Source organism: Rhodnius prolixus, unplaced genomic scaffold (assembly GCF_049639745.1).
Source record: "Rhodnius prolixus isolate KJV_2025 unplaced genomic scaffold, Rpr scaffold_1, whole genome shotgun sequence".
Taxonomy (NCBI): Eukaryota; Metazoa; Arthropoda; class Insecta; order Hemiptera; family Reduviidae; genus Rhodnius; species Rhodnius prolixus.
This window is the reverse complement of record NW_027411581.1, coordinates 63,191,668-63,335,846: the sequence shown is the minus strand read 5'-3', so window position 1 is coordinate 63,335,846 and position 144,179 is coordinate 63,191,668. Positions and strand designations below refer to the sequence as shown.

The 144,179-nt window shown below is 36.2% G+C and overlaps 1 long non-coding RNA gene across 1 annotated transcript; it reads left to right on the top strand.

Annotated features, from left to right (window-relative positions):
- Nucleotides 1–67,344: 67,344 nt before the first annotated feature.
- Nucleotides 67,345–132,490, top strand: LOC141446088 (uncharacterized). Its single transcript, XR_012453477.1, has 3 exons — nucleotides 67,345–67,443; nucleotides 128,167–128,518; nucleotides 130,796–132,490. It is a non-coding gene; the product is annotated as an uncharacterized lncRNA (long non-coding RNA).
- The last annotated feature ends 11,689 nt before the right edge of the window (nucleotides 132,491–144,179 follow it).

The window sequence follows — 144,179 nt, the reverse complement described above, 5'->3', positions numbered from 1 at the left end:
CCCCAAGGGTATTCTAATAGGAACTGGGGACTTCAAAGTGCTGCTGCTACTGTAGTAAGTCGTTCAGCCTTGCAAGGAATGTCCATTGGGCGCGCCACTACCACTCTGTCTGTCCTGTGTCCGCATCAACGATATTCGGGCCATCCTTTATGGGTAAGTTCCCGTACGCCAGGATGCACACACGCTCTGCAATTCCCCTTTTCTGCAAGAGTTCTGCCGCCCTTCAGTCCTGGACCGGTTACTACCACTAAACACATCTGGAATTTCCCCATTACAATCTGGTGCGCTATCTCTTCCAACAATCACTCTGCTATAAACCTCTAAGGCTACCAAAAAAAAAATTATAATCGGTTTTTCTCAACCGTCCTCCTCCTTCCACAAATAAAAAGAGAGAGAGAAAATAGAAAAAGAATAAAAGGAAAAATCATTTTTGTGGAAATCCATTGTATAAGAGTTTCTTCTATTATTGTTAAACGCTGGCGATGGTTTACCTCTATCGCGATTTTTTCTACTCCATTTATTAGAACATTCCTTAGAAATGAACACACTAAAGATAAGTAAATATTTATTGATAGGAGCAAGTATTTATTTGGGATTTTTGTTTTGCCTTAATTTCTCCACATTTGGGTCTTAGCACTATTTGGAATCTCCCTTGCAAGAGATATGCCAAATCTTTTCTAGCATTAAACCAGAATCCTTCGGTGTTTTAAGCGACAAGTCTCTCAAGAAAGAGCTTGGAAAAAGAGATGGGAAAAATCTGCAATGTCACGCTTTGGGGTTACGCCCAATGCAAGGGAACATACGTGTAAAAAGTTAAAGTAATTGCCTACTTTTTCAGGCCGGCTTTACGTCCAACTATCAATTAGGTGACGTGGACGGAGGCGACTAGCAAACATACTTTACTGTAAATTTCTTATATTAACCATTAAATACAATGCAAGGCCTAGACCGGGGGAATCGAACCCACTAAACCAACAATACATCTTAGCATTGCGTGTCTCCCTCTAACCGCTCGGTGAATGTTGGTACAGTTACAACCGAAAGCGTGGCACAGGTTGTAAGAATAGATTAAGGCATGTCTTTGCCATAAATAGGCGTGCTACGATAAAATCCAAGATCTTACAAATCTTATTGCTAAGCCAAAAACCCTAAACTAGATTTCAATCAAAAGCCTGTAACAGAAGTGTTCCAAAAATTTATATGGACCTTTCAACTGTAAATTAAAACTTTTAAATGATTTAATGAGTAATTGTCGCCCCCCTTTTGTAAAACAATAATTGTATAAGAACCCTTGAGTGGAGGAAGTAATATCATAATACCACCTAAGCCAATCAATAGCATCCTTTAAAGCCTCTAATTGTTTCTAATTTTAATAGGGGAGCATCAGGTGTCCACGTTCAAAGGTAGATGAGAGGGGGCGGCTAAATTAGTCAGTTAAGTCAGTAAACTGAAGCACAGAGTGCGGGGGCGGGCGGCCCAAGAAGGGAGAAAGAGAGAAAGAGAGAGAGAGAGAGAGATTTGTTCTCGCCAAGTTACTATCCAGTGAATGGCTCCAGGACTCTGCATCATTTCTCTACAGCGTTCTGGTCTTGGTGGGTTGATGAGAGACTAAACAGAAATTGTGTGTAATTAGTTGGCTCGAAGCTCTGTGCAAAGGAGTTGCAAGGCTACTAGCAGCTTCCACCACCCTCGCTTTGACATGGAGATCTCTTCATCAACAATTCTCCTCACTTCCGGCTTCAGTCTACACTTTCCTCTGACAGTCTAATTCTCTGTTACAATCGTTGCCACTCTTGTAATCACTCTTTTTTTTGTTTGTTTTTCGTTTTGTTTTCTTTCTTTTTCCAACAGAAGAATAATGTTTTTCTTTACTGAGAGCAACTAGTGAGGGTGATTACAAGACGGTTGTAACAGAGAATTTGACTAGGAAGATGTAAAAAGAAGACGAAGAAAAAGTAGCAGCCGGAACTGAAAAAAAAAAAAAAATTCTTTTTAAATTACACGATGTATACCAAAAATGGGATGGCCTTGTAAGTTCTAGAAAATTAAAGTTTCCTTAAGTCTCTTCTGATCGCTGCTGATAGAATCCAGTGTTGTAGAGTAAGTAAAGTAATGCCTACTTTTTCAGGCAGGCTTTACATCCAGCTACCTAATTAGGTGTCATGGACGGAGGCTACTAGCAAACATTCTTTACTATAAAGTTCTCATATTAACCATTAAATAAAATTCAAGGCCTAGACCGGGGGAATCGAACCCAGTAAACCAACAATACATCTTAGCATTGCGGGTCTAGCCTATAATCGCCTAACAAACTTTACGATAAATTTCTCATAATAACCACTAAATAAAAATCCAAGGCCTAGACCAGGGGAATCAAACCCACTAAACCAACAATACATCTTAGCTTTGCGGGGCTAGCCTATAACCGCTCGGCTATCGTGGCGCCTGTATTGTAGAGTATTGTTCACCTTTTTTTATTGGCGATGGATTCATTAAAATGGATAAAAATTGGTTATACCAATTTCAGGCGCATAATATTTTGTATTTGTATTTATGCCAAGCTTTTTTGGAGTTAACCTTAAAGGTTCGTTTCAGAAATCCAACAGGCGCTTAAAGAGAAGCGTCCCATAAATGCTCTCGTTCTTACAAACAGAAGATAGATAAAAGAAGATGGAGAAGAGAGAAAGTGCAATATAAATGAATATTATCCACATAATCTCTCGGATTTGCCACCATGATCAAATGAAACGCTTCTCAATCGATGGCAAAGATTAGACCAAGCTTCTTACTTCAATTCCATTCAAGTAAAGTTTAAGCCAACACTTATTGCAAAGTTTTCATTATGACTTATAGAGATTAAGGTTAAGCTTAGTTCATTAAAGAAGATTTATATTGGAAGCGGTGTTATTGAAGAGATGTGGCATTTTAATAATAATTTTTATGATGTTTGCCACATTGAATTGTCTTGTCCCATGTCTTTGCTTAACTTCTTTAGAGAGGCTCTCTTCTTAAAACACTATTCAAGACGATCTTTTAATTGAAATGTTCAACTTCATTTGGTGTTTCTCACCTAAGAGAAGAAAAATGTTTTTGTAAGAATGTGTAGACATTTTCGGTAATATTTATTATTATTTTGCAACCAAAATGAATCTATGAAGCGAACATTAATAACTATGTCGTATTATAAGGTAGCCGAGCAGTTATGGGCTACACCCGCAAAGCTAAGATGTATTGTTGGTTTAGTGGGTTCGATTCCCGGTCTTGGGCTTTGGATTTTATTTAATGGTTAATAAGAGAACTTTATAGTAAAGTATGTTAGGCGGTTATAGGCTAGACCCACAATGCTAAGATGTATTGTTGGTTAGTGGGTTCAATTCCCGGTCTAGGCCTTGGATTTTAATATGAGAAATATTAAATTTATAGTAAAGTACGTTTCTAGTCGCCTCCGTCCAGGACACCTAAGTTGGTTGTAGTTGGACGTAAAGCCTGCCTGAAAAAGTAGGCATTACCTTTATGTATTATATTTTTGTAATTGAAATTGTATTTGACAAAGATACGGACGTAGTTCATGGGCAGGCTTACCTCTGAAGTGATGTTTTTCTACAGCGTCATGTACAATAAACAGTGATATTTAGTATGTGTTCACATGTTTTTGTAAAGGAAATTTTTAAAAGTAAATTTAAAACACTGAACGGTCGGTGAGCCCCGTTAACATCGAATTGCAAATAGCATACCTACAAAATAATTTAGCCAATTCTGGCCCGACTATTTTAGATTATGATTTTTATCATGTAATAATATTAATTACAAAAATTTTTAAACAATAATCTAACATTTACTAACTATAATATTAGGTATAAAACTATATAATTCTATAAAGAAACAACCTAACGATTGGTTATAATTCCAAGTCATGTGTAATTGTCATGCCTGGAATACGAACTAATGTGATGATATTATAGTAGTGTATAAGTGTAAATGTTAGGGCAGCACGTTTAGCCCTCAGGGCGTGTAGGGTTTAACAGGGCGTAGTCCTGCCAGCTAGCTGGCTAGCCAGGCATTTCTTACATCATACTTCGTTAAACATTCTGTATGTTAGCTTTACCATAATCACATGCCTCACGTCCAGACGGCCAATGCCTTCATCTATCTGTTAAATAATTACCTTGAACATGAAATGTTTTGAATCGTAAACAAACCCTCTGGATCAATCCACTGTACAAGGTTTGGTATTTTAATTTAATGATTGACGTGAATTACGTAATAATATTCAATTATTATGTTAACATTATTAATTTTAACCTTTTGGGACTTATTGCAAAATATAAACACTAATCGTACTTTATATAACCACAATTAGTATTACAATAACCTACACAAGTAATCAATAATACATGGGAAAATGGACCCCTATTAAATTAGGCAAACGTCAGATATTATACATGTTCACTTAATTAAAATATTTCTGCTGTTGGTAAAGTGAACGTCATATCACCTCCAGGATCGTACTATACTAGATTCTCTGAGAAAACGTTTTCACCCTAACTGAGAGAAATTCCTGACTCTCGTTTTTCTTAGGTCTCTTAGGCAACTGCCTGGAAAACAACAGAAAATTCGCATTTTCCTTTCTGTAGAGTCTCACTTTTGGTTTACTGATGCTTTTTCTAGTTGAAATTTCCGTTAGGAACTTTATCATTAAATATATATACGCATAATTTGTAATAAGTATTTTACAAGTTAGGGGAGGGATTAGCTAAGTGGTTATTGTTACCGTATACTGAATTCCAACACGGAGATCCCGGGTTCAAATGCAGTTGCTGCTCCTTAGTTTTTCTCTTCCTAGGAGCTTTTTTTTTTCAGCACTGCCCGGTGATGGACAGTGTTGTCTGAAACAAGAGAACACTGTCCGGAGGTACATTGAAAAAAGCTCCAGGCGCCAATGATTTCTAGCTAGCGACTAGCAAACATACTTTACTATAAAGTTCTCAAATTAAACATTAAATGAAATCCAAGGTCTAGACCAGAAGAATCGAACCACTAAACCAACAACACAACTTAGCATTGCGGGTCCTAGCCTCTTAAGCGCTCGACTATCGTGGCGCCTCATAAATGCAACCAGCATGTCAGCTTAAAATAAATTCTCAGTTGTTGTTCCCAAGAAAATTCAAACAAAAATGTAGAAATCGAACCCGTTAATTTGCTCTTGGGTGACTTTATCTGAAAGCTTATTTGTCCTTAATGAGTGTTCCATAATTGAATCTAAAATTACTTAATCCGGAATTGCCCTTTAAGGGTTTTCGTCTGGTTACCTCTTGTATCTGAAACTCTCTGTTTTTTCAATCACCCTCTCCTAAACCTTCTTCTGCCAGCTGTGATTTCCTTCTCCCATCTTTTCGCTGGCCTTCTTCCAGGTGTTTGGGGCCTCGAACTGCAGGTCGAGTCTCTGTTGGCGCGCAGCACAGACCCAGGGGACCAAAAAAATCGATATTTCTGGGAAAACCCAAATTTAGAGAAAATTTGAAAACGTTAGCGATTCATTTTTTTTTTACGTGTTAAGGGAAAGTTCATTTTAATAATTTTATTACAGGAGAGATATCAACTTGTAGATTTAAAGATGGCCGCGACGCGTGTCCAACTTGCCAAAGAAAAAATACTGCAACAGACTAAATTTCACACTAGTGGAAGAGCTAACTGCTTCCTACTTCCGGTAACCACCTGCCACCTATATCTCAGAGAGCATTCATATTAGATGAACTCTTTTTATTTCCTTATAGTTATTAGTTTTTTATTTTATTTGATTCTTTGCAGGAAGCAATGCGTTCGTGTCGAAAATTGAGCTGCTTTTTTGTCGTTTTTTTTTTTAAAGCGGAAATTCACGTCGCGTTCCTAGATCGAGGAAAATGTAACTTCCGCAACAACAATATATTGCAATAAGTGCAATTCATCTTCTTGCATTACTTTCACTTACTCGAGTAAGTTTCTCTTTCTTTATTTACTACTTATCTGCATTTTCTCTCAATGTTTCCATTAGCAACATCATTATCAAGAGAGCTGCGATTCTGCACAATCTTTTTTCATGCAGTAATCGAACACTCACATGACTCTCTCTTACTACCATTCCCGAGGATTTAAAATAAAAATTTTTTCAACTGTGCATTTTAAAACTAGTTCAATAATTACTTAAGATTTATATAGATTAAAAAACTGCCCATGTCATTGAAATGAGTCTTTAGCGGGTTTCTATCCGTCCTCAGAATATTCTAAAAAGAGTTTTGTCTTCAAAAAATTATTCAAGAAAAACTTATTGATCTATTTGCAAGTAAAGTAATTGCCTATTTTTTTCAGGCAGGGCTTAACGTCCTACTACCGAATTAGGTGTTGTGGACGCAGGCGACTAGCAAATATACTTTACTGTAAATTTCTCATATTAACCATTAAATAAAATCCAATACCTAGACCGGGAATCGAACCCACTAAACCAGCAATACATCTTAGCATTGCGGGTCTAGTCTCTTAACCGCTCGGCTATCGTGGCATTTACAACTGCAGCAATTGCATTGCAACAAATAAATGTTGTATATGATCACACAATATCAGGATATACGAGTGGAGAAGGCACCTCCCATTGGTGTCACACCATTATCGTGAACACTTATTACACTGCTATAAGAGTAGATCGCGAGGCCCATCTTTTGTTCCATTTTCTTGGAGGATTTCCTGTTATGAGCGGAAAAGGAATCTGATTAGTTAAATAAATTGAATAAAATTAGCAAAAATCAATCTTTTTATTCTTAGAAAGTTATGTTTGAATATAATTTAAGATATCACTTATTGTTCTTACGGCAAAACAATGGTAATGTTCACGATTAGAAACCAATCCTTCCAGAAATGTTTACAAACTCATTACCTAAACAATATATCCTTCCAATAAAAAATATACCTAAATACTAGTTATACTAGAACCTCTATTCTATACAGGAATTATTATATTAAATTGCGAGTATAGTTCTTATTGTACTTATGCGCATAATTTTACATAATCTCAGCTGATTTTTTAGTAATAATTGTTATTATTTTAATAGAACTAGAGTATAACTGGGAAAAAAACAAAAAACAATGAAAAAAAAAGTAAGTTTTTATAAAGTTAGGTCACCGACTTCGCTTCAAGTCCCAAAGCTTCATGAAGTACTTGCACAAGATGGCTGGCTAATGAAGTCCTTCCAACAATGATAGTAATTTTTGAGTAAAGCTCTTAAAAGCCACTTTTTCGATGCATCCCTTAAATGATCGGTTGAGCTTCGTGGTTTTGTTCACAGTTTGTGTAGGCGTTCTGTGAAAATGAGGTTCTGTGAGTATTTGATGTAAGCAATGATGTAGCTAGTGTAGAGGTTCTTAATCTTTTTAATGGCGATGGCTCCTTTAAAAAAAAAAAATGGCCAAAAGATTTTCATGTACGTGTATTTAGAGTTAAGAACATGAGAAACGTGAGGGACTGAATGCTTTCATATTTTTTCTTTAAACACCCAAAGAAGAAGACTACACAAAACTGTAAACAATCATTTTATTCATTAAGAACGACACACAAGGCTGGACAGGCTTCTAGTGTCATGCTGGAAACACAGCAAACTGGATAACTAGGGGGGGTTAACGAAATTGAGGACCCGAAGGTGTGGAATATTGGAAGCCACGAACAGTATACTTACTTCCGGACGACTGATCTTGGCCAAAAACTTATAGCGCAACCATCCGGTGCATAAGATACGATAGGTACATGAACATACAAACAGATTAATTTGTAAAAACCACTTTTCCGGACTTCCGGTGCTTCAAAGCGGATATTGCCGGTGAATCGGAAAACCTGCACGAGTACAATACTTCTCTTAGAGTTCAACACAGAGAGATTTACCATTTAAACATTCTTTCCATTGATTTTATTGGTGTAAAAAACCATTTTTACTTTGCTATTATTTGAAATCCAATCAGCTGTGGGCCAAAGAGGACGAATAACTTCGTGCTTTTAACATTTTAAGTCTAGCAAAACGTCGGAAGCCAAAATATGCTGGAGTAGAGATCAAAATTAATTACACAGCGACAATATGCCGTTACGAGTTATCATATTTCGTTGAATTGGCATGATTTTACAAATGGGCATAAAGTCCATGATGGCCAAGCGGCGTGGTAGGAGGGGAGGGAAGCGGGCAGAGGCCTCCATTTTGATGTATAATACCATTACGTGTTCTGGTCAATGACTATCTAATTATCATGGCTACATTTTCATCAACATGACGCGCGTCACTGTTACATCTCCCTTTCCTTTTCTTCGCTAAACTTCCTCTTTGACCCCTGTCCAATTAAATATAGTCATCAGGTTCAGAGATATTGTTTGTCAGTAATAACCTCCTACAGACGCAATAATGGGTCTTCTGTTAGCAGGTGATTGGATTTTTGAGTGTGGCTCCAAAAGTGTGTTTCCACAACTCGCTCTCTCTTGCAAGAAGTTTCATGAAATTGTAATCCAAGTCCCGGAATGCATGTAATTGTAAAAAAAAGGGATTATCGGAACACTCTTACTTGTGTTAATGTTTCACCATTAATGGGATGAAAAAACAACTGCCAGTTTCAGCCATTATATATTTTTTATTATGTCGTAGCTTTCAACCTAGGGACTAGGTCATCTTCAGGGCTAGTTTACAAAGGAATAAAAGTAAAGTAATCGCCTATTTTTTTCAGGCGGGGCTTAACGTCCAACTACTAAATTAGGTATCATGGACGGAGGCGACTAGCAAACATACTTTACTGTAAATTTCTCATATTAACCTTTAAATAAAATCCAAGGCCTAAGAAATAGTTAACAGTGTTCGTGAAATGAACAAAAGTTTTACTTCCGGTTTTAACCAAAATGTTTATCGCACTACCTTCCGGTGTACCATTAGAGAAATGTCAAATTTCAATTTTCCGCGATTTTTTTTTCTTAATGGTTTCAGTTGCGGATTTCCTGCATTCCAGGAATCTAGCTGCTGGCCATTAGAATCTTTATAGGAGCTTCTTATTGCAACTCACTGTCCGGTGATGGGTTGCATCGAAAGAACACTGTCCGGAGGCGGACAGTGCACTGAAAAAAGCTACAAGTATCTATGTTTTATAATTGGTGACGTGTGTTGTAGATTTGTAGATAGTATTAAAAGGGCAGTTCCACCAAAAAGTGGAAGGAAACGCAGACAATCCAAAATGCCTATTGTTCCCCGCCCACCCGTCATCTCATAAGAGATACCGGGGTTTTAAAAACAAATCCGGCTAAAGTTTGCCAGATGCTAATATAATAAACTAATAAAGTAGAAACAGGACACAAGGGAGCATGGCGACTCAATCGCCCTGTGCACTGGAATAAACCTAGAAAGTTCGTTAAGATTACCAAATGTCACAATCTCCGGGAGGGAGACATTTAACTTCCCTAACGGGGCATACCTCTACAAAGTGCCGCGCAGAGTCTCATTGGACTCACCACAGCCAGCGTAAATCGGCGAGACTGGGTAAGACCGCATTTAAAAAGATGGTATGGTGACGTGCATTAAATAAATTTTTGAAAAAAAAAAAAATTAATTTAAGTAAAGATTTTTATCTACCAATTATTTTCCTGGTGATGAATTGTGATGAATAATTTTGTGACAAATTACTGCCGACTTTGATACAAATAATGACAATAATAAATACAATATCGAAGAGGGAACATGAATAAAGTAATTAATGTGAGTTCAAATGGGTCAAAGTTTACAACAATGGCGCTAACGAGGGACACTGTTCTGTTGTACGAACTGTAGAACGAACAGGCTAATGAGCTGGGCAGAACATTGTTCTGTAGAAATTACATCCCCCCCCCCACCACCACCAATCTCGAAACCAGCTCACTTGTACTCTCACCCACAGCTCTGGGACCTTTGCATCACATTCATATGTTAATAGCAATTGCTAACATTTACCCAGTTCAACTGCTGTCTCTCTCTCTTCGTCAATATAATCTGCATTGTTATCATAATGTGGCACATTTCTTTCCTTCCTGTATTTGTACGAAAAGATTTTAGATTTTTTTTGGTTTTAATTCCCCCCCCCCCAAAAAAAAAGGAAGAAAAAGGATTTGCCCAGTGGTTAGCTGATTCCCAAGCCGAGATCCCAGGGTTCGAATACAACAGCTGGCCCTCGGATTTTCTCTTTCTAGGAGGTTTTTAACAGCTCACTGCCCGGCGATGTACAGAGTTGTATTTAACGTGAGAACACTGTCCAGAGACCGGTGGTGTACTGAAGAAAAAAAAAAAACCTCCGGGCCCCAAAAACATCTGATGGGAGAAAAAAACCTGACATCAAAACGCAAAGTTGTGCATCATAACACAGCTTAAACGTGGGCGTCACGGTAGCCGAGCGGTTAAGAGGCGAGACCTGCAAAGCTAATTTGCATTGTGGTACTGGGTTCGAGTCCCGATCTTGGCCTTGGATTTTATTTAATGGTTAAATGAGAAATAGTAAAGTACGTTTGCTAGTCGCCTCCGTCCACGACACCTTGTAAATGGTAGTTGGACGTTAAGCCCCACCCGAAAAAATAGGCGATTACTATTACTACCTTTATAACGTTAAAAGGATCAAATATTCAATACCAATTACTGCGAAAGAAATAACTATGCTAGTATCAAATTTGCAGGTGCCCCTCAAGGAGTTAAAATGGTCGTACAGGTCTAATTTAGAAGTTAAGACTAGAAATTAGTCGAATAGTGTCTTACAGGAAGTTAAAAAATAAAAATAAAGAGCTGAACAAAGTGTCTTGCTTGAAGAACGTAGTTCTCTCAGTATTCTATGCACGGAATAGATTAAATGGTCTCATAATTATTGAAACTATTAAAATGAACTACAAAATATTAACAACTACGTACATGTTATAGTTATTATTAATTTAAAGAAATTGTTAAAGAGGATGTAGAACTTTTAGGACTAGAAGAGGAAAGGAGAGGCTGTAACAAAAGTAATTACCAAAGTGGGATGGATGATGTCCAGAGGAGTGAGCGGCGGGGCAAGGTCCCTAGATCTGGCCCCGGGTACTGGGATACAATACTAATTATATGGCATTTACATTCGTATCACATGTTCATCAGAGCGACAGATATTACTGGACTAGGCTGCTGACACGTGCCACACCAAATGACATGGGTGTGACGAAGCGACAATTATTACATGCCTCTAACTGCTTCAACCCCGTACACGGGCTTTTTCCTTTTTTATTTCCATTTGTGACTTTTCTTCTCCATTATATATACTGCTAATTTCCTAGCCATCATCATTTTTGCCAATTATAAAACACATAGTGGATGATTTCTTTATATATATACATAATAATTCAGGTTAGTAAGTTAATGGTCCTAGAAATGACCGGAGACTGCTAATGGACCCGCTTTTATTGAATGGAAAAATTGATAAATTAAAAAAGACAATTCTTTTTTATATGTGATTTAAGGCGCATCTACATCTGAGATTATGGACACCCGGAGCTATTTCCGTCCTGCTGGCTTCCGTTCTCTCATTACATACAACAATAACAATCGCCGAACAGCGAACTATTAGAAGCTCGTAGCAAGTGAAATACTGAGGGAAGTAAAATAGAATAGTTTACGAGGGTAGTTTGAAAAGTCCGTGCAAAGTCAGAGAGATAGCACCACTGGCGCGTATCGAGGTTATGTTTAGTTAGTAGCATCTCTTGGAAGAACACACACCAAGTTTCAGCCAGATCGGTCTAATTCTTTGTGTTTGGCATTCGTTTGAATCGAGGAAGTCGAGTGATTTTCAAAAAATGGACGAAAAAGAATTTCGTGTGTTGATTAAACACTACTTTATGAAAGGCAAAACGCCTCAGGAGACTAAAGAGAAGCTTGATAAACATTATGGTGACTCTGCACCTTCGATTAGAACAGTTTATAAGTGGTTTCAAAATTTTCAGAGTGGCCATATGGGCACAAGTGACGCTGAACGTTCTGGACGCCCTGTTGAGGTTACTACTCCAGAAATCATTGATAAAATCCATGATATGGTGATGGATGACAGAAGAGTGAAGGTGCGTGAGATTGCTAGTGCTGTGGGCAATCTCGAATGAACGGGTACATAATATTTTGCATCAACATTTGGACATGACAAAGCTATCCGCAAGATGGGTGCCGCGATTGCTCACGCTTGACCAAAAACGAAATCGTGTGAAGTGTTGCAAGGACGGTTTGCAGCTGTTCCAGAAGAATCCGCAGGACTTTAAGCGTCGTTTCGTCACTGTGGATGAAACATGGATACATCACTACACTCCTGAGACCAAAGAACAATCTAAACAATGGGTTACCAAGGGGGAATCTGCGCCAAAAAAGGCGAAGACCGTTCCTTCGGCCGGAAAGATTATGGCGACTGTCTTTTGGGATTCGCAAGGATTAATCCTCATCGACTATCTGGAAAAGGGTAAAACTATTACAGGTGCATATTACTCATCGTTTTTGGACCGTTTGAAAACCGAGCTGCAAGAAAAACGCCCACGATTGGCCCACAAAAAAGTCCTTTTCCATCACGACAACGCACCAGCTCACACCTCAGCAGTTGTGGTCGCAAAATTAATGGAAATAGGGTTCCAACTCGTTTCACATCCCCCCTATTCTCCAGACTTGGCTCCCTCGGACTACTATTTGTTCCCCAATATAAAGAAATGGCTGGCGGGAAAAAGATTTTATTCAAACGAGGAGGTGATTGCAGAAACGAATGGCTATTTTTCAGACTTGGACAAATCCTATTATTCGAAAGGGATCAACAAACTAGAGCAGCGTTGGACGAAGTGTATAAGCCTAAAAGGAGACTATGTTGAAAAATAAAAAAGGTTTACCCCAAAAAATTAAGTAGTTTTTATTTTTGCACGGCTTTTTCAAACGACCCTCGTATTTACAGAAAAGAAAAGATATTGCATTGATACATCTAACCATATTTCATAAACTACATACAGCAAGGCGCCACGGTATCCGAGCGGTTAAGAGGCGAAATCTGCAAAGCTAATATGCATTGTGATACTGGGTTTGATTACCAGTCTTAGCCGTTGGATATTATTTAATGGTTATTAAAAGAAATTTACAGTAAAAGTATGTTTGCTAGTCGCCTCCGTCCACCTAATTGTAGTTGGACGTAAAGTCTGCCTGAAAAAATAGGCAGTTGGTAATAAACCGTCTGCCGGAAGTTGCCTATTATCGGGAAAAAATAAATAAATAAAAAGTCTTCAAAAAGTTACTTAAAAAAAGTGATCTGATAATAACAATATTCAAAATAAACAACCACGCGGCTATTATAAGCACACACAGTGAAAAATCAAAGGACCAGCAGCTGGATTCGAACCCTAGATCTCCGCATGGGAACCCAAAAAAAGACAATGTTGATTTGAAAATTATTCAACTTTCTGAGCCAAATATCCAACAGCCCCAAGAAATTCTATTTTACAATATAATTAAATTGATTAAAATTGAGAAATAATCAAAACGATACAATTAACTCGTAAAAATTTTAATTAGGTAATGAAATGCTCTGAAATTAACATTGGTGTGAACGCTCACACGACTTTTTGTGCCCCGCCCCAATAATCTCAACTTTCCCTCCAAAAAGTAAGTAATTGCCTATTTTTTCAGGCAGGCTTTACGTCCAACTAACCAATTAGGTACCGTGGACGGAGGCGACTAGCGAAGATATTTTACTGCAAATTTCTCATATTAACCATTAAATAAAATCCAAGGCCTAGACCGAGTGAATTGCACCCACTAAACCAACAATACATCTTAGCTTTGCGGGTCTAGCCTATAACCGCCTAACATACTTTACTATAAAGTTCTCATATTAACCATTAAATAGAAACCAAAGCCTAGACTGGGAATCGAACCCACTAAACCAACAATACATCTTAGCATTGCGGGTCTAGCTTTAACCGCTCAGCTACCGTAACGCCTTACCCACCATTTTAAACTAAAATATTTTATTCTCTCAGATCTGAAAAAAAACCCTGCAGTTTTTTAACAATTTAATAGCAGCATCCAAATACAATTTAATGTCATCATTTATCTCTGGACCATAAATCCCATTTACGCCGCGCCCATATAACGGCCTTCATCATTTCTGAACATTATCCATTAATTGATAAATCATATATTGCTGCATACATTTGGCCCGGGATTATGCATTAAGCGCACTTCCTGTAAGCGATTCCATTTCCTGTCCAGTTCAATAACATCTACCCCCCCCCCCGCCCACCGCGCCAATCCACACCCTGTTTTGCCAATTTAGTTACCGTTTCCATATTCATAAATACAGTTTACCTGTACGACCGTACAATACTAATTTCCTCCATGAGTTTACGTTCATACCTGTTAATTTCCTTAGAGTGGGGCCCTCCTCAGATAATAATAATTGAATTAGGTTAGCAAGCATTTAATCAAGTTTTAGGTAATGGCGAAATGGATGTAATAAGCTCTACCTTTTTTTTGTTTATTCTTCTACTTGTGACTAGTAAAATGGTCAATTTCCGGTCAAGGAGGTCTTTTTCACGATAAGTCAGATCACCTGGTAGTTGAAATTCAAACTTCCTGTTTATGTTTTAGACATTTTTAAACGCACAAATATACGTACAGACCCACTTTTAATAAAACAACACATATTTGGTATCTTCGGTTGAATTGCGTTTCCAAAAAAATGCAACAAGCTTGCAAATTCTTTCCTTACCTAGTTAGAGCATACGAACTAACAAACATTTGTAAACAAAGATCTATATTATCGGTCAATTGATTTAAAGAATCGCATAGTTTGATTAACTTGATTGAGTGTTTAGGAAATGGTGAACCCCGCACTTCCGTTCTCCACGTTAGTCCCTTAATGTTTTCCTCTGATTCACGAATAACATTTCCTGCAGATAGGTTATATTCCTAGCCGGCCATTTGGTTTAGGTCTTCTTAGGAAAAAAACAATCCATCTTTTGTTCCATGTAAGAGGTTCGCTCCAGTAGTGTGTTTGTATGTGATGTCACCGATTTTTATTACGCACACAATGCAAGATTCATTTCTCTGTTTGTCGCCGGCCCGGAAGCTACGCACACTTGCTCACAAACAGACACAAATACTAGCATACATACATATACAACTAGGTGTACAATAAATAACCGTGGGGGACGTTGCAATTTCTTAAAGCATCCTCTCCAGCGCCACTCCAGTTTGGCCGTCGTTTGTCCTCTTCAACAGGACCCTACATCGACCCACATATCACACGCTATCCCTGGTACTCACTGTTTCCTTGGTTTTCGTGATGCTACTCTACCTTAAACTATGTTTTGCTAGGTCCTTCTCTCCTGGTGTTTCTTTCAACAGCAGTTCCCAAGGGAATCTATTATTCCGTTGAGATATTAAAAACAAAAAATAAAAAAATCCAACCATCTATAGAACAGGATATTATTGATTTCAACTTGTTTTTTTGTTATTCGTGACCTTTTTTATATTTTTCATTATAAAAATCCTTTTTAAAGAACAGTTATCAAGATTATTTTCCTGTTTCTAAATGGCGATTTCCACATCCTGTTACAGATAGCAGTGGAAAGCACTTTGCTATTGTTCTGGCAATAGTTAGGTGGAAACTAATTGCGTTCACTCCTGATGCTGGAAAATTCTTGAATCCAAAAAATTTACTGAATTTAGACTGGGTTTAAAGACGCCACAATAGCCGAGCGGTTAAAAGACTAGAACCCCGCAATGCTAAGATGTATTGTTGGTTTAGTGGGTTCGATTCCCCGGTCTTAGGCCTTGGATTTTATTTAATGTTTAATATGAGAAATTTATATGGTAAAGTATGTTAGGGGTTATAGGCTAGACCCGCAATGCTAAGATGTATTGTTGGTTTAGTGGGTTCGATTCCCCGGTCTAGGTCTTGGATTTTATTTAATGATTAATAAAAGAAATTTATAGTAAAGTAGGTTTGCTAGTCGCCACCGTCCTCGACAACTAATCTGGTAGTTGGACGTAAAGCCTGCCTGACAAATTAGGCATTGCTTTACTTTAATTTTTTGATAGCTATCCCTGGAATCTAGCAGTTATATCACTCCATTATCGTGAACACTTATTATATTGTTCTCACGATAAGAGTAGCTAGCATAGGGCCATCTTCTCTTCAATCTGCTTGGAGGATTACCTGGTAAAACTGTAAGAAGATAGGTGTTCGATTAAAGGCTCAGGATGAGCTGCTGTAGAGTAAGGAAAATTGAGAAGAGTGATTGTCGAAGAAGCAAGATGCGGTTGGCTAGAGAGTTTAGATAAAAAGAAAAATGGAGCGCTATCACGTCATCAAGTACCTCAGCCTACTTCTGGACAACAGACTAACATGACACCTCCATAATTTGACTCAAACGAATCTGACAACCAAAACAGCTGCTGAAAAAAGAAAAATGTTCGACGACAAAAACGCCCCAAACCTTTGCGACCTTGACGAACAAGAGAAGACTGAACTTCTAGCCGTTCCCCCCTCAACTGGACATACGGAATGCAACTTAATGGAACCATTCAGCTAATCCAAGATGAACCGATTCGCAAACCAAGATGTCTTAAGCTCTTAAAGAACTGCTATTTTCTGCCTCTAATCATAAACATAAACTGTTTTTTTGGGGGTTTCATAAAACACTTCTAATCTTTTGCTACTTAAAACTTCGATTCACACAATAGTCGTTACAAAACTACTAATTTGCAACATGTCCACCTTAAATCCAAGGCGGTAGCCATGCGACCGGCTTAACGCAGTTTAAGCTTACACCCTCTTTTTCGGCTACAAGGGACTGCAGCCGATAACTTAAAATCTAATATTCAAAACTTCTTGTCTCTGTTAAATAATATTGCGAATTAAGTGACACAGCTCTTCCTTGAAGGAGATTTTAATACTGTAATAAGATTTGAACATTTTTTTTTTTCTTTTAACATTTAATATAATGAACTTGTTAAACAAACACCAGTATCAAGTGAAGGGACGGGGCGCGGGCAAGTTCAATGAATACTTAATCGGAGTGGAACAATTCGTATTAATTTCGAAACATTAATTTTCACATTTAGATGTTAATTCAGCATGATGAAAACTTGGGGCAACCATGCTCAACAGTGACGCAATATGAAACTTTAAAGCAGAAACATATTTAAATGTTCTAATTTCCTACATAACTCCGTCGTCATCACCAAACCTCCTCCTTTCCCTTGTAATCTCTTTCTTAATTTCCTATATTGTATTCTACATTAATGCAAATGATCTGTCGCTAACTGAAAAGCTAGTTATGTTTTAGTTCAATTTTCTTATCTTATTTACTGAATGTAGTCAACCCTTAACTGAAAATTCAATTATTTTAATGTTTCAGTCATTTCCTCAAGGCATGAGAATTTATGTATTTTCTGGGCTCTTATTTTTGTATTGAATTAGTGACATAGCTGTGAATTGGCCTTAACGGATTATGGACTTGCAGTTATGCCTAATTAATCCATTTTATTCTACCGTTAACTTTCTGTTACTCTCTTCATTACTGTAAAAACGAAGTATTGTCATCGTGCAGATCCCCTTTGAGGTCCTGAGACGTCGATTAACCGGCCCTCGGTTAACCCGGATTCGGATTAACCGGGATCATGTTGAATCATCATAAGAACACATGGATCGGCGCCGCGAAACAAAAGTTAATTTTCGGTAGCGACAGGAAATTTTTTTTGTCTTCCGATGTAACATTAATTGTAGGCGTGGCAGTAACTCTTTTATACCTGTATTTTCTTGAAGGGTCATTATGTATGTAAATGTATAATGTATATATATAGCCAGTGGGGCCCCCAGTTGTCCAGGAAGGAAGGAGAGGAGCCAATTGAAGAAACTGCTGAAAATCTCACTCGTCTCGCCCAATCGATGGAAGGAGGAGAAAATGTGAATCGAGAAGACATTTTGGAGTGGTTCCGATTGTGATAGAGATGCCTCCACAGTTTGCCTTGCCTTAGTCCTGAAGAAATCGTCCGAGAACATCCGAGAAGACAAACCGGAGGAAGGAAATGAAATCGACGAATTAGAGAATGATCATCCAGGATGCAGCATCGAATTCAGTTGCTGAATTGATTGAATTTTTTTCACGATAAGGACATTCCAAAACAGTGACAAAGTTGTGCTTTTTAAATTGTTGTTACACTCATCAGAGAGTGGTCGTTTGATAAAAAAAAAAGCAAACAACACTTGAAAAGTATTTTTCAAAAAGTTGAACGGCAAAAAAATGAAAAATTTTTGAAAGACGAAAGAAAAGAGAAAAAATTTTAAAAAAAGGATTTCCGTCTAAGATAGGAGTCGATCTCTGGGACGAAACAGTAATGTATTACTATATAATACTGTGTATTCGGTTTAACCGGGATTTCAGTTTTAGAGTGGGTATAGCCGGAGGTCAGCCCGGTTAATCGAGGTTGCTCTGTATTAGTACACTTTTAACATCATCCAGCAACTGAATTCTGATTCCTCTTGACGCTCCCCTTTGTAGACCTTAAGGAGGATAGGGAACAATGGACATTCATTGACTGCGTTCCTTCCCTAACTAAAATTTTTGGAGAATTTAATTTCAAATTTCAAATTAAGTCAAAAACTAAAGATAGAGCGGGTTTTTTTCGGTAAACATTTTATGCAATTATAGATAATAGAACCTCTTGTTCGTTTTAATCTGTAAATAAATAAAATAAAAATATGGAGGGATAAATAGTGGGACAAAATAAAAAGGGAAACCTGCAATTGGATGTGATGTGTGGATAAGACTGTGTGGAGATCCGCACGCAAACCACCTACACTGTGCAGCAGCATCTAGCTGGTCCATTGTTCCAACCGCCTTCCATTAGGCATCGGACACCCGCGGCGATATCATCTACCACCTTCTGCTGGCAGGCAGTCTCTTCCACTCTTACTTCTGCTCTCCTGGTATATAATGCTAAACGATAAAAAACAAAACGCGGTCACAATTAATAACAGTATCTGCCACCCAAGATCTGCAAGCATTTCATAAGGGGTTGGTCGCCTATTACCTACCACTTTTTCCACTTCGTCCTAGCCAACGTTTCTTCTTTCAATATTATGCCACCAACAATCAATGGGTGTAGTGAAAGGCTTACCACCATTCTTAGTTGGTGAGCATAGCCGCCGCCTCTGGCTGGACAATGGTGGTTGTGTATGTATGTATAGATAAAGCATGTGGATAATGGGTTTATGTTGGATTGTGCAGTTTAATACTGCACTGCCGGCCGCGATGCAGTATTAGTAGTGACTGCATCTCTTCTCACTTTGAGTATAATTAGATTTCCCCTAGGTGGCGTACTGGCAGCCTCCACCTCCATGTTTTTGTATTTTATTCACAAAACACATTATAAACAGATCCGACTTAACTGATAGCCACTTTTAGAATTCATTTCTGTTGGGTTTAACTCGTCTAACTATCAGCTGTTCTTTATTTGGGCATAGAGACAAGTTTACCATTGAATTTATTGGTTTTGTTGGGTTCTTTTAATTCAACAAAATATTTGTTACACACTTTAAATCTGTTCATTTAGAATAATCTTTCTGGAAAATCAATTAAGCAATCGATAATTTTGATTGTAGCAAAGTCCAGGGCTTACCCTTAATTAAACCCTTAAATATATTTTGGGTAATGGTTGATGTACTCTTGTGTAAAGTTATTTTGTGTCCACATGTATAATTTTACCATGTATAATACGATCTGGTTGATATAATGCCTGTCAAAGGCGCTACGGTAGCCGAGCGGTTATAGGCTAGACCCGCAAAGCTAAGATATATTGTTGGTTTAGTGGGTCCAATTCCCAGTCTAGGCCTTGGATTTTATTTAATGGTTAATATGAGAATTTTATAGTAAAGTATGTCTGCTAGTCACCTCCGTCCATGACATCTAATTGACAGTTAGACGTAAAGCCAGCCTGAAAAAATAGGCAATTACTTTACTTTACTATAGTGCCTATCAAAGCAGTTAGGTACTACCTCTGAATTTCTTTTATTTTTAGTTCGCTGAAACAGGGAAATTCAATTAAAACTGCTGTTTCTACAACAATAGAATTTTAAGATGGAACTTGTTAGCTCAGTGGTGAGCGTACTGGATTCCCATGCCGGTGATCTCGGGTTTGAACCCAAGCTGTTGGCCTTTTAGATTTTTCTCTTCCTAGGAGCTTCTTTACAGTTCACTGTCCGGTTGTTCCTGTCTGTAACAGGAGAACTTCCGAACCTTAGGGTTCCACTTATTTCACGGGATTGAAATTGAACTATATCCAAGCTATCAGGATACCCTGCTCCCTACCAGGAGTTTCACTATTATCCACTCACGCAAAGCTTTCCGGTTTTTTTAGTTGTTCCTCCTAAAGGTGGTTTCTTTTCATCTTTTCAGCGCGCCAGGTTTCTTCTTCTTTCTGTTTGCTGGAGATGACGACAATTAGAACTGTCTCGGTTATCTTCGTCCCTCATTCGTTTCACTGGGCCTTTTAATTGTTGAGTACTTTCCTGTACTTGCCTAAAGACTACTGCTCATAACTTCCCCTTTTGTACCTTTCTAATGGTCCTCTTGCTCTGAAGGGCAAGATGATTTTCCACGATTACCCCACAGCACACTATTCTGTGCCCTAATAGCTCCTCTGGCTTTGAACATCCTCTGACGATGTCCTCTTCACCGCTTCTATTTTACATTTATAATGATCCGCTCAAGTTTTAACTATTTTTCAGCCTTAATTTTCTCCCTTGAACTGACACTATTTACTTGTCGAATGTAATGCACCACAGTAAACTTTGACCACTGACATTTTGTAAACGCATGTGCGAGTGACTTAGTTCTCCAAAACTGCAGTTTGTCTACTATCTTGTAATAAACCTTGTCTATTAAATAACTCTAATAAACATAAGTACTGATTGATTTTCATCATTCTGTTGAACACATGTTGACATTCTGATGATCATGAAAAATGACATGATCGGTTTTTACCCAATTTATTGAAGTCCCACAGAATGGAATCACTAGCTGTGGGTTAACAACAAAGCTGAAAGGGAGAGAGAGGTCAAACATTGCCAGATATGATTGGTTGAATCATCATAACTGGCTGCAGCCGCTAAATTATCCTTTGTAGAATCAGGATGAGTTTCACGAAGCGTTGATGGTGGTTAGTGGAGAGTAAGTTAGATTCCAGGCGGGGGTGGCTGGAATAGAGATGTTCCAGAGGGGAACTGCCATATAGTACTCTACTGGCAATGCAAATGTAATTACAATCTCCAGTTATTCACCGGGGATGGGGGGCATCACCTTCTGCTCCCTTCATCATCATGACAAATGTAATCACAACCAAGACGATTATTCATAACCTCCTAAAACATCTTGATGCTCTTGTTTCACTCGCCTTCATTGGCTACAGTGTTTTTTATTTATTCTGCTTTTTGTTTTGCGCTTTTGGTTTGATCGTCTGTCACTGGTTATTACCTCGTTCTGCTTAAAACATCCTAGACGCTTCTGGGGAAATCGTTGTTCTACTCTGTTCTCTTTCTGCTAGACTTGGTCTTTTTTTTTTAATGCAAATTAGAGAGTGCATTAATATTCATAGTAATTCATTCCAGAATCTTCTAGGTGCAGAGCTCTCTAGATACATTTCATCGGAAGATGAGAAAATTTGGATAATCCGCATAAAAATTTATTTATTTCTATGTAATACAAAGTAGCATGTTACAGAAAGAGTTAGCCTTTTACTATACTATAAAAATTAATATACAAAAATAATTGAAATAAACAAACTTATACTGTAATTAAACATAACAAAGCTGTACGTACAAGGGAAGTGTCACTCAATAGTACATACTCGTATACTGTTCTATTCTTTAACTCGTAGAAAATAAGAAGTTTTCCCTAAGATATATCAACCTATAGGTAACACAATAAATAGGTCGTAGGTAGTGTCGTAGCGCTAGGAAAGTCAAAAAAATTGGAAAAAAGTGGCTGTGAAAGGGTTAAAGGGTTAAAAGCTTCAGGTAGGTAGCTCAGAACCAGTGGAAGCTGCCCTAGCATCGAGAGTGTATAAGGACGCCAGACGGCCGTTCGGGACATTCAATCGCCATTCAGGGCATTGCATTCACCACACTGAGGATTCATTTTTACCACTTTCTTCACGAGATTACTCTACTCAGTCATTCAGTTTAGGTCAATTCTTTTAGAATGGTTAAAGCTAGGTAGATTCAGAAGAACTAGAAGCAATCGCTAATTCAGGGCATTGCATTCACTCACTGAGGATTCATTTTTACCACTCTCTTCACGAGGTTACTCTACTCAGTCATTCAGTTAAGGTCAATTCTTTTAGAATGGTTAAAGCTAGGTAGGTTCAGAAGAACTAAAAGCAATCGCCATTCAGGGCATTGCATTCACCACACTGAGGATTCATTCTTACCACTCTCTTCACGACCTTACTCTACTCGGTCATTCAGTTTAGGTCAATTCTTTTAGGACATAGTTTATATTTAGTATACCCTTCTTAGTTACTGTAATTTACGCTCGCTTCTCAGTTAGTATTAGTGTTAGCCCTTATACTGTTAAATCAGTAATATTATCTTTTATTCTATTCAGCCCTTCAGCCTTCCTAATCTAATCTAAAGTATCTGCTCGCGCCTATGAATTAATCGCTACTGAAATCTCTTTTTCGTGGCAGTAATTATCGACACCAAAGACATGTAATCAAAAAAAACAAATTTGCTTGAAATCGATGACCCAACACAGCCGACATAATGCAAAACAAAAGAATAAATACATTTTTTAAGTTTTAATATTTTTTTTTTCAAAAAAAGTTTTGGATAATATTAAGTTCGTGGGGGGGGGGGGGAAATAGATGATTGTAGATTGGTCTATTTATTATCAAGCTAGTGAGAGCTTTTTTCTTCCAAGACTCCAGTCGTAAAACTTCCATGGGTAAACTTAGATTAGCTTGTACATCCAAGAAGGCGTGCAAAACACACATTGTGTCCAAGACATAGGAACACTAAAATCGTAGAGTTTGTGGGTACATGTAGGTGATTCCCCCTTTGGTGGGCTGGCAGGGGGAGGCACGATGAGGATGAGGAGCGGGGAAGTACGGCATTCTTATTGAGTGTAACGCGCGTGCGCACTAACACGTACTCATTCACTCAGTGTCTTCTCGTGTTATCAGTAGAATAAGGAGAGTCTGTCTGTCTCTCTCTCTTTCCTTTGTCCTGTACTCTGTAGCACCAAGGCGTCCTGGAGCCAATCAGCTTTACTTCTTCCTCATTCGCTATCTCACTCATATAACTTCTCTCTTATTCTATTTTTGGGGGGAGAGGAGGAATTGGGTTCTTCTTCTTTTCCCTAACTTAGAACGTCATCTCTCTTTCCCCTGTGACTGACTCCCGCTGCTTCTATACTTTTCTTCCCTAACAGCCAGGATCTGCCTTACCTCATCTTGTCGGAAAGTATGCGAACAGCATGACACTCCTTTACCATCCACCTTAACCCATACACACACACACTGAGATATAAGTACACCACACATACTCACCTATACTTTCTCCCAGTATCATCTCCTTACGTAAATATTTGCCCCTGGATTTATTCCCACCTCGAAGGGTTGTGTACGTTAAGTTAGGAGACTTGTGATAGTGTTGAAAAAAGGAATATATATATATATACCACCAGCGTCGTGGTTGCTCCGTACTAAAAAACTTGGTGGTAGTTTGTAGAGAGGCTGTTTGGATATAAGGAGGTGAAGTGGTACAGACCAGAGTGTAGTGTATGGAGAAGAGACTGTACAGAAGAAGATGGGATTCTCTGTGTGTAAGGAGGCTGTATAAGAAGAGTTTGGATGAGAAGAAATAGTGAGAAAACACCTACACAAGCGCTTACGAAGAGTTTTGATGGCTGACTCCTTCTCTGTAACCCATAAGCAGAATAGCTGTTTAATATTGACTGTTGCCTCTCCTCACCCCGCCACCACCCCCACACACAGGAGCTTTCTTATATACTTTAACATTACACACATCCCGCAGAAAAGAAAATGAGAATAAATATTGGCTTTATATATACATACTTTGGCGGAGCTTGCAGCCTTCCACCATATACTTGGAGGCCCCAATGTTCGCAATGTTTACCCTACAATATTGCAATTCTGTTATTATTATTATTATTATTCCTGCTAATAAAATAAACAGGAAATTTCAATTTTTTTTGAGAAAAATCAAATAGGGAAACTTCCGTTTATTCAAAGGAAGAAATAGTTTAAGTAGAATTTCCAAACAAATCTGGTGTACCAATTCATGAATCTACGCTATTCTTAACGTTTCAACTCATAAATGTTTCTTAAACACCGTAGATTTAGGCCATTGTTAGTTCTTATCACTTTTAGAAGCAAATCTAACCCGGCCCCTCACCATGAAATACCCTTGGTTTTTCGGGGAAACTATGAGTTTGAAGGTTTCTGTGTGAAGAAACCGGATCAATGTGAGGAGAAAGTATAGCTGTGCCCTCTGCATAAGTTAGAAGGACAGTTTCAGGATGGATTGGTATGTCTGCTTTGTATATAACATATAAGATAGGGCCTAAGATGCTTCTTTGAGGAACACCCGCTTCAATACGATGTCCCGATTTGAATTTGCAAAATGACGATCAGACAAATAGGACTTCAAGATGAGGAAGTGAGTGAACGGAAGAATGCCCTTGAGTTTCCAGAGCAAGCCCGGGTGCCAAACCCGATCGAAGGCTTGCTTCACATACAGAAAGACACCCGAGCAACACTCTTTTTCCTCTAGGGAGGATGAAATCGTGTCTACCATTCGATGGCACTGTTATGCAGTAAAGTGTTGTCGCCTGAATCCAAACTGATGGTCTGGAATAATCTTAGAGGATTCGAGTGTGGGAAGAATTTGTTTTTTAAAAGAAGTTTCTCAACAATTTTGCCAAGAATAGGCAGTAGACTTATTGGTCGGTAAGAAGAAGAAAGATGAAGTGGCTTGTTAGGTTTAGGAATAGGGTAAATTAAGGAGGATTTCCATAGAATTGGGAAGTAAGTTGTTCTTAGTACTGAATTGTAGAATGTAGTTAAGAGGACTATTCCTTTTTTGTGAAGATTTAAATTTTTGTTAATGGACGATATGTACGAAATTATTCCGCCCTCAGACTGGAAAAGTTATTTTAGATCAAAGATTATATCCCAGTAGATAAGAGACTGGAAATCATTTCCTCTAACTTTACATCTAAGAGATATAAACATTTGAAATTTGAATGAATATGAAAAACTCGAAAATTTAACCTTTAATATCTCGTTAACTGAAATCTCTAGAACACTGCAATTTGAGCCACTTATTCACATGTGTATTCTCTACAAATCGGTGAAGAATTCATTAAAATCTGATAAACAAGAATAGAGATATTAACCTTTTAAATTTGAATGTATTCGAAACGAATTTGAAAACGTCCAAAATTTTAACTCTATATATCTCATGAACTACTATCTCTAAAACATTGTCATTTAGGAGACATATAAACCTAACGTTTCTCTACATTTGCGTACAGAAATAATTTAGATCGGACAAATACGAGAAGAGATATAAACATTTGAAATTTTAATGTATTCGGAACGAATTAGAAAACGTCCAAAAATATAACTCTAAATAACTCATGAACTGCTATCTCTATTTGGGTGACATGAACTGCTATACATTGCCATTTGGGTGACATGTAAATCTCACATTTCTCTATATTTCCGTAAAGAAACCATTTAAATCGGACAAATACGAGAAGAGATATAAACATTTGAAATTTGAATGAATTTGAAAAGCTAAAAAATTTAACCTTTAATAACTCGTTAACTGATATCTCTAGAACATTGCAATTTGTGTCATTTATACACATGTGTTTTCTCTACAATTCGGTGAAGAATTCATTCAAATCTGATAAATACGAGAAGAGATATAAACGTTTTAAATTTGTATGTATTCGAAACGAAATAGAAAACGTCCAAAAACATAACTCTAAATATCTCATGAACTGCTATCTCTAATACATTGCCATTTAGGTGACATGTAAAGCTCCATTTTTTCTATATTTCCGTAAAGAAATCACTTAGATTCGACAAGTACCAAAAGAGATATAAACATTTGAAATTTGAATGAATATGATAAACTCGAAAATTTAACCTTTAATATCTCGTGTACTGATATCTCTAGAACATTGCAATTTGTGTCATTTATACACATGTGTTTTCTCTACAATTCGGTGAGGAATTCATTAATATCTGATAAATACGAGAAGAGATATAAACGTTTTAAATTTGTATGTATTCGAAACGAAATAGAAAACGTCCAAAAACATAACTCTAAATATCTCATGAACTGCTATCTCTAATACATTGCCATTTAGGTGACATGTAAAGCTCCATTTTTTCTATATTTCCTTAATGAAATCATTGATATCTAACACATACAATAATATATATAATAGTGAACGTTTGATTATTGAATGAATTTGAAACCCTCTAAAATTTAACTTTCTATATCATGTAATAATAATTATTATTAATAAATTATTAATCTCCTGCAAATAGCAATTTATTTCAGTTAGACACTTTACTTTTGTCTACATTTCGGTAAAGAAATAATTTTTTTTTTTGTCATTATTGATTTTATTTCGCGTACCACCAACCAGCAATTCGCGTTCCACGATTGGTTCGCGTTCCACAGGTTGGGGAACGCTGGTTTAGTGGGGTACCCCGGTCTATGCTTTGGATATTTTTTTTAATAGTTAATATGAGAATTTATAGTAAAGTATGTTAGGCGGTTATAGGCTAGACCCGCAATGCTAAGATGTATTGTTGGTTTAGTGGGTTCGATTCCCCTGGTATCTAGGCCTTGGATTTTATTTAATGGTCAATATGAGGAATTTTGTAGTAAAGTTTGTTTGCTTGTCGGCTCCGTCCATGACAGCTAATTTGCTAGCTGGATGTAATTGCCTGACTGAGAAAAGTGGGCATGGCTTTACTTATTTATCTTTTCTGATAAATGTTTATTAATGTGTAACAGGTCTCGAGTAGAATGGACCGCTGTGGACGGAGACTTGTCTCTGTTCTAATTGTGACTTGAATAAAGCTCTCACATCTTCTGTAATTGCACTGCCATCGCTAGTTTGAGATATAGGAGATTTCGCTCTTGGTGATTCTGGAGCTGTGTAAAAGGGAGAACTATAAGGCCCCAATATACCTTTTATGGCGGTAGTGAAGCGGAAGTAGGATATAGGGAAACAAAATTCTTGTGTTGTCTAGCTGTAAATTGTAACTAAGGAAAAAAGGCCCTATCGACGATGTTGCTAGAAACTGAGCAATTAATAGATATATTTTTATTTCCGGTTGGCGTATTTTGTACCCAATTTTCACTATTGAAGGTTACTATAGTCCAAAGAGAAAAACAAATTTCTTCACGGAAAAATATTTCTTATTTCAAAGATTGTGGGAAAATGAAAATTCTGTTCTGATATCATCCTGGTTTAGTAGTATTTCCTTAAGAGATAACCGTGGAGGAATTTCAACGTTAGTTTTTCATATCAATCATAGAACAGTGGCTAGAACTATCATGACATCTTTCAGTATAAATTAGAATTTCTTTTGGCACTAAATATTATTTTTATTTCGTGTCCTAACTTGATAACATGTAACCTCATAGCAGTTGGTAATCATGGGCTTCCTCATTTGTGTGTCATCCCTGGCAAACAAGGGAAATTGGCATCACTTGGTACCACTTGGGACCTGAATAAAGGCTCTTTCTTTTATCTATCTATTTATTTATCCTATTTTTTTGTTTCACTCACCTATTTCTTTAATATATAACTCTATTTTAGGGAGGGGGATAAATAAAATGAAATAAAAACTAGATGGCATGTGCACAGTCGGAGCAAAACTAATAGCGATCTACTCAGGTTTATTTCCTGGCACGCCAACATATCCAACAGCCTTCTAAATATCCTTTAAACTTGATAGAAGTTTGTGTATCACACCCTTTTTAGCCTGGGTAGATAACATCCAATTTCCTTATGTGACTGTACTAACGGAAACTCTTTATGCATGATTGCTTGAAATTAGAGTTATATCGACGTCAGTATGTACTCGTATATATGTATATATATCTTCTTTCTGTGTACAACTATGTAAGTGATTGTACATTTGTACTAAAGTTAGTATTTATTGGTAACACAAACTGACTGAAAGGAGATTGACGATCTAACTTGAGAACGGATATGCTTCTTAGATAAGAGAGCGAGACAATGTTACTTTTAAGGGTTCTAGTAACCATTCAATTTGTTTCGTGAGTCGCCCTGGATATAAAGAGACCACCTGATCTATCATACGTCTACAGCTAGATAAGGGGGCGGTTACGATTCTTCAAGTATCAGGGACTCTTATCACGGGACCCGATTTAACTGGTTTTTTTCACTGCCAAGCCACAGCTTAAACTTAGAGGATGTTCTGCACTCTGCGACTTTTATTTAGAGTATAAAAATGTAAGTAAAGTAAAGTAATGCCTACTTTTTCAGGCCAGCTTTACATCCAAGTACCAAATTAGGGGTCGTGGACGGAGACGACTAGCAAACATACTTTACTATAAAGTTCTCATATTAACCATTAAATAAAATCCAAGACCTAGATACTGGGAATCGAACCCACTAAACCAACAATACAACTTAGCTTTGCGGGTCTAGCCTATAACCGTCTAACATACTTTACTATAAATTTCTCATATTAACCATTAAATAAAATGCAAGACCTAGATACTGGGAATCGAACCCACTAAACCAACAATACAACTTAGCTTTGCGGGTCTAGCCTATAACCGTCTAACATACTTTACTATAAATTTCTCATATTAACCATTAAATAAAAATCCAAGACCTAGACCTGGAGAATCGAACCCACTAAACCAACAATACATCATTAGCATTGCGGGTCTAGCCTTTTAACCGCTCGGTTACCGTGGCGCCTATTCATTAGAGTATATGTTGCACCCCCACTACCGGGTGCTGGTTGTTCCATTTCATGATTTAGTAACCAGCTATCTCATATCCCATGCTCAACTCTACGGCATGTGCACCGAAAATAAAAACAGTATCGGCTCTCCCAGAAATAGCGTTAACCACGTAAGCAGTTGTGTTGTATGTTATCAAGCGTACATTGCGACCTAAAACTTCAGCCAGAGACTCCTAGTTCCATCGTCACTTTCACTTTCTCCCAGAATCCAATACTCTATCTGTAAATCCATCAGAGACTTCACAACAACAGCTGCTGCTGGCCGTGGACCTTTAAAAAGATACATCTATTCAATGTGTATAATACATTTTTTTAAAGGAATTCATTAATGCCAGCCATTCTTTTCTATATAGAAGATCAAAATAAATCATTAAATAACCTAAAATATATAATACATAACATTTTATATGCTAAAAAAGAACAGCTGCTAAAAATATTATCAACTCATAGAAATTAACTGTTATTTATTTAAAGTAGAAACAATGGATATCCCCTCTATTGCAACATCTGGAATCGAATAAGATAATAAACTACAACGTGATGCAAGTAGCCATTGTATGAAATTAATTTTCACAAGGTGACAACTCTTTGTCCAGGACGACAAAAAAGGGGGAATACGTTGAATTAAAAAAAGTAATTGGTCAGATAAGAATCTTGAAAACTGTTGTTACGCCAGAATGACGCTGCTCAGAGAGTAACCAGCCGAAGATGTGCGAGAGTGAAGAGGAGCGTATATACAGGTGTATGCAGGTCCTTGTTTGCAGGAAGTTGGTAGTTAGTAACGGAAATGGCCGCTTAATTACATTTGTACCTTGTGTCACCGGGAGCCTTTCTAAATCAAGATAGCTATCTCCGTTTTTTTGTTCTCTATTCACATGGGTAACTTCGCCTAGTCTCTGAAATAAACTTCGTTGACTAATTCGATTAGTTTTGTTTTGTTTTTTTCAGCTAAATAGACAACAGCTATGTAAATTTGTTTAACTATCCGAAAAATACGCTCTTTAAGATTGAACAAACTGTGTTGTTCTATTTAAATTCATTCATGATGTTAATTAATTAATATTGTAACCTTAAAAACTGCAGGAACAGTTTTCATGACTTAAACAAAAAGTTTTTTCATAATTTTTTGTATTTATTGTACTTCTATATATTGTACAAACACTCACACGGATTTCCTGTTACTACTGTTCTCAAGTTTCGAACTCATTAATATTCCCTCAAACTAGGCGCCACGGTAGCCGAGGAGTTATAGGCTAGACCCGCAAAGCTAAGATGTATTGTTGGTTTAGTGGGTTCGATTTCTGGTGTGTAAGCCTTGGATTTTATTTAATGGTTAATATGAGAAATTTACAGTAAAGTATGTTAGGCGGTTAAGACACGTAGACCCGCAAAGCTAAGATGTATTGTTGGTTTAGTGGGTTCGATTCCCTGGTCTCTTGGTCTTGGATTTTATTTAAGATGTATTGTTGGTTTAGGGGGTTCGATTTCTCTTGTGTAAGCCTTGGATTTTATTTAATGGTTAACAAAAGAAATTTACAGTAAAGTATTTTTGTTAGTCACCTCCGTCCACGACACCTAATTGGTAGCTGGACGTAAAACCCCGCCTAAATATTCCCTCAAACTCGAAATATTTCACCCCATATTAATTCTTACATTCACCAACATTATAGTGTGTAAAAAAAAGCCCTGCATTACTGAAATGTGGCTAACAAAAGAGCCAACCTATACACGGGTGTACACTGAGGAGAGCTCGAAACTCCGGCAGATGATTCAGCAGCTCAAATGCAACAAAAAATATTCTATTCACTTTGGCCTGATTTTCAATAGTGTCCAAGATATTTGCACTTTTAACTTTTTTTACCGTTGATATTCGCGTTTTTTTCACCATAAAAATGACCGTAACTTTTCTATTCTTTATCCTACAACAAATCTATTTATTCCAAACGAAAGAGCATTAAATTTCCTATAAATCTGTTCAATAGATAGCCTCAAAACGTTTCTTATAAACTATGAAATTTTTACTTTAATGTCTAAAAAATTCGTTGTTTGCTAAAATTTTCAACTGTAATTTTTTCAATAATTAATGAATCAAGGAGTCACATAATTTCAGAAAAAAATGCGCATTTTTTGAGCTTCAAGACCATATGTTTGTTTTTGTTGTTGTTTTTTTTTTTTTTTTTTTGGTACTTAACAAAACCCTACCCCTGAACAGAGGGGCGTAAATGCAGAAAACTGTGATTTTGCGTAATCGACTTTTCACTAATAATCTACTCAAATGTCAATTTTTTTAAGAAGGAACAAAAAGAAAAGTAACCATTTTAGTTTTTAACAATTATTATTTAATAAAACGGAAGTAAAAAATTAAAGTAACAATAAAACACAGTAGTAAAAAAGTACAATAGATAAGGTGCCTAGCTAAAAATCGCTACAAAAATTGTTCGAACTATTCAAACAAGGAAGTGGGAAAGAATTGTGGTAAAATTTTTAGTTTCTTGACTACAATTGTTTGTGCAACTTATTTTAATGACATAATGGAGGGTTTTTTTCATAAAAGTTAATTAATAATAATTCAAAACTAATCAATTTTTGGAGAAGGAACAAGAAGAAAATATGTACCCTTCAATAAAAGCAGATTAATTGGCCAGCTGAGAGTTAGTTCCTCCTTTTTGCTAACGTTTTACGTAAATAAGTATAAACACGTCATAGGAGAGGAAGAGGTGTGTGTCCTGTGTTACAAGGAAAAAGAAACATTACAGCACATTTTCATAAACTGCCCTTTCTATAAATTCTATAGAAAAAAATATTTGAGTTTATATAAAGATTTACATGTGGCCTCTTTATTAAACATAAATAATTACGATCACTTAGAAAACATATTTCAGTTTTTCAACAATGCATTAAAATTGAGGAAATTTTTAATAAATGATTAGTTTTGTTTCTGTCATATTATTTTACTGTAGTTAAAAAGTGTTTATTTAGTTCGAAAGATTGTTTTCTTTTTCTGTTCCATTGAATTGTAAATTTACTTTCATATTTGTATGTATGTATAAGAGTTGTACTTTAACCTAACTTTATCAAATCTGTCATGCTGAACTCGGCTGTTATGTACATACATGTACTCAACATTTTCAATAAATTAAATAAAAAGAAAATAACCATTTTATTTGAACAGTCGTATTTTATTGGTATCAAAGACAAGCTTTCGGCCAAAGGATCAGGACCTTCTTCAGGGCTTAATACTTATTAACAAGTACAATAGATAGATAGATAAACTTTATTGTATTTAAGCATATAGCTTGTTACAAGTGAGTTGATTGCTGACATGAGTACAAAATATAAACGCACAAAAGATAAAAAATACTTCTTGTAAATAATTTTTTACCATCATATAAAAAAACTAGTTCATAGAAAGTATAAAGTAATTTTTTAAAATTTCTATTTTAATCGTTTAAAATAGAAGAAGAGCGGACTTTTAGAATGGCAGAGAAGTATTTGTATTAATTAAAAATATTAGCTTTAGAATAATTGTTTTTGAAGTTAACTATAATTTGATGAGGTGAGTCACTACTGTTAATATTTATTACATCTCTCATATTATTGTACAAAGTGCAATTTAATAGAATGTGTGTAAGATCTTCCTTTTCATTCAGATTACATAACTGACATGTTTTTGTAGGGTCTATTTTGTAAATTATATTATTAATATTAAATTTCATAAAATAATTATTACATAGCCTAAATTCTGCAAAAAAATTTAATAAATTTCAGAGGTACATTTAGTTCGAGATATGTTTGACACGTAAGAAAATCTTCAAGAGTATGGATTGAGTATAACTGCTGGGAAAAGCTTGATTTGTACAAACGGTTCAAATCAGCTGTTACTAAGGAAAATTTAATTAAATTTAAAATATTTTTAAAGTTGTCACTAGTACGTAGAAGATCCGTCAGATTGCCTAAATGATCAATACGTGTTTTTGGAAATAATACTTTCAATTTGGGAAAACCAATTGTATTTCCAACAGTTTTTCTTATTATTACTGTTTTGGTCATAGTTAATTAACTGATTGAAACAGATTTTTGGCAACCTATGGTTCCTTCATAGTTTCTATTTTTGAGATCCAATTAAAAGCTTGTTTTAAAACAGAAAAACTCACATGCAACTCTCCAGTTTCAAGCCTGAGCAAGTGATTAGCGGTATTTCTTGGAAGACATAATAGTCTTTTAAAAAACCGTAATTGAACCGCGTCAGTTTCATTTAAATACTTAAATACAAGTACAATTTGAAAGCACCTTATTAACATCAAAGAGTGATGTGTTTTCTATCCAAACTGTTTATGTACTCCTAGTCCGATCGGGTTTTTCTTTTTAAATAAATTCAACAAGTGCCTTTATAAGTAGAGCCAGAAAAAAAATGAGCCGGTTCACGAAGAATGAATTGAATTAGAGTAACTAAACAGATAAGGTACAATATTCTATTTAGCATCAAGTCACCAGTAAATAATAAATAACAATGTTGTCCGAGGACTCTACTTAACCATTCCACACGATTTTTTTTAACACAAGTGTCACACATGTTAACTGTTTCCGGTCTGGGCACATTAACTTTAAACACATGGAAAGAGAATATGAGATAGATGAGGCAAAAGAAAAGAAACAAAACACGAAAAAGAAGAAGAAATTATGGATGTAAACATAAAAACAAAAAAAGACAAAAGAGCATCCCCCGCACACTATACATCGTCCTGGTATTCCCGTGTGTCTGGCGGAGAGGAGCCCCTCTAGCCGCATGATTATCCCCATTAATATGGAACAGAGTGACCCTACTAGTCTATTCCTTTGGATAATTAATAAATCACTTTTTGATATGTGACACAAGATCGGAATCAATGATTAACACGAGGCGAGTTAGAATGCAAATAGAACGGGGGAGGGGGCACCCAACTTAGAGCTACGCTCTTAAATGCTAACCAAGACTTTATGGTTACCAGGTAACTGGCGCGGGACAGGGAAACAGTAACAAAAAATAAATAAATAAATAGAAAGAAGAACAAAAAATAAATACTGAAAGCTGCAGCCTCTTCCTTTTAGGAAAATAAATTAAAAAAAAATAAATGAATAAATAATTTCTGTATTTCATTACTTACTCTTTCAGCTGATTGGGTTAGGAAAATATGGGAAAATTTGCGATAGTTTTCTCTCATCGTCTAGAACAAGTACGGTCCTAGATTTAAGGCGCCACAGTAACCGAGCGGTTAAGAGGCTAGACCCGCAATGCTAAGATGTATTGTTGGTTTAGTGGGTTCGATTCCCCCTGGTCTAGGCCTTGGATTTTATTTAATGGTTAATATGAGAAATTTATAGTAAAGTATGTTAGGTGGTTATAGGCTAGACCCGCAAAGCAAAGATGTATTGTTGGTTTAGTGGGTTCGATTCCCCCTGGTCTAGGCCTTGTATTTTATTTAATGGTTAATATTAGAAATTTATAGTAAAGTATGTTAGGTGGTTATAGGCTAGACCCGCAAAGCAAAGATGTATTGTTGGTTTAGTGGGTTCGATTCCCCCTGGTATAGGCCTTGTATTTTATTTAATGGTTAATATGAGAAATTTATAGTAAAGTAAGTTAGGCGGTTATAGGCTAGACCCGCAAAACAAAGATGTATTGTTGGTTTAGTGGGTTCGATTCCCCCTGGTCTAGGCCTTGTATTTTATTTAATGGTTAATATGAGGAATTTATAGTAAAGTAAGTTAGGCGGTTATAGGCTAGACCCGCAATGCTAAGATGTATTGTTGGTTTAGTGGGTTCGATTCCCTCTGGTCTAGTCCTTGTATTTTATTTAATGGTTAATATGAGGAATTTATAGTAAAGTAAGTTAGGCGGTTATAGGCTAGACCCGCAAAGCAAAGATGTATTGTTGGTTTAGTGGGTTCGATTCTCTCGCTCTAGGTCTTGGATTTTATTTAATGGTTAATATGAGAACATTATAGTAAAGTATGTTTGCTAGTCGCCTCCGTCCACGACACCTAATTGGGTAGTTTGACCTAAAGCCCGCCTGAAAAAATAGGCAATTACTTTACTTACTAACGGTCCTAGATTTCATATTTTATAACGATGAGTTGATGGTGTCTACTGAAATTCGGAGATTTAATGAGAATTCCGAAACCGGAAGTTCCTTTTTACTGAAGGAATTGGTCTCTTTTTTTTGAGATGTTAGCGGGAAATAACCCAAGAATTCTTTTTAATGTTTCCTACTCATTATGAACTTATGAATTTTGCTAGAAAACTTCGCTAGGCATTGAGATGAGCGTCATTTCCGTTTTACGCGAAGTTTTACGATGAGCATAGTGTTAGTAAAGCTTAAATATGTTCTAAAATGAACTTCGGACTTTAGTAACAAAAAAAAAAAATCTAAGTTAGAACTTCGAGCATTAAGTAAATCGAGTCGTGCCAGGGTTCACACTAAAATTTTCATTTTGAGTTATTACTCCGATTTAAGTTTCTAGCCCAATTTTCTGCATTGTTATTTTTCACTAAAATTTTGAATTTAAATCAGCTGATTGCGCGTAATGACTACCGAAGGATGCTGAAAAAAGAAAGAAAAGTGGGATAGATATCAGTATGTTTGTCTGTTATATGTGCTGAAGCTAACGCATATATAAATTTTATCTGTTATTTGTTTAAGAAAGCAGAGAAGTGGGAAAAGCGTCAAATAACGGGATTTACTATATTGCCTTCTCTGTCGGTCCCGTTTCTTATTCTGGGCTCCCTTTTTTATTTTTGAGTGTGTGTTCCCCGAGAAGAAAGAAGGAGACTGGATGCTACCAGTAATGAAATGGGAGCCGAGTGTGAGATTGCGGCGGCTGCCAAGCGTCCTCTTCTGTCTCCCGTACGCCATCCCCTATGCAAAACGAGTGTCAAAGAAGGCACTGCCTCCACTAGCCCGCCGCCTCCTATCTGTACTGTACGCTGAAACATCCTACCATTGCTGTTCTCTCGCTGTACTGTCTTCTTCTCCTCCTGCCAACCAGCGTCTTCCTGTTTCTTACTTCCTTACCCACCCACCCCTTCCTCTTTCTGCCAGCTTCTCATCTCCTTATTCCTTTCTTCTACTACAATCCAAAGGCTTGAGTGTGCAATTTATTGCGCATCAATAGGATTGTTTTAGGCCTTCTCTCTCTCTTTCTCCAGGCAGGTTTGAAGTTGGAAGGAAAGTTAAAAGGATATAAAGACGTGGAGGGGGTTGGGGGTTGGTAGAGTCCTCAAGGAGGAACTGAAAAGGAAGGAATTTATTTATATCCTGTTCTGTTTCTTTCACGTCACATCCGGAAAGAGTGTGAGCACGTGAGACAAGTACAACTAGAAGACCTTCAGAGAATACAAGATTAACCTATTGCTACCCATATATCACTCGTTTCTGATAACTTATCAACGGAGGAGATAATTAGTACATTTTACTAATTTATTATTTATTAGTCGTGTATTTGGTTGTACATAAAATAATCTGGTGGTTGGCGACTGATAGACGGAGGGACAAAGACTAGCAGAACATGCTAGATTGAGGATACTTTGGCACCAATTTTGAGGTGAATATTATATAACATACTATTTTCAGAGTAGTCAGGCTATCCGAGTAGCTTAAATATTTTTTGTCAGTCAGTTTTACGTCCAATTGCTGAATTAGGGTGTCGTGGACGGAGGCGACTAGCAAACATACTCGTACTTTACTATAAATTTATTGTATTAACCATTAAATAAAATCCAAGGCCCTAGACCGGGGAATCAAACCCACTGAACCAACAATACATCTTAGCTTTGCGGGTCTAGCTTATAACCGCTCGGCTACCGTGGCGCCTAAAATATTAATGTCTTAATGGATGGAAACTGAAACGCTGGTATTTATTTGTACTTCTATTGAAGTAATATCTGTATATATATTTGTCCATAGGCCTACTGTATTTAGCACGTCTAAAGTGGAGTTCAATGACTTATTGGCCAACTTCATATTTTCCACTGGTTCTTGAGTGACGTCACTTTAATTTTTTTTTTTCTAAAATCATTACTTTTTTCCAATAAAAGTATTATTACTCAGAAAGTTTTAGACCGAATTTGATTCTTATGACACGGTTAGAAAGACAGATAAATTTTCTAAAAATTGATACCATTTTGAAGCATAAGTTATTCTCCAAACAGCCTTAATCTTTCTCCGAATGCTGGAAAAATAAAAGTAATCGAAATTTTTATGAAAACTCATTAGGCCCTTATGTGATCATCAGACACAGAAGGCCTATGGACAATACTTACTGATTCACCCTGTATATATTTTTTTTGTTTACACGTAAAACCTCAACTGCAAGCTTCTAGTGAGATCAAATCAGGTTCCGCCTACGAGGGGATAGTAACCAGTTTATTAATAGTAATAATATTCATTAGTGTTTTACGAATTCTGCACTTTATTAGTAATGACAGAAAAAGTTACCAGTTTAATAATTTTTAGAGCCTTCTTGCTAGCTAATTTGAGCATGTTCTAACATGTTTCTACACAGAGATATTCCAACATTGTAACATTAGGGAAATTTAATCGGTTTGTTAGAGCGTAGCGAGCAAAGTACAGCGTGCCATCCATCCAAGTTAGTTAGCCAAGATGGAGAAGACAATTGGGGAGGGCGAGCGGTGAGGCGAACCCCCCCCCCCATCACCACCCACAAGTGAGGTTTTGAGTGCTAAAGTTAGACAATCAAAGTTGTCTCGAGTTTTCGAGCTATTCTCACGACTTTGCTAATATAGAATGCCGGGGATGTCTACTGCGGTTTAATTTCCTCCAAGGCTTGTGTGTGCTTTATTAGTAGTATAGCAGGAGTTAGGGAGGAATTAGTGGGCGAACATTGTCAGTATCCCTGTGCACCAGCCCCAGTGATGGTGGCATCCCCAGTGAGATGGGAAATATGGGAGAGAGAGAGAGAGAGAGAGAGAGAATGAGAGTGAGGAACGAGGTCCCTAGATATGGGCTTGATAATCTCGCAAAACTTAAGCTCGTCTCCATGAAGTTTTGTAAAGTTTAGCAAGAAGCCTTGTACTTATCCACTTAACTGCTTCTACGCATAGCTGCTAAGTATGTAGGATGTCTTACTGATGATAAATTCAACTTCAGAATACTAGTCTTTTAAATTTAATAAATTTAGAGAAATCCATTTTTACAAAATTAAAAAAATAAGATATTTCCTTTTGATCGATCGATATTGACTAAATTCTCATTTGGTACCCAAAGTTAAATATTAAATTTAAAATTCTTTATTTATTTTTTATTTATTTATTTATTTATTTTTTAGTTCAAGATGGAAATTCCGATTTAGAAGCTAGCTATTTACTTACACCGAGTTGAATGCTAACATGGGCCTGAAAAGTTTACTGAGTTGTAAAGGTTTCTTTTTTTTTAGTGTTTTTACAGAATCTCTCCTAGATAGCGCTAGTTGGATTTTGTAGTATGTACATTGGTGTTGTGAAGGATAAAATAAATAAATAAAAAAAAAAACTACTGTGGTAGTTTTTGAAGGTGTACACTCTGCACACGTTGTTAAACATCGTTATGCGATAGAAAAGTGGACCACCACCTAGCTAGCATACCCTGCTACATCGGGAGACGACGCTTCTACAGCCTTTGCTAGTCCATTCTAACTGAAGAGTGTTTGCCATGCAACAAGAAGCAGCTTCTGATAACAATGATGGCCGACATTAATATGCGGTCTTATCTCAGGGTGATGGCTAGTAGACCTTTAGCTTCCTGCAAACACACACACACACACACACACACACACACACACACACACACACACACACACACACACGCACCGTACTCCTATAAAGACCTGCCAATACATCCGGCCCAATGTACAACATCATGCCGAAGACCACACTTCCTCCATATCCTGTTTAGTGGTAGCACTACTAAGAGGAGCACAAAATCCCTGTTTATATACATATATACAATATATAGAACGGCTTAACCCTTCTTTTACCAAACTGCTTGGTAGATTTTCAACTGGTGATTTGTTAAATATGGTCGAAAGTAGATACACTTTGGGGATGCTGTTTCTCGAAATAAAAATTTATTAACAAAGTTATGGATCATCATAAAATCCTGGGTAACAATTAAGCTTACCCAATTAAAATGCAAAAAAAAAAAAAGAAAGAAAATACATTTGATTTGTAAACGACCGACCAATGAAAATTCTCAATCTCCGTGGCCATTTTGTGTACAAAAAAAAAAAAAAGAAAAGTTATCCAGTAAAGTGGCACTTCCGCACGACCAGTTTCCTTCAAAAATTAAGGGAAATATATTCCCTTAAATAATTCCCATTAATACGTGAGTTATTCAATAAAAATATACATACTAACATATTTAGTGATGGCGATGCTTAATGCAGGGAATTGAAACATTTATAGGTGTTAGTTGGCAACATTTGAACATTGGTGTTAGTTGGGAAACATAACCTTTATGGTCTTAGTTAGGATGGGGTGTCCGCTCGAATAAAGTACTTTTTTATTTTTAAAATCTGTGATCCGATTCTTACTTTTCGGCCAATGTACAACTGTCAGAAATACGATCTTGGATGAACAAACAATACGACAGTAGTTGCATGAACCTGGCGAGTTTTTTACGCGTGCTTGGAAAAGCCGGCAAAAGCGAAAGCAACAAGCACCGCTCCGGAAGTACCGATGGTCCGATTTCCTTTTGGTCTTTTTTAAAGACAACGCACTATCAACAGCCTATACTATATTCGGATGTGATTTTTTTATTTTTTTAAGACAATAAAAAAGCGTCAAAGAAAATAACCACTTTCTAAGAAATCAATAACTTGATACTTGAAGATGTAGCATCAAGAATGATTAGTTGGCCCTCCTGCGGTGTGAATAATGGTCTCAATTCTTTAGGGAATTGGATTGAGGGCTACTGACTAGCAAGAGTTTGTCTTTTCAGCCCCCGTCCTAATAGATGATCTTAGTAGGAACGACAAGCAACACGCGACCTAGCCTACCTTTGTTGTAAATTTGGTTAGATCCACTGTGTTGGATAATTTTGCTGATTTTTCTTATATCTCTGTGAAGTATGAATGAAATGTTGGATACTTGATGATTTGGACACGTTTTTGACGTTCAGTCAACGTTTTTGTTCAAAAGCAAATTTTAAGGACAGTATGAGGAGTTAGGTTTTGGTGCCTAAAATGAGGCGCTGGTAATGTTTCTTTGAACTGAATATATATTGGTTTCGTGACCGTAAATTATTCAATTAAGTATTCAAAATTGGCGAGGAATCGGTCCAGAAATAAAAACAACAACTCGTCTTTTTTTGCCAACGTTTCGCCAAATATATTGTCTTCTTCAGGACCTAGACATTACTAATACAAACAATTTAGAGAATCAATAACATAGAAAATCAGTAAAAGATCAGTAATATAAAAATAATAAATTTATTGTGATTTTCTATGTTATTGATTCTCTAAATTGTTTGTATTTCTTTGTATTTGTAATATACAGGCCCTGAAGAGGACAATACGAGTATATTTGTCGAAACGTTGGCAAAGAGACGAGTTGTTTTATTTGACCGATTCCTCGCCAATTTTGGATCCTTAATTTCTTTGAACTATTTACCAGTCGGATAAGAATGCTTGTCTGAAACCCATACGTTGAGTCCAAAAAGGTTCCATAAAATACGATAATTAATTTAAAAAATTATTGAGTGAACCTAAAAAATAATTGTAAAGTAAAATTTTAGGTTACCCTTTCACCTTTATTAAAAATTGACAATATATGAGTATTGTTGAATTTCCAACCAGTTTTCTGGGAAAGAATAGGATTGGTCTACACCCACCTGTATTACGAATTAGCCCCAATGTATCAAATCGATACAAAAGGATAGGTGGGGCAACGCAAGAGGATATAGAGGTGGCGAGTGCTGTGTATGTGTTAGCTATGGGCTCACTAACTGGGTGGGGTTGTCCTGCAGGAAGAAGAGGCACCACAATAAATTTTAGCTGTACCTCCTTTAGAGGAAGGGAGGTTGCCCATTAACCAGAATCCTGGTGGAGTTGTCTGCAGCACCGCGTGTCTACCGCTGTGGAGAAGAAGAGGTGGCGGATTTGGTAGAATGGTAGAACACTAGCCGAGCTTCTATACTTCTCTTGCAGGAAATTAATACGAATTCGGTTAAGCACAGGAAATACAAAGTACAGTGCTTAGTGTGGTGTTTTAGTCGCGTTTTAGAGTATCACATGGTCCACCATTTTGCCGGCTACAAGTACACGTTCGCCTGTTTATACATATTGCTAAATGGTCCGTAGTGACAAGTCGAGTGTAAAAAATATTACCAACAGATTCCACGGTTGACAATAGATCCCTGTTAATTTCCTATTCTGGTACAGAGAGCAGCCTCCAGTTGCCAGCCATTATATGGACTAGTATCAAGTTTTTAGATCTGACCCATCTCCCTACCCATACCCTGAAGTCCCAATGCTCTCGTACCAAAATTCCCCTTCTACTGGTTATTTGTGGTTTTTTCCCAGACTTGAGGCTTTATTTTGTTCATTGGATTTGGCTATATTTGTGCTATGTACCGAGCGATATTTGTGAATTAAAATCTCTAGATATACAAAAAAAAAATGATTGAATATAGATATCTGCCTTGTTTTTATTTCCTGAATGCAAGTTGTACAGTACAAAACTACCGTGTTAATCTAGAGTTCCTGAAAAAAGAGTTCCTGGCGTTTTACATCGAACTACAGTTAAACTACACCCTTTTTTTTTGGACGAATCCCAGCCTAAATCAGATATCTGATAAAATTACATGTAAACTCCACATTTGTAGTTAATTTTATTTATGGATTTTTGGAAAATAAATTGAAAAAGATAGCTAGGGTTAGCCTTGGAAAAAGCAGGCACCTTACTTTTCAGACGCCACGGCTAGCCGAGCGGTTATAGGCTAGACCCGCAAAGCTGATATGTATTGTTGGTTTAGTGGGTTCGATTCCCCTGTTCTGTGCCTTGGATTTTATTTAATGGTTAATATGAGAAATTTATAGTAAAGTATGTTAGGCTGTTTATAGGCTAGACCCGCAATGCTAAGATGTATTGTTGGTTTAGTGGGTTCGATTCCCCAGGTCTAGCCTTGGATTTTATTTAATGGTTAATATGACAACTTTACAGTAAAGTATGTTTGCTAATCGCCTCCGTCCACGACACTTAATTGGTAGTTGGACGTAAAGCTCGCCTGAAAAAATAGGCAATTACTTTACTTACTTTACTTTTCTACTCCTGGTTTGTGAAACATCCTGTTCAGAATAGACTCCTGGAACATCCAATATCAGAGGGCTACTTTTTTATTGATTCTTATAGATTAGTACAAGTAACATTTGTAGACTAACGATCTAAAATAACACAACCTGTGCGCTGGTCGCCCATTGGTGACAAAAAAGAAAAGAGAAAGGCTACAATTTATTTGATTGGTCAAATTGACAAATAAAATACCATCAACATTTATTTTTGCGCAATCAACAAAAGCTTTCTTTCCAAATCAGTCCCAAAGATAAAGGTGACACCGTCGTTTCTCCAAGAAGAAGAACTTTTGGCCGCTTAAGAAGTCACCATATACCCAGAGAACTTTCATTCTGATATCTTCAATACTCTACTGGATAAGTAATGGCTTAAGAGAAGGAACCTTAGATTTGCATCTAGACGACCATCATTTGTATGGATTCAAGGGTTGATCGATCTGGGGGGATTTAGATGGGTGAGTTTTGTCTATGGGTTTTGTGGGAGTGATACCCACTTAGAACAAGTGTATTCCCTTAGGACCAAATCTAGAGATTTCTCTCTCTCTCTCTCTCTCCTCTCTCTCTCTGCTGGACTAGGCTTCAGGATGTACAATGATGACGTACAGGAAGTATAGCTTCTTCCGTAAATTGTTCAATGCATCAAAGACGTTTTTCACATCTCTTAATCCTGCAATTTCATGTATATTTTACGAGAAAATGCAAATAAAATACGTAAACAAAATAAGGTAAGGACGTAAATAAATGAAATATAATTACACAATATAAATTTAAATTCAGGCTAAATTGATATTAACTCCAATAAATTTAAATTTGATTTACAACTAAAAACAATTATCCAGTTGTTTTCGTCTTCTTCTTCATCTTTCTTGGCCTTATAGTGATTCCAAATTAGCCATCATTCGGTGTCTGTCTTTGAGCAGTTGGTAGTTTGTCTGTTAGTAACTATGTAGAGTTTTAAAATCCGTGTGGTTGCGTAAAAGTTATATTTTATTACTACCAATGTAGTTATACTAGTCTGGGTAAATGTTTTGAGTAAGTCAGTTTGAGTGTTTAATTTGGCCGGAAGTGGGCAGTTCGTCTGTAATACGGCCCTCCACAGCTTCATCCCTAGAGTTCTTGTTCTTGCTGCAGGCCAAGATGGTACGATTGTCTTTGGCTGCCGATTTCCTGTTGCTGAAGCATATTTCTATTGTGGAGTAGTTGTGGTTAAATCTTCAGTCTGCTCATGGTACAATAAAAATCCTCAGTTTTACGAAAATGTTTTTTCGGAGTAGAGTTTTCCTTTTAACTGTTTTCGAGAATTAGTAAAAATGTCAGACCAAATTACCCTAGTTATTTCACGTTATTGTTCATTTGGAAAAAATTAACTCCATTTTTTTAACCTCCAGGCTAAATAGAAAATTCGTATTTTTACTCTTTCTTCTTGGAATTAGTTTTTCTCGCTTAAGTTTGGGAAATCCATTTGAAAAAATTAAGTAGTGAAATTACTTAGGTAATGGGCGAGACCTGCAAAGCTAATATGCGTTGTGGTACTGGGTTCGATTTCCGGTTCTTAGGCCTTGGAAAGAAATTTACAGTAAAGTATGTTTTCTAGTCACCTCCGTCCACGACACCTAATTTGGTAGTTGGACGTTAAACCCCGCCTGAAAAAATAGGCGATTACTTTACTTTACTTAGGTAATGATGGAAATCGTGCGTTCGTTCCTGTCGGCTTTTCCTGTAGCCTGGAGCTGAGCGTGTGTTTGAAGAAAAATCTTTTCCTATTTTCAGGAAATGCGAACTTGCTTCTACATGGTGTCTAGAATAGTTTTCACTGAAATCCAAAAAATAAAAATAAAATAGAAAACATCGATAAGTATTTTTTAAAAAAAAAAAACAAATCAATAATCATCCCCCGGGCAAGTCTGTCTTATTGTTCCCCTTTAAAAATTCCTTAACTCCATCCCAAAAGTGTAATTTCCTCCCTTTTGTTACAGCGTCTGCTTAAACTCCCTTCATACTTGTGTTCCTGATTCGGACTTTTCTGAAATCCCCCTTCCTCCTTTAGTTCTTCATCTCTCCCTCTCTATTCATTTCAAGCATTTTAGTTTTTTTCCCCCCCCCAACACCCATCCTCCAGCAGCAGAGCAGCAGCAGCAGCAGGAGCAGTGTTTACCGTCGTTTCCTCTACACCCTGGTCTTGTCTCTCAATAGGCTTCTAAGCTTTACACCAGGAACATTGTGGATGATTCTCCTCTTTCTCTTCTCTGTCTTTCGCTCAGATTTTTTTTTTCCTCCCTTTAATAAGATTGTGCTATTATACGGCATCCTAGTGGCTATTACAGGAGGGCTGCAGGTCCGCTCTTTGTTTGAGAGATGTTCTGGAAGGAAATTAATTCCAGCCGACCTCCCCCTCCCTGCACCGTCTTTTCCCTACTTCTGCCGTCCATACAAGGCCAATGGACCCAATTCTTCCGCTACAACCTCCTCTCCAACAGCTATCATAAAATTCTCTGTACTGGGATTTCTCCCACAAAGAAAAAAAAACTGAAAGCTAAGTGATTACGCCCCTAATGGGTAAACCGCCCTGTATATAATTTACAAAAAAACAGGGTGCGCCTTTTATTGGCAAAATATTTGTTTTTTATTAACTAAGGTTTTATTATCTTACGACAAAGAATTATAATCGCTTTTGTTTCTTTGATTTTTTGTTTGTTTGTTTGTTGATTATTGATTGCATAAATATTTATTATTATTCATCGTTTTTGTGATTAGCGATTTACAATTTTGACGTAGTTACGTGGCATTATATGTATCTACAGACTTTTAAAAGTAAAAGACACAATTTTGATGGCATATCTTGGGTTTAAAATGCAGAATGCGCTAATGCTACAAAAACCCTGATTCATCATCAACCGATCATCAGATTTACCTTAGCATTCTTCCAAAAACTTGGTAAATTAATCTTCAAAAACCCAGGTTTGTACAATTTCTCTTCTAGCTAGAATTGCCAGATCTTTTCAATCTGGGGACACTCCTCAAATCTTCAAACAATTTTGTGGACTTTTGTAGCGTCTACACTAACATTAAACCCATCTCCCTTTGCGTGATTATATTATAAAGTTGTAAATGGTAATCTATTTGTAGATAATCATCAGTAATGCCTGGAAATATTTAATTTATAGGGTGCCACGGTAGCCGAGCGGTTAACAGGCTAGACCCGCAATGCTAAGATGTATTGTTGGTTTAGTGGGTTCGATTCTCTCGGTCTTAGGCTTTGCATTTTATTTAATGGTTAATATGAAAACTTTGTAGTAAAGTGTGTTAGGCGGTTATAGACTAGACCCGCAATGCTAAGATGTATTGTTGGTTTAGTGGGTTCGATTCCCAGGGTCTAGGCCTTGGAATTTATTTAATGTTTAATATGAGAACTTTATAGTAAAGTATGTTAGGCGGTTATAGGCTAGACCCGCAATGCTAAGATGTATTGTTGGTTTAGTGGGTTCGATTCCCCTGGTCTAGGCCTTGGATTTTATTTACAGGTTAATATGAGAAATTTATAGTAAAGTATGTTAGGCGGTTATAGGCTAGACCCGCAAAGCTAAGATGTATTGTGGGTTTAGTGGGTTCATTTTTCCGATCTTAGGCCTTTGATTTTATTTAATGGTTAATAACAGTAATTTACAGTAAAGTATGTTTGCTAGTCGCCTCCGTTCACGACACCTAATTTAGTAGTTGGACGTTAAGCCCCGCCTGAAAAAATAGGCGATTACTTTACTTTACTTTTTTTTTTTACTTAATTTATAAAAGGGGAACATTGGGCATTATGGATTGCGGGCTGTTCCTTCCCCTTTTTTGGTCTTAATAAAAGGAAAAATGTTTAACAAATAAAAAAATTTCTATCCACAATTTGGATCCTAGAAAATGCAACTTACTATCCTGTATCCACAACAACTCCTCCCCAAGATTGGATTCCCGTTCTGTAGATAAAACCAAACATAATTAAACAAGTTCATAATTCTCGAAACAGGAAACTAGATGACACCCAATCACATCTCTTCGTAAAGGATAAAAAAAGGGAACAAAGAATACAAAAGAAAAAAAAGGATCCTTCAGAATAAAAAAGGGAATGTCCTTTCCATTTTTATTATTCCTCCTTGACTCTCCACCCTCTCCATCTTCTCCACCTTCTTCTGATTTATTAAGATCACATACAACTCCTTGGCGGCGACAAAAAAAATTTCTCTGGATTTATAATATTAGGATTTCTATTTTTATTTTATTTATTTTTTTTACTTCTACATATATTTTTTTATTAGTATACTTTTAATATGTTAATTCATGGTGACATCCATTATTTTATGGCTAGTGGAGGGGCACTGATTTTTTATTTTTATTTTTTAAATTTATTTCTATTCAGGGAATGAAGATAATTTTTAATCAACGTTCCCAACAATTCAATGGGACTTTTATTTATTAGAATTTTTGAAGCATTCATTGTTTTCTCATTTGATTCAACGTTCTCTCGAACAGTGATTTTATAATGAGCTCCTATTTACTATTAATTAGGTTGTCATTCATTCATGTTCATGGTTATTTATCTTTAAAATTAATCAATTAGAAAAGATAGTCAGTGAATATGGCTTTGAATACTAAATGTAGGAGGCGCCACGATAGCCGAGCGGTTAGAGGCAAGACCCGCAAAGCTTAGATGTATTGTTGGTTTAGTGGGTTCGATTCCCCTGTAACTAAGCCTTGGATTTTATTTAATGGTTGATATGAGAAATTAATAGTAAAGAGTGTTAGGCGGTTATAGGCTAGACCCGCAATGCTAAGATGTATTGTTGGTTTAGTGGGTTCGATTCCCCGGTCTAGGCCTTGGATTTTATTTAATGGTTAATATGAGAAATTTATAGTAAAATATGTTTGCTAGTCGCTTCCGTCTACGATACCTAATTGGTGGATGGTATGTTAAGAATTTCTGACTGGTGATTTTGGATCCGGGTTGCTGTTCCAAGTCAAGTTCAAGTCTCTCAACTGGGCTAAATACAGTCTTAATTACTGATTGCATAGAAATTACCTCAAATTTTTCTGTATGAGAAGGGAAACTGCTTCTTTAATTATAATAAGAAAGAATGCTAGTAAACTTTTTCTGTATTTATTTATTTATTTATTTTTTAAATTAAGCTTGCCATTCAGCACCTGGCCGGAAGTGTATCTATATAATAAAATAAAAAATTTAGTATTCAAGCCGAAAACACGGTGTCGTGCATGGTACGAGAACGGTTTGTGTAAGCAGTTAGAGGGTGCGCACGCGGATGACGCAGGGACCCAGGGAGCGCTGGTCTAAATGGAGACGGCACTTATGAAAGAGGCCAGCGTGGGAATAATACTTGAATTAGCCCATACTCTGAGGTCACGTACATAGACGTGATACAGTTTTACCGGGCATTTCTTTTTTTTCTCTCTCTCTTCTCTTCCTTCTATTTTCATCCCTCCGTCTCACTCTGTCCCGCGTTGCATTCGCTCAGGCGGTCTCGCTCTATGTGCACTAGGAGTTAACTAGGACCGGCATTAGAAACAAGAGCAAATCTCTTACTGAGTACGTGTATTTTAGGGCGGCCTTTTTAATTGCCATATAACTTGGTCATGGTATAATCGTAAGTGAAAAGAAATTGTGGGAAATGTCCGCCCTCACACAGCCAACTAACGAATTGCATTCATCACGATTATTTTTATCTGTTTAATAACTTTTTTTTAGTATGCACTTACTGCACAAAATGCTCAAAAAAAAAACGAAACAAAGAATTTTGCAGAATTCTTCCCCATGTTTTTGACCCTGTAACGAGATATGTTATGTCGCTTAAATAAACAAACAATTTCCAGACACACACCTGGATTTTTGAAAGACAAAACACTAGCAAATAATCCAGTATTATAGGCGCCACGGTAGCCAAGCGGTTAGAGGCAAGACCCGCAATGCTAAGATGTATTGTTGGTTTAGTGGGTTCGATTCTCCCGGTCTAGGCCTTGGATTTTATTTAGTGGGTAATATGAGAAATTAATAGTAACGTCCAGCAAGACCTGAACTTCCTGAACTTACCTGTTTTGGCCTCAGCTGAATTTTTATTGTCTTTCATCCATAGCTGTACTGGATATCGCGTACTCCAGCTGTTTCAGGGACTGTCTTATTGACCTTTGATTATTATAACGGCAAAATTTGCCATAACATCTGTTCTGAGTATTAAATAATTAATGATGGGAGAGGCTACCCAATGATAGTCACTCTACAAACCGGGATTTGACAGCTTTAATACCATTTATTCATTCGAGCAGTTGCCACTAGCTGAGCTATGTCTAGCAGTATCGTCGGGAATAGTTCAGGAGGAGCAACAGGCTCTTAAGGGAAGAGAGAGTGAGTAGCTCAAATAAGACCCCTGTACAGAAGACCCCCAATCACTGTGATTATGTAATAAATATCACTATATTGTTCCTCTCTGAAAAACCAGGTTTTTCATTTTTCACAAAAATCACTTTTGACCAAAACCTATCCTGGAAAAACCCCATATTTCCCAAATCTCTCGCCGCTCCATCCACATCTTAAAGCATTTTGATAGTTCCCTGATACCTTTTTCCCAATAACTGTTCAAGCACCTCATGAACTGCTTTATAAGATTTATTTTCATCATTTCCAGAGACTCTCGCATTTCGCCACTGCTACGATGAGTTGAAGTGGCTTTTTCCTGTATATCGCCGTCAATATTTTTTGGCTTCTTTCCTTTTTCAAGTCATCCAGTCTCAAAGGCCATCCTATATTTTTCCAACTTTTTAAGTTTAAATCCTCGATCCATTTCCGTAATACTAGATTCCGCTCATCTGATTTCTATATTTCCTCACACCGTACCTCAAATCCTTTGACAAATCCTTCCTTATACGTGCTACCTCTCTCTCTGGAACTCCTTACCATCATCTGTCCGCCATGCTCCTACTCTTTCGATCTTTAAATCCCGTCTATTCAGTTATCTCCTTTCTATCCAGCTTCCTCCGGAATTTTAGTTGTTTTAATTTATTTCCTTAATTTCTGTTGTTATTTCTATTTTCCCTTTTTCTAAATACTTACGTATATTTTCTGTTTAATCACAGGCCAAACTATTAAGGCCTCTAATTGTACCTGTTTTTATTCTTAGGGGATAATTGTTCCAGAATAATAAATTTATTTTCTATTCTATTCTATAAATTTGGGGCAACTTGACGGAGTACAAATTTTTTGATTAACAGATTTTTGTTGTTTTTTATTAATGATGGTAAACAGAAATGAGTTTACTAGCAATGCCCTAACAACGATTCCCAAGGGACTTTGAGGGACTATAAGGACTTCTTGGCGAAATAACTAATTTACGCTAATTTTGGGGAAAAAAGTTAAACAAGCTCAAATTATATCATTATAAAGTATTGGTCGTTTAAAATTTTTGAGTAAATCTTTATGTTACGATTTAGATGAGATCATTATGTAACTCGAAATACAGAATATAGAGAGAGAGATAGAGGAAGACAGGGAGTTGGTTAATTACATGAAGATGTTTGTTATTGGTAGAATGAGTTGTCACTGAAGTTGAAATGTAAATTAGAAGGGACAAGTATAATTAAAGCGCGAGAACAATGAAGGATACAGGAAAGGAGAAGGAGGTGAAAAGCAGAGGCCGGAAAGAGCTAGTGCGTCAGAGAGAGTGGGCAATTACAGTCTTATCTGGGCGCGTTTTCACTAGAGATCTGATTCTACAGCATCCATCCAGCTCTGGAGCCCTTCTTTGTGTGTGTGTGTGTGTGTCAGGAGGCGGGATGGCAATGATTATCCACTTGAAACTTTTCCTGCCGCCGCCCTCCTAAGTAAGCACGCCTACCAACCAAATCAGAACAGTTTCCTCTCGTACTTGTTAAAGGACCAAATCGCTGAGATTCTTCTTGATGTTTTCATTATCTTGATGCTAACAAGTTAGACCAGCAATTTTAAAACTAATGATCGAACATGTTGACATTTCGTTTTTTGGTTTTTAATTGCCTGTTTAATTACCTTTTAAATTATCCATAAATATGAATAATAAATATGCAATAAAACAGTAAAAATTAAAATTAATATATTTAATATTTGTTAATTGGGCGCTAATGACCATAGACGTCGATGCGCCGGAAAAACAATTGTTAATTGTATATTAACTTATTGTGTTTATGTACACAGATCAATTAATGGCTTATTCATTATTAATATTTCTCACCTCCACTTTAGGGTGGTATTGCGTTCATGGCGGAAATCGTACCGGAAATAATCCCTTTCTAAGGTTCCTGCGCCTGGAAAAGGAACTGAGTGTGTATGTGTGTGTATGTAAATAATATGCAAAAAAATAGAAATTCACCGGAAGCGGAAGTATTTCAATTCGATCCAAAATGGAAACTAGGAACTTAGCCACCAAAAAATCTCCCAACTTAGAAGAAGTACCTCTGCCTAAATGGATTTTCATTTCTTCAAGGTTTTCTTTTTAAAAAAAACGGTTCAATCAAATTTTCTATAAACATCGTAAACATATTTTAGTTATAACTACAACTATTATTTATAACTAAAGTAACTAACTCCAGCGTAATCTGCACAGTTTTACAATCTGTATAACTTTAATACAACAAAATAGAAATTACTATTAAATAAAATCAATTTTTTACTACAATTTTAAACTGTAACAGCTAAATTTTCTGTTCTGTACAAATATTCAAAGAAATGGAGAATCAAAAAGTTAATTCATAAAAATGCCAGAATATAGTTATCACTCAGACCTGCAAAGCTAAGTTTAGTGGGTTCGATTCCCCTGGTCTAGGTCTTGGATTTTATTTAAAGGTTAATATGAGAAATTTACAGTAAAGTACGTTAGGCGGTTAAGAAACTAGACCCGCAATGCTAAGATGTATTGTTGGTTTAGTTGGTTCAATTCCCAGTGTCTATGCTTCGGATTTTTTTTAATGGTTAATATGGAATTTCATAGTAAAGTATTCATGGTTAAAGCCTGCCTGAAAAAATAGGCAATTACTAACTTTCCCTCTGTGGAATCCGTATACAAATCATAAAACAATATGAACTAAAGAAATTTAACTACTTGATAGCGCTTTTACTTATCAGTAAATCAAAAACTAACAAAGTATGTATTTACTACAACTCATTACTAAAACAGATTTGGGACTAACGGATTCAAAATATGGCGGGGGGGAGGGTTTAGCAAAACAATCCTATGTTTACTGTTTTCCCATTATGGCCACCATTTCCTTTCAAAAACTGCTGACTCGATTTAGTATGCTGCTGTTAGTGGTGTTGATTTAGTGTCAATTCTTTATTGTTGTTTTCTGGTGCTAACCAATTTTTTGAAAATAACCTGTCGGGATGTAGGGAACCTCCAAATGGATAATTGCTGGGAAAAAGTCAAAATTTGGAAATCTCCCTGATGATTTTTTACGATCTCTGACTAGTAGTGCACTCTGTTAGTCTTCTAAGAAGTGATCTTTTCTTTTTCTTTGTACATTTTACAAAGCATTGCCTCCCCCCTCCAGTAATCTATTGAGTCCATAGTTATGCGCAGCTTTGATGGTAAAGTAATGGTAAATATCGTTTTGCCCAGAGTATAGGTCCAGCAACATATACTGGCTAAAATATTACCTCAGCAATAATTTTATATCAACAAATAAAAGATAAAGGGAAAAAAAAGCACAAAACACAAATATAGCATGAATATTCAAAGGGTTGTTTGCCGATATACTGGGGGCGTCACGACTTTTAACTCGGGCTTAGAACAATGCGACACATCCTCGAAGCTTAGAACAATGCGACACATCTCATAATGTCTGCTAGTCCGCTGGTCTCTGCAAACACAGGTCCCACCACTAGATTTATCTCGTTCACTTCCCCCGCAAACGTTCGCCAACTCTCAGACTCTCAGGGGGACTCGCTATCTCCATACATCTGCACGTATTTCTTAAGAGCTTGTATAGGAAATTTTCTTTATTCATTTCACTTCTTTTATTTATTCATTTTAATACATAACTAAATGAATAACACAACAAACCGGAGAGGATATGTTTTTATTGGATCTGATTTGGTTGAATTATAAGCTTCACTCGGTTAGCTTAAACTTTCTTGGCTGTTATCTTAAGTTAAAGATTTTTATTAAAGATCCCCGGCGGTCTTTTAAACTTCTGCTTCTGAAAACACTCGAAACTTCATCTTAGACGTGGTAAATTTTATTGTTTTTTTTCGTTTTCAAGATGTCTTAAGCAATAATTAATCCTAACCCAGTATTCGGCTTCGTAAAAGAACCTAAAAGTTATCCATAAATGGCGCCACAAACGTTCTTTATTATGGATACGGATAAACCATAAATGGTACGCTAAAAAAAGTCTGGTGAAAACAACAACTATCTCTTACTAATATTCTAAAAATTCTATCTTTTAAATTTACTTTAAGTTCCGAACATTTGAACATATTTAATTCTTACCAACATTAAACAGTTTATAATTGTGCATTATAAGACTGTGTGTAAGGCGTCATGATAGCAGAGCGGTTAAGAGAGTAGACCCGCAAAGCTAAGATGTATTGTTGGTTTAATGGGTTTGATTCTCTTGGTCTTGGCCTTGGATTTTATTTAATGTTTATTATGGGAACTTTTGTAGTAAAGTATCTTAGACGGTTATAGGCTAGACCCGCAATGCTAAGCTGTATTGTTGGTTTAGTGGGTTCAATTCCCAGTGTCTAGGCTTTGGATTTTATTTAATGGTTAATATGAGAAATTTTGTAGTAAAGTATGTTTGCTTGTTGCCACCGCCCACGGCACTTAATTTGGGTAGTTGGACGTAAAGTCTGCCTGACAAAAAATAGGCAATTACTTAGCCCCATATATATACAAAATTCAAAAAGTTTAAAAAGAAAATTTTTAAAGAAAAAGAAAATGAAAAATTGATTTAGTAAAGCGATATTTTTCTTTTAATCGATGTGGGCCCAAAACTAGATTGTGGTGCTTTTATTCTCACAATCGAAATATTTAATTGGAACTTACCGTACTTCGTTTTTTCGAGTTAAGCTTGGATACAGACTGGGGTCGACCAATTTTGTAAATACCACTTTTTATACTTAGTAGGCCTTAAGAAGATTATTTCCGGTAGTCTTAAATTTGAAAGAAATTGCCCAATAACAGTAGCTTATCCTGTTTACCAGAGAAACAGGAAGTGCTAAGGTGAAGAAAAATTAATTACGATGTAATTCACCTAGAACATTTTGATGACATCAAAATTATGACTTAATTTGATATCAGCAGTCACATTGTATCTTTTAAAATTTCCATTTCATTGAACTATTTTTGAAATTGATGGTTCCTATAATTTTTGACATAATACATCGAAGTAATGATAGTAATTTCGGATGTAATAAATATTTCATCATTTACTGATGAACAACATATTTTTGAAGGTCACATTTTCTATGTAATAGTGGTTTTTATTCATATATACATGTGTGGAAGCAACAGATGATCCAACAGCAGAAGTAGGAAATGAAGTAGCTGGAATGTATACATTTGAAAGAGAGTCATCTGGAGTTGGAGGGCTGGAGGAACTATCAGGCTAACTACTGTTAGACACCTGTTTCTTATAGTATGAACAGCTAACTGTACAACAGCTAGCAACATACAATATCATCAAAAGGTGTAATTAGAATGCTTATTAATTATTAAGATTCAAAAAAAAAAAAAACACAGAACAGTTCAATATACAAGTTAACTTAAAACTGTATGATTAGCTATTTTTTACGATCCATTAATCCGTAATAGAAGTTAAATATATAATTAGTGTAGTTAGTGATTTTAGTATTGTATCTTCCAACACTCCATTGTTGTTAATAAGTTCAGTATTTAGTTCATTCTGTTATTGCTTTTTATTACCACTTTTTGGATCCTGCGAACCTCAGTATGTGTAATTTTGTGTAGCTCAAGTAATTATTAACTGTTGTTATATTTGAGTACATAAAAAAACTGTTGTACAATACATAACGGGTTCTTTGTAAGATTCATTAATTTTTATAATTATTATTTTTTTCCCCCCGTTAGTAAATAGTAATAAAAAGGAAAATGAGTCTATTGAAGAGGAATCTGCGTTTTGCAGGTGATCATGAGGTAACAATGAGGTGTCCAGGAAAATGTGTTTCTAATAGTGGATGAGCTAAGAATGATCTAGTAAAGAGCAAGAAGCTGGATGCAAGATTTATTGTTCTGGAGTTGGCTAGGTCATTAAATGCTCTAAACAGGAATGAGAAGAACTTGTCAGAGAATCGAATTGGTCTCTTGCCAAAGAGTTTATTGTTGATTCTAAATTGAATAATGGTTGAATTGTGTTTCAGGGGGGGGTCCTTGTTCAACGGTGAAAAGATGAATTTTTTTTTCCGTACCTTCAATTTAAGGCTTTTCTTCAACCCGGAGCTTTATTCAGTGCGCTTCTGGCCAGCTGTTCTTTAACTAGTTACTATTTACTACAAACTAGTTACTAGTTACTATTTACTACTAGTTTCTAGTTACTAGTTACAAACCACACTGTCCATCCTCGGAAAGTGTGAGCTTTTAGAAGCTCCGAGCAAGTGCTGATATTAAGTGCACATGTTTTGTTTTTTTTTGGCTCTATTCCTGGCCCGTTTCAGGTATCCATTCATCTTCAGAGAGGTTGTTTGGTTCGGTAAAGAGAAAAGTCAGCAAGTGTAGCGTGAGATGGAAATTTAGTCGAAATCCAACTCTCTACACCAAACTATTTAATATACCTCTAATGATGGATGAAAATCCAAAACTAGTTAGGGATAAACAAAAAAACTATGTACACCACGACGGATAAAATCAGCGTTGTTAAAAAGTTGCGTATACAAAATCATGTAATGGCTGGTTTTGGCTATAATTACTTCCGTCAATTCAAATTGCACTCTATGGTCTATTCCAGGGGTCTCCCAACTTTTTACCCAGGGGGCCAGTTCACTGTCCATCAGACCGTTGGAGGCCCAGATTATAAAAAAAAAAAAAAACGGGAACAAATAGAATATTTCAAATAAAGAACAAGTAAATTTAAATCAACAAACTGCCCCAGTATTTCTGTGGGAATTATGGACCTGCTTTTGGCTAATGAGATGGTCCAATGTCCGGTTTAGTTATTGTGCTTTGCCTTTCTTCCTACTTCTGGCTGTTATTTTACACTGTTTTCGGAGACGTGACGCCGTGCATCTCGCGTCATCGGAAGTAGTACTGTACATGAGCGACGCAGCGCTTTGCGGCGGCCGCCACATATAGTGCTCCTCTCACTGACCACCAATGAAAGAGATGACCCTTCTGGAAGTGCGGCGAGGGCCGGATAAATGTCCTCAGGGGGCCGCATTTGGACCGCGGGCCGTAGTTTGGGGACCCCAGGTCTATACTCATCGTATACTCTATGGTATATTACTCATCGTAGCAATCATTCCCGAGCCACACGCCATGCATACCTCAAAAATCACATTTACCAGACTCTTCTCTGTACCTCTTCGGAAAGATGGTTAATACATTTAGCATGAATTCAGCGCTTTTCATTGTTTGAAAATTTAATGAGAAAATCCCTCCTACAAGAAATACCATACTCATCCCTTATCTAAAGATCTAGAATTCTAGAATGTAGCCAAAACATTGCCAGGGTTAAAAATAAGAAATGAAATGTATAGTTGGTAGACAGAGTAAGGTACACTGGGAAATATTACTAAGGCTGAGAAAGTTTTTCCAATATGGCGGTTGAAAATTAGGACGTGAGCTTTAGTTCTGGTTTAGGCATGCGGCCGGAGCGCCCAGGATGTGAGAGAAAGAAAAAGGAAAGAAAAAAAAAACCTGTATAGACAGAGGAATGGAGAAAAGTGCGGCAAGTGGAGTAAGATCCCAAGGATATTAGGTAGAGAGAGAGGTGGTGGTACTATAGTCCGAAGGGAAAGGGCTTTTATTCCCTTTTTTTCCACTTGAAGGGAATTCCCGGTCTTGCCGTTAATATAAGGAGTAACAAGGGCAAAGAGGTTGTAGAGGTTTGGGCCCTTTTTATCAAAGCTTTTAAAGGGGAATATGGCATAGTGTGGGCCAGTCCTAAATATATGTTCTGCATGTAAGGGCTCTGAATGTACGCCCTTATGTTTTGTCCTGATGTGTGTGAGTGCATGATTTATTCTTAGCCATTCAATCAATATTCCTTTAAATCCATCATTTCATTAATTGTTTTAAAATTAATCATTATCCAAACGAGATTACTAATTGATGCTAATTATACTTATCTTTAATTAAATTAATTACGTAAATTAGAATTCCGTACGAGTAACCGTAATTTTTTAATGCAGATAGCATAAGTTTCTTGAGATTAGATTGGTTTATTAGGTGCTACTACTTTGTGCAACTACAAAATCATCAGCATTTACGGATCGAATCAACGGAGGATAACCCCTGTAAGTCTGTTGTTAGGCAGATACGATCGTGGTTTGAAGCCCATCGTACGGCCTTCTTGATGAGCATTGAAACTGGCTTAAATACTGTACAAAGAAACTGATTGGGAATACTGTAGTATGGACATTAATTGACAGGAATGACGCAACCCTATCGTGACATAGTCCTTCCAATTAACTGAAAAGTTTTCAATAAGTAGACGCTCTTTATTTAGTCGAGTAAAATATCTTCAGTGAAATCTCGAGTCTGAATAGTTTCGAGAGACTGCATTTCTTGCATGCAGGTGGCAAGTGAAAGGGCTAAATAGTTTTTATTGCTGGCCGATCTAGAAAGCAAATAATATGTGCCCTCAAATACTACAGTATCATTCTTCGTTATTGGACCGTTTGAAAACCGAGCTGCGAGAAAAACGCCCACGATTGGCCCACAAAAAAGTCCTTTTCCATCACGACAACGCACCAGCTCACACCTCAGCAGTTGTGGTCGTAAAATTAATGGAAATAGGGTTCCAACTCGTTTCACATCCCCCCTATTCTCCAGACTTGGCTCCCTCGGACTACTATTTGTTCCCCAATATGAAGAAATGGCTGGCGGGAAAAAGATTTTATTCAATCGAGGTGGTGATTGCAGAAACGAATGGCTATTTTTCAGACTTGGACAAATCCTATTATTCGGAAGGGATCAACAAACTAGAGCAGCGTTGGACGAAGTGTATAAGCCTAAAAGGAGACTATGTTGAAAAATAAAAAAGGTTTACCCCAAAAAATTAAGTAGTTTTTATTTTTGCACGGACTTTTCAAACGACCCTCGTATGTTAGGCGGTTAGAGACTAGACCCGCAAAGCTAAGATGTATTGTTGGTTTAGTGGGTTCGATTCCCCCGGTCTTAAGCCTTTGATTTTATTTAACGTTTAATAAGAGAAATCTAGTAAAGTATGTTAGGCGGTTATAGGCTAGACCCGCAATGCTAAGATGTATTGTTGGTTTAGTAGGTTCGATTGCCTTGGATTTTGTTTAATGGTTAATAAAAGAACTTTATAGTAAAGTATGTTTGTTAATCGCCTCCGTCCACGACACCTAATTTGGTAGTTGGGGCCTGCCTGACAAAAAATAGGCATTACTTTACTTTTTTCCCCTCATTGCCGCCGTACTTTTGCAAAATATCATCTAATTTTAATCATAAAAGTGTGAATTATCAGAGAACAGTACGTACAATACCAAACTAAGTCTCTGCAACACTGGTGTTGTATTTATTGGAAAATAAATAAATAGAAATAAGCAATAACAATAAATTAAGTTAATAAAAAAATAAATAAAAGAAAAGAAAAAGAAAATTAAGACATCAGATGTTAAAAAATTGTTAGCCCATTAATTATAAGACGGTTGCATATTAATCTTTAATGTCCAAAAAAGATTGTTTAAGTTTTGTAGCAATGTTTTTGAACGGGTGTCGTCTTTATCTACAGATACGATCTACATGCAGGTAGGAGGAGGCACCCGGTGCATAGATTGCTCAGTCCACAACTACTTGGGCTTTTTCTTATTCTTTGTTCAGGTTCTTCTTCTTTTTTTTATTTTACCCGAATATAAAGAATATTTATTAGATTTTAGTGTATGGTTATAAATTTTTTATCTAGATCTATACAGAAAAATATCAAAAAAATAAATAAATAAATAAATAAAAAATAAAGCGGGTAGAAAGATTCATTCATGAGTATATCAAGGGATACAAAACATTCTTTAGATTCGCATAATAGGGCTGATTTATTGCTCTAATAATTACAGGGAAAAGTTCCCTTGATTAACTTCAAATCTAAAGCTAATGATTGAATTCAAATATTTCAATATGAATCAACGTTCAGAAATCTACGCTCAATCTATTGATTCTTGAAGGTCTACTTTAACCAAAACATCGCTACCTACTGGTAGATTTTAGAAGACTAGTCTTAAACGACAGATGTTGTCGACTAACACGTCTACTGGACGATACACAAAATCCTAGCAACATAATGTTAATTTACAAGAACTTAATTAAACTTTTAAGGTCGTGTAGCTATAAAGTTTTGAGTTTGCTATAACTCAACGTATATATATATATATAAAAAAAAGAATACCCCTTATTCCGGAACTCCTGCGAGGATACGACAAATATCAGAAATGGCTGAACCATGGATTATCCAGAAATGTGAACAATTTGATGCAGTAATTTTTTGGATCACATTATAAGTTCAGTAAAGTAAAGTAGTGTCAATTTTTTTTGGCGGACTTTACGTTCAACTACCAAATTAGGTGTTTAGGATGGAGGCAACTAACAAACATACTTTACTGTAAAAATATCTCATATTAACCATTAAATAAAATTCAAGGCCTAGAGACAGAGAATCGAACCCACTAAACCAACAATACATCTTAGCATTGCGGGTCTAGCCTATAACCGCCTAACAAAATTTACTATAAATTTCTCATATTAGCCATTAAATAAAATCCAAGGCCTAGACCGGGGAATCTAACCCACTAAACCAACAATACATCTTAGCATTGCGGGTCTAGCCTCTTAACCGCCTAACATACTTTACTATAAATTCTCTCATATTAACCATTAAATAAAATCCAAGGCCTAGACCGGGGAATCGAACCCACTAAACCAACAATACATCTTAGCTTTGCGGGTCTAGCCTATAACCGCTCGGCTATCGTGGCGCCTTCAGTTCAGTATTACCAAAATGAGTATTATTCGTTATTGTAATTTTTCTTATAAGGTGGTTTTCCCAGCCACAATTCCAGCAACCTAAATCAAGTTCTATTCATTTTTCCCAGTTAATTATTATGAATTGAGATGGTTAGCTACACAAAGATCGATTTTTTTCTTTCTTTTTTTTAGCGCACAGATTACTTTGCTTGCCGTCAGTGTCAGCTCCACCCGCCAGGGCGCAGCAGTTCTTCCGGCTGCTACTTCGTCCATGTCCTGGGCAACACAAACTGGGGCACTAATGAACCGAACCATCCTAACCATCCATATCAATTAGTTCGAAATTGATGTCTTAGGGCAATCAGTCTAAGTAGCGCCTCAACAAACTAACTGATTAATCACCAATCAGTTCCCTTTTCTTTAGGTTTTTCTCCTATCGCTCTCTCTCTCTTCCTCTATTTTCTCGTGTTTGGTTAATTTAGTGTAATTTATATTGGATTTACATTCATTAAAGGCTCTGTAAAACATTCATTATTTTGATATTTCATTCATTTTTATTAGTAAAGAATTGTGAATAAGCACATGACTTAAACTCAGTGAAATGTCCACTTTTCTAAATTAACACTTTTTTTCAAATTTAAAACTTGAACACTTTACTTGAACTATACTCTAGTTGGAAGTTAATTGGCTTCGTACAGTGCAAGTCCCTCTCCATAAGAGGAAGTAAAATAATCTCTTCTTTAGAAAAGTATAGAGCCCCTGCGGATATCCCAGCCTAACAACACTACCGAAACCTTGAACACGTATAAAATCTGCTCAAAACCTGTTGAGGCAGGAAATACAGCTAAACTAATTCCGTTCTGTTACCATATAACCCTACATCGTTTGAAGAAACTCTTGATTTTCATGGTAACCACAATGGAAGCTTCACTGTGGATTCTGCATTTAGCATCATCCTCATCAATACGCACTTTGACCCTCATCTACTGAACAAGTTTTCTAACTAGTGTAACATCTCAGATGAGGGAATCTATTTTTGTTTTGGAAATTGGAAAACCAAAAACACTGTACAATAGGAAATGGGATATACATTATGACGTCACTGAGCTAGACCCAGCGCTACACCTGGGATTCGTGTTGGGAGAATGCAGCCAACATTGGATATTCCCTAGGATGGAGATTGGATGATGATAATTTAAGGGAAGATTTTGTGTGGCCAAAGCGATGTATTTGACGCCACCGTGGAGTGGAAGATGCGCCAAGAGATCGTGCTAGAGGATATCCTGATCCTGTAGGTGAACTTGCAAATATAGGGACCTTCCTAAGGATTTTTTTTCCACTAAAGTTACAAAATTAAAGTAAAATTTACTTCTATTTTTGATAAAATTCTTTTATTCTTACATATTTGAACAGCATCCCAATTTTTTACAAATAAAAACTACGTAATAATAAAAGATGAAATTAAATGAGTTTAAATTTGTAAAACAATTTCAATGCCTAACATAAAAACTGTAGTTCCTCAGTGCTGGGTTATTATGGTCGAATTCTCCACAGGAAAGTGATTTATCAACTTCTGATTATGCATGAATGTCCGAATCCGGTCATCCGGAATAATGAATATGGGTCATACGACAGATAAAATCAAAGCGAATAAACTATAGTTGCTTCTAGGAAATGTGATTAGACGGTCGACTGTTCTGCGATTTGAAGAGCGAAGTTCGAGATTCGCTAGAACTTGGACTTTACTTTTTTTTCATTCTAAGTACGCCAAAAAAACTTAATTTCGAAATAAAGTTGGTAATGTATAAAGTTCTGTTACTCGGAAATGCTGTATTACATGTAATGTTGTTGTATTTGTACATGAACTTAATACGCTACAATGAAAGTATTGCGCTAAATAAACAATGACTCCTGGGCATATTATTCAACTTAATCCTAATTCCATTTGTTTTAAATCAGAAAAAAAATAAATCTGAATGCCAAAAGTCGTTAATGATGCGTGAACATCTTGAGATATCCAACCAAAATCACCTCAAATACCTGAAATACAGAAAACAAAAAAAAAATTAGATAATTTGACTGGAAAAAATAATTAGCTAAGAAATATAAAGAAATTGCAAAAACAAGGTACGTACAGAATTCATAGACAAAAAAACATCTCCGCAATTGAACGAAATAGGATCGTTTTAGATGAAATACTGCAGAAGATAGAGGAAGTTAATATTAAACTCATCTTCGAGATTTCCTAAACTTTGATTTTAAAACTCAAAATCATATAAACGTTTAATCTCCCAGATAGGTAGTTTATACCACCTGTTATAGGTGTTTTTATGAACAAAGAATAAGTTGGCAGTCCTGCTGCAAATTGCCATCCTTTTTTAAAAGGTGTTTTTTTCCCTAAATCTAAAAAAAAAGTGTCAACTTAGATTTAATTATTAAAAAAAGTGTCAACTTAGATTTAATTATTAAAAAAAGTGTCAACTTAGATTTAATTATTAAAAAAAGTGTCAACTTAGATTTAATTATTAAAAAAAGTGTCAACTTAGATTTAATTATTAAAAAAAGTGTCAACTTAGATTTAATTATTAAAAAAAGTGTCAACTTAGATTTAATTATTAAAAAAAGTGTCAACTTAGATTTAATTATTAAAAAAAGTGTCAACTTAGATTTAATTATTAAAAAAAGTGTCAACTTAGATTTAATTATTAAAAAAAGTGTCAACTTAGATTTAATTATTAAAAAAAGTGTCAACTTAGATTTAATTATTAAAAAAAGTGTCAACTTAGATTTAATTATTAAAAAAAGTGTTCGAGTTAAGGATAAATTTCAACTTTTTGTAATTACTAATACAGTAAAGTTACAGTATACAGTTTACTAATTTACTAATTACTAATCCTAAATTAAATTACTAATCTTCAAAACAAATTTACATTTTAGAAATTATTATAATCTCCCTCCCAAAAAGAGGCAGTTTTTTTTAAGCAAAAAATAGCCGAGTATTGTAAATAGCTTAGGGGTTAGTTTTAAATTATAAACTATTTTGACAGTTAGTTATAGTATTTTAATGAAAAATAATTCATGTTTTCTTCTATTTGACATTAACAACTGCATCCAGCCAAACAATGCAGAAAAAAAAAAAATGAAGATAACAAAATATATAGACATGTGCCTGCATGTCTGGCGGGAAACAGTCTGTTACACATATAGTATTACTGTAGTTCTGTCTTTGTAATTACTATTAATAGTAAATAATGATATGTCCAGTAATGAAACTGTTCAACTGGAATACTTGCAAGGCCAGATGGAGCGAGTAGCTCATAATATGTTTTCCTCTATTTAGGTTCTTAGTGAGCTATATATCTATATAGTTACATTTCCCATAGCTTTAGTGCTTATTTGCTACATTTGACTTCATTTGCTCCAAAAAAAAACTGTGCTAATTTTACTTATCCTTCGTTTCATCTGCTCCTTCTTCCTTTAAGGGGACATAAAAACCAGGAAACCAGAATAAGTTCTAAATTTGAAACTGTCAAGAACTTTAATAGATTAGATCTACTGTTCTACTAGAGCATAGAATTTGAAGTGTCCAATTCTCTACACGTAACTGAGGAATGTATCTCTCTGAAAATGGATGTAAATCTGAAACCGGTCAGAATAAATCAACAAGAGTAAAGTAATGCCTATTTTTTCAGGCGGGCCTTACGTCCAACTACCAAATTAGGTATCGTGGACGAAGACGAATAGCAATAAAACTGTAAAGTTCTCAACATTAAACATTAAATAAAATCCTAAGCAAAGAGACTAGGAATCGAACCCACTAAACCAACAATACACCTTAGCTTTGCGGGTCTAGCCTATAACCGCCTAACATAATTTACTGCAAATTCCTCATATAACCCATTAAATAAAATCCAAAGCAAAGAGACTAGGAATCGAACCCACTAAACCAACAATACATCTTAGCTTTGCGGGTCTAGCCTATAACCGCCTAACATAATTTACTGCAAATTTCTCATATTAACCATTAAATAAAATCCAAAGCAAAGAGACTAGGAATCGAACCCACTAAACCAACAATACATCTTACCTTTGCGGGTCTAGCCTATAACCGCTCGGCTACCGTGGCGTCTGTTAAAATCAACAATATTGTATTCATAAAATTGTCGTAATTTATTTTAAAGAAAACTAAACTTCGAGGAAAATCTATCCTGGTTGTTTTCTTGACATATTCTCTTCGTAAATATTTCCACTATTCACGTAATAAACAGAAACCTTTTTTTTAAATACTGTTGCGTAAATTGTTAACAACATTTTTTTTTTATAAGTTGTAAGAATCGCTGGATAAGCGATTATATGGTGCAAAAAAAAGTGTTCAGTATCGTATTTAGTTTGTCTGTCAGTATCTGTCCGTGCCCACACACTGATGATGGTGATGATATGTAAATGCACACATGATTACCAAGTGATTGATTGCCCACACCCTCCAGGAAACTACCACTCTATCATCCCTCTACTCTGGACCTCTTGTCAATGGCCTCGAAAAAAAAAATTACTCCATTCAACATTTGAGGATAAAATATCATCCATCTATAAATTCATTTAAAGTACATTAATTTAAATGTTCATTAAATTAAATAAGTATAGTTGCTAATTATAATTATTGCCAATTTAAAATATTATAATTATGAAATTTAAAAAAAATCTGAATAATTTATTACCGCTATTAGATTTAAATTACATCAAAAATAAAAATAGGAATTTGTTCACATAATTAATTATTTTTTAAAATTTGGAATTTTACGGACATATTTAGATCCGTTTGAATCCGAGACATTTCCGGTTGGCTTATTTGGTCTTAAAGCTTATTCATAGATCTAGTTTACTTAAACTTCCGGTGATTTTCCGTCTTTTAGTCATCCTAATCCTCCAGTCTTCTTTAATAACTATCCTGTTCTTTGCACAGACCTAGCGCGCTACCTTGGATTCTTTTTTCAACAAACTACTCACGTGGAACCCAAATACTAGACTTAATAGGCAAGCAATGACGAAACGTGCGAAACTGCTTTACAGAATACTTGGTTGATGCTCTAAATTGCCCATAGAGCCTCAAATGCTATCCCCAAACCTATTGCGCACTTACGGACTAGAGCTGTGGGGTTCAGCCAAACCCACAAACATACGGACTGTACAGACATTTCAATCAAAACTCCTCCGACAGATAGCTGACGCTCCTTTCTACGGTGACCAACCTCACTCTTCACAACGACCTCCAACATCCCATTCGTACAACAACTCGCTAAGACAAAATATCGCAAGTTCCATACTGCTCTTTATTCTTGTCCGAATCCTCTCGTATAGGCTCTCGTCTTTACTGTCATTTCTGACAATCCACCATGAATCGCCAGTGGCGGCGAGACTTCCTTGCGGCCTGAAGATCATCGTCATCATCGATTTCCTGTAGAGAGTGTTACGGCTGGGTATTTCCTCTTCTCGTACTCATCACACGCCGTTTACATCGTCACTCATATTTATTTATTTTTTTATTTTATGACGTAAGGCGCGTCAACATCTAAGGTTATTGGCGTCCGGAGCTTTTTTCAGTGCTCTGCCGGCCTCCGGACAGTGTTCTCTCGTTACAGACAACACTCTCCATCACCGGACAGTGAGCTGTAAGAAGCTCATAGGAAGAGAAATTCTAAGGGTCAGCAGCTGGATTCGAACCCGGGACCTCCGCTTGGGAGTCCAGTACGCTAATCGCATAGCTAATCTCTTCCCTCATATTTACTTATTGTATGTATTTATATTCAGACTGGAAATAACTAAATAAATAAAAATAGTCACACTAAAAACATACGCACATAAAGACACACCATATTTTTTTTGTAAAATACTTTTACCAGATTCCAAAGAGATATTATTGGCGAAAACTTGAATTGGAAAAATCTGCATAAGTATTTCTCTTTTCTAGGACTAGCCACTTTTTCAGAAAGCTAGGCGTCCCTACAGGGCATCCCAGCCTATCTATCTATTAAACTATCTATTAGAAATTAGGTACTGTGTTTGTATTATATATTTATTTTATGATTTTAAACATTTTTATTAAAGTAATTTTACATTGTGTAACCAATAGTTTTATGAAAAATATCTTTTTTTTTTTTTTTTTTTTTTAATTTTATTTGCCATTTACTATCTACAAAACAAACAATGCAATCAGCAAATCCGATGAATGATGCTATGGACGTGATTGGCTGGAGGAGAGAAGCTGCCCACTGGCAACACTCCCGCTTGAGTTGGTTATCAATCCATGAGATGGTCGCGGGGCCAGCAACGCCTCAGCCGCCATGGGGGGTTGTCCGGAATAGCTATGGAGGCGAGATTTTGGATTAGAGGATTAGAGCATAGAGAAAGAGAGTTATGGAATTTTCGGTATTTAGTTTTAGCTGTTTCAGTCACGTAGGGTATGTTGAGATCTTTATGAAGAGAAGAGTTTGAAACGTAGAATGGAGCATCTGTAATTTGACGGAGAATTTTTGATTGAAAGGCCTGGATTTTTTGTGAGTTTGAGCGTTTGGTTGAACCCCACAGTTCAAGTCCATAAGTCCACATTGGTTTAAGTATGGTGTTGTATAATAGTCGTTTATGTTCTATTGGAAGTTTCGACCGTCTGCCAATTAGTCTTAGTAACAGTTTATTCCGTTTGTTGAGTTCCAGTCTTTTTAGTTTAGTATGTGGGTTCCATGTTAGTCGTTTGTCGATATACATCCCAAGGTAGCGAACTAAATTTGCAGGAGAAAGAGGTACAGAGTTAAAGCTGACTGGTGGAGAAGTACGGCGTCGCAGAGTAAAAGTGATGTGTTGACACTTCTGAGGGTTAAATTTTAATCGCCATTTTTTGGTCCAAGGTTCAAGTATGTCTAAGTGTGTCTGTAAGTGAGTGGAAGCTGTTACGAGGTCGGAACTGGAAGCAAGAATGGCGGTGTCGTCAGCGTAAGTGCATAGTATTGTGTTAGTGTGAGTCGGTATGTCTGCTGTGTATACAGTATAGAGAAGAGGACCAAGTATACTACCTTGAGGGACGCCGGCTAGAGCAGGAGAGTAATCAGAAGTGGCAGAGCTACAACTAACCTGAAAGAAACGGTCTGTAAGATAAGATTTCATAATTAAGTAGTAAGTAGAAGGAAGATTTCTCTTTAACTTCCACAACAGCCCCGGATGCCATACCCGATCAAAGGCTTGAGCCACATCAAGGAAGGCCCCGGAGCAATATTGTTTCCGTTCGAGAGAAGAAGAAATGGCGTCCACTACTCTATGGCATTGGTGTATGGGACTGTGTTGTTGACGAAATCCAAACTGATGAGAGGGGATGACATTTGCAGTTTCAAGAATAGGACAGATGCGTTTTAGCAATAATTTTTCCAACAGTTTCCCCATGGTCGGTAACAGACTGATGGGCCGGTATGAGGATGGAAGATGAGAAGGTTTGTTCGGTTTGGGAATCATTTTTATGACTGAAAATTTCCATAATGCCGGAAAGTATGTAGTTCTTAGTACTGAGTTAAAGATGTAGGTGAGATATACTATTGCCTTTTGTGGTATTGAAGTAAATTATTATTAAGTAATAATAGACCCCTGGGGGTCTTTATAGACCACTTTGGCAACCTCTGATTTACACTAATGACTTTTTAAAATAAATTAAGAGTCTATTTAAAAATTTTATAACATGATTTTTTTTTTAAGGAGGAAGTCACTCTGACTAAAGGAGACAGGCCTGGATTCCAATCCCTCTTACTTCCTTTTACTTGGAGTGAATTTTTCAAGTAGACAAGGTACAGATAATTTCTTTTTTTTGGGTTTATTAAGCAAATAAGTAAATGTTACAAAACTTATTAAACTTTATAAAGAGTAAGTTCGCTGTGTAGATGATATTCAGAGACGGAGTTAGTCTCTTGCAGTTGTAATTTATCAAACTCTCATTCCTCCCAAAGGAACACCCCACACTCTCTCTCCCTCATTACTGGGAACGGTCCAATTAAACTTTGGAGATACTGCTACAAGACCGGAGTAGGAGTTGGTTGGCTTTCCTCATTTAGAATTTGAGATCAATCCACCCTTGGACCGCAACCCCCAGTTTAATTATCTCCACCCTGATTGGTTAGATAGCAATGGATGGAGGCTGCGCAACCGGATCACGTGACTAATTAAAAGGCAACTGACTCCGCCCACATTGTACACTCTGTTAGTTGAGAATGGGCGGAACAGTTTTTCTTTTTCTTTTTTTTCTGCGTTAAGTACACGCCCACAAGAAGAAGTACTTGGTTTCTAATTAAAGCTTTTTCCAGCCTTAGTCTATTTTTTCTTCTTTTTCTTTTTTTTTCACTCTCTCTCTCTACTGATAATTGGAGTGCCTCCCGGACGGCGCTCATTTCGAATTGGAATGCCGCCTGCCTAAAGTCAGAATTGACGTGCAAGCAGGGGTGGTGGATAGAAGAGACTGGAGTGAACCTCTCCAACCAAGAACTGAGGCTACAGCCAGTCTGTAGGAGAGGCAGCGGCACTGCCCTCTCCCCCAGAGTGGCCTGCGGGGCGGGGAGACGTAATTGAATATTGATTCCAGGGGGCTATCTACCACCGCCAACCACTTCTCTCCGGCCCCCGTCCGCCGCTGCCTCCGCCGCCTTACACAGCTTCTAAAACCCGGCTACCCTTTGCAAACTGCTCAGAATTAGGAAAAGTGTTGAATAATTTCCCAAGAAGTAGAAAGAAATCATGCTTTTTCCTACTTTTTTTTTTTTACTTTAAAGTAACAGGAAAATTATACAAGCTTACCAAAATTATTACGTTTTTCCAGAAAAATAGTGATAATTTTTTCCTTCAAATTTTCTTTATTATTCAAGTACGATAAAAAGTACAAGAATTTAAATAAATAAAACATCCGGCGTGAACCCGCGCATGACTTTCTCGTACTGCTTTTCCCAAAGTTTAAACTTAAAAATTTTCATTAATCTGACAACGTTTAAGTTATTTAATAGGTAATACTTAATTTTTATCAGTTTAGTAAGAATTAATTGAATTCCGAGAATCGAATCTACTAACCAACAATACATCTTAGCTTTGCGAGTCTAGCCTATAACCGCCTAACATACTTTACTGTAAATTTCTCGTATTAACCATTAAATAAAATCCAAGGCTTAGACCTAGGAATCGAACCCACTAAACCAACAATACATCTTAGCATTGCGTATTGGGTCTAGCCTCTAATCTCTACCGTGGCGCCTGAAGTACGAGTAAAGGTTGTTAGATTAATGAATTTGAAATCACTTTTCAAAGATTGAATAAAATCATAGGAGCTGTTCCGAGGATATCATCAAAATACCGGAAAATGTGCTCGGAAAAATGGCATTTCCGGTCAGTCGATTTCCATCGTATAGAAATGCAGACCTACATTTGATTCTGATTAATATTGTACAGATTTTAGGTTTGGTACAAAGGGCAGTAATGATACCTTTGAGGAATGCCTACCAGCACTTTTTTTCCTGGAAAATTGTTGAAAATAAGTTATAGCTCTACTTAAATGCAACTAGCTAGCCAAAGTTTCAATGGAACCGTTTTTTTTTGGGGGGGGGAACCTTAAAAGAAACTTGAAAACATAATTCAATAAAACGGTACTTCCGGGAGACCTGTTTTTTTGTTTGTTTTTTTTAACATAACCTTATTGGTACCTTAACAAAATATTTAAACTTGGAATTTCAACAGTATTTCGTTTTCGAGTTACGATAGATCATCACAAACACACACATACACACACACACACACACACACACACACAGACTGACAATTTTGTGAAAACCTTTTTTTTTTTTTTTTTTCTGCGGGGTACCACGAAGCAGATTTTCCCTGATGAAAACGCAGAACCAAAAATCTGTACCCTCCTCTCTCTCTCTCTCTAGAACAAAATAACGATAAAAAGAACAATAAACTACTCAGTAAGTAAATTTTAATTTGGCAGAGACTGTTTAAATAAAAAAAAAAATTATTCTTAATAAACTAAATTTTTTCAAATTCATTAACTAACTTATTAACTTATTATTAAATATAAAATAAAATTAATTTTTACTAAATATGTATTGAGAGTTAAATTAAGATGATGATTTGGTGCGCGATCTACCAGCAAAGTGTTGAAGTGAAGTTAGGAGCTGTCGTGAAGTCTTAAGTTGTCAAGTTCGTCCAACAGGGTCATCTGTAATCTTGATTCTGGGGGCACGGCTGTAAATATAATATCTTGCATTTTTACTGTCTCTTACAATAAAATTATTGCTGAAGAAATAATTTTCTATGATCATATTTCTTTTTTTTTAAAACGGAAACATGCATTTAATGGTGCCTTGAGACAGGAAAATGTTTTTTTCAAAGTGTAGGTAAAAAAAATTAAACGAAAATACTGCTACCTAAATAAATTTTCTAAGGTTTTCTTGATAATGTTTCCCATGTTCTTTTTTTTTAAAAAAAACAAAAAAAAAAAAGGCGCCACAGTAGCTGAGCGGTTATAGGCTAGACCCGCAATGCTAAGTTGTATTGTTGGTTTAGTGGGTTCGATTCCTAGTCTATGCTTTGGATTTTATTTAATGGTTTAATATGAGAAATTTATAGTAAAGTATGTTAGGCGGCTATAGGCTAGACCCGCAAAGCTAAGATGTATTGTTGGTTTAGTGGGTTCGATTTCTAGTCTCTACGCCTTGGATTTTATTTAATGGTTAATATGAGAAATTTATAGTAAAGTAAGGTTATAGGCTAGACCCGCAATGCTAAGATGTATTGTTGGTTTAGTCGCTTCGATTGATACGATTTGAATAATTTAGAATAAGTTTCCACTAAATATAACAATCCTCAAAGTATTCAATTTCCTATAATCTGAAATTATATTCGTGATTTGCTCCTGATTTGATATCCGGTTCAATTTAATAAATCTCTTATGCGGAGTGCTACCCACTGGATAGTTTCTTTTCTTATTAATTATTAATATTGTTCAAATCAGCTGTTTTGCAGATGTAATTATCAAACAAACAGAATGATTTACAAGAAGAAGAAGAAGATATATTTTACAAATAAAATTGATTTCCTCTATATGTGACGATGGAGAAGATATTGTTTCAAGGAAGTTGAGGAAACACTTTTACTGCCTCAGGTGACTTCAAGTCGGATGCTGCCTGGGTATACGTCATTTGGAAAATTTGACATGGTAGCAATATTTGCCTTATCTGGAATAAGAGGAACTATTAAAGTTTTCATTTTTATATTTAGAAGAAACACTAAAAATTTGAAAGACTTGAACGCTACTATCCGAGTGAAAAAATAAATAAAATAAATGAAATAAATTTCTTCACTTGTGAAACAGCCGCCATGTTGGCCAGGATACATTCCTGTATCAATTAGTGTAATTATAGGTGCGCTAAGTAGTAGTAGTAGTAGTAGTAGGGATGGTGTGTTTTGCAGCAGCAAGCAGCGTTTGGGTTGACTGTACGAACGGGTGTTAGGGAGTAGCAGAAGTGTGGAGCTCCTGTGGGAACACGCCTGGTAGTAGAAGGAGGCCCGCTTCGAGCATGCCCAGTCATCCTGATCAATATTGTTAAGTGTGTACCTGATGTCTAGCTGTGTACAGGAGTGTACGCAAATCCGAGTGCATGCCCAGCAATAATTCCTCTATTTATCACCCCCGACGCTGTAGCTCTATTAATTATTGCTAATTAAAAATAATTATTATTAATTAATTATCATTTAATTATTATTACCATATTATTTTTTTTTTGTAATATATATGATATTATATAACCTCCAAATTTAGTTGATTTGGTTTGGCTTTTTTGTTCAATAAATTGATGAGGTAATTGAAACTGAATGACCTTTCTTCCAAAGAAAAATGAAAGGGCCGCCTCTAAAGTTCCCAATAAATAAAATGCAGACGCAACTGTTCGTAAATTGCATGCGTGCAAAAGAGATTGTTACGCATGAAAAATTTATTGCAACCTTTATTGCCCTGTTGAATATTCTATTTATTTTTTTTTTCCACCATTGGAAATATAAGTACAGCTTTAAGCCGACTTTTTGAGCGGATTGAATTCAGTATCATTTCATAAATTTTGTTCATTTTTATTGCTTCAGTATTAAAATATATTAAATTAATAAAATTGGCCCACAGTATGTAGTAGTAAAGTAGAAAGTAATTGCCTATTTTTTTAGGCAGACTTTGCGTCTAACTACCAATTAGGTGTCGTGGACGGAGGCGACTAGCAAACATACTTTACTACTAAGTTCTCATATTAAACACATTAAATAAAATCCAAGGCTGAGAATCGAACCCACTAAACCAACAATACAGCTTAGCATTGCGGGTCTAGCCTCTTAACCGCTCGGCTACCGTGGCCTGTATGTATGTATTTTTGAGCCAAATTTTTCTATCATAGTAGAAAAAAAAAAGATTTGTTTGAAATGTAATATTAACATGGAGACACCATGTTAGCTATTTAGCTGGGTAACATCTGGTTATAGCTACTTTTACTTTCAAAAGACATTGCTGACTTAAAATAAAGAAAAAAAAAGAACAAAAGAAAGATTTAAAAAATAAAAAAAGCCAACTGGTCCTTTCAGACCCGAGTAATTCATCCAGAAACGTTTATTGTCATTTATCGGCTTTCTTCGCAGACGCCACAAATCAATCAGGATGGATCGTAAATTAGGTGACTTAGGATGGAAAAGAAATGAGGGGTGATGAGTACAGGTCTAGAATGAGGTAATGGTAGAGGAGGGAGGATAGTGTAGAAATCTTGTAAAAAACCGGATACCAAGAAGATCCAGGAGCGGTGTTTATGTGTGTACCGGAATAAATAAATAAAACAAAAAGGAAGGAAAAAAAAACAAAAATAGTAGCGGCATTGTGGCCAATTACGGGGAACCGAATGATTATACAGTGTGAGAGAGAGAGAGAGAAGACGGTTGGACAGCCTGCTTTAGCGAGAGGGAGAGAGATGGACCGAGAATAAAGTAAGCTGAAGAGAGAGATATTTATTGAGCAAGTGTTAAGCGCTCGGCAGGAAACAGCTTGCTGAAACAGATTAACACACAATGCGGTGCAAAAACTAATGCAAAACCAAATGGTCTAAGTGCTTTTATTGTGACCAAGCTGCTGTATCCAGGTGAGTAGAAATGTTCCCGTGTGCTTTTTGAAGAAGGTAGAAATTGTGAGAGAAGACCTCGAATGATAATATAAAGGTGAGAGCAACATTCCGCACATACACACTCTCATAGTGAGTACACAGTGTGTGTATGTAGTAGTAGCGACCTCTCCCCCACACTACCACGGCTAAAACTTTTATAACATTCTACTATCATACTTGAATGAAATTATTGGAAATCTTCAACTGCCATTGCTACTTCCTTCTTATAACATCATTCCGGTGTACATGTCAATCAAATCTCCAATCAATCAACTACTACTCCTCGCATATACTACGTCTGTCGACTAACAACAATCATCTTACTCAATATTGAACTTAAACTCTAAAACATACCATCTCTGCTGAGCGTGCATTTGCATCGTATTCAATCTTATAAATATTTACTTAACTAGTACAGTTTACAACGTTAAATAACCTCAAAGGAAAGATAACCCCAACCTCTCCCCAAGAAGTGCCTCCCAAAATAAAAGAATTTTCATAGAATAATTATAAAAGAAAATCTATGAGTAAGTAATATACGAGGTTAAGGTTAAAGGCGCCACGGTAGCCAAGCGGTTAGAGGCTAGTCCCGCAATGCTAAGATGTGTTGTTGGTTTAGTGGGTTCGATTCCCGGTCTTAGGCCTTGGATTTTATTTAATGGTTAATATTAGATATTTACAGTAAAAGTATGTTAGTTAGTCACCTCCGTCCACGACACCCAATTGGTAGTTGGATGTAAAGCCCACCTGAAAAAATAGACAATTACTTTACTTTACGAGGTTAACATCAAAACTTAACATCAATTACCGGGAACAAACCCTTCAGTTAACTGGGGGCTTGTGGTTGAGGAATTCTTCACCAAACTCGATTTTTGGACTCCCTTATTGGTGTACAAAAATCAAAAGAAACAAAAATGGCACTTTTGGAGTGAAGCATAAGTATCTAATCAAGAATCATTCAAGCTGTTATCGGCTGGGCGTGTACATGGATCGTTGTTGTTGTTGTTGTTGTTGAGAAGAATGTTGTCTATATAAAGTAAATATTGTCGGTTTGTCTGTTTGTCGAGAAAACTGGATTGTGGGTTCGCTAAACCTAAATAGTTACCACATCCTCCACTTTTTTTCAGGCTACATCACATCCAAATGGAAACAAGAGCACAAGGTGGCCAGATCCTGTAAAGCTCTGGCGGTCAGTTAGGGATAAACTTTGGTAGGTAGAGACCCAGGTTTTTCACCACCTTTGTTTTCAAAAAAGTTTAAATGTGGTCTTATTATTGGCTTTAAATGGAGAACTCACAGTTTTCTGTTCAAATTGGGCGTACCATCATTATATTTAATTAGATATAAATCCATTTGGTTACTATTATGTTTTAATGATTGCTTGTTGATCATGATTGTCAGTGTATCAATTTCTCTCATCAGTAACATAATAATTTATCATTTTCGGTTTCCCTCATATGTTATATCTTTGAAATTACGTACAACCAGAAATACAGGTTTTAAGGCACTGTGAATAAGAAAAAAAATACTTTATTTGGCACATGATCTGTATGTAGGCGATTGTATTTATGAACAATTTATTCAAAAACGGAAACTCGGCAAATTGAAAAATGGTCTTCCAGTTTGGAGAAGTTTGCTATTGGTTATGATTCGGACCGGAAGTGTCACTTTTCTATTATGATTTTTGTGGTTTGGGCATTTTTTTTTTCAATTTACTTAAATGTTCCATTTAAAAGTAATATTTGGGGGAGGGGAAATTTTCCTGAAAAAGAAAATTTCAGAGAAAATTCAGCTATTCAAGTATGATTATCGTAGAAGTTCAAAGAAAGGAATAATTTGGCTCGTAAATGGTATAACTGCTTCTAAGGATCGAAGGATTGTCATGTTTCACATTTTTTGTCGAGAGTGGAGTCCAACTGGATCCATCCCGGATCTTCTTTTCTATCAAGTCTGTAACCGTGAAGGCTTTCTCAGTTGTCCAGTGAGTGTGTGAGGGAAGGTGACCATCTTCAGCATGTTGCAATGCGAGATGGAAACATAAATGAAGTCGAAATCTCTACACCGAAGTGATTAACATACCTCTTATGTTGGATGAACATTCGTAACAGTAATAGAGATGCAGTAATAGTCAATTTTTGTTAGTTTCTCTACTGCTAAAGTGTGTGTATTGCTGTCATTAAGAGTGTCAATTTCCCCGTAATGATGCTGTATATAAATGAGACTAGATCTGGAATAAAAAAGAGGAAGTTCCGGAAGAGATTTGACCTAGGATATAACCTTGAGGAATGCCCTCAACTATCAGACTGGAATTAGAAGAATTATCACTGAACAATACTTACAATATATCGTTTAAACATTACAGACCTAATTTAGACGCCACGATAGCCGAGCGGTTATAGGCTCGACCCGCAATGCTAAGGTGTATTGTTGGTTTAGTGGGTTCGATTCCCGATCTTGGCCTTGCAGTTTATTTAATGGTTAATATGAGATATTTATAGTAAAGTATGTTTGCTAGACGCCTCCGTCCAAGACACCTCATTTGGTAGTTGGACGTACAGCCGGCCTGAAATAATAGGCATTACTTTACTTATAGACCTAATTTACGTACTGTTCTAATTAAGCTTAATACAAGGAAAAAAAACAATTCCTACTTTAAGTAAAAGAATTGCATACAACTGTTCGGCTATGCAAAGAGGCATGAGCGTGTGCATGATAGAGACATTTCACTACATGCCCCTTCACATGCATAACGTGCACTCTTTGCGGACCCCTACTAGCTGTTTCCTTCTCGTTATTCCGTTCACAAATCGATATACATTGAAGGAATGAGTCCTGCTATATCCTTCTTTTCGTTTTGAAAGTCGAAGGGAAACATTGAATTCCAAACCAATCTACTTCTGGGCTCTACAACTACTACATCAATATAGGACTTACAGCCTTCATCATCACTCATACAACTTTATTTTTTGTTGTTGGTTTCCTCATTCTAGTAAGCAGCAATCGATTTTCTCGATTTTTGAATCTTCAAGCAAATTTTTATTTATTTACGTAAAACAAAATAAATAATTGTTATCAATGCACCTATTTTTTATAACTCATTAAAGGACTTCACTTGAACTTGGTCATATCAGTACAATAATGCTCATTTTTTCAGGCGGGCTATACGTCCAACTACCAAATTGGGTGTCGTGGACGGAGGCGACTAGCGAACATACTTTACTATAAATTTCTCATATTAACCATTAAATAAAATGCAAGGCCTAGAGACCGGGAATCGAACCCACTAAACCAACAATACATCTTAGTATTGTGGGTCTAGCCTATAACCGACTAACATACTTTACTATAAAGTTTTCATATTAACCATTAAATAAAATCCAAGGCCCTAAACCGAGAATCGAACCTACTAAACCAACAATACATCTTAGCTTTGCAGGTCTAGCCTCTAACCGCTCGGCTATCATGGCGCCTACTTAGACAAATCACTTCTTCTTTTTTTTTTAGTACATCAATTGTGACATTGAAAGGCGCCAGATCTCAGGGATCTCCTTCACCATTTTGCTAGAATTCACCCTGGGATTTGCCTATGCTGTAATAACCCACACATAACAGATGCACAGGGAACCATCTCTGACTCTGCTTCCTCCAAAGGCGAGAGTCCTGCCATGGTGCTGCAGAGAAGCTTTTAAATCAAGTCCAGCTAGAGAGAAACTTTAAATTCCATTACTTCGTTGCCTGGAAGAGAAGATGAATCTTGCTTTTTACAACCCTTAATATTGCGGGAACTCCAGGCGAGCTTTGCACCCTTCTGGACTTACTAACACTTTTAAAATGAAGTTGTTAAGTGTTTGAATTTTTCATGTAAAACCTCCCACTTTTACCCTCTTACTTTGGCTTTCCTGTTTGTGTTTTTACACCCTGGGTTAGAGAGTGGAGGTGGGGTGGGGGTGATAAAGAAAACACCCTAAAGTTTTTCGTCCCTAGTGCATCTTGTTTCGATGCATGTACGCTGCATCGATCCTCTACTTTTAAAGAAGAATAAATACTTACAATATCCAAAGTTTATTTTTTAATCAATATAACATCGCCAAGCTAATGGGAGCCAATAAAAACAAGCGGTAGATCGAATTTTAAGTTAACAGGAATAAAACATTACTTCCGGAATGGCTGTAAAAACTCGAAAATGTTCCTACCCGCTCCGTTTTACCTTCTCTTACCGGATCGTTGCTTCAGAGAGTTATGAAGGCGAGCACTCCGAACTGCGAACTCCTAGCGTGCCTCAAAGTGGCTCAGTTGGCCCGATCCTGAACCCAATCTACTGGACATCTCTACCCATCCTCCTAATCTTAACCAATGCCATTCTATCTGTCCTAACCCCAATTATGTTTCCAACTTATTTTCTCTGACTCAGCCTTGCGTACTGTTAGACAGAATCATAAGTGAAGTATAAAAATATACACCAAACAGATAAAATGTTCCTCCGGTAATGGCTGAAACATTTCAGGTACCCAATAATTCATAACAAAAAGGTAGCCGAGCGGTTATAGGCTAGACCCGCAATGCTAATATGTATGGTTGTTTTTATTGGGTTCGATTCCCCTGGTCTAGGTCTTGGATTTTATTTAATGGTTAATGTGAGGAATTTACAGTAAAGTATGTTAGGCGGTTATAGGCTATACCCGCAAAGCTAAGATGTATTGTTCGTTTAGTGGGTTCGATTACTGGTCTTAGGTCTTGGATTTTATTTAATGGTTAGTATGAGAAATTTATAGTAATGTATGTTTGCTAGTCGCTCCGTCCACGACACCTAATTGGTAGTTGAACGTAAAGACCGCCTGAAAAAATAGGCAGTTTCTTCACTTAATTCATATCAAAGCTAATATCCAGCACCGTGGATCTAACCCACATTTTGAACCCAATATTACCCAAATCAGGCCTTAAATAGATAAGATATAAATTTAAGAAAGATGATACTTTAATGAAGTACCAGAATATTTTGCTTTAAGTATGCTTGCTATCCGCTTTTGTTCATGCCCTGAACGGTAGTTGGGTAGTACATCCTGCCTGAAAAATTACAAATACATGTACTAGACTCTCGGACTTCACGTCAGATTGGTAACATGAAAATTTTGTATCATTTCAGCAAGCAAGCCCCATCACTAGCACAGGTTATGCTGTAACATGATGCATTTATATGCAGCTATGCATCCAAATAAAAAAGACAAAGCAAGAATACTACTATAGTAATTTGCTTAGAGCAAAAATGGTTTAATGATCAACTCCATACTAAGATGAAAAAGCAAAATTTTTTCAACATACCTTCTTATCGATTGTTCTTCATAGAATACATCACAGTTCTTTTGTTTGTCTTGCCGAGGAAAAAGGAAAAGTAGAAGATGACAAAAAAGAGAAAAGAAAAGCAAAATGGGAAGATGGGGAAGAAAAATTGGTATAATGTATTATGCAACTCGTTTTTCTTCTCCACGCCCCGCACCCATCACTGTTTTACAAGAAGGCTATCCTTCGTCACTGTGTATTCCAGCCTAAGGGCACCCCTTTTCACAAGAGTGACGTACTTCCTGAGATCAAAGGGGCAGCAATAGGCGATACATGATAAAAAGGGATATTCTAGAGTCTGGGTGTTGTTATGTAAAACGTAGAAAATTTCTGATTTTTAGGATTCTAGGGCCCCCCCCCCCCCATTGTAGTGGAGATGAGGTGATGGCCACAAAAATGGGGCAAAAAATAAAAATAAAATAAAATAAAAGTACGCGCGCTCTTAAGAAGGCGTATCTCTGTCTACACACATATGATCAATAACCCTAGGGTGTGGCGCGTCAAGAAATGTAATTATAATAATTTGCATGATTGGAATGGCTTTAGTTAGTTGATTTTGTCGATAGGTAGCAGCACTGTACAGGCGTCCGTAGTAGGAAATTTGGACTGGATGGACAAGACGAGTGGCTAGTGAGAGGGTAGGGTGCCTCTCTTGTAGTGAGTGGGTGGTAACCAATTTAGGCCACGCCCGTTTTTAGTAGATACACGGTCCCACCCACTGTACAATAACCCCACACGATGATGAGTAAGTAAGAGTTGAACTGGGTGAGATAGAGAGAGGCAAGAGAGTGGACTATATAGAGCGGACGGGGAACCCAACTTCCAAGATATAGTGAGCGCAAGTGGAAGAGGTAGAAAATAGAGGTTGGCCTCCCCTCTCCTTTACATGTCGTGGTATTTTAATATATACTTGGAATGTGTACATGTGTGTAGAGTGGGGGTAGAGAGGGAGAGTTGAAGCCTCAGGTTCTTGCAGTTCGCAGAGAAGGGAAGGCTGCAAAATTACTGTAATTTAAGTACGTTGCTCGTCCCGTTCCAAGTAGGTATGTCAGTTCGCCTCTCGGCCAGTTTCCCTATATATCCCCAAACTATCCCTTGATAACTTGAACTTCCACTTCCTCCTTTAATTCAACCAGTGTTTGCACACAATTTCTACGTTATAACACACACACAAAATATCTTTCACCGTCCTTTTTGCATGTACATGCAGAGTCCGTACATGCAACATCAAACCATTAACTAAAAAAAACCCAACGTTGTAATAAATATCTTTAATAAATCACCACCATTTGTAAAACATCACCCCACAAATATATTGTTAATTTAATGAATGAAAAGCAGGTGTCAACATGTATACGTTCTAAAGTGGACGATTCTATCACTAGAATGGAAAGTAGTACTTTTTAGCCCGCTAAGTGATATCACGTATAAAAATTAGATTACAAAGTTGTGGGCCCATTTAGTTCAATTTGATTGATTTATTTCCAAAGAAATACCCCCCCAAAAAATGGGGTTTTAATTAATTTTTTTTGTAACTATTTTTGGGCGTTTATTTATGCTACAATCAGCGCGTTGGCGCTACAAGTAACAATGAATAACAGAAGAATACGAGTGGAGAAGTTACCGCAGTTGTAACACTTCCAAAACATTAAACTATTAGTCACTCTCTTCACCAAGAGAGGAGATCACGAGAGGCCACACTATCTCTTAAGACGTCTTGCCCAGGTTATCAGGAAGTGTTCTTGAAGAAAGATTTTGAGCTATAGGTTTTATATGGTCCTGGCAAATGGGATAGCCTTTGTAGGTTCTGTCAAGAGGAGGAGGAGGAAACGGCACTCTGCGTGTGTTGTATCAGTGCGAAGGGCTAGTTTGGCTAAGGGAAGGATAAAACCAAGGCCTAGTGAACTTTACCCAAGAGTGGCTCTCCAGAATTAAGAGTCTGATTAAACGGACAGGTCTGGTGGGGTAAGCTTCTAGAGTAGTGGGAGCCACAATAGATCCAAAGGAGTCGCGCAGTGGTGTAGGCCTTAGGCCACCCTATTAGAATCTTATCTTAGAGGATTTATATGAGATTGCAGGTTAAAAATAAAGTTTTCTGTATCGTGTTTTCAGCTACTTGGGCGACAAAAAGGAATGTTAAGGTCAGGGTGTATAGTCCAGGTTGGGAGACATAAAATGGAGCGTTCACAATAGTTCGAAGTATTTTAGATTGTAGCGATTGAATCCTTTGGAGATTGGAGCGTTTGGTTGAACCTCACAGCTCTATTCCATACACCCAGATGGGTTTCAAAATAGAAGTATAAATTCTTCTTCTTTTTTTTTAAATTAAAAATAAACATCTTAGTCTTTATTTTGTTATTTTATTAAAATTTAGGTAATTATTTTTGATAACATTTAATACTGAATTCATTTGATGACTCATTTTTTATTATTATTTTTTTGTTTTAATTTAAGGCGCATCCTCATCTCAGATCATTAGCTCCTGGAACTTTTTCCAGCGCGCAGTCGGCCTCTGGAAAAGTGTCCTCTCTTATCACCGATTTTCGTACTGGTGAGCAGAATACGCTAACCACTCAGCTAATCTCCCTTTCTGGATTTATTAATCCTAACTGTTTACCTACCAAAAAATTTTAACTAGAGTAGAAATTTCAACTCTTAAAACTAGAACACCACGTGTTACACAAGAATTAAGACAGACAGATCTACCAAAATTAACTGAAGGAAACCGCTGGGAAAACCACAATAAAAAAAAAAATCTTTACCTTGAACCCATTACGCTCCCTTTAAGCGTAAGTTACGCTTTCCCCTTTTATAGGAACGTAGGCTAACATGGCTGCCAAAAAGAGGCCCCCTTTTTTTTCCATGTTTTCTACTTATTTAATTCTGGAAAATTGTTGTTTTAAGACCAATTTATGTAGGTGTTTAGGGGAAGATTCTAGTTCAGTGTGCACTGTCTGTAAGAATTACTATATGTTTCCGGAATTTGGAAAAAGAGCTATTGGTTAAGTTAGAACGTTAAGAATAGTAACAAAAAGGAACTCGTGTGAGTGACTAGGCTTTCCTCGATATTATGCACGTGATAGATTCATTTAATAAACAGAAATGGGAAATTTAAGGAAAAACACTTTAGAGTGTCGTGAAAATTAATTTTCCCTGTAGAAAGTGTTTAAAATATGGGCGCCTTAGAAACTTAGGGCTGGCTACTTGGCCTGCGCAAAGTAGTGGCTACTTTAAAAAAAAAGTCATAACTTTACTAGTCTGGACTTAAAACTTTGTGCAAAACAAAAAAAGTTAATTGCATTTTTAAATATCTTTTTAAAGAAATAAAAATAATAATCAGATATTTGGCCAATCAGATGGCAAAAATGGGCCATTGACTGAGCACGCTAACAGACGAGGAGCTCGCGCTTTCTAGCGGCAATTCTGTGTACTCATTTTAATTTCTTTTTTACAAGAACTCGTTTTACTTGTGCTGATTTCGCGTTTACGCTGGAGAATTCATGTTTTTTGTTCCGCTGAATACGAAAATGGTGTCTTTACTGTAGGTCTGTGTGTCTTCATGTATGTATCCATCCGCTACGGAAAACTGGAAAGACGTACAAGAGCTCAAGTTTACGACGGACCCAATATTTGACAAAAATCGATCGTCTAAACTTTACTAAATCGACTGTTCACTTTTTTTTTTTTTTTTCGATTTTCATTTAAAATAGTACAAATGTATACCTCTGTGACTATTTGAAACACAAAACATAGCCAGACCGGAAGTTACGGGTTTTCGAAGGCTTTCTTTGTAGCTGAGTGATCGTCACCTGCAAAACCTTGTAAGTGCCGATATCAAAAATTTTGCTGGAAACTAGAAAAACTTCATTCTAACCACTGTCTAACTTAGGAGCTCATTCAAACGGCAGTAGACGGCCCCCCACACCGTCCAATGAGACCTATAAAACCCATAATAATCCATTTTCTTAGAATTTCATACCTTCCACGTTTTACTGCTATCCTGTTACTATTTTTTTGGTAAATCTTTTCATGTAAATTATGATATCTAGATGTAACTCTGCATCTTCTCGCCTTTCTCCATGATTCATCTTATTGTTGATCGACCCTGGAGTATAGTTAATTAACATGTCGATGTTTTTTTTTTCAGTAATCTTTGAGAATCTTAATTACAGGAACTCATGTGAGTGTTCAGACCAAATATAATTACCATTAGAGCTATTTTTGACTAAAAATCGCTCAGGAAAAAAGCTATTGGCACTTGCGGTTTACTAGAATCTTATTTTGCGTCTCTGTTGGCACATCAGATTTAAATTTTACAATCTTCTATCAGTGACTTACAGCGGTTAGATGCTCAAACTCATGGACCACTTTTTCTTATAAGGGCCCCCTAAAAGATCAATATTTCAAGTAAAACCTCAAACGCGGACCTCTCATAAATTACAAGATTGTATTTTACTGCGAAATCTAGATGGAAATTAAAATTTTATTGTGTGGTAATTTGAATAGTTTGTAATAAACAGAGAGAGACGATGGTGAACTATAGTCGGAGACATGGTGAACAGTCGTTACTGGAGGGGCTGTAGAAGACAACACTGGCACAGAGGTAAAGTAGTTAATCTAAGTGCGTGTCCCCTCGACAATCAATACAAATTCAAGAAGCAGATTATTCAGGAACTCCTGGAGAGAGACAGATAGAGACCCTCTATCTCCTTCCTCCCTCTTCTCATTCAACTAACTGTCCCTTCTTTTCTGGAGAAAAGGGCGGCCAACCTTTCTCTACTTTCCTTCGTCCTGGAATTTCCCTCCACTAACACATCCCACATGTGGTAGGGGGAAGCCTGCTGTCCAAGTGAACGGCTCTACACATTCACTCTACACACTGGAACTATTACAGCAAAGTAAACAGAAACAAAATGGCTCCCCTTATCAAGTGTTGCTGTCTTTCTTCCGAGCCATTAACTATTAACTTGGACCAGGTTTTCCAGGCTTTTTTCTAGTCTTACACGGGACTTACATAGACACTTCCATAGAACGATATATATATACTCGTATGTAATGTACTTAATAGAAATCATTGCAAGGCGTACATAAATTCCCAGTTATTTACAATTTCCCAAGGTTTTTCTCCAATAAATGGATGTGGACAAATTCTGAAGTGAAAATCCTGTAAAGTTTTCCAAGAGTTTTCTATCTCACGGCCATCTTAACCTTATTTATTCATTTCCTCCTTACAATTAGTATAGTAGTGTCTCCAGCCACTCTGATGAGACTGACGAAAAGTTCGTTAATTAGTGAACAAAGCGTAACATTTCTTTCAGCATTATTCTCACAAAGCTCCGGAGGTCTTACAGACAATCGTAGGTCTCTTGACGGACCACAACAGAGAGCCTGATTAGGCTTGACAGAAAGAAGAAGAAGAAGAAAAGCGGCACCACACGTATTGTGTGTATTTCCCCTCCCAGAGTGAAAAGCGTGTATAGCTGAGAGGAAAACAGAACAACTCATGTCTTTTCCAGATTGTTAAGTCTAGAACTGCCCAAGTGTTCCCAACTAGAGGGTGCCACAACAGAACTCCAAGTTGGGTCACGGTGGTATTGGCAGACAGGCCAACTCTTCCAGAAACTAATCTAAACTTACGTTCCAATTTTTAACTTAGATAATTAGTTTAGACAATAGTTGGATTGATTTTTCTAAACTCAATTCAAAGAGTGTGGCCATTTAATCTCGTTTTAGAACTGGAATTTACAAAATGATAATGTATAAATAAAATATAGTCTACGTAACAATTACATTTTTCAAATCATATTGTTAAACTATTTTTTGTTTTCATTTATTTTAGGGGAACAGATTAAACTTTAAAAATAGTTTTAAACCTTTTAAAAACATACAAATAAGAAGATAGGTAGATATTTAGATAAAATTGGCCAAAAATCAACTTTTCTTTTTGTACTCGTACCTTAAAGGAGCATTTCTATAAGAAATATTTACATAAATAAATAAATACATAGATAAATTTCGAAGTGTGGACCACGATTTAAGTAGCTATTAATTCATAGCCACGAATGGATAATTAGAAGGCTGAACGGCTAAATAGAATTAGAGATCAAATATTACTGACTAAGAGTTCAACGGCTAGGATTAACACTAACTTAGAAACGAGCTAAAATTACAGCTAACTACTAGTAGTTAGACAATCGTAGGTCTCTTGACGGACCACAACAGAGAGCCTGATTAGGCTTGACAGAAAGAAGAAGAAGAAAAGCGGCACCACACGTATTGTGTGTATTTCCCCTGCCAGAGTGAAAAGCGTGTATAGCTGAGAGGAAAACAGAACAACTCATGTCTTTTCCAGATTGTTAAGTCTAGAATTTTCTAATAGAATTGGTCTAAACTGAATGACTGAGCAGAGTGACGTCGTAAATACTGCGAAAAGAATGACTGCAAGCAAGAGTGACATCATTATGTACACTAATCAACTAGAGGGAGCTACAACGGAACTCCAAGTTGGGTGCTGAGATGGTTATTTTGGGTCATGTGGATTTGCTTACCTCAGGTTAGGCTCCATAGAAGAAAACTGCTGGAAAGCAAGCAGGTTCGAGGATACGAGGACGCTATCTTGGCTTTGGTAGTACCCCTAGGGGTAAACTAAATATAAACTATTTCTAACAGAATTGGTCTAAACTGAATGACTGAGCAGAGTGACGTCGTAAATACTGCGAAAAGAATGACTGCAAGCAAGAGTGACGTCATTATGTACACTAATCCTTGGGCAGCTTCCACTGGTTCTGAGTCTAACCTTTAAACTTTTCACAGCCAATTTTTTTTTTTTCTCCAAAATTTTGAATTTCCGCTTTTCACTCTGACAGGAAATACACAATACGTGTGGTACCGCTTTTCTTCTTCTTCTTTCCGTCAAGCCTACACAGGCTCTCTGTTGTGGTCCGTCAAGAGAACTACGATCGACTGTAAGACCTCCTGAGCCTTGCGAATATCATGCTGAAAGAAATGTTAGCTTTGTTTACTAAATAACAAACTTTTCGTCAGTCTCATCGGAATTGTAAAAAAATGAGACACGGTTTTTTAAAAGTAGTATTCAAATTTCACTACAGGAATCTTGATGATTCAATCTGAAGATGGATGAAAATTCTATGCCTATCGAATGAAATATAAAAGATAAAATCACACTGATTTTGACCAAACGAGCCATATTAAAGTTGTAGGAAGAATATTTTAGTACTTCACCCCATTATTTGTTCGACAAAAAGATAACTACGAAAGAACTAGACATTAAAAACCTTGAAAACAGAGTGACAGTTCTTAGAGTGGGATCTGGATCTTCTCCAATAAGGTTTTCCCATTCTAGACAAACCCTTTGACCATCTTCTAACACCAATATGCAGCACAAGTCTTCCAAACACCAAAGCCAAGATAGCGTCCTCGTATCCTCGGAGTTTCCTTCGAATATGTATAGCATAATTAATAAGAAATCAACAAGTGCCCATAATTAAAATTCTTTAAAAAATAATAATAATAATAATAATTAGTGACACGTATACATGACGTATAAAACATACTAATACACAATGTTGGTGCGGGGATGTACACGTATTTTAGATAGAAATATGACTTCTTGACATCTGCACGATGACGTATTCAATTCATGTTCCAACACGTATTCCATCGAATGAAATTGAATTCCATATATTATACCCCCCCACTACTTTACATTTTTATCTATATATCAAGCAGTCTTGCAATTTAGATTGATTTTTGAATAATTGTTATAAAATATTGTATATTACATACTTATTAGAATGAATTTGAAAACTAACTTTTACAATTTTATAAAATTTGAGATTATCTTGTCGACCATCCAACTAGAGGGGGAGTCGATAGTGTTCGTCAACGTACCAACTAACCGTGAACCCAATTCAAGGGGCTCATTGGCTCTCTCTCCACTTCCTTCTGGTGGCATGACTCTGTTATTCCTCTTTTTCTTCACATTAGTCCCATGGTGGGTAGATAATGTTTAACACTTTAACTTGTCATCGATTTTCTGAAGAAAATCGATGACAAGTTAAAATAACAAAATTTTCAATTTAGAGAGCATAATTCACAAATTTGATTTTTTTTTTTTGTAATTTTACAGCAAAAAAAGTACATCAATTTTAATCTAACCGAATTATGTTAATACGTAATTAGTATTAAATTTGATTTGAAGCGACAGAAGTTGATTTGTGGGGACAGGAATCGATTTGTGGGGACAAGATTTAATTTACGTTTCTATTTCAATTATATAAAGAAAAACTAAGGCGCCACTAAGGTAGCTGAGCGGTTATAGGCTAGACCCGCAATGCTAAGATGTATTGTTGGTTTAGTGGGTTCGATTCCCCCGGTATAGGCCTAGGATTTTATTTACACTCACTCACTCACTCACTCCCTGATCATCACAACCCATGAAGGGCCTGGACCTCAGCCGCAACAGCTTTCCAACCTTCGCGGTCCCTCGCAGCCGTTCTCCAACCTTGCAGGCCGACTGCCTCAATATCTTCCTCCACGTCCCTCAGCCATCTCAGCCTTGGTCTGCCACGGGGCCTTCTCCCGCCAGGATGCCCATGCAACGCTCTTTTTGGAGCCCTTGTATCCTCCATTCGGTGTATGTGTCCCAACCATCGCAGTCTTCCTGCTTTTATGCAAGACACAATATCAGGCTCACCAAACAGTTCAGCCACTTCTTGGTTCGTCCTGATTCTGAAGCCTTCCTCTGTCCTCGCAGGTCCAAATATTCTCCTTAATATTTTTCTTTCCCACCTGCGTATCCTTTGCTCATCTGCTCGGGTCAAAACCCACGTTTCCGAGCCATAGGTGACGATCGGCCTCAGCACTGTCTTAAAAAGCCTTATTTTTGCTGCTCTTGACACATTTTTACTTTTCAACACCGTTTTAAGAGCCCATAAGCAACTATTTCCAGCAGCCATTCTTGCAGCAATATCTTCTGTTATTTCGTTTTTAGAGGTTAACACTGAACCCAAATATTTGAAATTCTTTACTCCTTCAAAGATATATTCCCCCACCCGTAGGTTCTGAAATATCCTTCTCTTTCTTGTTACAACCAAATATTTGGTTTTCTGACAGTTAACCTCCAGTCCAAACTCTTTGGCCGCTGCTTCAATTTCCAAGAATATCGCCTTTAGCTCTGTTTGAGATCTTGCTAATAAAGCCACGTCATCAGCATAGGCCAACACCTGTACCATCCTAGTGTACAAATTCCCGCCTAGATTGACTGATAGCTTTCTCATAATCGCCTCTAAGACAATATTAAATAAGGTTGGCGACATCGGGTCCCCTTGCCTGAGGCCCGTGTTGATCTCAAATTCCCTAGAAGTTCTGCCTTGGACCATGGCTTTTCCGCAACTTCCTCTCAAGCACATAGCCACCAGTCTAATTAATTTCTCCGGAAAACCAAGTTCTCTCATACATTTAAATAGACCCTTTCGATTCACTCGGTCATAAGCCATTTTAAAATCAATGAAGAGATTATGCACCTCTACATTCTGCTCATAAAATTTCTCAAAAATTGACCTTACAGTGAAAAATTTTAATTTTTTTTAATTAATGGTTAATAAAAGAAATTTACAGTAAAGTATGTTTGCTAGTCACCTCCGTCCTGATTCTGATTTTTTATTTAATTTACTTAAATGGTTTCGAAACTGGATTAAAAAAAAAAAAAAACCTGGAACATAGTAAACTCGGCTACTTTTCACGTCATCACTTTGAAAAACAACAGTCATCCCATATGGGAGCCCTATTCATGTACCCTAATAAAGTATAAACTTCATTTCCCATGTGGACTTTGTTACAATAAAAGTGAAAAGAAAATGGAAAATTCTTGTTTACATAAACATACTAATTTATACTTACGATATTACTTCAACCAATGAACAATAGTTTTTCTGGGAGGGAGTGAAAACTTTAAAGGGAAGCGAACCAATACACTGGCAACTGCAGATGTTGTTCCCCCACTTCGTGAAGTGAATTGAACATTTTATGGGACAATAAAATGTAATAGTGGGAGATGGCCCTATCCCCCACGGGAGATTACGCATAACTAAACAAGGATCTAAGAACGGCTATATATATTGTTTTTGCACTATTAGCGCTCCCTGTAGTTTCCTGTACATTGTAAAGGAACAGAATATTCGGTTGTTTTTTACGGGTGCAAACTCTCAACTCGTCTTTCTCGAGCAGCAAACCTGAACCTGAGAACGCTCGCTGGTCCCTGGAAAAACTATCCAAAGAAAAACTAAGTAGTTTAAAGAAAAGCGTATTAGGCATTATATCGGAAAAAATTTTCAGAATAAAAGAAAAACATTCTTAGAGAGGATACTACTTCCGATTATGGAATTTTCCATACAGCCAATACTTCAATCATTGGAAATTGAGCTGTAAGAAGCTCTTAGATAGAGAAAATCTAAGGGCCAATAGCCTGGATTTGAACCCAGGGGGGACCTCTGCGTGGGTTTCCAGTATGGCAGTAATTTATCTTAACCGAGGAGTTAATGAATGTGGCCAAAATTGTGATGAACAATACTTAGTAGAAGTAATTAGTAGTAGTTGTAAGTAAGTAGTTTAACGTCCAACTACCAATTAGGTGTCGTGGACGGAGGCGACTAGCAAACATACTTTACTAAAAATTTCTTTTATTAATCATTAAATAAAATACAAAGGCCTAGATACCGGGAATCGAATCCACTAAACCAGCAATACATCTTAGCATTGCGGGTCTAGCCTAACATACTTTACTATAAATTTCTCATATTAACCATTAAATAAAATACAAAGGCCTAGATACCGGGAATCGAATCCACTAAACCAACAATACATCTTAGCTTTGCGGGTCTAGTCTCTCTTAACCGCTCGGCTACCGTGGCGCCTGATGAACAATACTTATACACAGAGATTAATTCAATTCTGTGGCTTGATGCAAGAAGTGCCAATGTCAAAAAAAAGGATTACGAGTGTACGTCATCTTTGGCTTACCTGGAGGGGGGAAATATTGATGCTAAATTTTGACATTGGCACTAGTAAATTTTAGTAACTCAGTTACTTCTTTGAAATTGACTTCGGCACTCCTTGCAAGAAAAATATCTGATGGTTAATATATCCAAACAGATTTTTTTACTCATTTTTTACCAAAATCTGATATTGACACTTCTTGCACCAAGCCATAGAATTGTATAAGTCATTATTATTACGTTTGAGGTTCTTCTTCATCTTCTTCTTCCTCGGCGCTACAGTCCTGAAAAGGGCCAGGGCCTCCTCAATCAAGGCTCTCCACTGAGCACACTATCAAGAGCCTTCCGATCTCCACTTTCGCACACCCATTTTCCTTAAATCCCTTTCGACGTCATTAAGCCATCTAAGTCAGTATTGGCCTACCTCTCCTTCTGACGCCTCCAGGGCCTTCCATATAAAAGAGTTTATACTTATACTCAGTGATTAATTCAATTATATACCGTCATTATTATTACGTTCGAGGTTACTAACTTGAAAACTTGAAAAACAAAATTATTAATCTTGCTTTTTCCCAGATTTCCCCCTAAATCTGGGAACCATAAAACGAGTTTTCCGGTGTAAGTTTGAATCGGAAAACTTGGCCCAATCACAATTCTTTTCTTAACTAGAGAAAGAGAGGGAAAATTAGCAAAAACAAAAAAAATGTTATTATTTGGTGTCATTGCTTGTAAAAGTTTTATCCATTGGAATAACAAGCCGAGTTCTTTTCATTATGTACATAAAGAAAAAATGGCCATTCATTCAACAATTTCTAAAGATTCTACATCAAACAGATTGAAGGAGTAAAAGGAAGTTCAAAAACCTACGTCAGAAATAAGAGCTAGGCTGGAGTAAACATTGCGTTTTGCTCTCTGTTCTACTTGCGCACCAACCATAAACTTTGCTTTCTAACATTTCATTCAAAGAACCAGAGTACCATATAACTGCCTCTTCCAATTATACTGTCTCTCTCTCTTTAAACGTTTCTCTGCCTCTCATTTGGTACAATTTATTTCCTGTTTGTATTTCTTCCTCTTTGATCTTTTGTAATTAATTTTATTTTTTACAGGAAAAAAAAGAAAAAAGGAAAAGGATGTGGAGAAGTTGAAATGGAAAAATAAAATGGTTTACAATTTTTTTTATTGACGTTTAAATGGCTAATAATATGAGACTTGTAACCCACGTACAGAAACTACGTTTAAATGACTAATAACATGAGACTTGTAACCCACCTATGAAACTTAAAAGACAACAACTTAAAATAAAAAATACGGACAACTAAGACGCAATGAACGGATCTAGCCTAAGCCCCGTCCAACAATCTAACCCTCTATATGAGACTTTACCTAAATCCATCTGGACTTACGGATCAACTAAACCTAATATCTCCCGTATCCGGTCCCTACACGCTGTAACCAGGGCCGCTTAAATGTCCCAAAAAATACGATCATCACCGGGTATATTGGTAGAGATAACCAGTCAGGGACAAAGTCCACCAAAATAACGCTACCGGAGAGCGAGGTGAAGCACTCCGCTACCAGTGCTCCTGTGTATGTATCTCCTATCTCTTAGTATAGCAAATTATTGTCTCTATAATTATTATCTCTTACAGCAAACTATTGTACATACTGTATTATATATCTTTGTAATTGCCTTCAATAAAATATAGAGCTTATGGAAAAATTAAAGTGATTTTTGGTGCACTTATACGGATCCCTCCCTTCCTCACCTGGTCTGGCCGAAGAAAAATTTATTTAACTGGAAAACCAGGTGAGAGAAGGCTGGAATTTTCCGGGTCTTAACGCTTCATAAAGATCTAAAAACGTATCCTCTTTTTGGCCACTGAATCTATCTATTCACGATTTCACCATTTCCACCGAAGCCTATCCTGCTTTTCCTAACGTACAGCTTGCCAATTTCCTCTGTAATCCATTCTGATAATCCACCAGGACGTCTAAAACGACTTGGTCTCATGATCTCCTATCTTAGACTATTCCCGTCACTTAATTTCCCAAGAGTTTCAGTTCTTGACTGATTTCTCTCTTTCTACTTTGCTACGGGCTTCCTTTATGCTTCGGCTTGATGCTTTAATTCTTTACTCGCTAAACTATATTTTACCTGATACAAAGGAAGAAATAAAGAAATAACTTCCTCAACTCCAAGAAAAAAGTTCAGCCTCTTTGCTCACCAATGTGAAAATTTGTTGCTTAAAACAAAAGTTAATAGTTTAATAAAACTATAAAGAGGAATATGGAATTATTGTAGGAAACAAAAATTGGAATTTAATTATTTACGGATAAAACTAAAGCTAAACATGATTTTTACTGTTTACAAAGAAAAAGGGAAAAGTTGAGCAATCCTATTAGATGTTAAACAAGAGAAATCAGGATAAAGGACTTTTTAGAAAGGTTTGCTTCTTTAAAGAAGTGAATTTAATTAGATTTTTGTCCGCTGAAGAAGAGCAAACTGGATGGTAGAAGAAAGACACTGAGTGTGGAAGGGAAGAAGACGTAGAGGCACTTACAGCCTCTCAGGATAACAACCGTTCCTTCCCCCTGCCGCACAAAATACTTTCCTCCTCAGCTTCATTCAACCCCTGATGAAGAATTCACCAACAATTAAAAACTTCCTACTCTTCTTGCAAACCACTTCCTTCCTGTCCCACTTTCCTGTGGTCTCTCACAGTGGAGTTAATCTCCCTAATTGGTGGCCATGAGACTCCCCGGGAACAACCCTCTAACAGCCAGCAGTTCCTTCCTTTTCCACCGCTTTCACAATAAGCTGCCATTTTTAAACTTTCTGTTTTTACAAATGAAAAGAAGCCACAAGAATTAATGAAATGAAGAAGAGCCCCCCCACCAAAAAAAAAGGGAAAGAGATGAATTAACGGAATTAAGAGGGTTTTTATAAATAATTACCAACATGAAAAGGGAAAATGTTTTTCAAAATATTTCCATGAAAACACTGGTTTTCCTTTTATCTCATTTCTTGTAATGATTATTTAACATTATATACTTATTAGTTTAATTCATTGAAAAATATAATGCAGGCATTGGCATAAAATATCTAAATTTCATCTTTAGATCTGTGAATCGCTTTTCACTAATGCTTTACTTTATTCAAGTTAAGTAATGCCTATTTTTTCAGGCATGCTTTCGTCCAACTACCAAATTTGGTGGTGCTAATAGAGACGACTAGCAAACATACTTTACTATAAATTACTCATATTAACCATTAAATAAAATCCAAGGCCTAGACCAGGGGAATCGAACCCACTAAACCAACATCTTACATCTTAGCTTTGCGGGTCTAGTACCTTAACCGCTCGCTTAGCGCAGAAAACAGCATTTAAATAGCAGGTGCCCCTTAGATTACCTAAACTATGCTAAACCAGCAATACATCCCTGTATGGCGCGTTTTGTCACTTCTATCTAAAGTACCAATATTTTAACCATCAAGTACAGTTTCACTATCAAAATTTTATTCAGGGGCTTTTAAAACATGAATTGATTGCCTAATTGGTAATCGTTAAAAAAAAAAAGAAAAGAAGTATTATTGTCCAGCGTAAGTGCGACTTCAAAGAATAGATTTCTGATTCTTCTGAAATTTTTCTTGAAATCAAATAATTTTATTTAAACTCCATCGGTGACACCGGAAGCTTTGCAATGCTTCCGGACAGTGTCTGAAGGCTGCGGAAAACATTGTTCGTGTTATATGGGATCCCCAAGTGCAGATTACTGAACCTGGGACTACCCGTTTCCGAATTGAAGACGCTATGAAAAGTAAATTTCTTCAATGATTTCATCAGTTATTTATTTCTAAAAATCATTATTTTTTGTATCAATTTAGGGACACATTCGGTGACTGAGAGGTATTGCGTTACTACAGATTCGAACTACCGGACTTTGCTTTGGATTTTATTTAAGGGACAATATGAGATTTACAGTTGAGTAACTTTTAGATTTCATTATTATGATTTCAAATTATATTCACACGTGTCAGTGTGGTTTAGTGTGCATGCTAGATATAGAACAATATTTGTGCAAAAGAAATAGCACACATCCTTGGCTGTGTTTTTAAGGAAGAGCTTACCAGTCTGGCAAACACATACTCGTACGTATACGATACCATGGCGCTACAGTCTTTATGCAAGTTGTTTGTTCTACGAAGATATAATGTGAAATTAATCTGGTTTAGAGAAAAGCAAAGCAGCCCATCTAAAGGAAAACTTTTCTTGCTCGGGAGGTTGGATGTGTGTGTTCACATAGTGAGTGGTACCTAACTGAGATATTTATGTGGTTCCGCCCGTTCCCATACAAAAACCCGGGTATACCATTTTTGTTCCCAGTATATATATATATACGTATCCACCCAGTTAAACCATTATGCTGTTGGGTATGTACATACGCGCGCATGTGCACATATAAGCAGCACCACTCTGCTTCAGTCAGTTAGTACATTCCAGCCAGCCAGCTAGGAGCTCTCGATTACATCCCTTGCCTGGGAGTATCCCTGTCCTTCCTGCTACAGTTTCCCCTCCTCTGTCCTTTTAACCATCTACACCTACAGACATAAGCTAAGTGTCTTTATGTAACAACGATCCACTGTTATAACACACACTCTCGCTAAATAATAATAAAGCGAGCGTTTCCCCCCCCCCCACTATATTTGGACTAGCTACAGAGAATATGGAGCATTTCTTGGTCCAACGTTCTTCTAACCCCTCCAACTAGACTAGTTAGTAACCATCTCTTTGCTCTGGTAAAACACAAAAATGTTTATGGCATTTACAAAAAAGAGTACGAGTAATGTATGTGCAGCAAATGTTCCAAGTTTTGTGAAACATAGAATGGTATTTATGTTTGATAAGTATGGCTGTTATAAACCTGTTAGTTTTTAGGATGTTAAAGTGAAAATACTGTTACTTCCAGTTACAGTAGAAACGATCAAAATATTGTCTTCATTAGGCGCCACGAAAGCCGAGCGATTAAGAGGCAAGACCCGCAATACTAAGATGTATTGTTGGTTTAGTGGGTTCGATTCCCCCCGCTCTAGGTCTTGGATTTTATTTAATGGTTAATATGAGAACTTTATAGTAAAGTATATTTGCTAGTCGCCTCCGTCCACGACTCCCAATTTGGTAGTTGGACGTAAAGCTCGCCTGAAAAAATAGGCGATTACTTTACTACATTTTTTTTTGTCTTCATTCAGCTTAAGCAATCACTTCCAGACTGTTATTAAAATATTCTAGGAGAAGCTGGCTACTATTAAATTTGTTCTTATATTAGCCTGGAGGCAGAATCATGAAGGGAGCTTTCGGATTGCCTTCCTACAATCCTGGGACAGCTATCCCTATTAACGATAATCTCTGTGGACTGTGTACGGTCCAAAATGTGGATTCGAGATGGTCTTAGGGTCAGTGCTGTGGGGAACTCTCTCAGAGGCACCTAGGAGGACTTGTGGCCTCTCCCTGAAAATGAATAAAATGATTTTAGCCAGGAGACTGTGTTAATAAGTCCTGGATATGACTTAGTCCCTAGCTTGGCCATAAAACAAAAAAAAAAAATTATACACTGAAATTGGCAATAATCTGGCTTCCTCCTAAAATGGTTTTAATATATTTTACAAATGCCTTATAAATCGAAACATATAATGTTCAATAAATGAAGACAGGAGAAAAAAAGAAAAGAAAAAGTTATTTTTAGAAATATGACTTAGCTGCATTACATGGGTTAGCGGTAGACTAATCGCCGTTATTAGTCAAGAAGGGAGGAAGTGGAGACCTTAGTGTTGAGAGGGTAGCTCAGTTCCGGTCAGTTTGTTGGAGTCAGGGGAAGTGGAAGTCAGGTTGTGCTGTGGAGAATGTTCGGCCATGCTCTCTCTCTTGCTCACTCTATCGCTCTCTTCCTCTCAAAACAGTGACGTAATGACTTCCATCTACAAATCGTTATAGACCTCAACTAAGTACAAATCATTTACTTACCACTTTTTAGTTACCACTAAAATTATTAATAAAATCTTTTCCCCTTCCCTCCACTCTAATAATACCATAAATCCACAAATTATCAAAATCCAAAAATAAGCTACTTATGGTCAAGTCTGCGTAAGTTTGGTTTCGAGGGATTCTACTTACTTGTAAGCAGGAAAGTAATAAAAAAATTAAATTTTTATTGTACAAATAAGAGAAGGTAATTGTTATCGCGTTTTCCAGTTTTCTGAATTGTAACCGGAAATATCTGTTTAGCCCCCCCAAAAAATGTGTTTCACGAAGTGTTTTACCTATCACAAGGTATGACTAAAACAAAAATTATGACCGAAATGGGCAATATTCATTCTTTCCTTTAGGATTCGCCTGATTTAAAAGTTATATACCGAATTAGAATGAATGCAAGAAAATGATTAAAGAAGGATTACGTGATTTTAATTTCGGTTAATCTATAAGGATGGCAGGAATATAGAGTAATGATCCATCCATTAGTAGTAGTATATGTAAATAGTTGTATATAGTAGAGGGATGAATGTATTTATAAGTAAGAATGGAGAGTGAGTGATATTCTAGTGATAAGCACCTAGACGATGCTGGCTGTATGGCGGAAGCCAATGCCAAAAAAAAAGCCAAAAAAAATCTCCTATTTCCCCTTCAAGTGCGGGGCTCAGCAAAACCCAACTATTAATTGGGCTTCATGCACAGGGGCCAGAAGCACACAATTAAAGTAGCTATACGCGGGATTCAAACTACGGATCTCCCACTTACAAAGCCAAACTTCAGGAAGCTGGAATTATTTCGTGAAAATACCAGTTTTTATTAATGAGTCACAATCCAATTTTTTTTTTGACGTAAAAGGCGGATTGTGACCCTAAAATATGATTCTGAGTTCCCCATCTTGATATTGGAACAACACTCAAAAACAGATCATCGCCCAGACTGACAAACAAATATCGCTTAGAAAACATGTGCACCTAAATATTTATGCTCTGCAGATTGATTCATATGATTCAAACATGATGTTCAAGGTTTAGGATATATGTGAAATGATGATATTACATACTCGTCAAAGACATATGCAATATCTTTGTATATGTGAGTACTGGTCTACGTAACTTCCTTTTCAATTTGTTGGCATTTTCATTCGTCAATGTTTTTATGTTGTTTTTTATGTGACCCTGAAGAACATCAAAGAAGTAACTCTGTAATGAAGAGTTACCTTCCTAATACTGTGCACAGGATTGGGTAATAACATATGTGTATTGAGTTTTATGATTGGGCGTTTAAAGTCAGGTATCGAACGCTCTTTGTCTCATCTACCTTCCGCTGAACATGAAGAACAATTCTCACTTTGTGAAATCCAAAATTAGATGGCTGGATGATGTAGAGGAAGACCTTCGTCGGGCTGGAGTAAGAAGATGGAGCCTTAAGGCCGCAGACCGGAACGAATGGGGACAACTTGTTGAGGAGGTCCAGGTCCTACTTTAAGGACTGTTGCACCAGATAGTAAGTAAGAAATCCAAAATTCGTTTACCCCAAAGGCAGTGAATAGTCGATTTTCCGGAAAAACGCAGAAATATATGTTGGTAAAAATTGGAATTTTCGCATGTTTGAATTTCTTCAATCTTGGCCACACACACACACATCATATTATTCACCAATCACATCATTGGCTGGGATTGGTATGGTGGTTATGAAGCATCTGGGGAGATTGCCAGTTCGAATCCCGCGACAGGTACTTTAATTATGTACTTCTGACCCCTGTGCTCGAAGCTCAAGTACGAGTTGGAGTAGCTAAGCCCCGCTTGAAGATATAGGAGATTTTCTTTTTGCATTGGCTTTTGCCATACAGCCAGCATCATCTAGGTGCTTATCACTAGAATATCACTCACTCTCCATTCTTACTTATAAATACATTCGCTTCACACATTCATCCCTCTACTATATACAACTATTTACATACAAACCTTACAACTAATGGATGTACACTCTATATTCCTGCCATCCTTATAGCTTAACCTAAATTAAAATCACGTAATCCTTCTCTAATCATTTTCTTCCATTCATTCTAATTCGGCTAGAACTTTTAAATACACTCATATTTCCTTGGCTAGCTCTGCTACAGATTTAAGCACACAGATGTTGGTGGAGAATATTATGTCTTCGTAGCGAAATGGTGCATCTAAATACCTGTATAAAGTCTTCAAACATTCGTTAAATAGGAGCTTTACTTTACGTAACATATTATCCAATGGCGCTTTTAAAACAATAATCTTTAAAGAAGACGATAAGTACGCTTGACTTTGACAATCTACGAGCTGCATGCAATGATCTGACGTGGCATTTTAAGGGGGGGTTCATATACCTACAGCGGCACCATTCTGAAAAAGTTGCAATTAAAAGTACTGAGTAACTTTAACGCACTTGCGGATGAGAGATATCGATGGAAATCTTTGTATCACTTGTGATCAAGTTATCAGAAAGCGTTTAAGCTTTCTATACTTTCTTTGTGGGAACCTCAAATCATGTTCTAAAATATGACACGATCGCAGTACTACCTCTTACTGGAAGTAAGTACAAGGAACAGGAAGATCTTCTGAATACTGTGAGCGCAGCAGAGTCTTTTCCTCCATTTCCAGCTTTTGATGTTAGCGCAAGGATGTGGCTGAACGTTCGAATGAAGGATGGGAATTTCGAAGTGAGATCTTAGAGCGGTGGTGGGGGGGGGGAAGCAGTAAAATATGAAAGGATCCTGGTGGACCCACAGTTTGGCCGCTTCACACTGACAAAAAAACCCACGGCTGGAGTTTGTTACTTGCCAGCAGTACCCACGGAGAGAGGTGGGTACTTTAGTATGTCTCTCTTACCGCCACAAGAACGCAGAACGCAGATGTAAGTTTATTTCCACCCCCCTTGTAGCAGGTGTCCTTCAGAACTTAATTCACTTGGCTGTCACAAGGTTCAATCATAAATTTTTACGGGCCCATAACCTAATGAAGTCTTTGCCCCAGTGCAGTGTATGTACGAGCGGATGCTGGGGATCCTGAGTACAGTCATATCTCTGCGCGTATTAAACATTTTCTTGCTTACTACTGTTGGTATAAGAGATTGAATTACATTTTTCTTTATTTACCTTGTGTAATAAAATTTAATTTTACTAATCATCCCATGTTTCTAGTAACAAGTTGAGGTACGATAATTGAAATACAGTGCCTTCCAGATTTGTTCAAAAAGCCTTTATATTAATCACCAAACTTGGAAGACATTAGCGTAGACTATAAATCATTACTGAACCAACAAATATACAGAAGAACCTCTGCAAGATTTGCACAGCTGATTTACCGAAGAAAACTTTGTTAACTAAAACTAGAACATCGAAAATACTAACGATTATTATGTTTTTAGTAGTTCGATAGTTTATAAACAGTTTTTAATCCAGAGCAGTCCTGCAGGAGGAATCACATTTAAAATACACCTCGTTAAAATTAATTGAACATAAAATATATATAATGTATATGTATAATATACGTCACCTGAAAATTATTTTAATTAGGGTAATTAAACCGCCTACAATTCGTTTAAAATTAATCACAAAGCGGATTAATACATATTTAGGGCCACAGGTGACTTTTATAAAATGTCCAGAAGGAAAATAGTCAATTTGTGAAACTTTATGGGATATGCCATTTTTGTGCACGCACTTCTCTGGATTCTATGGATGTTGGAAAGTTTTGCGGAACTCCACGATCTTCATAATTTCAGGATCGAGATCAAAAAGTGTTTTGTACAGATTTAATTTGTCCTAGAGTTGATCAACGTAGCTGAGCGGTTATAGGCTAGACCCGCAAAGCTAAGATGTACGAGTAAAGTGTGTTAGGCAGTTATAGGCTAGACCCGCAAAGCTAAGATGTATTGTTGGTTTAGTGGGTTCGATTTTCAGTCTCTAGGCCTTGGATTTTATTTAAGGGTTAATATGAGAAATTTGTAGTAAAGTATGTTAGGCGGTTATAGGCTAGACCCGCAATGCTAAGATGTATTGTTGGTTTAGTAGTGCTGCACGAGTATCGAGACAAATCTCGGTCTCGGTACAGAGACCGAGACCGAGACGAGACTTGAGCAACCGAGACCGAGACCGAGACATTGTATATATCTCGTCGAGAAATCTCGGTCTCGTCTCGGTATTTCAAATATTAATTTTTAGCTACAAAATTATAAAATTGTGTTCTTTATTAATGAATAATCATTACGGGTATTGAATTAATTATTAACAGATACGATTTTATTATATAAGTTCAATATTACTACATCTATTTGACTTCGAATTACATAAGTAAAGTAATTGCCTATTTTTTCAGGCGGGCTTTACGTCCAACTACCAATTAGCTGTCGTGGACGGAGGCGACTAGCAAACATACTTTACTGTTAATTTCTTCTATTAACCATTAAATAAAATCCAAGGCCTAAGACCGGGAATCGAACCCAGTACCACAATACATATTAGCTTCGCAGGTCTCGCCTCTAACTAGCTTCTATTGGTCATTATCAACGCAGCTTGCGAAAATAATCTTTAAGATGGCACTGAAGTTGCACAGATACTAAAAATATCTCTCGCCATTCTAGACAAATTTTTGAAGGAATTCTCAAGCGTTTTCCACCATTCTAAAATGTCAACGTCTACTGGTGCTTGGTCTAATTTGGTATAGTATTAATTATTTCTGTCTTCCATGCTTCGGTGATAGTTGCTGATTTTTGAGCAAATGGTGCAAAAATATTGATGTAGTCGTCGTCGTCGTCAAAAGGTGAATCATCAGATTCTTTATCTTCACCAACAGCCATAACTAATGGAGCGGGAAGTTTGTTGGGAGGTGTATTTTTTATTTCACGAATCGACTTGATATAGGAGGCAGATATGTTATTTGGGTCTTTCATTTGGCGCGTTTTTAACATCTTTTTGAAATTATATAAAGATATATAACAGTAATAGTAACATATGATGCATTGAAGTGTAAGTAGTTGTCTTCTTTTACACTCATTTTTTTCCCTTTATATCAATATCAAAATATAAATTAAAATAATTATTAGAAAATAATAACAATTTTTGAAAAGATTATTAATAGCAAACCATTCATAATTCTTAAACAAAAATTCAAAAAACCGAGACCGAGACGAGACTTGAGCAACTGAGACTGAGACCGAGACGAGACTTGAGCAACTGAGACCGAGACCGAGACGAGACTTGAGCAACTGAGACCGAGACCGAGACGAGACTTGAGCAACTGAGACCGAGACCAAGATCGAGACTGCATAAAGTCTCGCCTCGTCTCAGTCTCGTGCAGCACTATGGTTTAGTGGGTTCGATTCTCAGTCACTAGGCCTTGTATTTTAATTTAATGGTTAATATGAGAACTTTACAGTAAAGTCTGTTAGGCGGTTATAGGCTAGACCCGCAATGCTAAGGTGTATTGTTGGTTTAGTGGGCTCGATTCGCCTATTCTATGCCTTGGATTTTATTTAATGAATTAATATGAGAACTTTACAGTAAAGCAAATTTGCTAGTCGCCTCCGTCCACTGCACTTAATTTGGTAGTTGGACATAAAGCCCGACATTACTTTTTAGCATACAGGTCATCATGTTTAGTAGCGATTAAATTTGTGTAATAAACAGAAAATCTATACGACTTGAAACGGAAATGCCCACAGATCTAACTCTAGAATCTCTTCGGTTCCTAGATCGGTAGAACAGGAAAAAAAGTCAATCACCAATTTATGACAAAATTATTGCATTTAATCCATTTTTTTATTTTTTTTTTTAATCTTACCACTACCAAGAACTGGTCATTTCCGATCATGTCACTTCCGCATTCTTCAGCAATGAATTTACGGTCATCATAAAAATGAATATGAAATGAAGCCCCCCCCCCCAACTTTAGGGTGAAATACCCATTAACTTTCTCTAAAAGAAACGAAGAAGTTTTTAATAATGTACTAGAAGTCAGATTTTTACGAGGGAAAATAGTCGTTAAAATATAAGAAAGGTTAGGTAATAAAAATATCTTTCCGGAAGTAATGATCAAGTGAATGTGACCACAATTGGAAGGTTGTGGGAGTTTTGAATGTCTCAGATTGGCACTGTTAGTCGCATAATTGCTTCTGTCGCATGTATAATTGCGGTGTTGTTAAAAAAAAAAATATATATTCAAAGAATCTGTTGTGAAAGTGCACTTGATTTTCTTGTGGTACCCATTCATAAATCTGTCTTCAATCATTAAAGTTGGCTGGAGGGTGAAAATCCGAGTTCTACTTCCATGTGGAGCATCGCAGACAACTGCTCCAGCAGAAACATTTTGAGAACTAACCTCATACCTAAATACTCTTCCTAAATCATCTTGCTGAGAAATGGATATAAGGAGTTATTCTCAGAGCATGTGGGGAAGGTGTTTGCAGGAAGAGAAGGAAGCGTAAGATGATAGGCAACAGGATATCTCTGAATGTTGTTCCTTTTTCTTCCCAACGTCTGCATGGTAAACGAGGAACCTCCGAAGTTTCTGAGCGCCCTAAATGGAAGCTCCTGGAGTGTGTAGTACTTTGTGGACATTCTGTAGCAAGCTGAAGAATTTGTTTTATATTGTATCTTGATGCTACTACTACTACTTGTCAGACTATAGAGTAACTGGGCGCCACGGTAGCCGAGCGGTTAGAGGCGAGACCTGCGAAGCTAATATGTATTGTGGTACTGGGTTCGATTCCCGGTCTTAGGCCTTGGATTTTATGTAATGGTTAATAAAAGAAATTTACGGTAAAGTATGTTTGCTAGTCGCCTCCGTCCACGACACCTAATTTGGTAGTTGGACGTTAAGCCCTGCCTGAAAAAAATAGGCGATTACTTTACTTTACTTTTCTTTTACTATAGAGTAACATCAGCCTGATGATCGCTAAGTGGATGAGGAGTTTGTACTCCTCCTCATGTAAAGGGGAAAGTAGTCTTGTAAAAAACGAAAAGTACTCCTATATCTAAAAATCGTCTGCAGAAACTCCTTTCCACACTAGATCCTAACCCACTCTGCCGCGAAGTAGCCACCCACTATCCTTCTATTCCCTATAGGACACAAAAGAACCCAGCATATCCTATTCTAACTTTCTACTCTAGCTACAGATATTTCTGCCTTTTTTCCCCAGCACATTATGTTGTTGTAGCATCCTATGGTTCCCTAATTCGTAATGAAGGTTGTAAAGTTTAGGTGGAGACTCTGCATGATGTTCTAAGCTAATCCCTTCCCTAATTTCGAGTTATTACAATTAGTTTCAAGTTACTATTAATCCAAAAATTATTTAATTTCTTATATTTTACGTCATTTTCATTTCTCCCAATGAGATCATTAATTTCCTGTCATTACTACATACTCTTTGATTAAAGGTGTGCATCTAAGAAAGTAATAAATAAAGAACTAAATAATAAGAAATGTAATAGTTCCGGTTTTAGCATTTAAGTAAATTTAAAGGTGGAACACTTAATTTTTTTTAATGTTTTGTTTTTAAGGAAACGAGGTGGACATGTTTTTGAGATCGGGAGAAATAATACAAACACTAAACACAGACTAAGAGATATCCTAGAGTGGAGGCAGTACTACTTCCGTCCGCCGCCCCCCACCAACTTCATGTGTGTAAATGTAGGTGGTATATCATCGTGTGTGTGTGTGAATGTAGGTGGATATACTGACGAAGAGACCGAATGTGGGGGCGGTAAACTTGCAGGACTAGCGCTGTATGAGGGTGCACGGTGGGGATAGCAATTATAAGGGTGGCTGTCCGCGTCTGCAGGGACATTATTGAGCGACACCGTGGAGGGGATGCTGGGGGCCATTTTTATTCCAACCATGGCATATATATATATATATATATATACACACTTACACACACACATATACATAAACAACTCATCACTATCATGGCCGACATTTATACAAAAAAACATTACATTTTAAAGAAATATCTAATTTATTACGTCATAAACAATATATATAGTGTGGAAAAACAAACCAAATTTAAGATTATTTTTCACAATCATGAGAAACTTTTTGCTTAAAAACTAATGATCTTCACTTTATGATCAATAAAAGAACAACAAATTGCCTGAATATGTCTCTGCCCTAAATTATGGACTTCTCACTACCATAAACTGTGGCAAAAAAATGAGCAGTGTTTCTAATAATAGAGTTACAATAGGACGTTAGAATGTATCTCTTTGAATGCAGAGATTAGGTTTAAATCCGATCTAGATTAATCTTATTAATTATCTCAAATATCATCCATAAAATTAAAAAAAAAAAATATGTCAATCATTGAATCGGATTAGTGACTTAAACTACCATTTTTTAGTTCACGGTTAATCTTTTGGCTGCATTAACAACACGAACTCTTATACGAGAATTCGATCCATTATTGGCTAAATATTATCAGGTAAAGTAATGCCTACCTTTTTCAGGCCGGCTTTACGTCCAACTACCCAAATTAGGAGTCATGGACGGAGGCGTCTAGCAAGCACACATTACTATAAAGTTCTCATATTAACCTTTAAATAGAAATCCAAAGCGTAGAGACAGGGGACTCGAATCGACTAAACCAACAATACATCTTAGCTTTGCGGGTCTAGCCTATATCTAGCCTAACATACTTTACTACAAATTTCTCATATTAACCATTAAATAAAATCCAACGCCTAGACACCGGTGGAATTGAACCCACTAAACCAACAATACATCTTAGCATTGCGGGTCTAGCCTATTTATAACCGCTTAACATACTTTACTATAAAGTTCTCATATTAAACATTAAACAAAAAATGCAAGGCCTAGACACAGGGGAATCGAACCAACTAAACCAACAATACATCTTAGCTTTGCGGGTCTAGCCTATATACGCCTAACATACTTTACTACAAATTTCTCATATTAACCCTTAAATAAAATCCAAGGCCTAGAGACTGAAAATCAAACCCACTAAACCAACAATACATCTTAGCATTGCGGGTATAGCCTATAACCGCCTAACAAACTTTATTATAAAGTTCTCATATTAAACATTAAATAAAAAATGCAAGGCCTAGACACCGGTGGAATCGAACCCATTAAACCAACAATACATTTTAGCATTGCGGGTCTAGCTCATAACCGCTCGTTGCTGTCGTGGTGGCTATAAAAAAAAAATGTAAAAAGCAAAAAAAAGTACATATTTATTTTTAAAATATTCTCTTTAGAAGTATAATTAATAATTAAGATTTACTGGAAAGTCTGTAGATAAAAAATAAATAATTTTTTTCTTCATCATTGGATTAAAAAAAAAAAATTCATTATACCCTTACTTCTTGTCTGTTTAAATGCGCTGCCTTGTGCCCTAACACCGACCATACCACAAAAGTACTTTAGGCAGCACTTTCTTCTCCTTTTTAAGGGCAGAAAATGAACTTTAAATAAATAATGAGAGTTGAGATAAGGGTTTTTTTTTTTTTTCACTCTCTTCTTACATTAATTTTTTCTTTTTATATCTTTTCTGAAGAGAAAAACTTTTGGAAAAATTAATGCTTCTTTATTATAACTATTGCAGGATTAAAAAGTTATATATACGTGTATAGAACTGGCTTTCCTAGAAAGCACGGAGCTTATGAAAATAGGAGAATAAGTCAACGGGTGAGTCATTCACACAATTAAAAAAAGTTTTCCAAGAGAGAAAATTGAGAATGAAAGTAACGCGGGTGCCTTCGTTAGTGAGTGCGAGCGCGTATGTTTGTCTCGCATAGCGAATAGGGTGCTGTGCGCGTATGTAAGCGAAGGAAAGATTTGTCAATGTCGTCAGCAGCAGGCGGTACAGTAGTTCTCTTGCAGGACTATTAGCTCTCTCTCAGTCCTGCGTCACCCCCCACTTCTTTTGAACAGTACCTTTAATTAAGATTCACTGATGGATTACACTCTTATATTGATGTCATTAATTTGATAAAAGTACAAAGATTAATTCTCCAACAATGTATTGTTGTCTCTCCGCACTTGTATTGTTTGAACTGGAAACAAAACTTCATTCATTTTGTTTCTTGAAAGGGAATGAAAAAAACATTATCAAGTTCTAAAATAATTTACAACATTGATGCAGGTCTCTTTTCCTTTTTAAAATGTATAAATGCAGCCCTCAGAAACCAGAATATCTCCCAAAACTGCTTAGGAGCTAGATGCAATTTAATGTATCCTTGTAACGGTGGGAATGTAAGAGGGTAAAGGAGCTCTCTGGAGGAGATGATTTGGTAACTGTCATTACTATGAGGCAACTTTGATGGTTGGTACATTTGGCGCAGGAAAAAAGGGGAAGGAAAACAGCGCGGCCCTCCGATCAGGGGACAGTAACTGGGGACAGTAACTGGGGACAGTAACTGGGGACAGTAACAGGGTACAGTAACTGGGGACAGTAACAGGGGACACAGATTTAATCCGTATACCGGAAGTACCACATTATAAAATGGACTCTTTTTTTTTTACATATTTTAAGATTTTCCCAAAATGAAAAGGGCTTTAAGAAACGGTTTTCTTTCAAATGAAACCGTTTTTTTTTTTCCAGGTAAGGAAACTTCTGTCTGAAAGGAAGTGACTAGACTATTTTCTAAAGTACGAGATTTGAGAATAACGTACGATCCATATCACTTACAAATTATAAAGAACGGTTAAGTTAGTTGATAAAAGTCAGATTTTAAAGGAATGATTTTTTTTTTTTTTTGTTTATTTCGACCGTTTTTGATGGATGATTTTTATGGAATACCGAGGTGCGGTCATCAATAAATACAATTTTTTTTTTTTTTTTGCTTAATACCAACGTTTCGGTAATTTTCTACCTTCTTCAGGGTATTATAAAACAAAGTTTGTGAAGTTTTTTATAATACCCTGAAGAAGGTAGAAAATTACCGAAACGTTGGTATTAAGCAAAAAAAAATTGTATTTTTCTGCAACCATGTAGGGAAGTTCTCATTACTCAATTAAAATCAGCTGTGTAATGCCCAACTTCCCACACTAGTGGGGAAAAATTCCCATTAGTGTCACTTTCCGCACAAGTGAGTGGAAAAACTTTATTGTGCTTCCTTGATATAAGAAGTTTTGTTATTAACATAAATATTTTCTGTAAAACTCTAATAAGCTTATTTAAATTTATTTTATTTAAATAATTAAAAAACGAATATTAAAAAATAAAATAAAAATTGAAAGGAATATAGAAATAAAAATAATACTTTAATAAATAATTAGATATTTTTAATTATAACAGTTAAAAAGGTTATAGTGTTACCTTATAGAAATTTAAAATGGATTCTAGTGATGCCTGTTTAGAAAACACTCCTCCATCAATAAAAGAAACAGCAGAAAATGTAATAAGTAATGTAAATACGTAAGTAATGTAAATAATTGTAATATAACAATAAATGTTTATAATAAATAAATTACTTTTTGTAGACTGTAAAAATTTCATTTTTTAATTTTATTAGTTAATAAATGGTTGCAGAAAAAATATAATATTTAACTCGAGTGTAAAGTATTTTCCTCACACTCGGCAATTTGCACTTGCACTCGCATCGCTTCGCTCGCTCGTGCGTGCAAACCCTGCCTCGCGTGAGGAAAAGTACTACTTTCCACACTCGTTAAATAAATAACTATTATTGATGACCGCACCTCGATATTCTCTAAAAATCATTTTAAAGGAACTTTTACAACTAAAATTATCATTTTATATCACTTTTTTATTTAAAATGAGTTTAACGATTTTCTTAAAACATTTTGATTAAGAAGACTTGGAAAAGGGAAACTAGAACGATTACTTCTTTTTGAAGTGCTATTTCAGTAAAATGTACGGAACTAGTTCTTTATTTAGTAAAGGAGGGATAAAGTCGTAGTAAAAAGTCCAAGTTTTCAGAAAATTTCATCACCGGAAGTATCACTTTACTAATTCTTTTTCCGCCATTTTTTTTTTTTATACCTGCAATGACTTCCTCTTAACTTCGTGTATTTATATAGTATATAGTGTGTACACTTGTAGAGCAGTAAACTTTTAATTTGAACATCTTCTTGAAGATGTATTTAATTGTCCTCAAAGTATCCAGCGTATTAACCAGCGTAATGAGCAGTTTTAAGAACTGGATGATGTCAGTTAAAAATTAAATCATTTTTTGAAATTCTGTATTATTTAAAATTAATAGTTTCGAAATCTTCAGAACTTTATAAAGAAAAACCAAGTCCAGGAGAAAAAAATTATCAATGCTAGAAGACAATAAGTCATAATTATGATTTAAACTCCAGTGAATTATGAATAATTTATGACGATAGTCGTCTTAAAACCCACAGCCCATTCACTGAGTTCATCTTTTTTAACTCATTATCAATTCATGTGACATACAAGAAACTTAAAAGTAATTTATCAAAATTGTGCCAGCTATAACCTATAACTTCTAATCACTGGATTCGCTGGATGCGCCAGCTATAACCTAAAACTTCTAATCACTAGATTCGCTACTAGATTCTTGTTAACAAAAGAAAACTTAGTCGTTAAGTCTTTCCTCTTCGCTCCTCGATGTCCATTTTATCCAGAAAGCAAAAAAAAAAAAAAGGATAAAAAGCTATTATAAAAAAAAAAAAATCCAAAAGTCTGAAACTTTTTAATCCAGACAGTGTTGGTGTCGGGCTTGAGCAGCTTGCGGCTTGCTTTAAACAAGCACAACTTACGCCATTAATTTCTGTCCCCAGTTATTAAGGTTGTGTGGTAACAGTAAGAAAGTATAAACTGTGGCCGGGGGCGGTGAAGGCGGCTAGATGGCATTAAGAGGGGGCGGCCACGGAGTCTTCGTAGCCGGCTTTAGGCCTTACTCAGCTCTTAACGTTTTTCCTCCCCCTCACTTTGAGGAACCGTCCCACTTCTCCTTAACGGTGTCTTTCCCGCTTCAGAGAAATATCTTTTTCTCTAATATCTGCCCCCACCTCTTTATCCAGCTCAGAATTTTCTCAATAATATTCGCGCAAACGAACACACTCACAATTTTACCCCTCATCTCCTAGTTAGGCCGCCATTACAGACATCATGTCAGAGAACCTTTCAACGTCTGACATCTGTCTACCATTCGACGACTGACTATTTAGTCACCTCCACCGTCATTCAATCTTTGAACGAAAGAGTAAGTTGTCCCGTAAATGGGGAACGAAATTCCTAATTTGAAGAAAACCTAAACAAAGTTTAACCTTTTTTAAGTTACAGTATGATCAATAAGGCGGTTAAGATTATTGCTACAAAAATTATTGAAGGCTTCCGGTTGCCATTACAGAAATAATGTTAACAATTCTAGCAATCTATTTAAGGCTAGTTCAGGCGCCACGATAGCCGAGCGGTTAGAGGTTAGACCCGCAATGCTAAGATGTATTGTTGGTTTAGTGGGTTCGATTCCCTGGTCTCTAGGCGTTGGATTTTATTTAATGTTTAATATGATGAATTTATAGTAAAGTATGTTAGGCGCTTATAGGCTAGACCCGCAATGCTAAGATGTATTGTTGGTTTAGTGGGTTCGATTCTTGGTCCAGGGCCTTAGATTTTTAATTTATCGTTAATATGAGAACTTTATAGTGAAGTATGTTTTTTAGTTATCTTCATCCAGGACACCTAATTTGGTAGTTGGACGTAAAACCAGCCTGAAAAAATAGGCATTACTTTACTTGTTTTTATTAAGGCTAGTTCTTTCCTTGTTCGGAAATGAATTTATTTCTGAGTAAATAACGATGATATCTAAATTTAATAAAATATAAATCTAATTTAAATAATTATAAACCTGAATATTAAGCAAAGTGAACTGCAAAATGATTAATGGCTTCTAATTTGGGTTTATATAAAACCCAAGTTTTATAAGAATACATTGGCTGTAAAAACATGATACCCAGATCCACTGTTTAATTTATAAACCCAATTCCATCCACTATAGAGCCTTAATTCATCCGGAGATGGGAAATACTTGAACCTGCAACAGGGAATATAGCAGGGTTAGGAATAATTAATATCCGCTATTTTATACAAAAAGCTTCACGCCAATTAAGCTTCTTCAGCCGGCTCCACCCCCACACACACACGCCCCGTGAGAGGGGGAAGGCCATAAAGTGCAGGGGTTTGAACCACAGGCTGAATGAGGGGCGGGAGTATGATTGTTTCAAGCTGAAAGAGGGAAGATGAAGCAAAAAAAAACAGCATCTCTAGTTCTCTCATTTAGAGCTCAATGGCCGTGTTATGGTGTACTTACAATGCCGCCTCCGCCGCCGCCGCACTTTCTGCCCCCAACTCTCTGCTTTCTAAAGCTCAGCTTTACCCCAGCTTTCCACCACTAAAAGTCAATAACATTGTGTTTCTCTTCAGGAAAAGAAAAATGAAAAATAAATAAATATATAAAGATTTATGGTCTAATATTATCCAATTAAAACGTTTTTATTGAATGAGTCACTTCAACGTCATAGTTTAAAATTAAAATATTTCATTCAGCTGCTACGTCACTAAAAACGATATGCATTTACATGTACGTCATCATATAGAACAGGGATAGCGAACCTTTTTGAGACGTGTGTCAAATTTTGTTCATTTTTTTTTTTTAGTACTAGCTCTTGGGTCACTAATGCCCACATTTGCACAAGAGTTAAGTTTAAAAATTTTAAACTGAATATTTTCAAAACCAAACATCTTTAAAATTCAGTTGGCTTAACTGGGTAAAACAGGACGAAACAAGTGGCTATGGAAGTCTCTTTTTTTTACAACATAACTGAACAAAACCTGAACAAAAGTGTGTTTTATCTGAAGACAAAAATCTAAATATGGTTATTTGTGCTTTGGGTTGTCGATTTTTTTTTTTAACAAACAAAATATGAGTAAAATTATACAATTTTCTTTGATATTTTGTTAACAATTTTGCTTTATTTCAAATATACTACAAAAGCATTTGTCGGTCATTTGCGTTTTAAAATAGTAATGATCAAAATACGTAAAGGTTATAGATAGCATTTAAATTGCTTTTGTGTCAATGCGTGATTGAAAAAAAAAAATACAGATAGAATATAAATTATCCACACAATTTTGAAAATCTAAATCAGGCCCGCGTAAACAAACAAATGGTTGCCTAGCAATTGTGGGTCAGTGCCTGACCCGCGGGTCGTAGGGTTCGCCACCACTGATATAGAAGGTACCCGGATACCCGTAGATTGGGTTCCCCTTGATATCTCCTTTGCAAAACAATTTCGTTAAGTTCATGCTTCTCTAAACGTTGTGTTTAAGCACACGTTTCTCTGGGTACTTAATACACTGCTGCCTTCTTATTTAGTGAACGTTTCTCAACTCTGCTTTAAAAAAAAAACCCAGCCCTTGATCACAGAAAATCGTCACCAAAAGCTGTTAAAAGCTTAGCTTGGTTTTTGTTTAATGACCCTTTAAGGTCCAGTGGCTGGGCCTTCTTATTAGGGATTTTGGTGCCCTTCAGTCGATCAAAACTCAAAAGTGGCCACCCTAATGTTCGTACTCTGCAATTACTTAGGCTTTAACTCACAGACAAACTCTAGATGGATGGATGAAGTTTCACTTTAACAAATTTTTTTAATAGAACTTTTATGATAATTAAATTCGCAATTAATTTTCTTATTTAATAAGAGAAAGTAAAGAGAAAAATTGACGACTGATTTTTTGACATTTCCTTAAATACAGTTAACGGGACGACGGTTTTTCATAATATTTATATTTCAAAAGCAGCGATCCCTGTGATTTATTGCAAACAACCCTGTTAGTTTGCACTGAGTATACGTATGCACTCATGGAGTCAAAAGAACGTGACCTTCAGGATGTTTGAAAGAAGAAAAAAAAAGTTTCTCCTAACAGGATAACATGTGTACCTCTGTATCAGGAGGGAAGAGTTGTTAGCTGGTGAACATGGGTGAACAAAAAAAAGAAACAGTATAAAAAAGAAATGGTGAGGTAAATAATGTGGAATTATATAAATTGGAAACAGCATGTTCTGATGGTTATCTATGGGGCACACGCTGGGTTAAGGGAGCTGCGAAGGGACAGGATAAAAAAAAAAAAAAAAAGTTTGGTCACCCACACAGACTGTGTGAAGCGCGAACAAAAATGGTCCTGTGTCAGCTGTGCAACCCCTCACATTCAACATCTTCTCCTGTCCAACTTGCTCAAGCCTAGGCGGACATACGAGAGTATAGCCCTCTTTTCGTCACCACACACTAAGTCCTAGAGGCACTTATCATTAGTAAAAAACTTATCGACAACACATCTGTTATAATTTTCCTATTTCTTTGCGCGTGGATAAGTCTTCAATTGTATTTCCGGTTTTAGTTTTGCTACATCTTTCTTCTGACGTGTGTTTTTTGTCACAACAATAACCTGACTGAATACTTTTTGTTCAACTTGGGACACTGTAGGACCACGACCAAGCATACAGCATTAAATACAATTCAAGAAACATCTCTTAAATCTTATGGTTCAACATACTTATAACAAATGGACTATTGATTGAAATAAGTTTACGCCAAATCCATCATCCAGTTCCAATATTGCTTCCGGAGTTCATCAAGATCATTCCTACTATTTGCCCACGATAACTACGTAAATCATAGTACTGTTCATTATTTTTGGTGACTGATTCATAGTTTCAATGAGATGAAACAATAACTGCCAGTTTCAGTCATGATATATTTTTTATTATGCCGGAGCTTTTCGAACTAGGGACTAGGTCATCTTCAGGGCTAATTGACAAAGGAATATTTTACAGCAATAAAGGGTTGTGGTGTATCTTCTGTCTTGTCTGCTCATGGACTGAGTGTGATCAGTTTTTAATATGTTTTGTTGTGAAGGAGGTCAGTATTGCCAATTGTCAAGTATTTTGTAGTAAGTTGGCGTAGTGGAGAGGGGTGGCACATTTGAACAGATTTCACATTTTCTGTTACAGAGTGCGCACAGAATCGTATTATTGGACCTTTTTATTTTGTTTTCTACAACTTTTAAGTCTTCTTAAGAGATCTATATCAATGAAAAGTTGGTACTTTACAATACATATCTATATTTTTTTAATTTAAAATTTTTGTGTCCAATGTTAATATCTGCCCCACTGGTGGGGGTCACCTTTGAACACAATATAATATGATATTACATTACTCTGAATCTACCTTCTATCAGTTATTTCTCTCTCGACTACTACATTACTTTCTCTTTTAAACCACTGTGAAATCTAGTCCAAAAAATCAAGAATGACTCAGTTCGGGATGTTGTACCCGAAGTGTTTGATGGGTTTAGGAAGTTTGAACAAAATATTCGGGTTTGTTGCGCTTCTTAATGTAGCTTCGGACCACTTTCCCCTTCTCTGCGATTAAACAGAAAAAAAAGTCACAAAGTTGCAGGTCGGTAGGGCGGCACATTTTAACTGGTGATGTAGAAATGTGCCCCCTCTCCTTCCATAAAAGAAAATATAATATCCAACACTTTTTTTTGCAAGCAAATAGACTTTTTGTAAATACTAGATTTAAGAATATGAATTCCAAATGTTAATATGGACTAACAATAATTACACCTTGCCCACTACAATCGTATCACAATAAAGCTGCAACAAAAATTTTACTTCCACCTTACAAAAATATAACATTCCTCAATTCTGGACTTTACAAACGATGAAAACGGAAGGGAAAATCTCTCAATTATATACAACAGGTCTACCACAACATATTGGAGAAAATTACCAATCATAAATGTTTTAAATATTTGGCGAGAAATTAAAACTGTTCAAAGGGGCCCCCCTCTTCACTACATGTTGTTGAAATTGTTCGAATCAGTTTTGAAATTTAGTCTTTGATAAGTATTGTACATCATTTCTAGGACGAAAGCTCGGCATAATATACAAATATCATGACTTAAACTGGCATTTATTTTGTTCATCCTATTGTAAATCTTACTCCTTAAATTCAAGAACAAAAAAACAAAATTTATGCTAAATAAAACTATTTAGCATTAACTAGAAGAATTAATGTTTTTTTTTAAAAAAAAAAACAAAACATATTTTAACAGTATTACATGTAGAACGTACATCCGGCCATTAGCGGAACATGCGCAGTATAACCCTCGAAAAAAGAACCCCTTACTAACTTTAACCCTCTTGTTTACACACCCCCTCGACACCTAATTATGCTCCCAGTATTAATTCCAACCACACCCATAAAAATGGCGTTACAATTTTCTCTATTTATTTATTTTTTCTTTTTTAATAATTTTTATTTTTTATTTTATTAAATTTACAGTTTTCTAAAACGAAACATGGTATAAAACAATTAAGTTCTTTAGTTATTAATTGTGTATATAAAAATGTTTAAGAAAAGTAAAATGAACTAATTGAAAATGGATTAAGATTTCTTATTTCTTCCGTTTAGATCAAATTATCTGTAGATCTGGAGTTTAAACATTGATATAGTATTTACATGAATTGCTTTTGTTCGGATATCTGAAAAAATAATTGTAGCAGAAGTACTATTAGGAAAACTGTTCCGTTTTCTTGCAAATAACAACAGAAAGTAAGGAAGGACGTGTTGGATTCTCAGGTGGTGATCACGGGTTCGAATCCAGCTGCAGGCCATTAAATTTTATTTTTCTAGGAGCTTCTAACCGATCACTGTCCGGTAATGGACAGTGTTTTTGTCTGTAACTACGTCGGCAGTGCACTGAAATAAGATCCGGGCGCACAATGACGCACAGATGTTGATGCGCCTCAAAATAAAAACGTTGCAAAATGTTAATTAGTAGTAGCTTGTTGAATACGAAGAAAAACGTTAACATTGAAAGGAACCCCCCCGATTTTTCCAAATCAAAACTGGCGATAGGTTTTAGAATGGAAAACTAATCGACAAGATGTCGATTTTAATTATTAAACACCCTTTAAGCTTTGCTTAATAATCGCTGATTTCAAATTAGTTAGCACACTGAGGTTAAAGGTTCTGGGTATCTAATGCTGGGTGCCTAATGCTGTGTACCTAATGCTGGTTACCTAATACTGGGTACCTAATACTGGTACCTAATGCTGGGTACCTAATACTGGGTACCTAATGCTGGGTACCTAATACTGGGTACCTAATGCTGGGTACCTAATGCTGTGTACCTAATGCTGTGTACCTAATGCTGTGTGCCTAATGCTGTGTACCTAATACTGGGTACCTAATACTGGGTACCTAATGCTGTGTACCTAATGCTGGGTACCTAATGCTGGGTGCCTAATGCTGTGTACCTAATGCTGTGTACCTAATGCTGTGTGCCTAATGCTGTGTACCTAATACTGGGTACCTAATACTGGGTACCTAATACTGGTACCTAATGCTGGGTACCTAATACTGGGTACCTAATGCTGGGTACCTAATACTGGGTACCTAATGCTGTGTACCTAATGCTGTGTGCCTAATGCTGTGTACCTAATACTGGGTACCTAATACTGGGTACCTAATGCTGTGTACCTAATACTGGGTACCTAATACTGGGAACCTAATACTGGGGTACCTATCTATTTGTCCGTTCTTATCAAGCCATCCCAAAGGTGATCGACTTTCCCAAAACAACCCTATCCAAACCACCCCGGGAGATCAACCTAGTGCCTCCATTTTACTACTCTGCTGATATCGCCACACTCCCAAAACAACAATTTGTACTTATGCCAACAATTCTGATTCTCAAATAATCATCCCGAACTTGAGCACAGCTCATCACCGATCACTCGAATGCTAGCTAACAACATAGACAGTCATTAAAGTCTTTTTTCCCATCTACATGTTCAAAAAGCCTATCTCTTAGACCACCTTCGTCACCTAGTCTTGTTCCTGGCCCAACATAGGAACCTGCACAACCCAACTTAAACTAAGTTCTACCTACAGATGCTTTAGTTTTGCATAACACGCCCCTAGATAAACGTTCCAATCTTACTTTAATACTTTTAAAACTTTACACTGCTTGCATCCTACAGCAATTGAATAGAAATCCTATGGAAACACAAATCCGTACCTTTGGCTAAACAGAAAAATAATAAATCATTCCCTACAATCGACATAAGGGAGCCCCAAATCTGAGATAATTCTGGGGAAACTCAATCTCCACTATTAGAAAATACTTTCCTAATTAAAAGAAAATAAATGAAAAATTAAGATAGACAAATAAATAATTTTTTTTCATCCAAATAAGTTTAGAGTTTAACAAATCTTTCTGTTGTTTTCTATTCAAATGGAGAGTTCAACTAGTAAATCTTGAATTAGAGCTGAACGTCTTCATTCAAATTAAATTTAAATTCTACAAAATTTAGGATTAAAATATTGAAATACTTAATATATATACTATTTTCGGTTATTATTTTTTATTCACTACGTTATCACCTGTTCTGAGTAGATGTTTGGTAGATTAAGATCAGTCTGTAATGGTTTTGTGGAGAATAAAGTATTTAATAAATAAATGTGAATAAAAATAGATCATGATGGATTAGCCATTGACGTAATGTTTTTATCGGCTATCCAATAACTGATGCAACTGATAAATCAATAAAAAAAAACACAAAATAATCTATTGTTTACATTCACACGTCTTTTTCTTGCTAGTTCACTCAAATTTCTAAGACAGGAAACATTTCCTTAACATGCTCAGTATTTGAGGCATATGAAATTGTTAATAATATAATACAGTTTTAAAATCGAACATTATATTTTAATATAAGGGAAAGCCTAAGCAAACATCTCCGCGAGAACTGTTCTAAAAATAATTTTTCTAGAAAAATATTAAATTTATAAATCTAAGAGTACGTAATACAGGAAGTAAACTGAAAAAACCCTAAGGGCCTATTTCCGTGTGAGTATACAACGTATTGAAGACACTTCCGGCCTAGGAATTTGCTAAAGCAGTACCATATTTGACCTTACTGTCTCTTTTAAACAGGTGATTTAGTACGAGGAGGGGTCAACGAGTGGTGTTGAGGAGTGAGTAGAAACACGATTCACTTTCGTAGTTTAGCCATCGAAGAGATGAGAGAGGGATTAATATGTCGCATCTTCTAAGGAATTCAGGTCATCTAAGGGAGAGAGATAAAGTACACAACTTGTAAAAATCACTTTTTCTCGACTCAGGGGCGCCTCAACGAAGGGTATTCCCAGTGAAAGCTCAAGGTATAGGAGGAAAATCTGGAAAAGAGCAGGAGAATCTGCAGAGAGCAGGAGAATCTGCAAAGAGCAGGAGAATCTGCAGAAAGCAGGAGAATCTGGAAGAGAGCAGGAGAATCTGGAAGAGAGCAGGAGAAAAAACAAAAACAAAACTTAAGATCATCTTAGTTTGAACTTAAGACAACTACAACTTTACAAACACACAACCTGCTGCTCATAATTAATGTTATCTCCTTAATATCTTGCTTAAAACTACAGCTGATTTCATAAAACTGAACATACTAACCCCCAAAAAAAAGCCTCTACGTAGGACTAGTTCCTGGCACAACAACAACATCTGACACACTGAACTACTGTAGCACACTCCTAAAGAGAGTTGTAGTGCTGGGTACAGTTTGTGTGTAAGTTAGGGGATGTTGGAGAGAGACAGAGAATGAGAGAGAGAAAGAATAAAAAAAGCGGAACACAATAGGCCTGACCCCACCGGGCTTCTCGCGGAGTACGACCTCGGGGGTCTGGGACTGTGTTCATGTGGAGAGTGGAGACAGGCAAGGGGAGGTGGATAAAAAAAAGAGAAGCAGAAAAAAAAAAAAAACAGAACGTAGGGGCACGTGTCGGCGTGGATGTGCAGATGCCGATCACACAAGTCTGGGTAGGGTTTGAAAAAAATATAGAGAAGGGTGGGCAGGGTCGCGAAAGGGCAACACAATACCTGGGGTGGTTCGGTACTTAGCCGAACAGAACGATATTAGAGGGCACTTCTACAATCAGGCTGGCTGTCACTTCTGGCAATCCATTCGTTTTGTTTTCACCTGAAGATCTCATAAAAGTACTAGAACTGTCAGCACTGGCTGAAGCAAGAAAGAGGGCATAAGCCTTAATAAAAACAATTAAAATAAAAAAATAGTATTTTTGGGATTGGTACTCCGAACAATAAAACTAATGTAAATAACTAGTTATTTTAAGTAAAAACGTTATCTCAGCGTAGTTTCTATTTGACCTAGTACAAAACTTCAATAGGTGTAATCCTTATCTTATCTTGGGAAGGTCAGTTGACTCGAGCACTTTCCATTTCTTACATTCTCTTAAAAAGTAAGTAAAGTAATGCCTATTTTTTCAGGCCAGCCTTACGTCCAACTTCCAAGTAAGTGTCGTGGACAGAGGCAACTAGCAAACATACTTTACTATAAATTTCTCATATTAACCATTAAATAAAATCCAAGACCTAGACACCGGGGTAATCGAACCCACTAAACCAACAATACATCTCAGCTTTGCGGCTCTAGCCTATAACCGCCTAACATACTTTACTATAAATTTCTCATGTTAACCATTAAATAAAATCCAAGGCCTAGACACTGGGAATCGAACCCACTAAACCAACAATACATCTTAGCATTGCGGGTCTAGCCTATAACCGCCTAACATAAAAATCCAAGCCCTAGACATCGGGGGAATCAAACCTACTAAACCAACAATACATCTTAGCGTTACAGGTCTACTCTCTTAACCGCTCCGACTATCGTGGAGGTTAATTTTTTATTTTCATATCTTTCATATTTTAAGTATCAAGTAGTAATGTCTCGATAGAGTAATGGCCAATGGATAATGAATTCCTCTCTGTTCATTGAAGTTGGTAGCAGATGGACAGCGAGAGTTAGAATAGTGCACGTTCAACTTGGCACAACTATAGTGCATACGCGCGCGCCTTGTCTAAAAAAAAGAAGAAGAAGAAGAAATTTGATAACGAAGGGGGTAAAAGAAGAGAATTGGGAAGGTTGTGGAGGGCTTTATAAGGATGAAGGCGCGGAAGGATACAGTCTCCCCGGCGGGTAGAGGTTGCGCACTGAAAATTAGAAAGAGGCCCCCTAATATAATTGCGAGGCTCCTCTACCCCCAGCGCCGCGGCGAAGACTCCGTCAGCATCCCTTGCTCCTCCCCCCTCCCGCCAACATAACAAGGTTCCTTTTGTCATTTTCAGAGCCCTTCGCTCTCTCTCTATCACTCTTTAGGCCCTTTTTTCCACTTTTTCTTCTTTTTTCCTCGGATGATTATTTTTCCAGAGGTGGAGGTGGAGCTACATGAAAGCCTTTTCTTTTCAAAAAACCAGGTCCGGAAAAAAGGATGAGGAGGATATTCCTTTGTTACGAAAGCGAAGAAAAAGCCCCAGTCTAAAGACGGGATGCTGTGCTGGACATTGGGAGGCCATCTTACATCTTCTACTCATTTATCAAAAAACTACTTTAATAACACTTCAAACAAGAAGAAATTTTTACACACGTTCTCTTTCTATCCATCTTCACTCTGTAGATGGATTGGTCCATCAAAGTGGGACAGTTCCAGATCTTCTTGTTAAGTCTTCCATCAAAAATTATACTAAAATAATTGAAAATAAAATCAACTTTTGTTCTTGAATCAGCATCGTTGGCCAACTCTTCGGAATTGAATCTCATTCAGTACGATGGCTTCAATACACTAGAACTGACCTTAAAAGTTCAACGAAGAATGTTCAATTTCTTTTTTTAACATCCTTGTTATTACTCGCCAATTACAGTTTCTATTTCTTGTAAAGTCGAATCTAACCGATGCCACCAATGTGTCGTTAGCTGCAGATGAGGTAAAACCACGTGAAGGAGATTTTTAAGAAGCTATTAATTTTTAGGCATTTGCCTCTTTTAATGGCTAGCATTAACACTAACTTAGGAACGAGCTAAAATTACAGCTAACTAGGGTAAACTAAATATAAACTATTTCTAAAAGAATTAGTCTAAACCGAATGACTGAGTAGAGTAAGGTAAGAAGTAATTCGGAATTGACGGAGGTCTGCTAGTTAGCCACTGTTGAATATAATTAAATATTTACTAAAAATCTCAAAGTTTGAAAGAAAAATTCACCTTTAAAGTGGTTACTTGAAAAGAAATCGATGGCGCGTTCAAATCGATTTTATTTTTTTAATAAAGAAAACAGTCGATTGAAGTTTCATCGTAAAAAAAAAATATTTCAAACTTCAGCTGTTTCATCTTACGTTTTCACATGACCTGTGTTAGTGTGGGGTATCTAGGATACACAACACATACACACACACAGACATATATATATATATAATCAGTTACCCCTGCAATACTCGTCCATTCTGCAGTGCTTACTAGAGGCAGAGTGCGCGAGTTAAAAGAAGGGTGGTAACGCTGATATAAAAAAAACTATAGAGACCCCATGGGGGTGCTGTTAGCCCTCGTAGAAGGGTCTAAAGCTGGGGTTAGGGTAGAAAAAAAAAATAATAATGAGTAATCGATATTCAGCAAGCCCAATCGAATAGTCTTCTTGGATACTTAGTTTGGTCTGCGAGTTACTCGACCGTTTGCAGTTACTATACTTTTTTTTTTTTTTAAGTTTTCAGTCTTTTAGCTGATTGTTAATGCAATGAAAAAAATTGAAAAAAGATCAATATGTTCACAAAGTTGATACAAGAAGAACTCACAAGAGAAACTCATGAATAAAATGATCCATACAAGAAAGCGGTACTTCCGGGCAAGAGTTTCAGATTGCTGAAATTGAGGTTCAAATCCTATGCTGGGTCCACATCGAAATTTAAAAGCCTCAAACTTCCGTCAATTTTTTGTTTTCCAGATGTTTTGAAAATTCACAGATTCACTACATACTAAAAGCCACCTTTTTCGAACTCCAGTGACATCAAAACTGATATTTCCTATAGTAAATTTTCAGTTTTGAAAAATGCAAGAATGATCAAATAAAATAACTGATATAATTGATAGAAACTGAGGCGCCACGATAGCCGAGCGGTTAAGAGACTAGACCCGCAAAGCTAAGATGTATTGTTGGTTTAGTGGGTTCGATTGCCTTGGATTTTATTTATTGGTTAATATAAGAAATTTAATAGTAAAATATGTGTGGCGTTTATAGGCTAGACCCGCAATGCTAAGATGTATTGTTGGTTTAGTGGGTTCGATTCTCTCGGTCTATGCCTTGGTTTTTTTGTTTAATGCGATAATTTGAGAAATTTATATTGTAGTAAAGTATGTTTGTTAGTCGCCTCCATCCACGTCACCAAAATTGGTAGTTGGCATAAAGAACGTCTGAAAAAATAGACATTACTTCACAATAATTAGAAATTGAAAACCAAATATTTGAAACGATAAATTTACGAGCCTCAAGGAAAATTCAGTTTCAGTCAAAGTGAAAATTAAGTGACCAAAAAATAATCTCTCAATTTCTATTTTTAAATTGTTTTCTATTCCAAAAAATCCACTTCCGAATTAGACTTTCCAGGGATTTTCTGCTTTTCAGTAAGCTCTCACTTGCCAGCCAAGTAGATGAAAGAGAAATTTGGCGGAAAACTCGTTAACAATTTCCTCTGAAGACCGGGTGGGTACATTCATTTTACACAGCCAAACATGTTTTACATGCTTTCATGCATTTCCGTCACTATATTTGTTCAGCAATATTGCTAAATACAATCAACTTTAATATTAAATCCAGCTATACATTAATTAAAGTAGATAAAGATGTTTATCTTTCCAGATAAATCTGTTAGTGACATCTTTTTCCAATCAATTAACTTCCCGTTAATAAAAAACCAATTAGAACGACAAGCCCAGGTTGGCTAAATTAAGATATTTATTAAGTAATGATTGCATAATATAGCCATTCTAATATTTATTTACGTTTAACTGTACGTAATATTATATTATAAATGAGAGATTTGATTATATTGAGACTGGCGGGGAAAAAAAGAAGAAATGGTTCCAATTATTGATTAAAACCATGGTTTGCCAAAAGTAAAGGTCGCTGTTGGGGGGGGGGAAGGGGAATGCCAGAAATTATATAACATCCTATTTGAAAAGAGGCAGTTTCAGTTACTTGAATTCTGTGGGTCATATGTGCCATCTTAATTAGTAAAAAACTTTTCAAGTTTAAGAAACTTTAAGTGATTGGGGGTGGGGGATTGAAGACCGTTCAATAAACCCCCCATAATCTTTGAAATGTACAAGTAAGTAAAAATTATGACTTAATTAATAGTAGGCGCCACGATAGCCGAGCGGTTAAGATACTAGACCCGCAAAGCTAAAATGTGTTGTCGGTTTAATGGGTTCGATTCCCCCCGGTCTAGGCCTTGGATTTTATTTAATGGTTAATATGAGAAATTTATAGTAAAGTATGTTAGGAGGTTATAGGCTAGACCCGCAAAGCTAAGATGTGTTGTTGGTTTAGTGGGTTCGATTCTCCCCGGTCTTAGGCCTTGGATTTTATTTAATGGTTAATATGAGAAATTTATAGTAAAGTATGTTAGGAGGTTATAGGCTAGACCCGCAAAGCTAAGATGTATTGTCGGTTTAATGGGTTCGATTCCCCCCGGTCTAGGCCTTGGATTTTATTTAATGGTTAATATGAGAAATTTATAGTCAAGTATGTTAGGCGGTTATGGGCTAGACCCGCAAAGCTAAGATGTATTTTTGGTTTAGTGGGTTCGATTCCCCCTGGTCTAGGCGTTTGATTTAATTAAATGGTTAATATGAGGAATTTACAGTAAAGTATGTTTGCTACTCGCCTCCGTTATGACACCTAATTGGTAGTTAGATGTAAAGCCCGCCTGAAAAATAGGCACTACTTTACTATACTACTGAGTTTTCTAAGGGCCTAATGAGTTTTCTTAAAAAAAATCTATTACTTTTATTTTTCCAGCAATCCAAGGAAGATTGAGGCTGTTTGAAGAATAACTTATGCTTCGAAATGGTATAAATTTTTCAGAAAATTTATCTGTCTTTCTAACCGTGTCATCAAGAATCGAATTCGGACTAAAACTTTCAGAGTAATAACATTTTTATTGGAAAAAAAAGTGATGATTTTTAGAAAAGAAAAATTAAAGTGACGTCACTCAAGAACAGTGGAAAATATGAAGTGGGCCATTACGTCATTGAAGTCCACTTTAGATGTACTACACACAGTAGGCGTATGGACATTACTTACTGGTTCACCCTGTATATACAAATATAACGGGACTTACACGGGAAATTTGGTAATGACAATGGGACAGATACAATTGACTAATTACAATGTTCAATTGGACAAAAGAGTACATAAAATAGATATTGGGAAATTTCTTTTGATACAAAAACAAAGAAAACCAAAAAAAACCCCTTATGAACAAAAATACCATAAGAACCAAATGATTAGAAGTAAATGTAAAGAATACAGCAATAATTATGTACAGAAGTTAGATATCATTTTATTATTTTTTTAATGATAAAAATTGTAGCAATTGGCTAAAGTTCGACGTGTCTGTTCTAAAGTTTACTGCGTTGTTTTGTTTCACTATGTGGCACTTATTGATGTGGGACTTATTGATTTAAATAAATCATTGGTTAAGTTCGAATTTAAGTATGAGTTACGTGCTTGAAGAATTGTAAGACTGTCCGAGCTCTATTTATAAAAATATAGTACTGGCCTCTGGTCCCCTTAAAAAGCAAGAACACAAAAAAAGGCTGAAAAAACAAACAGTTGCTAAAGTAAACGTAATAAAAAAAAAAGGCGTAGGGGGTAACATACTGGGGGAAAAAAGGCCTACCGTGAACGAGCCTAAGGACGGACAGTTTGGAGTTATAGTTTTAATGGCTTAGACCGCCAGCAAACAAAGTGGCGATGATGCTGTACTCTTCAGCATGCCCTCTCTCTCGCTCTCGCTGTAGCCCCAAACAAGGGGTTGTGTGTGTCTGTGGGGGTGCGTCAGTTTGAGCACAGGGGGTGAGAGTTATAGATTTTTTTTTTTAATGTGTGCCCTGGAGGGGTTGTTAGGGTTGATATAAAAAAGACGAGGGTCTGGCTGCCAGCTCGCCTCTTTGGGCATCGATCTCTCAAGGTCATTGCCATTCCCTTTATTAAAGTTTTTTTATTATTATTTTTTTTCTCTCTCTTTCCGGTTTTCTTGTCGCAACTATTTTTTTTTTGGGGGCTTTTATTCAAATCAGTTGAATAAAAAAAGAGTTTAAATATTTAATATTGATAATTGGCAGAGATTTTATAATTATATCCATTGTATGATTGTCCTTCCACCATAGTCCACACTCTGGTCGGTGTTTACACGCGAAGCTCGCCGAAAAAAATAGCATTACCTTACTAGGGAACAGCCCCGTGTACGAGAAGCCAAAAGACTGACAATCCTAGAAATCTATCGGGATGAAATGGTGTAGACTATATTGCCCTTGATCCATTCCAGGAAGTATTTTCTTCTAATCCAGGGGTGTCAAACTGGTGGCTCCCACCCCAAAGGTAATTTCTTGTGGCCCACGATGTACATGAAATAAAATGAAAATAGAAAAAGTTTTTTTGCGAAGGAAATAGAGCGCTTATAGGGAGGATCGAGGCACTACAAGGGCACAGGGCCTTTGCTAGGGTTTTGTGGGCTTGTATAAACGCGGTGACTTAGTTACAGAGAGGTTTGGAAGCCATATGTCCTGCAACTATCAGTGGAATTCCATAAATGATTCGTTTTTGTTTTTTTTAAAGACGAAATAGGCATTCCCACAATATATGTTATTATTCAGGTGAGAAATATCCAAAAATGTTTGCTGTACACATTTTTGGAGGTGAGCAACCATTTGCGTCCATGAAATTAAATAAAAATAGCATACAAATCAAGTTTGACTGTATTAAACATCCATCTACCTTAATGAAGATTGTCTGTTCTCAGTCTCTGAATCCCAATTATTGGAAAACTAGGGAAAACTTTTGTAAAATTTGTTGTGGCTCGCGTGGATCTTGCCTGTTGCACCAAGTGGGCCCGTGGTTTAATAATGAGTTTGAAACCTCTGATTTAAGCCAAAGAGATAAATCGCAAGCAATAGACTAGACTAGAGATACATTTTAATTTTCTTCAGTTTAATAATTAGCTTTAACACTAACTTCTGAACTAAATATTGATAATTAGGAAAATGAAACGTGGGGGGGTGGGAAATCCCTGCGTATTGTGCATTTTTCCTTCTCCAAGCTTATCCGTTAACCAATTTTCCAATTTACAAATTGTAAAGTAAAGTAAGTAAAGTAAAGTAATCGCCTATTTTTTCAGGCGGGCTTTACATCCAACTACTAAATTAGGTGTCGTGGACGGAGGCGAATAGCAAACATACTTTACTGTAAATTTCTCATATTAACCATTAAATAAAATCCAAGGCCTAGACCGAGGGAATCGAACCCTCTAAACCAACAATACATCTTAGCTTTGCAGGGCTACCCTATGACCGCCTAACATACTTTACTATAAATTTCTCATATTAACCATTAAATAAAATCCAAGGCCTAGACCGAGGGAATCGAACCCACTAAACCAATAATACATCTTAGCTTTGCAGGGCTAGCCTATAACCGCCTAACATACTTTACTGTAAATTTCTCATATTAACCAATAAATAAAATCCAAGGCCTAGACACCGGGGAATCGAACCCACTAAACCAACAATACATCTTAGCATTGCGGGTCTAGTCTCTTAACCGCTCGACTATCGTGGCGCCTGATTTACAAAAAGGACAAATCTATTTACACTTCTTCTGAAACTACATACCATAATTATCTACCATAAAATGGTTAATTGGAAAAGATTGAACAGGATTGGGCCTGACGTCAGCTTTTCAGGTTCTCAAGATGGAGGCTCATCTACTAACTTCCGGCCGTCCTAACTTCAAATCTAACTTTCGTATTCCTCCGGCTAAATTCAGGGTCCTATTTAGGCAATGGTGACATTTTTTTGGAACTCCATCTTCCTCAATATTTGTTTTTTTTTCTTTCTCATGATGTTCCTTCATTCTTCAAACACTGTTTAAGTCAACAATAGTCAGTTCACCCTCCTCGTAACCAAACTACCCTTGTAAGCGCTCATTAAGAAAACAAAGTCACCTCATTTCTCTTCAGCGCTTTGGAAAAGGGGGAAAAAAAGCTCAAAGCTCGCTTTCTCTTTTTTCGTTTAATTTTTTAATCTTTCTCTTTGTAAAATGGGACATTTATCAGTGGAGGTCTCTGGATAACACAGGCGCAAAGCTCTGAGAGACAATTTTTTTTAGATAAACGGGCCCGGTGTTTTCATAAAGTAGGGAAATTTGTCAGTGTTACCAACCCCCTGTGAGTGGGGCAAACTGCTCCCTCTTCTGCAAAAAAGAACCATGGTGCCCAGAATTATTAATTAACCACTCCTAGCTCCTCCTCGTTTTAAATATTTATGCCTTCACTTCCGCTTCCTATTAATCATAATGGTTAATATTTGTAACTTCCTTAACTTTAACTTTGAATATTCATTGCTTATCATGATGGCAATGAGTTTTAAAATAAATTCAGCCCTACCGGAACAAGTATTACTTAATAAATACGAGGTGTGGCTATTAAATAATGAGACTATTTCCTGTAAAACATTTTATTTTAAATTTATACATATTTATACATAGTTATTATCACCTTCAATATACACCCCTCCTCTATCCCTACAACGCTCCATGCGAATTTACCCTATTGTTCAGAAATAGTGCTGGAAGTCTTTTTCTGTGAGCTCCTGTATGACGCGTGCCACTTTTTCTTTCACAGCTTCAACGGACCGAAAAATCGTGTTCCTTTTAATGAAAGATTTGACTTTGGGGGAACAGATCTAAAGCTACATGGGGCCAGGTCAGGCTTTATAAGGCGGTTGGCCTAAAACTGGGCGGATGTTGTACTTGGCTAGAAATGTCGTCTTGACAGACAATGCAATGTGTTTCTTGATGGAGAGAACCCAATGACTTGTTCTTCCACAAATTGGGTCGTTTTTTTCCTTACTCTTTCAACGGAGTTGAACAAGCACCTCACGCGGTAGTAATGTTGATTCAATTATGCATGCGCCAAATCCTAACGATATTTTCATCCGTTTTGGACGTCTTCTCGGCCATCTTGGAAACGCTTGAACCACTCAGAAAACTTGGCACGTGATTAATCATTCATCGCCATGAAGTTCTTTTAATAAAAGATCAAGTTTCAGTAGGCGGTTTTCACCAAGTTTTGATGTGAAATTTTCACACGACAATTCGTTGCTCTACTCTTATGTGTAGTATCATGTTTTTACGGCAAAACGAAACTAACACCTCTTACACAAATTGACGACGGTTCCCGTTCAGAAGATTTCTCTACAAACACGCTGAGACGCAGGACAATCGAAAGAGAAGGCTTTACGCTGCACAGCTGTCGGCCATTAGGGATTCGGCGCATGCATAGTTTTTTCTGTAGCAGCATCAGTCTCGTTATTTAATAGCCACATCTCGTATATATGTATATATTTTTTTTTTTTTTTAATTTTTACGCGAAGTTTACGAAAATGTAGTTTTTTTTAAAAAAAAGGAAACTTATATATGATTGGAGACAACTTCCTTTTTAGCAGAAATTGACAGTTCCAAGAAATTTAATTACGTAAATACAGGAAGTTATGTGTTCATACAAGGTTTGAAGATGTATTTATAGTGTTGTATTATACAATTCTTTGCCCACAGTTTTCTGGACTGTGCATTCATTGATCTGATGTTAACAATGGGCGTAATAATTGGATCGTTACTGTCAGACATTTCTTTTGGTCATTGATTGACTCCATCTAGATTAATTAATGAAAATTTCCATTTACGTAATTAGATACAGTAAATTGTAGAGCTAACTCTAATGTTCTAGATGTTTGTATGTATATATCTAGCGAGAGAGAGATAGCATCCTGTGATGATGCACACTTATAGAAGATCATCTTTCGTCATACAAAATTCATCGGCCGTCCGGAGACTCTATAGCAATTATTCTCCTAGCTTAGCTGGGCGATGGCAAGACTCCGAGCTATCCGAGCCTTGCTATATAACCCCAATGCGGTTAATTCCACGAAGGGCAGAATGTGTGGCGGAATAGAGAGATCCTCCTTCTCCATACAAGAACACATCTCTTATCTTAGTTGGTTGTTCGTTCAAAAAAAAAAAAGGAAGGGCTACAGCATCCACCCACTTCATGGACCGTGTGGCTTTACTTTATTGCCCATCTCTTTCCGCTCTCCCGGATGGCAATCACCTCCATCTTATCTTCATCTTCTACTCCTTTCTACTCCCTAGGTTTTTTTAAAACATTAAAATGGAAAGAGCGTTTTCTAGTTTTTATCATTAATATTATCCTGATACAATGTATTTGGCTGTTATTACCTCCAAAAAATAGTAAAGTGGGAGAGGGAAATACCCGAGGACACAACTTCCGCCCGGTTTTTACCCCTTAAAATAGAAAGAAAAAGAAGACGAAGTAGCAGGAAATGGCTCCTTAATCAGACAATTTCCAATACTTGTACAAAAAAAATAAATAAATAAAACCTATCAGAGCTTCCTCTTAGATAAACAGGAAACAGGACTGTTGCTACAGCTATCAACTTCCTTCTAAACGACAGAATACGGAAGAATCAAGTATGTGATTGCCAGAAATACCGTAGCAATTGTACCTGCTTATACTTGTAATGTAAAGTTCAAATTCAAGCAGCCATCTTTAAAGTAAATAGGGAAGGTGTCACTGTTTTTGGAGAATAATGTTTTGGACCTTATTTCGATTTGATTTGATTTGATTGCCGTTTTTTGCAATTAGTATTATCGTCTACAGTGCAGGTAGGAGCATAACCATATCTGCTTTCAGTTATTTGGAACTACCAATATTTATGGCTGATTTTATCGATTGTAGTGCGCCTGTTGATTGTATCCTCTGACCTGTTTCAGGCTGTGGTGTGATCAGTTTGGAGTAGAGAACTATGTTTCCATCCCGCATTCAACACTTGCTGACTCAATAATGATGCCCCTGGAGAAGTTATTCTGCCAGAAATGGAGATTTTACAGTGATTAAAGAACAAGATACTATCTGCTGGACAAAATAATCACGTACACAATTCTGCAGATATCCTGAAACAAACAGGACCTACACCAGCGCTTTCAGTATCAAAATGGAAATTTCTTAGCTAAGAAAGGGTTAGGCAAGACTTAGATGAATGGACTTTTGGAAGAATATGATCTGCAAAAGAGTGTCCTGGTCCTCTAGAGAAGATCAGCTACATTGTTTTACCGCACTTAAAACGTTAGTACAGCTACTGAAACATTACTTGATGAGGTCAAGATGTCATTAGGATGAAGAAACGAATTGACGATGGTGCCTTTAAAGAACTTAAGAGGAGGATGTGAAATAAAGAGAAGTCAGGCTGAGAGTTTGAAGGAGGGTAAGGCTAAGGGTTCGAAACCACAGTTGGCAAAAGAGCCACTAAACTCCTTCCGATTACCACTAAGTTGGTCTTTGAGGGCGATTTACGATCTAATGTAGGAAAATTCCAAGATTAACGCAAATTTATATAGTTTCACTTAAAGAGGAAGTTTCCCGTGAAGTTGGCAACATTGCGCAAATATTTTAAGGCAAGCTTTAAAAAACCTGAGTTTTAAAAAAAGTAATTGCCTATTTTTTTCAGGCAGCTTTATCAAATTAGGTGTCGGGGACGGAGGCGACTAGCAAACATACTTTACTGTAAATTTCTCATATTAAATACTAAATAAAATCCAAGGCCTAGATCAAGGAGAATCGAATCCACTAACCAACAATACATCTTAGCTTTGCGGGTCTAGCCTATAACCGCCTAACATACTTTACTGTAAATTTCTCTTATTAACCATTGAATAAAATCCAAGGGAATCGACCCTGCTAAACCAACAATACATCTTAGCATTGCGGGTCTCACCTCTAACCGCTCAACTATCGTGGCGCCTTCATTAACATATATAGCCGATATTTAATTTTTTTTTCGAACTATTTGATTTCATTTAAATACAAATGTGTTTTGTCTTTTTCTATTTCTTTATTGTTTTGCGCAATCGCAGCAGGATTAGTTTTGTTTTTGTTTTTTTCTTCATGAAAAAGCTGATGACTATTCGAACATCTAGATGACCGTTGCGTCCTAAAGACCATTCCCGGAAACTGCTTCCTAAGGCCATTTCCTATTTCCTAATATGGAGGGGGACCTAAGCCAATCAGATAGCCAGCATGGGGTGCAGGCTAAATTAATGGTCCTAACTTACACACACACACACACACACACACACACTCACACACTCACACATATAATGCTTGCAACATTACGTTTTTCCCTGCAGTAAGTCTTTCTTCTACTTCTTCTATTTCCACCATTCCTACATCTCCCCCCAAAGCACTAAAGACAAATGTGATATTTAGGCACCTTGCTAGATCTGTGGTAACTCTTGTAGATCCTTACAGCCTTATCCTTCTTCCCTGTATGTATTCTTTTTATCCAATTTGTGTTCCCGTACGTGAGCGCACAGGTAATTAGTAACGAATTTATTTTTATTGTATTTTCCACTTTATATTGTCTCCCAATATTACATCTTATCTTTAAGATTCTCTTACTAAGGAGGGAAACTGTGCCTAGTTTATTAATTCATTTTTAACTTTTTTATTTCATCAAATTTAACCATTTATCTCAAAGATCAAGAACAAAAGCACATCCTCGCTGCACGTTGAGACAGTATTCCCTGTTTCTATCGCATATTCCACTACAGATGAACCCATTCACTGCCACATTCTGCGAAGATGTTCCTGAGCGTAATGGATCCCTCATAAAAAGCCAGATTAAGTTGGCAGGAGCAAAAACAGGAAAACCATTTCTTCAAAGATTTTTGGCGTCCCAGCGGATTTCCCTGTGAAAAACTATAAGAAAACCTTTACACCACCCCCAAAAACAATCGCACAATACTCCTAAAACCTGCTTGAGACCTGCTTACTGTTTGTAGCAAGTTGGGGGGGGGGGTTTAGCGAACCCACAGTTAAACATAAACTAAATTTATGAACAAAAACTTTCAAAGTCACAGTGGATTTGCTTAAAACAGACATTTGTTTTGAACAGTAAAACTGTTCTAACCACCATTGTCAAAGTACAGGTTACAACAATCAACCGTAAACGTCAGCTTAGTAAGTGGTGCATTCTAACGTCAACTACTTCACTCAACACACCCTTACAGTGCTACAATCTGTCGTCATAAGTTACAAACTATTGCCAACAAATATTTTTTTTATGCTTTTTGATTGAAGAAATATAGTTTCTATCGTTTTAGAGAATTATTTTCAATCAAGAAGGCTTTAAAGCTCAAGTTTCATTGTAAATAGAAGTTTTCATTGTTTGTCCTATTTGTCTATTCATTGTCGACTTACCTCGTACTTACTTAGTCGATTTCCTCTTGTACCTTATGGTGTTGTGGCTTTCCACAGGACAGGCCAGAGGTCCCTGTTCTTGGCCATCTTGAGAAACTTTTCGACTTACCCTTTAATAACTTTTAATATTTTTATTTTTTTCAGGAACGTGAAGGCTTTGTCCGCAGTTCCCCGCTGAATATGTGCAAGTACTGTTCCCGATTAGAGTGCAGTGGTGTACTGTGCTGTGGTAACCCGTAGGGTCGCTCGCTACTCTTCAAGCAACTGCATGCAACTGATACCCTTTGCGTGGGGTTCTTGCGTTGACATAACTCATGAACACATTTCTTTTAGATACCAACAGAGGACTCTGTATTAGTTTGGCTCAGGAGTTTGTATAAATATTACTACTTACTAGCAAGCTTATACTTTTGTACAATATGGCAGTTCTGTGAGACATGAACTCTCCTCTGTAATTTACTGAATCTGCAACGTTACCACCTTTGTAATATTATTAAATATTATAAAAAGTTTAATATTCTAATTTAAAAGAAATTGGTTTAAATAATATTGGGCGAACAAGAAAGTTTATTTCTTGTTTACCAATAATTAGCTTCTTTTAAGTCAACTACTTTTCTTAAAATATCAGTTCAATTCTCATCAAACGTACGATTGTTGAATTTAAAGAGAGTTTTACACAAACACTTAGACTTTATCAGCATGGTAACACTCTAAAGAAAATGCATTAATGTCTTGAAGAAATAATAATGTTTCTTTAGCTTTTAATTGCTATGAATAAATCAACAAACATTTCTATCTATAAATTTTAATTGCAGATTCATAAACAATAATTAAATGTTTTTAATCAAAATGCTCGATAGGATTAAGTTAGATGAAAATAAATATAATTTAAAGCATAGTCAACAACATCAGTTCTAATAAATGGCTCTAGAATGCAGAGCCTACTGAGTTGTTTAAGTTATAGTTTATACGATTCCCACTAGGTAGCACTCACTGCCAACTTTTTATTAGTGTCAAAAGTCAAGTATACACTTTCCCCTGAGTTCAGGTCATCTAATTTGTTATTAGGACCTCATCCTGACTCTGGGCTTAATTCCTGTCTGAAAAAAAAAATAGGCATTTTCAGGGAAGGGATTAGCTATGAGGTTAGCATGCTGAGATTAGCTTCTTACAGCTCACTGTCCGGTGATGGACAGTGTTGTCTGTAACGAGAGAACACTGTCCGGAGGCCGGCAGTGCACTGGAAAAAGCTCCGGGCGCTAATAACCTCAGCTGTTGATGCGCCAAAAAATAAAAAAAAAAATAGGCAATTTCTGATTATTTCTTTTAAGGGGGTATCAACATCCTGAGATCATTGGCATCCGAAGCAGTGAGCTGTAAGAGGCTCCTAGAAAGAGAAAATCTAAAGGCCTAACAATTATTATTACTTAATAATTATTTGAGCTAATTTTTAAGCTTGATTCTGTGCTGTTATCTAGGAGCACTGCTTTGAACTAATTTCTTTACAATGAAAAATCCCTGGGTAGCAGTCCATTTAGAATAAAGCCTTAAGAAAACATATGGCAATAATATAAATTTCAAGTTTTTCTTTTATAGGTAAGAGTATCAGGTAGTTATACAGGGTGTTCATTTTAAGACGGCTCAAATGCATTTCATGCTTAAACGGTTGATCTGAGCGAAAAATGGTAGAGGTAAAATTTGTTGCCTGTCACCTCTAGTTTCAGAATATGTGACTTGATTTTAGATTCCTGCCCGCATACGCGATTGACGTGCGACCAAAAGTGAGAGTTCGCTGTTGACCCCCATTTTCATATACACCGTTTTAAAGAGTATAAAAAGTTATGAAAGAAACCGGAAACCACAATTTGATATCTTCAAAATTAAAGGTGCTAGACCATTTCAAAATCTGGTATTTATTAATCATATTTCAATTTTTTAACTTGTTATCAAAGAGAAAGAAGAGCTCGCGATAGGTCATTTTTATGTATTTTTTCAATATCGGGGAAATAAGTCGTTTTCCGAGTGATTTTTCTAAGAAAAATCAAATGTTAAGAGCTTTAAATGTTCTCAAGCATACACAAAATGGCTAAAAATTAATTTTACATCTGTTACAAACAAGAAGTTTTAATAATTATTTGGCAATTTTGAGAGAGTTGTGTTTAATTACCAAAAAAATTGGAAACCAACTGCCACATATTTAAGTGATCAATATCTTTCATGTAAAGGATCAAACTTATTCTTTAATTTATCAAATAATGCACTTTACACAACTTCTGTTGTGCGAGCCTTCTCTGGAGGTTATCAACTGTTCTCTGTTCTTTGAAGGCACAGTACATGCTTCACAGGTTAAGTAAAGTGCATTATTTGGTAAATTAAAGAATAAGTTTGATCCTTTACATGAAAGATATTGATCACTTAAATATCTGGCAGGAGGTTTCCACTTTTTTTTGGTAATTAAACACAACTCTCTCAAAATTGCCAAATAATTATTAAAACTTCTTGTTTGTAACAGATGTAAAATTAATTTTTAGCCATTTTGTGTATGCTTGAGAACATTTAAAGCTCTTAACATTTGATTTTTCTTAGAAAAATCACTCGGAAAACGACTTATTTCCCGATATTAAGAAAAATACTAGCTTTACTGCCTTGGCAATATTTTTAGTAGAAAGGGTATGAAAAAATACATAAAAATGACCTATCGCGTGCTCTTCTTTCTCTTTGATAACAAGTTAAAAAATTGAAATATGATTAATAAATACCAGATTTTGAAATGGCGCCTTTAATTTTGAAGATATCGAATTGTGGTTTCCGGTTTCTTTCATAACTTTTTATACTCTTTAAAACGGTGTATATGAAAATGGGGGTCAACTGCAAACCCTCACTTTTGGTCGCACGTCAATCGCGTATGCGGGCAGGAATCTAAAATCAAGTCACATATTCTGAAACTAGAGGTAAGGGGCAACAAATTTTTCCTCTACCATTTTTCGCTCAGATCAACCGTTTAAGCATAAAATGCATTTGAGCCGTCTTAAAATGAACACCCTGTATAACAACAATTTAAATCTTACCAAAAAAATATATAATTATATTCTTAGTTTTCTTTATGCTTTACTTTTGTTACCCTTTTATACAAATTGACAAAGTTTGTTGTTCTTCTGCAGTACACTTTTTTTTATGAAATTGTTAACAATTAAACCTCACAAAATTGTGTTACCGGTGCAGGTTTAATAGAACAAATTAATAGATTAAAACTGTTTAGCATAATTTTATTTAATATAAAATAATCTATTTTTTACTAAAAAGTTATTCATAGCAAGTTTCTAACGTCAAGCATTTAAGATTGATAGGTAGTGATATCTAGAGGCCATTTTAGCAACTAAAATGTTATTATTCCTAAATCAAATCGTAATTTTTCAAATTGCACTAATAATTGCATTTTATTTTTATTTTTTAATGAAAATATAATATATTTTGACTAGAATGCAAACTAAGCAAAGATGGTAACCTGTAATTTTTCAAAATTTTAATGGATTGCACTTGATTTGCGTTCAGTAAATGTCAGTATTGCATTATAATATTTATTTGTTTATAAGTTAAACCTGTTACAACCTGTTACAAAGAAGTTTTTTTTGTTTTTTATGAAAAAAATTTAAAATAACTAAAAAATAATGCTTTAATAGAAATAAAACTAACACTACAATCACTGTTATACAAAAAAACTTGAGGAAAAGAGAGAAAAAAATAACTATAATACTGATAATAAAAACAAAACAGGAATTAAGCTAACTAACTAATATCATTATTATTTGTGTCTAACTGAACTTCCTGTACTATTCATTTAATACAAATAAATTATTTACTGTTATTTCCATTTCCTTATTTATCTCTTTATTATTGATATTTAAATCTTTTCTGAACACATCATACACAGGGCCTTCTAGAAACAAAATGAGCCATATTCTCATGTTTATCGCCGTTACAAAGGGTACAGATTTTTTTAAGAGTCAATTCTGTATGTTATTTTATTAAAAGTAAATTTTAATGAGGGACCAGCCATTTTAAATTTTATAAATAATCTAAGGCGCCACGGTAGCCGAGCGGTTAAGAGGCAAGACCCGCAATGCTAAGATGTATTGTTGGTTTAGTGGGTTCGATTCCCGGTCTCTAAGCCTTGGATTTTATTTAATGGGTAATAAAAGAAATTTACAGTAAAGTATGTTTGCTAGTCGCCTCCGTCCACACACCAATTGTAGTTGGACGTAAAGCCCGCCTGAAAAAGTGGACAATTACTACTTAATCTAACTGCTTGAAATAGAAATTGATTGGATAAATAGGATTGGCATATTTGATGATTTAAATAAGAGCACTTTGTGAAAAAATTAACGAAATTAGAATCCAACATTCGATCGAAATCAGAGCTGATTAAATGCTTTTTATGTATTCCTAAAAGCAGGTTAATGCATGATTTATCTTTTAAGTATGATATTAGAGAATCAGAATTTTCTATTTGTAAGAATTAAATTGGTTCTTTGTGCAAGTTAAAACATTTAATTAATTAATTAATTAATTAAAAAAAAAGATTTGAAAAAAGAAGGGAAATAAAATTTTCCTCCTAATTCTTGATATTTCATTTAATTTTCTTCTTTACAATGTGACTTTTCTGTAACAAGTGTACTAAATAAAAGGGAAATACTTTAATAGAAAATATAATGTCGATGTTAAGAAGGAAAATTAGTTTCAAAGCAAGAAAAATTTATTTCAAGCAGAAATAGCATCTATGTAATCTTTTTTTTCTATGTAGAAGATCTTATCGACCAACTCTCCAAGTTACCTTAACTGTTTCATCTGCTTTCTTTTCTCTCAAATTTCTGTACTATCCAAGTCGAATCTTTTGCAAGTTCTTTAGTATTCCATTTCCAAACAACTTCGCTGAAAACAAAACAAAAAAACTTGAGGAAATTTCCAAGGTTCAGCCTGTTATAACAAAATGCCAGTGAAAGTTTAAAAATGGTAATGTGCCAGATCCCTTAAATTCTATCTACTATTGACTTTCGACAATCATTACCTGTGATCTAAAAGGGAATAATAAAAGCCATTTACAAAGTTATAAAAAGTTTAAATGAAATCGCTTTAAGCCATTATTGAGTAAATCTCAAAAGAAATAAAATAAACTTTGGTAAAAGCCGCCTGAGTGAATGCGCAAGAACAAAAATTGGACACGTTCGCAATTCTGTTCTCACTTATCTGACGAAATGGTTATCGTATCTGAGTAATTTTAGCCCTTTGCCCTTTCAAAGAGAGTTAGATAAATGTGGCACAGCCATCTTACGATAACCACTAAGGTAGTACTTAATAAAATATCTCTTCATGGAAATGGTTGGTAGTCTTAGTTCTAGAATTTGCCACTTAAGAACGGATATTAATTTTGTAATTGACTGGAGTTTGTGTCTTTACGACAATGCTGGAATGGACCAGCTTGCAATCTCTCTTTATGAAGAACTTTAATTTAAAATAAAATCTTCAGTAAATTTTAATTTCAACGCTTTCAGAGGAAATTAAAAAGTAACTACCATTGTGTGCTGTGGCTTTCTTTCTATTAAAATGAAAAGCTTCAAACGGGTTGTTCTATATTTATAAATAAAATAGGGATGCTAATCTTCTTTTCAGGGTTTGTGCGAAGTTAGGATTAAAATAAAAAAGATTTTTTACAAATTGCTCAATGTGACTGTCTTTTTGTATGTTCCGTGAATGTTTTTCACCATATGTATGAAATAAATTTTTTTTAAAAAAAGAGGAAAGATCAAATTTTTAATATTTTTACTTAGTTGCCAAATAGATTATAAAGTATTAAGATTTTAGAAAAAAATCGGTGGATCGGTAGCACCATTTCATTGCTGCGTTATATTCAGTTTACTCTTATTCAGTAAAAAACAAAATTACTAATTATATTAATCTAGGTGTAATCTAGAAGCGCCAAGATAGCCGAGCGGTTATAGGCTAGACCCGCAATGCTAAGATGTATTGTTGGTTTAGTGGGTTCAATTCCCTGTGTCTAGGCTTTTGATTTTATTTAATGGTTAATATGAGAGAATTTGTAGTAAAGTACGTTAGGCGGTTATAGGCTAGACCCGCAATGCTAAGATGTATTGTTGGTTTAGTGGGTTCGTTTCCCAGTTACTAGGTCTTGGATTTTATTTAATGTTTAATATGAGAACTTTATAGTAAAGTATGTTAGGCGGTTATAGGCTAGACCCGTAAAGCTAAGATGTATTGTTGGTTTAGTGGGTTCGTTTCCCACTTACTAGGTCTTGGATTTTATTTAATGTTTAATATGAGAACTTTATAGTAAAGTATGTTAGGCGGTTATAGGCTAGACCCGCAATGCTAAGATGTATTGTTGGCTTAGTGGGTTCGTTTCCCACTTACTAGGTCTTGGATTTTATTTAATGTTTAATATGAGAACTTTATAGTAAAGTATGTTAGGCGGTTATAGGCTAGACCCGCAAAGCTAAGATGTATTGTTGGTTTAGTGGGTTCGATTCTCTCAGTCTAGGTCTTGGATTTTATTTAATGTTTAATATGAGAACTTTATAGTAAAGTATGTTAGGAGGTTATAGGCTAGACCCGCAAAGCTAAGATGTATTGTTGGTTTAGTGGGTTCGTTTCCCAGTTACTAGGTCTTGGATTTTATTTAATGTTTAATATGAGAACTTTATAGTAAAGTATGTCAGGCGTTTAGAGGCTAGACCCGCAAAGCTAAAATGTATTGTTGGTTTAGTGGGTTCGATTATTAGATTTTATTTAATGGTTAATAATAGAAATTTACAGTAAAGCATGTTTGCTAGTCGCCTCCATCTACGGTAGATAAACGTAAAGCCCGTCTTACAAAATAGACATTACTTTACTTTTTTTCTAACCTAGATATGTAACTTTTATTTGGTATATTTCCTCAGCGGAAAATCGATTAAAGACAGACTTTTCTCTAACTGCCATTATATCCACTAACCGGAGGTTCCTTTATGAGAGTAGAGTTTTTATTTTGTATTTTGAGATTTTCTGAAAAACTTTTCTTACTATATGTTCATATATATACAACAATCAATCAATATTATAGCAATCAACAATTTGTACATTAACTTTTTTTTTTTTTAAATTAAACGGGGAGGGGTAATAATTTCTGAGCTCAGTTTTAGCTGAATCAACGATTCAAGTCGTGATTTTCTGTAGCGTACACAAAATCAAAATAAAATCCGTTAACAATATTTTAAATCAAAATTTTGGTCCAGTATTTAATTAAATTCGTACGGAAATTGGAAATTTAAATTTAATTATTTATTAATGAAGAACCACGTTCCCGTAAATTAACATTCTAGACAGACAAACATTCTAAAATATGTTTCGTTTATATTAAAATAATTGCATTGTTCTAACAATGCCTAATTTATTATATAATAATGCAGACTGTATCGTGTAATTGAATATGTGGACATTGGCTCCCGGAGCGTTTTCTAACACAGTATAGAACTCCGCTCAGTTTATTTTATTTTACTAATTATATTAATCTAGGTTTAATCTAGAAGCGCCACGATGGCCGAGCGTTTAGAGGGTTGGTTTAGTGGGTTCGATTCTCTCAGTCTAGGTCTTGGATTTTATTTAATGGTTAATATGAGGAATTTATAGTAAAGTATGTTAGGCGGTTAGAGGCTAGACCCGCAAAGCTAAGATGTATTGTTGGTTTAGTGGGTTCGATTCCCCTGGTCTAGGCCTTGGATTTCATTTAATAGTTAATATGAGGAATTTATAGTAAAGTATGTTAGGCGGTAACAGGCTAGACCCGCAAAGCTAAGGTGTATTGTTGGTTTAGTGGGTTCGATTCCCCGGTATTAGGCCTTGGATTTTATTTAATGGTTAATATGAGGAATTTATAGTAAAGTATGTTAGGCGGTTATAGGCTAGACCCGCAAAGCAAAGATGTATTGTTGGTTTAGTGGGTTCGATTCTCTCGATCTAGGTCTTGGATTTTATTTAATGGTTAATATGAGAACTTTATAGTAAAGTATGTTAGGCGGTAACAGGCTAGACCCGCAAAGCTAAGGTGTATTGTTGGTTTAGTGGGTTCGATTCCCCTCGGTCTAGGCCTTGGATTTCATTTAATAGTTAATATGAGGAATTTATAGTAAAGTATGTTAGGCGGTTATAGGCTAGACCCACAAAGCAAAGATGTATTGTTGGTTTAGTGGGTTCGATTCTCTCGCTCTAGGTTTTGGATTTTATTTAATGGTTAATATGAGAACTTTATAGTAAAGTATGTTAGGCGGTTATAGGCTAGACCCGCAAAGCTACGATGTATTGATGGTTTAGTGGGTTCGATTCTCTCGCTCTAGGTCTTGGATTTTATTTAATGGTTAATATGAGAACTTTATAGTAAAGTATGTTAGGCGGTAACAAGCTAGACCCGCAAAGCTAAGGTGTATTGTTGGTTTAGTGGATTCGATTCTCTCGCTCTAGGTCTTGGATTTTATTTAATGGTTAATATGAGAACTTTATAGTAAAGTATGGTAGGCGGTTATAGGCTAGACCCGCAAAGCTAAGATGTATTGATGGTTTAGTGGGTTCGATTCTCTCGCTCTAGGTCTTGGATTTTATTTAATGGTTAATATGAGAACTTTATAGTAAAGTATGTTAGGCGGTAACAGGCTAGACCCGCAAAGCTAAGGTGTATTGTTGGTTTAGTGGGTTCGATTCTCTGTCTCTAGACCTTGCATTTTATTTAATGGTTAATATGAGAACTTTATAGTAAAGTATGTTAGGCGGTTATAGGCTAGACCCGCAAAGCTAAGATGTATTGATGGTTTAGTGGGTTCGATTCTCTCGCTCTAGGTCTTGGATTTTATTTAATGGTTAATATTAGAACTTTATAGTAAAGTATGTTAGGCGGTAACAAGCTAGACCCGCAAAGCTAAGGTGTATTGTTGGTTTAGTGGGTTCGATTCTCTGTCTCTAGACCTTGCATTTTATTTAATGGTTAATATGAGAACTTTATAGTAAAGTAGGTTAGGCGGTTATAGGCTAGACCCGCAAAGCTAAGATGTATTGATGGTTTAGTGGGTTCGATTCTCTCGCTCTAGGTCTTGGATTTTATTTAATGGTTAATATGGGAACTTTATAGTAAAGTATGTTAGGCGGTTAGAGGCTAGCCCCGCAAAGCTAAGGTGTATTGTTGGTTTAGTGCAGTGGTCGGCAAACTTATTAGCCAAAAAGCCAAAAATGAACATTACAACAATTTTTAAAAGAAATTGGAGCCAAATCTGTTTGTTTAGTAAACTTTTATTACACTAAATAAGTAGTACACTAAATAATACTAAATTTCATACTTAATAAATATTTATTAATGTTAACCATGTGCTTTCATCTCCTTGGAAAGTTTGAGTAAGTCAGGTTTGTATGTTGTTGTTTTTAATTTTAGGCATGATTCCAAGTTCTCATCAATAAGACGACTTCTCAGTTTACTCTTGATCATGTTCATGCTTGAAAAAGATTGTTCGCATATATATGTAGAACCGAAAAGGGAAAGAACAGCAAACGCGAGCTTTTTCAGCTGATAGTAAGAGTCAGGAATACTATTCCAAACGTTGAAAATGATCATGTCTTCCTTCTCCAGGTCATCCAAAAGCAGACCACTTGTGTTGTGACCTAAGATCACATTATTTTCTTCTCCAATATTTCCAATTCAAAGACGTTCGAATTTAGAGCGCCATATCTCCTTGTTTTTTAAATCCCAGCAATTGTATTTCAAAGCTACCAATGTCAATTTCAAAAGGAGAAAATTTCAACTCGGTTATCGTAGCATTAAGAGGATTTTTGACAAATGCTAAAGTTGCTCTGCTGTTTTTAAATTCCTGAAACCTGCTACAACATACGAACAATTTCAGCCGGTAGCTTGTATATGGTTTGTGTTTACGTTTACGAAAACTAATAAAATTAAACTCGATGTTCGTTACGTATTTTTACAACAATTTAAAATTTTAATTACCTATCTATCTTTTAACTTAAACAAAAAATTATACATGTTCTCGATTTATAGAAGAATTTTAATTTATCAAAATAAGATGTAATTTTTTTCTTACCAAGTTTTTTTTAAATGAAAATATTATTGCTTCCGTGGATATTTGTGCCAGAGCCGCACTTAAGGAGCCAAAGAGCCACATGCGGCTCTGGAGCCGCACTTTGCCGACCACTGGTTTAGTGGATTCGATTCCCAGTGTCTAGGTCTTGTATTTTATTTAATGGTTAATATGAGAAATTTTATAGTAGAGTAGTTGAATGTAAATCCTGCCAATTACTCCTGTTACAGAATTTCTTACAGCTGTAAGTGTTTCTTACGTTGCTAAGAGAAAGTTGTTGTTTCTTTTCAACTGAAGTAGCATTCATCTCACTTTTTTTTTCAATATTTCAGAAATGTTTATTCAATTTTTCAGTAGGCAGCCATTCTATCTCTTTATCATGAAGTTTCCTTCGTTATATTTCAAAATTTTACTTTACAACCATTGTAAGTTTTTTTTTTTGTATACGCCTCCTTAGTTCTTGACGTAGTGGGGGGAAGCTGGTAAGCGTAAAAGCAAAGTTCATTATTCTTAAATTCCTTTACCATTCCCCTGGGTACAATAATTACCAAAAAAGGAATAAATATCCACATAACTTTAAGTAAACTAAATCCAGCGGTAAACAAAGAGGCAAAAAGAGAGATATAGAAAGAGAAAGAGTTACGCCAGTTTGTACAACTGCAATAATAAAATAATTCCCCATTTAAACACTCATATATCAGGCAGTGGAGTGTGTTGGAAGTTAGGCGGGAACCTAACAACAGACGACAGGTCATACATCATTTCCGGCAAGTAAGGGGCTTCTCACCATTGGATAATCCTCTCTTTGTGAATCACGATTTCCTTTGTATGTAAACAAGCAAATAGCTCTACCGAATAATACTCATTTGCTCTAGATAAATAAAAACAAAAAAATCCCCCTTATTTTTTTATATTTATTTATTTATTTGAAAATGTATTTTTCACATATCTACAAAAATAAAATAATTATAAGTTTACTTCATTTCAGTTTTTTTTTTTTTAAATCAAAATTGTTATTTATTAAAATATTAAACGTGAAAAAAGGCCGCAGGTAACTTGACAGGGAGATCAGCTGATAAATGAAGATTTATTCAGTTTTGATAACCAGCTGATCAGCTGGCCAGTTACCGGCGGCCATCTTTAACTTGTTAGTGACGTGTCTTTATTAACGTGATTTTTCAAAGTGAATATTAGTGCGTGTTAAAGTAAAGTTCTATTTTATAAATTGTGTTTAAGTTATACTTAGTGCGTGATATACCAGTTTTAGTGCGAATAGTGTTTTGAATTATTTTAAATAGTGTCAAGTGTCAAGTGCTATTGGACTGGTGATCTACTGAGATGCTGATGATCTTATATGGATATTCCTTAAACCAAGTAAGTCAATTAATTTTGTTTAAAATTTGTATTACATTTCCATTATTCTTGCATGAAAATTGCATGTTATCATTTAATTATTACTTAAAAATTAATAGTCCAATATCTTGACTACGTCCTGTGTTGGTTAATTCTTTTTCTTTTTGATGTATTCTTTGATCTTTAATCGACTATAAGTTCTAAAATATCGTTTTTGCCCCAAATTTTGTTTAACCTTTTCTGGTGGCTATAACTGTCTCAGTTGCGTTATGATTATAGCAGTTTTGTGTTGACATGTATCGACATCCAGAGTTACGTCGAGCTAGCTACAATCCTCGATCTTTCTAATTTTAAGAGATTTCTCGGTTGTTCATAGGCAACTTAGATCTTCATTTCGTAACCTTCTCAGAGATAAGATTTTGCTTAAGTTTACGATAGTTTTAAATTCACTTTTTTTTTTTGAACTGGTGTGTTATAAGTATAGTTGATGTCTATAAGTCGGTGATGGTTTTGTCGTGTTATCGTCTTTTGTTAATAATTTTGTGACGTAAGTAGTTAACATTGTTATAGTAGGTTTAGGTCCGTCCATAGAGTAGAAATTGAAGAATTAGGATTCATATCTCCCTGAGGCAGGTTCGAGAGAATTGTCGTCGAGTACAGTAAATGTTATTGAATCTTACCTAGAAAGTTAGGTCTTGTTTAAAGGGATCGTGGGATTTGAATAATGTAATTAAGAGCGTTAGTATACCTAGTTTTGTAAAGCAGTCCAGCGCGTCAAGATTGTCAGCTATATCAGCTAAATCAAGAAATATAGCTGATGTTTACTTTCTGTTTTCTACTTTATTCACGATATGTTCAATTACTCGCTAAACTTGATGTTATTGGTAAGTACTTTGACCTGAACCCAAATTGGTGAAATGGTACTTTGTGTGAATCACTAAATTTGTGTAATAGTTGTTAGCAGATAAATTTATCCAACTGTAATTATTTAAATTACATATAATAACTGGACTTTTTTTTTATCCCGAAATGCCTCCTACAAATGCCTAGAAATTTTCTGAAAACATCCCTTGTTATAAATAACCTTTATTAGAATATTTTTCAAATCAAAGTTTTGTTTTGTGATTTTAAAGTCGCATTGGATAATGTAATTGACATTTATAATCTAAAATGAAATTAATAGTAAGTATTTTCATAATTCATACTTTCAAAACATGTGATGTTGCAAAAATAGTTAAAGAAAGTTGGGTAAGGTTCCACTTAAAAGGTTTTTTGTTTATCTCAACGATTTAAGTGCTTGTTTTGAAACCTCCTGAGACCAGTACATAGTGCTAGTTATAAAGATTTTTCTGCCTCTTTTTCTGAGACGTTTCACCTCAGCTGGCTGTCAATCCAATTTTCCTTCCAGAGCACCCTGAATTGTTGCCATCTATCTCCTTTCCGTATTCTTCACAAGGGTCTATTCCTTCGGGACCTGCCAATTCCTTACTTTACTTTTCTTCTGCTGGGTACTGACTTAATGTGTTCATTTTGTTACGATTCTCTTCTTGTAAAGTATGAGTACTTTAGAAATATAGAAAGATAAGGTTTTTTAAAGTCTGCAAACAATAAAACGGAAAATTCAAAATGTAATATCCAGAACATACCCGGACAATTTTGTAGTTTACCAGTAAACTGGGACAATCCTGTTGAACCGGGATGTATATTGTAGCCCTAATCTAAGTACAAATCAAACCATCTACTATTCTAGTGTGTAGATAACTAATTTTTAGGTTATCAAATCATTGTGTATAAGTAATTAAAGTAAGGAATGACTATTTGTTTAGGCGGGTTTTACGTTCTACTACCAAATTAGGTGACGCAGACGAAGGCGACTAACAAACATACTTTACTGTAAATTTCTTTTATTAACCATTAAATAAAATCCAAGGCCTAAGGCCGGGGAATCGAACCCACTAAACCAACAATACATCTTAGCATTGCGGGTCTAGCCTATAATCGCCTAACATACTTTACTGTAAATTTCTCTTATTAACCATTAAATAAAATCC